This window comes from Physella acuta, unplaced genomic scaffold (assembly GCF_028476545.2).
Source record: "Physella acuta isolate Inbredline_101_S28 unplaced genomic scaffold, ASM2847654v3 ptg000336l, whole genome shotgun sequence".
NCBI lineage: Eukaryota > Metazoa > Mollusca > Gastropoda > Physidae > Physella > Physella acuta.
In genome coordinates, this window is record NW_026731855.1 from 359,453 (window position 1) to 489,885 (window position 130,433).

The 130,433-nt window shown below is 37.9% G+C and overlaps 2 protein-coding genes across 9 annotated transcripts; one reads left to right on the forward strand and one right to left on the reverse strand.

Annotated features, from left to right (window-relative positions):
- Positions 1-42,334: 42,334 nt before the first annotated feature.
- Positions 42,335-103,725, forward strand: LOC131940967 (calmodulin-regulated spectrin-associated protein 1). 8 transcript variants are annotated; one of them, XM_059299912.1, is made up of 28 exons: positions 42,335-42,544; positions 44,578-44,759; positions 61,651-61,746; positions 61,997-62,102; positions 63,015-63,118; positions 63,529-63,614; positions 63,832-63,955; positions 64,366-64,507; positions 64,956-65,198; positions 65,396-65,540; positions 65,901-66,092; positions 66,560-66,694; positions 68,988-69,188; positions 69,679-69,839; positions 71,175-71,258; positions 71,891-72,126; positions 72,801-72,980; positions 73,203-73,317; positions 73,771-73,959; positions 74,794-76,016; positions 77,838-77,965; positions 78,419-78,624; positions 78,755-78,844; positions 80,743-80,799; positions 81,527-81,697; positions 82,018-82,136; positions 101,637-101,800; positions 102,247-103,725. In XM_059299912.1, exons 2-28 carry the CDS (start codon positions 44,673-44,675, stop codon positions 102,368-102,370), a joined length of 4,908 nt encoding a protein of 1,635 aa, XP_059155895.1. In that variant the 5' UTR covers positions 42,335-42,544; positions 44,578-44,672; the 3' UTR covers positions 102,371-103,725. The 8 variants fall into 8 exon arrangements, with proteins under 8 accessions (XP_059155895.1, XP_059155896.1, XP_059155889.1 ...); XM_059299913.1 differs by lacking the exons at positions 42,335-42,544; positions 44,578-44,759 and adding an exon at positions 52,578-52,660; XM_059299906.1 differs by lacking the exons at positions 42,335-42,544; positions 44,578-44,759 and adding an exon at positions 60,092-60,826.
- A 544-nt stretch (positions 103,726-104,269) lies between these two features.
- Positions 104,270-121,292, reverse strand: LOC131940969 (sphingomyelin phosphodiesterase). Its single transcript, XM_059299914.1, has 13 exons — positions 121,234-121,292; positions 118,726-119,356; positions 114,232-114,396; positions 113,710-113,833; positions 113,102-113,202; positions 111,101-111,270; positions 108,625-108,735; positions 108,355-108,435; positions 107,813-107,983; positions 106,365-106,557; positions 105,500-105,589; positions 104,754-104,848; positions 104,270-104,500 (listed from the first exon to the last, which is right to left on the reverse strand). The coding sequence occupies exons 2-13, from the start codon at positions 119,260-119,262 to the stop codon at positions 104,329-104,331; spliced, it is 2,010 nt and encodes a 669-aa protein (XP_059155897.1). The 5' UTR covers positions 119,263-119,356; positions 121,234-121,292; the 3' UTR covers positions 104,270-104,328.
- Between the last annotated feature and the right edge of the window lie 9,141 nt (positions 121,293-130,433).

Sequence of the window (130,433 nt, forward strand, 5' to 3'; positions counted from 1 at the left end):
GGGGGGCGAAGCCCCCCCCCCCCCGAAATTTTTTTACCGCCCCCCCCCCCCCCCCCGAACGAAATGAAATTTATATAATTTATATAGAAAATATATACTTTTAACAGTGTCCGCCCCCCCCCCCCCGAAGAAAGTTTACCGCCCCCCCGAAGATTTCTAGTGCCCCCCCCGGAGAAAGAAGTCTGGAAGAAACACTGGCTGCTAATCAAGTTTTATAGCGATCTTCCTAGCACCCCTATTTATTATTTAAAAAATAACTATCTATATATATAATTCTCTTCTTCGAGCCGTTAGAAAACAAGCTGCAAACGCTCTCCCTACCTCCCCACCCCTACATGGTTTTAGTGAGCTGTGTTCACTCGAAATGTTTACAAGCAGAGCCAACGATTTTAAACGTAGGGGGGGGGGGGGGAGGGGGGGAAGGAAGGAAGGGGGGGGGGTTATGGTCCTTAACGAGCTACTTATAGTGTTTTAAAGAAATATTTTCAGTGTCAGCGTTGGTACTGTCGAATTCACAAATTATGAATTATTGAAAATTAGAAACAACTAAATAGCGGCGTATGTTATGCCGCGGGCCGGCTCGTTTAATATATTTCAAGTCCTCGGGTTAGTTGATAAGTCGTAATGCCGTGTGATAGTATTAGTAGACCTACTGTATTGGTAATTTATACAGTTGAAATAAGGCTTAGGGTAAGAGGTCGTAGTGAGGTTAATTGTTTACCTGGGCGGAATGAGATAGTTTCGTCTGCTAAAGTCTTTAACCCAAGAAGAAAGGCTGATGTGTAGGTGCCGCTTACCCCCCCCCCCCCTCCTCTATTCCACCCCCACCCCCTATCCAATGTCTCAACCATCAGGTACCTTGTCCAACCCGTCTATCTCACCAGCCCGACCTTACCCCCCCCCCTCCTCTACTCCACCCCCACCCCCTATCCGATGTCTCAACCATCAGGGATTGTAGGAAAAAAAGTCACAGGAAAAAAAAAACACAGGAAAAAAAAAACACAGAAAAAAAGTCACAGGAAAAAAAGTCACAGGAAAAAAAGTCACAGGAAAAAAAGTCACAAATATATATTTGCATGGGATTTGTTAATACTTTTATGTATTAAATATTCAGAGAGTGCAAATTATTAAATTAACTTAAGATTAATTAAATGTAATGTAATGTGTGTAGGTTGTATACGTATAGTAATTTTTATAATTCATCTAAAAATAATTAGTATGAATTATGTAGATTGTAATTATGGTAATTATAATATTTATAGCATTTAATAGAATGTCCACGGTTTTCATCGTGTTTTTTTTTAAATTAAATCACCGTGAAATGGTAAGGTCATATGAATTACTGCCCTCAACTCATCGCAACAATAGTTATGCTTAGTTCAACCACCTTTACTGCCCACATTTATCACGCTCATTACATAACAAAACTTAGGATCAAAACAGAGAGCCGACAAGGTTCAAAGGCTGTCATTGACACAAACGTCAACAACACAAAATATGTTCGGACAATGCCTACTGAGGGGAGGCCGACCATAGAATAGCCTACGGCAAAATCTATGCAAAACACAATGATGTGCCTAAATTTCTTTTATAGTTAACTTTTCTACCGCGTATGTAACTAAATACGTAACAAAAGTTAAGATTGTTGTGTAAATTATCTTAGAGTATTTTTACTTACAATTTTTATAAACCATAATACTTTTAACGTCTATAAATAATTTATGCTATCAAAAAATACAACCCACAAAAATAACATACAAAATTTTACAATTCTTAACAAATAAATCAAAAGATTTCTAAAAAGATTTGTGTGACTTTTTTTCTATGACTTTATTTCTGTGACTTTTTTTCCGATAAAATTTTTCCATTGTGACTTTTTTTCCGTGACTTTTTTCCTAGCAAAAACTGTGACTTTTTTTCTGTGTTTTTTTTTCCTGTGACTTTTTTTCTTGTACCCCATCAGGTACCTTGTCCAACCCGTCTATCTCACCAACCCGACCTTACCCCCCCCCTCCTCTACTCCACCCCCACCCCCTATCCAATGTCTCAACCATCAGGTACCTTGTCCAACCCGTCTATCTCACCAACCCGACCTTACCCCCCCCCTCCTCTACTCCACCCCCTATCCAATGTCTCAACCATCAGGTACCTTGTCCAACCCGTCTGTCTCACCAACCCGACCTTACCCCCCCCTCCTCTACTCCACCCCACCCCCTATCCAATGTCTCAACCATCAGGTACCTTGTCCAACCCGTCTATCTCACGAACCCGACCTTGACCCCCCACCCAACAGTTTTAAAGTAAAACGAGAATTCCTTTTCTGAGTGGATACACCAAATTCTGCTGTTTACATCACGTGACCTGTCCGTCACGTGGTCGTCCTTGCCAGGTTTTTAAGGTCCGGTTTCTCCAACCAATCATAGTAGCTTCCTCTGTGGGCAAACTGGCTATAAGGAGCGACTGCAGACAGTGAGCTGAGAAGCTTTTACAATGGAGAATTCACACTAATTCATTGGCCGTATCCATTAAGTCTGCAGACTAAATAAATGAGCTATGCTGGTTCCAAAGTTGGGAATCATATTCTTCAGTAAAACAAAATCAGATTATTTATAAATATTAATACGATAAACAGAATAAGGCGAAATACAATAATCAAGCATCGTTAAGCTTCGAAATATTTCATAAAAAGAGAAACCCTGTTGTGATTTGATTTAAAACACTTTGGGTATGAGACTTTAGCTCCTGTCTTCCCACCACCTTGCTTACACCCCACAACCCACGTGACCAGCGCTACAGATGGACAATAACCAGAGCACTCCCAGCAGACGTCATAGGGCGTGACGCTTGAGTGCTCCCCCCCCCCCCCGGCTCACAAAGGTGGCTGCACGAGCAGACCTTTCACGCGCACGTCCAACGGTAGCCGGGGTACACGGGTTTTATCCTCATTATCTTGTCACGTGACGTGGGCTAATTACAAGGGAGACTCATTAACTCAATGCACAAGTTTTTAGAAGCTTTTAGTTCACTTGACTTCTGGTTATACAAGAGAGACTCATGAACTCAATGCACATGTTGTTAAAAGCTTTTATTTCATTTGACTTCTAGTTATATAAGAGAGACAATTAACTCAATGCACATGTTTTTAAAAGCTTTTATTTCATTTGACTTCTGATTGTGTTTACAAGAGAGACTCATGAACTCAATGCACATGTTTTTGAAAGATTTTATTTCACGTGACTTCTGATTATGTTTTTCTTCTCACACCCAGATCTGTGTGGTCGTTACTTTACTTATCTATATATATAATTCTCTTCTGGGAGACGCTAGAAAACAAGCTGTAAACGCGCTCCCTACCATCCCCACCCCTCCATGGTCTTAGTGAGCTGTGGTTCACGCTATGTTTACCTTCGTGGAGTCGGGTTTAGTGACGGCTATTAGGGGCAGATAATTTAGTTTGAAACTATTTTAAACGTTGGGGGGGGGGGGGGGAGGGAGGGGGAGGGGGGTTATGGTCCTTAACGAGCTACTTATAGTGTTGTAAAGAAATATTTTCAGTGTCAGCGTTGGTACTGTCGAATTCACATATTATGAATTACTGAAAAGTAGAAAAAACAACAACTAAAAAGAGGCGTATGTTATGCCGCGGGCCGGCTCGTCTTACAATAATTTGTTTTTTTCCCCACTCTTACTGGTTTAAAAAAAAAAATTAAAATACAAGACAACTTTAGAAGACAACGTATTTTATAGGAATTTTTGAGGAACTACATGTGCAATGATTTTTTTTAAACCTAACTTAATGAATATTTATTCAGAAATTTGAATAAGGAAACGAATTACCAGTTTTGATACATGTTGGGCCGGCGCTACCTATAAGGCGAACTAGGGGGCGCAAAATGTTTAATCGCTATTATCAAAAAGTACCTAATAATTAATAACTTTTATGAAGGAGTAGCGATCTATTTCGGCACCCATAACTAACTATCAATTTTGCGCCCCCCACCCCAAAATTAGGTCCACATAGGCCTATATTTATTCGCGATGGTGGAAATGCAACCCCACCTCCCTAATTTGGAAAGGTCGGGGCGCTTTTTACCAGTCACTTTGCCTTTTTAATTTGACGTCACATAATTCATGTAGAAAACGATTAAATAAGTTCGTAATTTAAATTTCGAACATTTCAAAAGGTTATCTAATTTTAATAGGGCTTGTAAGTCTCAAAGTATTGTACTTGTTTGATAAGTTTTGATGAATCGTTTAGATTTGGGAGTAACGGCGGAAGGCTGTTGCTGATATGGTTCCATAGGTATAAAGTATCGAAGTGTTAAAGTGTCATAATTGTAATTCAGCTGTTTTGTAGTTGAAGGTCTAATAAAATTTGAATGGTAATAGAAAAATGAGAATGCAGGTGATGAAGTATCCTAGTTCGGGAGTATTGACTCTTGTAAAATTAAGGTATCGCATTATATTGACTGTTAAAGTGTTAAATTAGGTCCAGTGAAATCTTTGTTGACTGGGAGTATCGTTTGTAGAGCTTGGTGAAGTTAAGCGAGGTGGTGTCGTAGTTCTGGTATCGAAATTTTATATGTGTAGTGAATGTTGTAGAGTATATCGTGTAGTCGAGTTTATTGTAAGTTAGATGATTTAAATTCAGTACAGAACACACTACAAAGAAAGGTAGTTGTTCTCTAGCTGAAAAATCTTTAGTTTTTAGGAATCTGTATTGCCACTCTTGAAGTATTAATATATAATATTAAATAGGATGGAATTTGTAACTAACCGCAAATTTTGTCTTGTCAATTTTTTTTTTTAAAAATTTTTCAATAATTCTAGTAATGTCTAAAACAGTTACACGTGTTCGATTTTCTAAATGACGTCCCTTTATTCAAGGGATCCAAAATTTTACGTGTTGATCACTTTGTGAGGTTGCAATTATAAGTATGTCATCAAAATCTAATAGAAGTATGTTATAACAAAGCTACCGTTTTTAGACTTTCAAACAAAACCTACACTTAAGTATTCAATTGGTAAAATATATTATTTTCACAGGTTACGTTGCTAATTTAAAACATATAATCATATCGTAATAATATTTAGAGCGTTTTATGGTGTTTTTCAAACATGTCTTAGTTACACTTGGTTAATTTAGCTATCCTTGTGAGTTATTTCCCTTGAATAAAATTTTGTTTCTTGGATTTTCAAATGGGAGATAATTCGTTGCTTAGCTTTACATTCCTTTCAAATTCCTGCATCTTAGGTTGACCGCTTACATACAAATACAACTTTAAGTTATTATTTGCTATTGTAAAAATTATATAGAGCTTAAGTTCTAAACAAAATAGTTTGGTAGATATTTTTAGCATTATCAAGTTGAAAAACAAATACATCAGTAGCCGTTGCAATACTTAATGTTAGTAAACATACAGTCTTAGTCGTTAAATAAACATCTAATTAATTGTCTTTTCATATTTTCACCCTCTCCTAAAAGATTCATATATAACAATTTTAGGCTAGAATCTATAATATTTATAATCTTTTATTTTTCAAAATCAAAATCGTTACATAATCACCCAATATAGACATTTTACAATTATAACTAAAGACAGTCAAGCTTAAAACAGGTAAGTTCCGTTTTGGAACTCACCTTGGGAGGACTGCAGAGAGCCCAACACTACAAGAACTTTTTTTTTCAGTGTTTCTTTCCCAGACTTTTTTCTCCCGGGAGGGGTGGGGGATGCATTTACAATTTTCTCAATTTCCATAAAATGTAATTACGCTTGCAAACTGGAATTGAAGGAATAGTACAAACCTTTGATACGAAGGTGGCAAGTAAAATTTGATTTTGATGTCTACTTATAACGTGTATGCAATTGATAATAAATTAATATGTCACTGTTAATTAATTGTTTTCTTATACATATGAATTTGTGTGAAAGGGGGCGTTTAAATAAGTTTTGCCTAGGACGCTAAATAACCTGGCGCCGGCACTGGATCCATGCAAGTAATACATACACATGTAATTTGAACTATTTGGTTAGTTTACGTGGAGTAAGCAGGTAATAGCTTATGAAAAAAATAATTTGGTTTCTTTTTTGGTCAGCGAATGCCAAAAAAAAAATGTAAACTAAAAGCATAAAAAACCCACAACTACACAACTATAACAATGTAGACTAGTTTATTGAGTTTATGAAAATACATTAGAAGATTGGGTTTTCTTTTTGCTTGTTATATTAAGTGAACTAGACTTACAAGAAGTGTAGGTCTGTTCGTAGTGCAGATACAGTAGAGCTTATCTCTGGTCTATTGGTTCTCGTACAAACAAATAGTCTACTTTAAAAATAAAAAGCAACGTAAAGCAGAAATAAACCTTCTACAACCTTTGGACGTTAAAAAAAACAAAAAAAAAAACATGAAGAGGTTTTTTTATGAAATTGTTTTAGTTATTAGTTTTCAACGTTTGGGAGGTAATTAATTCGAGTGTTTGAAAAATAAAATTAATGCACAAATAAAATACCAACTCTATCGCCGTGGTCTCGCAAAGTCTCGCGTGGTCTCGCGTGTCATCACGTACTCACCAGACGAGGAGCGAACGTGTCATAACTCCGGCACCCACTCGATGCAGCTTTACTGCCTTTGTGCAGGTGCCACGGTCTGACCGTCTTACGTAACTCACGTGTCTTAGTAGGGGAGGGGAGGGGTCGTGTGAGGGGGTGGGGGTCATTCAGGAAACATCCGGTAGGAAGTTTTGGACGACTAGGGTAGTGTTTCAGTCAACTTGTGTTAAATAACGGCTTGTCTGGATAGTCAATGCTGGACTAACGCGGTAATTAAGATAATTAATATCGCCAATTAAGAGCATTAACCTCGTGTTAAGTGTATCAAGACAAGTTTATGCAGTTAAAATGGGAGGAAAAAAATTCACGGGACAAAAATCTAAAGTTTCTTGTGCTTCTTTATTTCTCTCTCTCTCTCTCTTTCACATACACACACACATACACACACAACACACATACACACACAGAGACGCACACACGCGCGCACACACACGCACACACACACATATATAAGTTACACTTACCATAGCTCTAAAAAAACTGACTTATTACCCAACAACAGTTTTAGCTTCAGTATTAGTGTTAATCTGAACCCTAATCCTAGCCCTAATCCTAGCCTTAAATCCTAGCCCTAATCCTAGCCCTAATCCTAGCCCTAATCCTAACCCTAATCCTAGCCCTAATCCTAACCCTAATCCTAGCCCTAATCCTAGCCCTAATCCTAACCCTAATCCTAGCCCTAATCCTAACCCTAATCCTAGCCCTAATCCTAGCCCTAATCCTAGCCCTGATCCAAGCATTAAGAGCAATACATAGATATGACATTAGAACACCATGTCCACATAAAAAAAAACATTGATGCATGTGTTAGCGCTCCATGCCTAAACAATAACTTTTCCCAATATTTCTACACCGCCCCACCTATGGTAAATTAGATCTACAATATATTATATGACATTTATAAAATACACCATTGGTATTTTGACCAGACCCAAGGAACGTAATAAACATATTTATGTTGGGAGTGCTTGCCCTTTACGCGGTGCCATTCGCCGTAGAGTCATACGAGTTTAATTAATTAGCTGTGTGCAGTAATTAACTCCCTCTTCGGATTAACGGCAGAGTGAAAAGAACCCATCTACTGCTTCACACAACCCCTCAGCATTCCGGGTTTATTGAACCAGATGAACTCTACTTTACCTGCATTTGTGGAAAGGTCACAGCAGTTAATTTACTGTTAATTTCTACGACTTGTGACTTGAAATTTTACTTGAAAATTTCATATATTAGGAGCTCGATTTACATGTAGGTGTCTGTACTATACCTGCATTTAGACGTCAAATGTGATGCGGGTTCAAATCCACACCAGATCGAAACAAGAAACAATACACAAAAATCACTACTCTCTTGTATGCCCCTCCCCCCCCTACACGGGGAGCCTTTAATTTTAGTCAGTGAAGAGCCTGGTTATAAGTACATTTGACTCTGATCAAAGTTTGTTTTTTTTTTTTTTTTGTAGACTCACTGCTGGCATGTTTTAGTTCTGATTGTGTCCGTTGTAGATGGTAAGTAAAGTTCCCTTTCGAACTTGTCCGCCCACGGGGCAGGTGAAGCAGAGTTCACCTTTTTTCTGTGACCCCGGTTCATGAATGGAAAGTGCGGTCAGTACTATGTCCAGACTTCAATGGATTCAGGGACACGCTACGACTCTAGCCAGGGATTCGAACTCGAGACTTTCGTGGTAGCAGACGAACGCTCTAGGATTCGACCACGCCGCTGTAGATGGTACCTTTAAAAATGTTCAACGTGCCCAACTTTTGTTTTAGTAACATCAATGTCTTATGCCCTTTTAGTAACATCAATGTCTTATGCCCTTTTAGTAACATCAATGTCTTCTGCCCTTTTAGTAACATCAATGTCTTCTGCCCTTTTAGTAACATCCATGTCTTATGCCCTTTTAGTAACATCGATGTCTTATGCTCTTTTAGTAACATCAATGTCTTATGCCCTTTTAGTAACATCAATGTCTTATGCCCTATGACAAGAGCCGAGTAGGTGACTCAATGAGCCGTATAAGGTTCAAGCTCCTTCACTCCCCCCATCCCGCCCCCGCCTTAACCACTTGACCATATGTTGCAAAGGTCAACCTCGTACGTTGAACATAATAGAATTAAATATGACTGTATGTTGGACACCCCCCCCCCTCCCCCTCCCTTTCTCCCTTCCCCGATGCCCAGATTAAGAGTACATTTTAAGATCCGATGAAAAGATCATACAATCGTTTTTCTTAATGTTTCAGTTTTAAATTAATTAAATGAGCTATGCGCGCGCACAAGGGAGGAGGCGATTCGTTTTTGGGGGTGAGTAGAGATGTCCTGAAGTTGGCAGTAACAAACGGACGGTCAAGCGCGGACAGCGGTCATCAAGTATTCTTGATTAAGTAACTGGCCCGTGGGAATCAAAATGATATTGGCGCTGGAACTGTGAATTCTGGCTCCCAAAAATGGTAATGGGGGTGGGGGTGGGGGTTGGGGTGAGGGAGAGGTTAATCACGATCATGGAGGATTTTTGGGAGGAGTTGAAAATAGATGAAAGTGGATGGAGTAGAAATGTATTTAATGTGATGGTAGACATGGGGTGTAATGGTGCGACAGTGGTCTAGGTAATGTAATGGTGCGACAGTGGTCTAGGTAATGTGATGGTGCGACAGTGGTCTAAGTAATGTGATGGTGCGACAGTGGTCTAAGTAATGTGATGGTGCGACAGTGGTCTAGGTAATGTGATGGTGCGACAGTGGTCTAGGTAATGTGATGGTGCGACAGTGGTCTAGGTAATGTGATGGTGAGACAATGGTCTAGGTAATGTGATGGTGAGACAATGGTCTAGGTAATGTGATGGTGAGACAGTGGTCTAGGTAATGTGATGGTGAGACAGTGGTCTAGGTAATGTAATGGTGCGACAGTGGTCTAGGTAATGTGATGGTGAGACAGTGGTCTAGGTAATGTGATGGTGAGACAATGGTCTAGGTAATGTGATGGTGAGACAGTGGTCTAGGTAATGTGATGGTGCGACAGTGGTCTAGGTAATGTGATGGTGCGACGGTGGTCTAGGTAATGTGATGGTGCGACAGTGGTCTAGGTAATGTGATGGTGCTACAATATTGTGATGGAGTGTGGTGGTGAGACAATGATTTGATGTGAAGTGGTGGTGAAACAATGTTTTGATGTGAAGTGGTGGTGAGACAATGTTTTGATGTGAAGTGGTGGTGAGACAATGTTTTGATGTGATGTGGTGGTGAGACAAGATTGTGATGTAGTGTGGTAGTGAGACAATGTTTTGATGTAGTGTGGTGGTGAGACAATGTTTTGATGTAGTGTGGTGGTGAGACAATGTTTTGATGTAGTGTGGTGGTGAGACAATGTTTTGATGTAGTGTGGTGGTGAGACAATGTTTTGATGTGATGTGGTGGTGAGACAATGTTTTGATGTGATGTGGTGGTGAGACAATGTTTTGATGTGATGTGGTGGTGAGACAATGTTTTGATGTGATGTGGTGGTGAGACCAAATTGTGATGTGTGGTAGTAAGATGACTTTTTGATGAAGTGTGACAGTGACAACAAACATTAAATGAGATAGTGATGGCCATGTATTTCTGCATGATTTCGAGTAGTAAAGGAACTGCTATTGACTAAAATTAGTAACTTCTTGTACAATAGGGAAAGGTATCTATGATCCTTAGAACATACAGTTCTTGAAAAAAATGTCGCAAGATATACATTTTCAAAAAAATCCTATAATAAATTAATTTATTAAGTATTAGAAATACAAAAAAAATGTATAAACAATTATATACATTATATAACTCAAGCTATCTTTCAGAACATTTTCAGTATGAAAACAAAAAAAAATGCACAGATAGCTAATACAATGCAAGATGTAACCCTATTTAAAATGTGTATGTAAGTTGTATTATTATGTTAATATTTAGAAAACAAACAACAAGATTTTCCGTCTCAAAGGTGTATTTTTAAATTTTGTTTTTATTTAATTTTTAAACTAATTTTTCCATCCGACTCAATTTGATGTCATTGTATCTTGAAAAAAATCTTTGAAAACGTGTAATATGGTAAAAAGACGTTTACAATAATTTTATTTTTCTCCAGGTCATTATAACAACATTCCTCACCTCATTATTAACAACCCACCTGCACTACACACATTGCGTGGGATCAAAGCAAAAAGCCGACGCAGTACAAAGGCCGACACAGACGTCATCAATACACAATGTGGATGAACCAAGCCGACTGAGAAATAGCCTCCGGGAACAACAAAAAATACTATTATCGGAAAGGAATATATTTGGTTATGTTTTGACTTAGTTTATACCAGGGGCGGAACTACAGTGCCGCCAGACCCCGCAATGCGGGGGGGGGGGGGGGGGGCCCACGACGTTTAGGGGCCCAATTCCGACCAAAAAAACAATGAATTTTCTTTTCATAAATAATATTTTTCGCGCACCTTGATAGTGGTTTTGTAAAAAACAAACAGGTCTACTATAGCAGTGATTGTTCTACAGTAACTAACACACACTGTTGCGTAGAAAAATATAAAATCTACTAGAGCTGTAGTTTGAAAGATAGGCAAACGTTCACACTACTTCCATGACTTACTGCCCTTCTTTAAAATAAGGGTGCCCATAAAGCTCATTTAAATAGTTTTGTACTATGTAAGTTAAAAAGCACTTTATTCTCTTAATTATTATTTAAATAAGGCATAATAAAGAACCCTAAAGCTATAAAAATGAATGTATTCAAAACTAATAATATAAATAAAAAAAAAATCATAAAAATAAACATAACGCGAGAAACCATTGCACAAATCAAGCTTACGTGTTTATATAAATTTGACCAGCTTGAAAAAAATTATCAAATTGCGGTAAGCATAAAAATGTAATAAAACCACTTGTATTTTTTTTAATAAAAAAAAACGGGAAAAAATAAAAATACTTGTAAAACGGGGATTATTGCGGGCCCGAAGTCTATTCGGACTTATTGTTGTCTTGTTCGTTATCTCAGAGTGGTTATTCATTGCAATGAAATAGATTACAATACTCAGATAATAGACTATTTAAAATTTAGAGAAGCACACTACTTTTATATATATATATATATATATATATATATATATATATATATATATATATATATATATATATATATATATATATATATATATATATATATATATGGGGGGGGGGCCCAAAATTTTTGTTTGCGGGGGAGCCTTTTTTTTCTAGATCCGCCACTGGTTTATACGCGTGTGTTTTTATTCAAATAAATATTTTTATAATTTGAGCTAGTTTTTATTTATCTTGTAGCAAATGGGGCACTGGGGTGAAAAAAAAGTCTCATTATTACAGTAGGGATTGCCGATATAAAGTGAATAATATAATATTAAAAAAAAAAACCACTCACGATAAATAAAAACACGAGGTTTTACAATTCTCATCAAGTAAATAGAGATATGTATGACTTTTTTTCAGGTAAAGTGTCTCCCCCCCCCCCCCCCACTCCCAAAAAAAAAACTATTTTTTAAATCAGATAATTGAAACTATCAACCGGTCAAGATGATTAGCTACAATTAAACCCTTTACAATTAAAAATGCCTTTTTAACACTATGCCCAGGCGCCTTTACTTTCCCCATAACACTATGCCCAATGGGAGTTAGGAACCCATTAAAACTGGGTGGACTCGAGGACGTACTACAGAGATTAACCTGGATTCGAATTCGAAATTTTCGGGTTAGCTCTCGTACGCTCTACCATTCGACCACGTCGTTCCCTACACCAAGCCCTTACACAACTTAAACCCTAACCCTAGCCTTTTATTTTTGTGTATAACAGGCATGTACTAGGACCAGATGCCGGCAAATATTGGTGAACGATGACGGTGACGTACGTCACATTGATAGACCACTACCTCTCCCCCACCCCCATGCCTCCCGGCGACTCAGCAAAAATGACTTTCCATTATACTCTCTCCCCCACCTTAGCGGTCATTCAACCACCACCCCCTGGGGAAAAAACGCCCTACACGGTCAAGCTTAATGTATTTTTTTTTCTTCCTTACACTAGAAAACTCAACCTTGCCGGCAGCTAAAATACACAATCACGCATGACGTAACACCCCCCCCCCCCCCCCCCACGTTTTTATCTCCCGCTGAAGTGGTGTGTACCTTTTACTGACCTGTCTGATTGGTTTTTATGGCTGACCTTCAGGTATCATTACCCGCGCTTGTCCTTCTCTAGTCAGTTGATTACCTCCCCTTTTTCCATTTATTGTCATCTACATTGAATTCACGTCTTTTGAAGCATCTCAATTGTTTGACCTCGTCGTTTTATTTTTATGTTCAAAAACCTTTAATTGTGAGAATTGTTATCATACCAACAGCCGATACCTTTTCTTCACTGTATCCTTGCACAGGTGAATTAAATTCCTTTCGTTGACCTTTGAACTTTAGATAAACTTTGTGCTTAAAAGATAAAACAAAATGTTTATCAGTCGGGCTAAAAATGGTTGAAGTAGTTATTGGCCCTCGCAGTGTGGGGCGAGGTGAAGTTTCGACCTTCAGTTGAAGCAAAATGGTGCTGCCTGCTCTAGTGGTGTTATGTACGTGTGCACTTGGTCTAGTGGTCTCATGTATGTGGTGTGCCTTAGTCTAGTGGTCTGATGTCTATTTCTTGGTCTAGTGGTGTTATGTCCTTAGAACACCTTGGTCTAGTGGTGTTATGTCTTTAGTACACCTTGGTCTTGTGGTGTCATTTGCTGTATGCACGATGCTGTTCATTGGTCTTGAGGTTTCATGTGCAGGGTGCATGTTGGTGCACCTTGATATAGTGACGTCACATTGATGAGCATAAGTTGTATCGTGGGAGAAGCAGTGTTTATTCCAGACTTTTTTTCTCCGGGGGGGGGGGGGCACTTGAAATTTTCGGGGGGGGGGGGGGGGGGCGGTAGACTTTCTTAACCGGACACGGTTAAAAGTATATATTTTCTATATAAATTATATAAATTTCGTTTCGTTCGGGGGGGGGGGGGGGTAGAATTTTTTCGGGGGGGGGGGGGGGGGGGTGGGGCCCGAAAAGATGCCTGGAAGAAACTCTGGGGAGAAGTATTTCATTGACTTTAATAAAGGTAGTCTGTATGACGATGGAGTAGAGTTTCTTTGTTTTTTTCTTGCGTTGTGTTTGATCAATGTGACAGAACAATGTCAATATGTAGACCTATTTATTTACCTCGACTCAAATTAAGCACCCACCTGGGCTCAGTGGCGGAACTAGAAAAAAAGGGCCACCCCGCAAAAAAAAAATTTTTAGGCCCCCCTATATATATATATATATATATATATATATATATATATATATATATATATATATATATATATATATATATATATATATATATATATATATATATACAAACACTAAATATGAACAAGGGATACTCATTGCTGGCCTGTTCGGGTTTTTTTTAAAAAAAAAAAAAAAATTTCAATTAAAACAAATTACAACACCATGTCGTGGTTGTAAGTGCGTTACTCTGATTAAAAAATCATATTTATTTTATTTTGGATAAAAGATCTGATACTAATAACCTTCGACAGAATATAAAACATTAAAGCTTTGTATAAGTAATGGTGCCTCGTGTTATGTTTATTTTTATGTTTTTTTGTTTTTATATTATTCATTTTAAATACGTTTCCTTTTTATACAACGTCATTCTTTAGTAAGTAGTTTATTAAAAAAATAACAATTAAGAGAAGTAATTGCTTTTTAATTTGTTTAGTACAAATCTATTAAATGGAGCTTATGAGCACCCTTATTTGACTATTTAAAAAAGGGAAATAAGTCATGGAAGTGCTTTGAACGTTTGCTTATCTTTGATAAGTTTGATTGTAGGAGAAATAGGACTCGGCTTTCACATTGGTTTAAAAACAAAGGAAAAAAGAATATACAAGAGCGCGGGGTGGTGTCTATAGAATAAAGATAATCCAACTGCAGCTACAGTAATCTTTTTACAAAGCAACCATCAAATCAAAAATGCAAGAAAATTATTTTATTTTTTTAACTATAAAAAAATTATTATGGTCGGCCGTGGGCCCCTAAATGGCGTGGGCCCCGCGCATTGCGGGGTCTGGCGGCACTGTAGTTCCGCCCCTGTCTGGGCTAGTGGAGATTAAATATTGTAGGTTGAGATAAACTATTTGTGGCTAAGCGCTATAGTAATCCACAAATAGAGGGGTGACATCACCGGGTGACATCATTTAGGGGGATGACACCAAGGCAAAAAATAGCAAAATAAATAGAGAAAAACTTGAGGGGGGGGGGTGCAAATCGAAAGTTTGAGGGGGGGGGGGAGGGTGAAAATCGAAAACTTGAGGGGGGGGGTGCAAATCGAAAGTTTGAGGGAGGGGTGCAAATCGAAAATTTGAAAGTTTGTCCACGGGAAGGGTCGCTATGCCTCTGGGGGGGGTGACACCATTAAGTGCCGCACGGGTGACACCCGACCTCGCTACGCCACTGATATCAACCAACATTCAAGTCACATTTAATTAGGGTATTATTTTCTTTTCTATTCAAGACACCATACGGACAACACGAAAGCTGAATGGAGAACAACCCAATCGTTTGCCAATCGATAACAAATGCTAGGGTTTTGTGTTGTTATTTATGTTTACGATTAGAGATTAATCACTATGCAATTAATCAATTTAATGACTAATATTTAAATTACCAGTAACACATTGGGTTTTTACATTCCGTGGCTTCTCATTATGGGCCTTAGTGTATAGCGTATGTCTCACCTAGGGTACCTATCGCAATGGTTTGACTCTTATCCCCTTCATTTTATCTGGCAACTACTGGCCAGGTCACGCCGAAAAACAGTGACCAAAGAAAGCCGGACAACGTAGATAGCCGGGGTTGCCAAAATACACATTCCCGCTTCACGCGACATTTTCCTTCTTAGTTCGCTCCCTTTAATAAACCTCCGTGCAAAACTCATCTAACTTGTAAAGCGTGTATAGTACTGTATAGCTGTTAGAACCCTCTGCAGTTTTCGCGTTGGAATTTTAATCCAATAAAGGTGATTGTCTTTAGGGGTCAAACGAAGAGCAGGGTGTCCATATTGGGCTTGATGTGTATTCGTCATTCCGTGGCTAAAAATTTTATTTGATGTTGGGTGGAAGGCTGGTCAATCCTAAAAATTAACTGAAGAAATAATAATAGAAGCTAATAATAATCATTAAAAAAGTTTAAAAAAAACCCACGTTTTCTGATTGAACTAAAAAGTAGAAAATAAATGTTATACATCACAATAATGCAAGCGATCACTCTACTATAAGCGATGAAAAACGTGGGGCGCCGAAGTAAAAGTTATATTACTATTGATTAGATAATACTATTGACTTTTATTAGGGAGCTTGTAGAGAGTCAACAGTATTAGAAACTGTAAGAAAATCACGGCGCCCCACGTTTTTGATCGCTTATAGTAGAGTGATCGCTTGCATTATTGTGATGTATAACATTTATTTTCTACTTTTTAGTTCAATCAGAAAACGTGGGTTTTTAAAAACTTTTTTAATGATTATTATTTTCTACTTTTTAGTCTTTGTCTGTTTGTTTGCATTGAAATCTTGCTATCGATTTTATCTTTTCACTTTTTTTTGGGTAAACGAAGACAACTCGTAAAAAGACAACTCGTAAAAAACGAGAGACCCTTTCTTCTTCGGTCTCAATCGCAAGTGAATGATTGTCAGAGGTTAGTTGATAGCGGTTAGGACGAGGGCTGGTTACTGACTAGAACACATAGATTTGAACCCGTGTCGAGTGGGATAGCAATCGTGTGCCCAACCACTCGACCATATCGTCTCCCCCAAACTGGCCACCAGTGGTAATAGTTACCTCCTGTAAGTTTAAAGTCGGTTCAAACTAAATTATCTGCCCCTAAGCCTGTCGCGACGTGGGATCGTTCGCTTCACTGCGCGCGGCAAGAGAGAGGCGAGCTAAGCGTCGCTGGTTTTTTTTCTAATGTCTCGCAGAGGAGAATTATATATATAGATTATATAGCGGTCTAAAATGCTCAATAAAATGTTTCCATTGATCAATTTAGTAATAATAAAAATTGAATATTCTATGGTCATCCAAAAGAAAGCTTCCCTGAAAATTTCAGCGCGCTAGCTAACTGGGAAGTGCCAGAAATTTCGATCGCAAGATTTGATTGGAAAAACAAACAAACAAACAAACAGAGAAAGCAAGTTAAAGAAAACGTGGGAAAAATATAGTTTGGTCATGAAAAAAACAAACATGTTTGAGCATACAGCAGAACCATTGAGGTTTCATAAGACTTTTTTTGTGTTTAAAACAAATCAAATTCACATATTAAAAGTAACCCAATTTTTTAAAAATTTATCATCGAAGTTAATAAATATGTTTTCTTTACAGAAAATAAATTTGTATAATTTTTTTTTGTTTAAATATTCCTTTTTCATTAGCTACTGTTAAACAAAACTGAATAAGCCTTACTTTTTATTACAAGCTTTTATCAAACTTATTTATTACGATATTTTATACATACGTACTAATTTTTATCTGAAATGTAGTTTTATATAAGCATTTACAAGTCACACAACCGAAAACCAAACAATGAAGCACCGGCCTTAAAATTATGCGCGGTCTATTTATAACTTAGGCGGCGATTGCGTAGCGTTACGAATACGCGGGCAACCTATCGGGTAATGATAATGAACTGGCCCCACACAAAACGTGTTTGAACTATTTTCTAGTGGATGTTTTCTGGTTGGAGTGGTGGCAAGGCCGAGTCAGAGGTCAGCGCGGGTGAAAATAATTGAGCGAGACAAGTTTTGACCTGTTACGGCTTCAAAATTTGAAAGTCAATTTTTTTTTAACCTTTGGGGCCTGGTTTTTTGGAGGGCGTCGCAGACTGCAGGTTGAAATGAAACTGCGGAGTTTTAAATGAGGAAAGTTTAAAAATAACAAAAAAATTTAGGCTACTGTATTTACTAAAACATACATTTTATTTAAATAATTTTAAGCAGCTAACTTTATAGGCATGGGACGAGTGGTCGAATAGTAGAGCATACGACTGCTAACCCAAAAGCCTTGAGTTCGAGTCCAGATTCAAGTTCGTAAACGTACCTGAGTCCACTCAGCTGTGATGGGTACCTGACTCACGTTAGAGAGAATAAAGGTCATAGTGCTGACCACACTATGCCGAGGTCACAGAAACATGTGAACTCTACTTCACTTACCACATAACCTGTCCAGTTTGAAGGGGAACCTTCTCTTGGTACTTGCGTAGTAGGCCTATTGAATAGTAATGTATAAAAACAAACATTTGAAGGAAGTTTAGACCACTTGTCCTCATCGGTAAAATACTACACATTTTAAAAAACCCAAAATGTTCCTTGGATGGAGTAATTTAATTGAAATATCTGTTTTAGTTCCAATAAAATACATAATTGTTAAACGTTTTTAAGTGGATTTATTTTTAAATTGTTATTTTTTTGTATTAGCTGCATAACTCATTATGTAATTAAAATACCAGTAGAGGACATGTTGTTTTGATGACTCATCAAAGTTGTATACCTCAGACTCGCTTCACGAGAAAAAAAAAAATGTAATAACAGCAATTTTTCTTAAAAAAATTAAATCAATGAAACAAACTTTTCTTCTCTTTGTTCATTACTTACTATCTTAATTTAATCGCCTTAATTCCAGCCTACACCCCCTCTCCCCTCCCCCCCCCCCAACCTGCAGCTATCAGCGCATGCGCAGGAAGGTTTTTCCATGTTACGTCGTACTGGTCAGCGCAGTGTAACGTTGCTGACGCGGAGACTGACCAACACCGAGCTTGACCATGAGCTGGGGGTGGGGGCGGTCTAAATGCGGGAGGGGGGTTGGGGGAAGAAAGAGGGTGGTGGGGGGGGGGGGGGGGAAAGGGAGAGAAAAATTTAGTTGCACCGTAAAGGGAAGGGGAGGGGTCAGCCGGACGCGTGGGTCAGTCAAGGAGTTGTGTGGTCAGTTGTTTATACTAGCGTCCTGCAGGGTCCGTGTATTGCATTCACTGGTCAGCTGCTTGCTGGAGTAACTACTCTTTTTTTTTTGGACTAGCGCAGGGTGTAAATATAAGACTTGAGTTTTATCAACACAAACATGAATGGACTTTAAAAAGTTGTAAACAAATCGGGCTCGAGATTATTATGAATAATTTTTAGAACAACATAATCGGTAAGTAAAAGTAAAATTAATTAGGTAATTAGGTAGGCTACTACGTTCATTGCTTGTTTTTTTTTTTCTTTCTTTCTTTCTTTTTTTTTCCTTTTTTTTTCCTTTTTTTTTTTTAGAAAAAATGTTAGTTTCTCATGATGTATCATCATCTGAAGTTTATTAGGCCTCTACAAAATCATAGATATACTAGATAATGTTTTAAGTGTACTAAGTGTTCATCCATTTCTACATCTCGACTTTAAACGTCAACACGCGCAACTATTTAACTAACTAAAAATAACGAAAAAGTGTGAAAAATCCGATTGCCGTTTATAATATGTAATGGCTAAAGGGACAAGTCTAGGTCTAGATCTAGATCTGTTTCATTATTACTACAAAACGACTGGACCTACAAACGAGCAGTCAAAAGACTTAATGTGTTACCGTTCGTATGTTTACGTTCAGAGTAAGACCCGTCGTACATATGTTTACGTAGTGTTTTTAATATATTTTTGTTATTGTCAACTTTTACAAGTTTACTCCGGCTAATCAGCCAAAGTTTATAGCATTTTAGTTGCGCTACTAAATACATTAGTAGGCGCGGTCCCTAGTAACATACAATTATAGACATATGAAACTATTTCTTTGGGCATCCCTTTTTGGCGAAGCACGTCCACTGCTCATTCCCTTCATTAAATAAAATATATAATTTAGGCTGCGTGTAGGCCCTAAATACAGTTTATTCAGTGCCCCCCCCCCCCCCCATAAAAATTTCAAATGCAACCCCCCCCCCCCCCCCCCCCCCCAGGCAATTTTTGAATGACGCAGTGGTACGAAAGAACAGCACACAAACTAGAATTAGTTCTTTGACTCTTGACTGAAATATAGAAAGTCAACTATTTTAATTTTTTTAGACGGAGCGGTGTAAACTATCTTCTATAGCACAGATTACATCATTGGCGTGTAAACTCGATTGAATTGTGACTAATGTCTGCTTCTTTGTTCATAAAGAATATCTTTTTGATGCTTTTTAAAGGGACCTCGTTTGGTAAATTTACATGTATCCTTCACAGTCTTAATTTTTAAACTAATTTGTTTAGAACTTTTTACATAGCTAAACATTATTAAGGGACTCTAGAAGATAGTTTAAAAAAAAACCTTTTTCTGAGTTACTTTATTAGCATGCCGCTAATATCAGATATTTAATTTTTCGGGTACTTCAAGCTTTTCCATAATCATTCATTTTGTCTAAATATGTCGTTCAAGCTTTTCTATAATCATATACATGTATAAATATATCGATTCATACATAAGCTAACAAAAAAAGTGATTTTCTTTTTTATATTCGATGTTGACAAGGCTCCCAAATTAAAATGCGATTTATACGTTTAAAAGTCATATAATTTCATTCCCATCCCTGAGGAATGTCCATAAAAATTGCAATGTCTTTGTCACTGGCCACCCCCCGTATAAGCGGGTGGTCACTTATTTACTCTTAACATACCACCACCCCTGACTCATGACCGTGGGGCACTTCGCCGGCCGTTCCGCTTGAGCAAACATGCCCCCCCCCCTCTCAACATGACGTCAAACTTTGCGATTTTCATATCGGAAATAAAATGTGAAATATTTATCTAGACCTTGCGTCGGCATGGAAACTAGTGCTGAAATGTAATAAACATTCTTGGTCGGTGTCTCAAACGTATAAAGGCAAATAAATTGTCGGGACTACACACACGGAACAAACAAATTGTGACAATAGGGTGGGAACTATTCACACGACGGCTGTGATACCTCGGGGCTAATTCCGTCATTGTTTGGGACCAATTGTCGGAGGTCCAATATTGACAAGGGGTTCTGACGTAATATTTGAATTATTTTCCCAGTTCAGAAAGCGGGTAAGAGCACCGGGTGGCGTTTTGTTGTTGTGGTATTGGCCGCGGTTGAATTCGATGTGTGAAATTAGTCTTTGAAAAGAGACAAGTTGATCGATTACAGGTTACGTAACTGCGAACAAAGCTTCGTTTACCCTCTATTCTACTCTTTTTTATAACCCTACCATGTCCTTTTGTTTTCTTTTTGTAAACCTACTATGCCTCCTGGGAAAATTCTTGAAAATGGCGAATGTACATTTTATAATAAGATATTCAGTGTTTAATTGTGCTAATTAAAAAGCTCCAATCTCCGATTTATCTAAGAAAAGTCCACATTGTATCAAAAAAATATTTCGCGCTTTGATAAGCTCAAAATGTAAAGAACCAAAAAATAAAAAGATAACGAAACAATATATCTAAAAATAGTAACAGTCTACATTGTGTGTACATAAGATATTTATAGCCATGTGTAATATCTATATTCCCGCGGTCAATGAACTCTGATTCGTGTGACCGCGGTAGGGGTCAATGTACAAGAAGGACGTTGTTGACCATTTGACGAAAGTCATTTCCATTCTTATTAAAATATCTCGTAAAACAGTTTTTTACAAGTATACCAACCAGTCACAACCCTGCCAACATGCTGGTGGTATGAAATGTGTGCTCGGTGGTTGTTCATCAAAGACGCCAGGATTTTAAACATGCCCCCCCCCACCCCCTTCCCCTTTCGTCATAAAAAACAGGAGCGCCATCATTTACCAACCACACCACCCGTATGAAGGTTTCACATACACCCGTATTAAGGTTTAACATACACTCTAGGCATGTTTCATGTACTCCTTACATATTATTTACATGCTTATAAATATATTTTTGGCCATCCATTTGTAGGAGGGTAGGGGGGCATGGGACGGCATGGACTAAGCGGTAGAGCGCTAGGCTGCTAACCTGAAGGTCTCGAGTTCAAATACGGGTCCAAATCAGTAGAACGCCCACGTCCCTGAGTCCACTCAGTTCTGATGGGTACCAAATTCATGTTAAGGAAAGTAAAGGCGGTTGGGCAAAGTGCTGACCACATATTTATTTCAAATGCCGAAACATGAACTCTACTTCATCTACCCAGTGGAGCATTCACTGGTTTTAATATGCTGACATCTACAGTTATCTACACATACATCAAACAAAACATTTGTACTTTTATTCAACCGTACCACAGAAAACCGCCGTAATCATGGATGAGTTTCTGCCACTAGACCCAAGGTTAATGACGTCACAATTCCAGCTCACACGAAAACTCTAGAAAAGTGGACACTAAGGTTATGTTGACGCAGCGACGCGAACCCAGCGGAACGATACACCAGAAAATAGTCCCCATGTTGGTCTTGCCGTGTTAACTTGTCGCCTCTGCCTACATTTGCCGTCCGGTTATCTCCCATCTCCCCTCACACGGGCATGTTGCGATAATATTGACCAACTGCTCAGAAACAAATCATCGCTAGAGTTTTGTATTTTTTACGGCGAATGTTTTTTGTTGTTGTCGAGGCTGACACTTTTTGGACACTTCAGAGTTAAAAATCATTTTTTTAAAAACAATTTTGAATATTTTAAGTTTTCTTTGGACACTTTGGGGTTAAAAATCATATCTAAAAAACATTTTTGGTTAGTTTTCTTGTACACTTGAGGGTTAAAAATTAACGTTTCAATTATTTGTGGATATTTACCGTCTTTGGACACTACGGGGTTAAAAATCAATTTTTTAAAAACAATTTTGCATATTTTAAGTTTTCTTGCACACTTGAGGGTTAAAATTAACGTTTTAATCATTTTTGGATATTTACAGCCTTTGGACACTTTGGGGTTAAAAATCTACCATCGCAGAGTACGATACACATACAAACCCAGAAAATAAAGTGAACAAAGAATTAGATTAAAATAATTTTTACTTAGTATTATTTAATAGAGGTATTAAACTAACACTTTTATGAGTGATTTATAGCTTTTAAACCTTTAGTTAAAAAATAACTGAAAAAACGTGTGTTGTTAATGTCACAATAGAATGATTATATGTCTACAAAATCAATTTGCCGTCATGTTCAAATTAGTTGATACTTGTAGAGCTAAACCTTTTTTGTATACTAGAATTGTAGAGCAGGTGCTAGGTGTATTCGAACCGCAGCTGTTGCTGATTCAGGGATGTAAAAGGTGGAACGGTATGTAAATATACGTTGATGACGTCACCGAGTTCAAAGTCCAGAGTCCGCGAGTGAGCGCATGAGAACCTGGTCAGACCTGTTACACCGCTCACCTCGAGCTGTTTGTTGACCTAGACAGTCTTTCGTCACTCTGTCAGTAGGGGGGAGGGTGAGGTGTGCGTGATGACAGGGGTGGGGTGATGGGGATAGTTGTATCAAATAGCTTTACCAAGCAGAGGGGGGGGGGGGGAGTACATATGTCCCCGGACGCCGACCATAGGGCCGCCAAAATAAGCTCATTTTAGCTATTATTTTGAATTATAAATATAAAAAATATAGGGGGGTGGGTAGGGGGGCGCCAAATTGAAAGTTTGTCCCCGGGCGCCGGGAGGGATCGCTACGCCTCTGTTACCAAGACGGACAAATGGTAAATACCATAAATATGCTTTACCTACTATATTATATATAGTATATTTCATGTATAATATACATATATATATGATGGCATGGTATACTAGTTATGAATCATATGTAAGGCGGAATGAGGGTAAATAATCATTAGTAGAAAACGGGGCTTCACCAAAATATAAACAGGTATTTAAAAAAAATACATTTCTTCTACGTTCAGTAATTTACATTTTCATTTTAAAATATCAACTTTACTTCAATCAAAACTTATCCCTATTAAAAACAACCCCCGTGTATTTTTCTTCACCGGATAAAATACTTCAGCGAAAATCCTTAAATGCCTAGTCCATATAAATACAATGGTTAAAAATAATTAGATAGAAACACACAATTAACATTAATTTTCCCATTGCACAATGGATAAAATTAAATAAGGCGTTATTAATTAGTGTTCATGGGCCTTTGAAAACTGTTGATTTTAAAAACAGCTTTAATTTAGATCCGTATGATAAGGGGGATAACTACTGCTAAATTGAAATGTTGCGGTGTTGCCTCCCTGTATTTACAAAAAACAATTTTAGTCTTTGACTGGCTTTCTTAGCGTCAAGTCGACCGTGTATGTGTTTATTTTTCCACTCTTTAATGTGTATTGGTCGGTTGGTCACTCGAGTTTTCAACAAAAAAAAACTCCTGGGTGTCCATATGCTTTCTATCCCCCCTACCGACCCCCTGGTTAGCGGGTTATGCAAGAACTTGACCCGACCCACGCGGGACTGGCCAGGGAGAGAAATCCAAATGGGCAACAGATCGCTGACACTCTGTTTGACCTCCGTGACGTAACAGGCCCCCACTTGGTACACACCACCGGCACACATGTTTTATGCTAATGTCAGAGAAGTCCGCTTTAAGGCAAAGTTCGGCGCTTCGTGTAAACGCAATGAAATTCTATCGCACATAGTCATGCGTTGTTCACTTTGTTTTTTTTTACTGAAATCTCATAGAATGTAGTATACGTTTTTATTTTTTTTTGTACACAATAAATATGTTATTAACTGTTAAAAGCCTAAGGGATTTGATTAGTTATTAGATATTTTAAGATTTACCTTTTTTTTTTTTCATTTTTTTATTTAAGTAGTAAAATATTTCTAGTTTCTAAATTTAAATTTTTATTTATTACTTGTTTATGTAGTCTCGGCATTTATGCCCAACTCTACTTCATCTACCCCTTGGTCATCAGGCTTGAAAAGGAACTGTTTTTTTAAGAAGTACAGCGTGTATTTGGCAAGTTCTTATAAAAAGTTTTAAAAAAAAAAAACTACTTACAAAAACGTATTAGATGTACTAAATGATAAAATATATACTAAAACAGCGTGGGGGATAAGTAAAAAAGTCAAGCGGGTATTTGACAGGTTCTTATAAAAAGTTAAAAACAATGCTAAAAATAGCAACGTATAAAGATGTACTTAATATAAAAAAAAACAACTTAAAAACAATGTGCATTCGTTATTAAGAAATCCAGGGTGTATTCGGCAAGTTCTTATAAAACGTTTAAAAAATATACACACACTTATAACATGTGCTAAATATTAGAATATATACATAAATAGCAACGTGGAATAGTAAGTAAATAAGTCCATCGTGTATTTGACAGGTTCTAATAAAACGTTTAAAAATATACACACACTTATAAGATGTACTAAATATTAGAATATATACATAAAAAAACAGCGTGTATATGTAGTAAGTAAACAAGCCTATCGTGTATTTGACAGGTTCTTATAAAACGAATGTCCGGCTACGCTTGCTGTTTAACCGGGTCAGGTGAACCGGTTACGTCATGACCTGCCTGCCGAGACCGGTCACGAGTTAATTGATAACCGACGTGCGAGTCAATAAGTAGAAGGCCTCAAGGCCGAGCTTACATTCGAGAGCTCTCTTTGTGTGTGTGAGTGTGGGGGGGGGGGGATTTGGGCTTCACGTTCGGGGGGGGGGTATTTGTTGTATGTAACAATAAATAGGTTATGTCCATGGCCTTTAGTGACGATTTTCAACACGATTTCTTGAGGGGAGGGGGGTTTGTAGGTAAAATGTGTGTTGGGTGAGGGGGGGGGGTAGGTGAAATGTGTGGGCGGGGGAGGGGGTATGGAAATATGTGTTATCCTGGTGTTTGTTGGATACAACAATAAATACGTACATGTGTTTCGCCTATCATGGTTGGGGGGGGGGGGCGTAATTAAAACCTGTGTGATGTGGAAAGATGTGTTATCCCGGTTGTTGTATATAACACTAAATATTTACATGTGCTTCGCCTATCATTAACGATATTTTCAACATGATTGGTGTAGTTAAAACCTGTGTATGGGGATGTGGAAAGATATGTGTTATCCCGGTTTTTTAACATGGATTGGGGAAGGGGGGGGTGGTTTCAAATCCGGCGAGCATCACACTACTGTCTATATTTGTTGTTCATTAAATTTTATTGTCTAACATTGACCGTTGTCTATTCCTATGTCATACACATAGGCGTACTACTGTATTGCAACAAAAAAAAAGCAAAAACAAACCCACAACCAATAACTCGCTATTCTGAAGGTACCTTAATCATTGAAACATTGCCCATTCTAATTTTATAATGCCTTGCCTATAAGTTTCACTTGTTTAAAGGTCTCTGACCTATGACGATAGAAAAGTTTTCGAATTTTTCAGATGTTTTGTCATCAATTTTGTTTTTGTTATCAGAAGATGTGTCTATGTTCAGGGGAGATAAAAATCCGCTCGAGTGATCTTATCTCCACAAACTTCAGTGGTGAAGTGGCGAGTAGTCAACACAAATAACCGCTGTCGCCAGGCTTGATCCACTAGCTGGACAGGTCAAAGGTCACGGAGGGTAGACTCCTTGACCATGTCGTAACGTAACATCACGTGACCGTATTTGTTTACGTTTGCTTACGTGGTTCTTTTTCCAGAAATAAACAACCGTACTAGCAGTATATTAATACAAGTGTAATCTCTGAAAAAAAATATGAAAAATGTAAATAAGCGGTAGTATTGTATGTCGATGTATCGTTAGGATTTTTAAATAATTCCCTACCCTTATTCTAACACGGAGACCCAAAACTAAAACATGACCTCAACTCATAACAAGAATTTTCACTCAGATAGACACGTTTAGCGGGCAACACACTAGTTTTTAGATATGTTAGCGGGGAGTACAGTTTAGGTGGTAGAGTGCTTAAACTAGAGTTAGGGTTAAAAAAGTGTTTAGTTTAGGAAGTGTTTAGTTTAGGAAATTTAGATTAGAGGATTAGCAGAAACTATCCACACACGTAACTCGCAATGGGTAATTTGGTTTTCATATGTTTTTAGTATACATTTCATGTTTTTTTTTCTAGATTAATAGTCTTGTAATTGTTTTTAAAATACTATCTTCTTCTTCTTCTTCTTCGTTCTTAATTTTTGATTATGGTGGAGGAATTAGACAACAAGTCCAACTTCATGGACAAAACGGACTGTGGTTTCCAGTTTGTCAGGTGTCTAAAATACTATGATTAACATTTCTTTTCATTGTATTCTTTTTTTTTTGTAGATTAGTGTAGTTTACTCAGTTGTGTTTATATTTACAGACTGGGGTTAGTTTTTTATTCAAGTGTCAGCTACAACTAGTACCCAATATATTACGTGATTCCCGGCTACAAACGGGCCATAACAAAGCAGCATTACCCCGACTATCAAGGGGCCATAACAAAGCAGCATAACGATGCTATAATTAGGTAAGTCTTTATTCCTCTATCCTAACTTATAAAAATAATTCATTCAACTAACTTGCTTTACTAGCGCCTGTAAAATAAAACTCAGGCTAACCCAGCTAGAATGACCCGTAACACACCCTTCCCCCGTGTAGCTAAATATCTCACTCCCCCCTTCCCTTTATCATGACGTCACTCCAAGTGACCAAGGGGTCAATCACCTTTACACAGAGATAGCACATAGATCTACTTGTTTACTTGCTGTACTTCTAATGACTGAATCTTTTTTTCCACGGCTTAGTGTCTTGACGTTTATTCAGTGTCAAATATTCACTATGTGCCTACTTTACTCTTCTGTGGTATACTTGTATTTATATCTAAGTTTATTGTGGTTAAGTTTGTATCACTTTTATGGCTTGGTTAGAAATATTGTAAAACATAAAGCGGTTAAGATTCTGTAGAAACATGATTCGTGACACCAACCTGATTTACTCTACTAAGGGACCGTGTACTGGTTCATACAATAACATGTCTTCATTTGGGAGAGCTGTTGATCCTTTGTTAAACAGCCATCCGTACATACCTAAAAAAATAGTCAACAATCTAAGCCTAACCGCTTCCCGCCCCATTAATAAAAACGCAACCCTTTTTTTATTTGTTTTGCAAGATGTTATAAAAATAATAACATATTAGAGAAAAAAGTTAAACAAAACAAGACTAACTCTATTCATCTCTTTGCTTCAGAACTGTCCGGCCAGCGAGGTCACGTGAGCAGATCTGATACCATCATGGAGACCATCACTCTCCATCATTAACACAGCTTCATCACTCAACAGCAGCCCACTTATCAACAGCATTATCCTTCACGTCATCTCATGCTTCTACTGTTACCATGGAAACACTAGCAGAACCAGGCCTGCTGCCCCACGGTCACTACCCCATGGCGATGAACGGCTACTACAGCAAACAAGACACACCCTCCTACTACTACCACCACAGCTCCACCAACCGCCCACCCCACAACTACAACTACGCCGGGTACGCCCCTGCTCCTCAAGGTGAGACAAGACCGGGCGACCAGATGTACTCACCTACAGATAAATACCCCGCACACGATTCAGACAAGCCCGCACAATTCCATCACTACCCACAAGAACTCCAACCCCATCCTTTCCAGCATCAAATTCCAGATGCATCATCCGTCTACTTCCCACATAACACCACAAACATCGGATCTTCACATAAAGACAAAACTACACCAATCAGTGATCCTAATTCAAGCGACGTTGAAGGAAGTGACAGCTCCTTCACGGAAGAAAAACCTAACACCAAAAACAATGTTGAAAACCAAAACATACCAGAACGTAAGCTAACCCCTAGGGTTCCTCAAGACGTTTCAGTGAACTTGGACAAGTTGAACACACTCACTAGCCCTAGTGAACACAATGCTAACTCCGACTCTGAAGAGGTGTTGCCACCCCCTCCTAGAGATCAAAGGTCACTGTACTACAGACACCAGAACCAGATATACCAGGAAGAGATGCAACAGGCATACTACAACCAAGCCAGGTATATGCACGGAAGGGGAAACATCAAAGACAATTACATGATGTACGGTCAAAAAGAACCAACTGTCATCAAGTCTGAAATTGATCCTGATAACAGCTGGCATTCAAATAACAGACAAAATGAGAAAGCTAATCCTCAGTTTACTGAAAGACTAGCGTTACAGACTTCACCAACTGAAGTTATGAGAAGTATGAGTGTCCAAAGAAAAGACTATCATGGTGTTTCCATTAACCCTATCTACCATATGGAGGCGATGAATAATTTCTATAATTATAACCATAAAGGGGACACCATCGCTAATGTTGGGAGATGGGATAAAGGGGAGACAATTACAAGTGGAGGAAGATTAGACCACAAGACACCATTTCCAGGCTTACACCACGGTCAGAAAAACCCAGAGGCAGGAACACCAAACAAGCTGATCAACAATGTACGTCAACACCTTGAAAACACCACAAGCCCAACGTTACACAACAGAAGGATGATGTCCCCTGAGAAATATCCTCGAATGGCATACCACCAATCTTTAGACCCGCAGTCCAAACCACGACTGCTAGAAGGTATGCTGTCGCCGTCGAAGATAAGCTCAGAATTAAAGCAGCACTATCAGCATCATCCAAATCTCTACAGCCCGTCAGCAGGGAAACCCAGTATCCTACCACCATTGAACACCCAACACCAACCCCACAACACCACCCTACAACAACCGCCATGGAACTCGCAAGTTTTACCAGCATCTCTGCGGCCGAAGACACCGAAAGAAACTGAAATCCCAGTAAAAGAGATTAAAAACACTGAACTCTCTGAATCTAACTTAGACCAAGATGACAGAAAAGAAAGTCCCGAATCAGACAAAGCCTCTTCAAAAACTGAAGAACCCAATGATTCCCCTTCTGCAACATCCGGTTCTGGTGATAAAACGACTTCCGGCGACAAAGACGATACCGTTGTAGCGAAGAAGGAAGTCCTTTCAGATGACGGATGTGACGAAATCAGCCCGTACCCCGGTTCCAGAGCCAGGTCCCCCATGTCCCCACCCTCACCAGACGCACCCATGACGTACCCGCCACACTTCCCCCACCCCTTCTTCGCCTCCCCGCCCGTTGGTCAGCGTCTGCAGTTTGGGTCACCCAAAGGTCACCACGACCCGATAGCGAGCTCAGGATTTCCCTTTGGAAAAGATTTTGGCGGGAGATTCCCCATTCCTGGACTGACCCCAGATATGGGGTTGCATGGGTCCCCGGGGTTGCATGGGTCCCCCTTCATGCGACCCCTCCCAACGAATTTCGACTCACTCGGAAAATCGGGCGAAGATAAAGATATCTTCTTCTGCCATCTATGTAGCTACTCAGGTATGTATATTATAAAATAATTCCTAAAATCATATTGGGATTTGGGGGCAGAGTTTCTTCCAGGCATCTCTTCGGGGGGGGGGGGGGGCCAAAGCCCCTCCGAAAATTTTTTACCGCCCCCCCGAACGAAATGAAATGTATATAATTTATATAGAAAATATATGCTTTTAACAGTGTCCGCCCCCCCCCCCCCGAAGAAAGTCTACCGCCCCCCCCCCCGAAAATTTCAAGTGCCCCCCCCCCCCCCCGGAGAAAAAAGTCTGGAAGAAACACTGTTTGGGGGTCGTCCAAAAATGACGTCACACTCGAAAGGGGGGGGGGTCCGTAATTTTGTGACGGTGTGCGATGAGGGGGTATTCAGATGTTGTGACGTCACACTTTTGCATTATAAAACAAAAGCAATGTTAGAAAACGAACCTTAGCGGTTATTTCGTGTTTTAGAGAACCGTTTTAATAAATAGGAATAGAAATTTATTAAAATACTCTATGTTGACAGAATTCAGACCAAACTTTTAAGAAAAATTCAACTGCAATTTTGAGTGGGGCTGTAGACTGATGTGTGACGTCATTTTATGGGGGGGGGGGGGTCTGACTTTTTGTGATGTGTGACTGAGGGGGGGGGGGGAAGGTAAAATTAAAAAACGTTCAAAAAGCGTGACGCCATTTATGGATGACCCTTGGGGTGGGGGATATTTACTAATAGTTATTGGGCGGGGGGGGGGATGTTTAAGATATCAAATATACCCCCGTTATATACATACATCTAGGCAGAGTTTCTTCCAGGCATCTTTTCGGGGGGGGGGGGGGGGAATATATATATTAAACTGTTAGCAACACTTGCAGGGCCTTCATCGCCAATATCTATATTTTTTACACGAGATGTCTCTTTTGGTTGTCCACTGATAGTATAGTAATATTAGAAATATCACCTAGTCTATATTTATTTCTACTAGGAGCCAGAAAAAGTAGCTAGGCCAATGCCGCTGCCGAGAAAATCGGACAAATTGGCTTTTCCCTACCCCCTGCATGTTTAACTCTGTTTTTTGCATGCTTTTATTGTGTTTATGTTAACATGTTATACATCATTCTGTTCGTAATTGAACAACCTTTTTAACTGTATAAGTTTGATTTCTTTATTATTTCAGACGTTGAAGAAATCGCCGATTTAATCGCATTTTTTACCCCCCGCGGCGACGTGCCGATTAGGGGGGAGGCTTTTTCACCTTTTTAAAAGAGGGGTGTTACTTAGAGTCTATAGACTCTTTGAGTTTTCGTACTACAACAGTGAAACTTGGTAGAAGAATAGATTAAATGTTCACGTATAACGCTCAAGGTTCTTGGGGAAAATATGTTAAATACTTTTGGAGATATCGAACGGCAAAGTTGAACTAAGTTATTTGGGCTATTAATGAACCGATTTTTAATTTGAACCTTGAGCTGTATTCCTGAAATCTCGACGTTTATTAATATGTATGATATGTCATATTAGGCCCTATAATAAGGACGTCTATAGACTTTGAAGTGGACCGAAAATCAAAACATGACGCGCCGACCGCTGTCCGACTGAACCGCTCGGCTGTGCTTCGAATCGCTGTGTTTTAAATATGACGCGCTACAATTTTTTTTATAGACGTATCGAGTTTACGTACTACAACAATCAAATTTGGCAGACGAACAGATTAAATGTAGACGTACAACGCTCAAGGTTCGTGGTCAAAATAAGTTAAATACTTCAGGAGATATCGGACCGCAAAGTTGAACTAAGTTTCCCGGTCTATTATTTGACCTATTTTACATTTGAACCTTGAGCTGTATTCCTAAAATCCCGCCGATTATTTTAATGTATGACATGTATTATAACACCTCATAATAAAGCCGTCCATACATTTTAAGACGGAACGAAAATAAAAATTAACGCGTCGGCCGCCGTCCAACTGAATCGTGATCTACACATCGTGTAGCACAGCCGAGTGTGTGGTCACGTGACGCTAGGCGGTTGATCCGATTGGATGAGACTATAAACAATTTCTAAAGATAGATACGTGTGTTCCCGTATTTGACTCGTCGGGTATTGCTATTTTATATTTAAGTAGACAGGCATGTTTCATAACTTTGTTTTAAACCATTGAAACGGCAAAAAAAAAGTCGTAATAGTATTTACTAATCGTCAAAATTAATCTTCTTTAGAAATTAATCCGGATAGCTGCGACCCGACCAAACAATGCTGACGTGATTCGCGTGCCGTAACGTTTCATTATTGTGTACATTACTTTTTCGTAAAAATGGCTTTAAAAAATAAATTAAATTTTACCCCGGGCTCTTTTTTTTTCGGTTGACTAAAAAATTTTAAAATCCGTAACAACGTGGAGGTTACTAGCTTGCCAAATCGACCAAAATGGGATGGGGTGGGTATGGGGAGTCACTGACCACCCTACACGGTATGTAACAATTGTAACACCGTATGTAACATCCATAGCCTCACCCCGCCCCCACTACTCCGTGACGCGACAAGCCGAGGGTCGGCGCCTTTGATGTTGTATAACACCCGTACGGTACCCCAGCGGCTCGCGGTGGTTTCATACCCCACCTCCCTCCCCCTTTCACTTTGTGGAGTTGATGTTACTAACCCTCGGGCATAGATCAGGAAATCTTGCAAGACTTTTGTCTCTAAAATTACATAACATTCGTCCAACACGTTCATCGGGTTGGCCGACTAGCCTATCTTGCCTCGTGTTTACGTAATACGGCAATAAAATTCGTTGGTCAGAAAACCTGGTTACCCACGTCTGATTGAACTAAATCTAGGCAAATGCTGATGGTGATAAACGCCTCCGTGTTTAGGCAGACACGGGAAACTTTAAAAAATGCCTAGCATCTACTACACACAGTCAAGCACTCAAACACGTGCTTTTTTTCCCAATGTAATAGGCCTATGGTAGGCCTACAAAATACACAAGCTTACTACTAGCATAAACATTGAGCATATATAAATCTGTTATAGACCTATAACTTACACTACCTTGTACAAGCTAAAAAAAAAACAATTTTCCTCCAATGTTTATGTTATTAAAATTGTAAAAATGAGCAATTTTTTTGTGTTTAAAAATATTACAAATTTGTCATAAAGCACCTTGATTCTGATAAGACACATTTGTAACTAGGCTAATTCTATAGAAGAAAGTTGTATCAATGGTATGACATTTAAAGTAACAAGAAATATAAATATAATAAGATATGCCTATATTTTTGGAATAGAGTAGGCCTGTACGATTGCACATAGATTACATAACATATTTTAAGAAGTTACATCATCACAAATATACTATTGTTAAAGCATCCTTCTCTTTGTATTAAAACTGTATTAGTTATCTTTTCTTTAAGTAGGCTATTCACTTAAGTTAACTGACAATGAGCAAAAGAGATTTTAAAATAAATACATGGTAAATTATGAGCAAAAGGTGCGAATTACATAACCTGACCTTTATAGTTTTGTAATAATGTTCGACCATTTTAAATATCACCATTAGCTTCAGCATATACAAATGTCATATTATGGTTTAAAACAGTGTTTAATTTAAAGAATGACTTCTTATCACACGGATTATCAGATGTTGTAAAAAAAATTGAAGGGGGGTATTACATAATCCATGAAATAAGTCTGTTATGTAATCAAAAGATACTTTTTAAAATAGCATCATTGGATTCGGCATAAAAAAATCTACAAAATATCATAAAATGACATCAATTGGTGAAGTCTGCTTGCTTTTATACCACTTTTAGTGAAAAACTCTTAAAAATTTGGTCCATACCCTCCCAGTATTTTTCCTCTTTCAGGGTCTACCCCGGTTGTCTGAAAAAACTGCTGTTTTTTAATGACAAAAAAATTCATAACTTTTTTGTTTATGGTCAGATTTTGAAAATTCAAACTGATCTGTAATCAGATTGACAGTCCCTATCCAAATATGTAACTATTATATTGTTTTACTGAAATTAAATTTTTGCATTGGCCTAGCTAGAAAAAGAATGGAATAAAAATACGGGTCAGACAGTCACAAGTCACAAGAGCGCAGCAAATATATTGATTTTTTTTGTTAGACCAGCACTGCTAAAAATGTAACAGCCTCGCTGATTGGTCTCTATGGCAGGAAAAAAAAACCCATTACATATGATATCGATTTTTTTAAACGTCACAAAAAAATATTAAAGATGCGCTAATTTGAAGAATTCAAATACACCCCAAATCATTTGTTCAAAAACGCAGATTCAGTTAAATCTTACAGTAAACTATGATATCTAGATTAGATTCTAGATCTATGTGACCACTGTGGATATCTAGAATTTAGATCGAAATTCAAAAATGCTTTTTTTTCTGTTTCTCTAAAAACTAGGTCATGTACGGATTTTGTTTCTCATTAAATATGCGAATAATTTATAACGACCAAACACCCGAGCTAATGCAACAAGTGTGCGAATGCACCGGCAGAGTTGGTCGTTTCTTCCCCCATTTAAAAACATGATAATTTTAAACTGAGATTTAAAAATTGGAAATGATAAAATACTAACAAATTAATTTCATTACTGACACGCCAAAATTAATTTGATAGATCAAGTTTTATTTTTTATTCTATTTTTAAAATGATACTCAGTTGTCACTACTGAAGGTCATGGGGAAAGGAAACAATGGATTTCATACACGGCAAGATTAATAATTAAATTTTAGACTAGCTAGATCTAGATCTAATCTAGATTCTAGATCTAGACTAGATCTAGATTCTCTTGATACTTGAAGTTGATACACTTAGAGAAAATAGATAGATCTATGCAGTGCTAACACTGATATAATCTAGATCTCTAGATTTAGATTTAACATCTAAAACAAATAACTTGATATTCCTATTTTTTTAGTATTTACCTAAATTTTTTATAGATCTAGATCTAAATGTGTCCCACCAATGGCCATTGACAATTAATAATTAAACTATTAATCAAGTCTAGTTCACTAGAGATTTTTAAATTGCCATATTTGTTTTCAAGTTATATACTATTACACTGCACAATGACTCATTAATTAATGATTAATTGTAGGTAGTAGTATTGATAACTTCCTTATTTACCTGGAATGCACCAGAGCTCAACAAGAAATGATAATATAACTGTAAAGAAATATTACGTAGCAAGAAAATATTTGTTAAAAAACTACTAGTAAATCTAGTTACAAACACTTTTCGTGTGTTGTTACTTTATTTTTAAAATCTCAAATCCAAAGCTTAATCAATTACAATTTTCCAACAGGTAAATCAAAATCTGAGTTTGATTCCCATATGAACATCCACTTTGAATTCAACTGCCCGCATTGTGACTACACATCACGCACAGAGGGCCGACTGAAGCGCCACATCAAAGACTTCCATTCTGATGATAGCTCTAGACGAAGTATGCCTGGCCGACCTAAAGTTTACAAATGCAAGCAATGCCAGTTCTCAACCACAGAAAAGGTTTGTAACCATAAATATTAAACTGATTACAATTATTGTGATGTGGGAAAGCATGTTGGACATAACTGCTGACTAGAACGTTGGGGTGGAGTAGGATGTCCACCCAAAGTCAGTCGATGTCCCCAGAGGAAGTCAGTAGGGTGTCCACCCACTCAGTAGGACATCCACCCGGAGTCCACCAGACACTGATGTCAGCTTGTAGTAAAGGGATGTTCTGTAACTTTAGTGTTGATAATATCAGAATTCTTTCAAAGCAATGCTTTTTAAAAATAACATTGTTGAACTTTTGTATTAAATTTCATTCAGTTGTTATTTAATGTTGATGAAGTATTCATAATGTTAAACTTTCTTCTAATTTAGGATAAGTTCTGGGAGCACGCACGCATGCACATAAAAGAGGACAAGTTGCTGCAGTGTCCAAACTGCCCGTTTGTGACCGAGTACAAACACCATTTGGAATACCACCTGCGGAACCACTTCAACTCCAAGCCATTCAAGTGCAACAAATGTAACTACTCCTGTGTCAACAAATCCATGCTGAACTCCCACATGAAGTCCCACACTAACGTGTACCAGTACCGCTGCTCCAACTGTACCTACGCCACCAAGTACTGCCACTCTCTGAAGCTTCACCTCAGGAAATACAACCATAAACCTGCGACAGTTCTTAACCAAGACGGCAGCTTGCCCCAAGGTCTAGACGCGGAATCCAGCGGACTTTCAATTGTGGCCAAACGCGGCCCACCGCGGGGTCCAAGATGTCAGAAAAAAGATAAAAACGACCCGTATTTAGGCCAGCTGTTTGGCATGCCTCCGATGGGTATAAACACAATGCTTCATGGTATGATGCCTTTCTGGCCGATGCTGTCCCATGTTGGGTTACCTGGCCACCCGTCACCGCAAGCAGGGCTGCTGCCAAACTTGGGCGACTTCACCAGACAGAACCAGCTGCCGATAGACGACGAGGACAGCAGCTGTCATGTCATTGGCAATGGGGACAACAGCAGTGACAGCAACGCAAGCCAGCTAAAAGACGAAGAAATCTTACCCGTACCTGTTGGTAATAAAGAAACCCCTCTAGACCTGACTAAGCCTAAATCTGTCTCGCCGACCACATTCAGTAACCCTAACTCACCCCAGAAGTTAGACAGCGACCATGAAGATAACCAGGAATTGGACAGATCTCCACGGAGATCTCCGGAACCTGACAGCCGAAAACGACCATTCGAAAACCAGATTCCTTCAGCTCCTACACAAGAAACGTCATCTAGAAAAAGATCCAGAAAAGGAAAGGCATACAAGCTTGATACGTTTTGCTTGAAGCTACAAGAAAAGCAGAACAGTTCAAACATTCTCGACAGTGATGAACAGGACTCCGATATGGAGATCAACTTTGAAAGGTTTCAACCACTTCAGTCGGCGTTGAAAGATAAAGTTGTTGAGGAAGAAGAAACTTGTTTCAAAAGGCTTGATTCTGTTGAAGAAATAACTACAGAGGAAAGAAGTGATTACAAGAAAGATGATGATGATGACTACACAGACAAGGAGAGAAGTGACGGAGAGGACACAGATGAGTATGAGGTAAAAAATGACGAGACTGAGATGATATCTCAGTTAAAAGAGAAACAAGATGAGATTAAACATGAAGAAAAGCTGAATGAAGAGAAAACTGAAAACGACAGCGATGAGGAATCTGACTTTGAAAAACTGCAAAGAGTATTGAACATCATCAACAACGAGCCAGAGGATTCAAAGATTAAAGCAGTGGAAGATGATAAAATCCAGAAAGAAGAACCAGCAGAGGTTCAAAGTTCAGAGGTCAAGCCCTGTGAGAAGAATAACCCAGAGAGCAACACAGATGACAGTAAGACAGAAGATAACAAAACAGAGACACAGCTTCCCTTGAGCATCAGTAAAGGTCAAGGTGAGGCAGTGGACCAAGTGGACATGATCAACACTGTACTACAGAACAGGAAGAAACCCTTGCCGCCTGCTATCAGAAGAGGTACAGAACTGGCCTGGAAGCTTCTACACGACCCCGTCAATCCAGTTACTTCCCTCCCCTTGCCGGTTGATTCGCCACCCATCCCGATACAGTCCGAGCCGGTTAAACCATCCACCAGCTTATCAATGCCATCGGTCATAACCAGCAATGTGCAGCCTAACCGTAATGTACTCAAACACGCCCAGCCCCTCCCATACCCGCAACGCCCTTACCCCACACCCCACCCCTCCCAAGTCATGATGAACCCACCTCTGCCTCTCCCAATCCCACCAACACCCATGGCGTTCATCCCCCCCACCAGCCACCTAATGCCAGAGGTCCCAATGTCCAGACCAAGCCCTAAGATGGCCAAGATGGCCAAGCCGGAGGAGTACTCCTGCACCTACTGCGGCCTGTACTTCCAGGACTGTGTCATGTACACTGTACACATGGGTTACCATAGTAACCAGAACCCATTCAAGTGCAACAGCTGTGGAATTGTCTGCAGGGACAAAGTGGAGTTTTTCTTGCACATTGCCAGATCACCTCACTCGTAAATCTTGCACATTGCCAGATCACCTCACTCGTAAATCTTGCACAGTGCTTGATCAACTCAAATGTACATCTTGCACATTGCCAGATCACCGCACTCGTAAATCTTGCACATTGCCAGATCACCTCACTCGTAAATCTTGCACATTGCCAGATCACCTCACTCGTAAATCTTGCACATTGCCAGATCACCTCACTCGTAAATCTTGCACATTGCCAGATCACCTCACTCGTAAATCTTGCACAGTGCTTGATCAACTGAAACATACATCTTGGACATTGCAAGTTTGCATCACATCTTGTGGCGTAGTGCTTGATAACTCTGAACAAATGTACTAACAATTTTCACATAAAATTTTGATTGAGCTGATGAACTTGCAAGGCTGAGAAATCTGGCCAAGGCATTTGTGACAATTTAACCCTGTTAGGTGGTCATGGTGTGCTAGCCTATTAACCCAGTACAGCCTGTGACTGTATAACCCTGGTAAACAAAAAAAGAACTAATAATTTGAGGGTGCTGAGCCATGGTCTAATAATTTATATTGCATTATTTTGACAGCGGTCTTAAATAAAAGCTTATTGTCCTAAGGAATCAGTTTGATGATGAACTAGGCTGTTATCACCAGGCTTGTTTACTAAACCTTATTTTAGGCTAGCTATCAGCTCTCATAGTTTACAGTTCAGATGTAAAGTTTTTTTTTATCTAGTCAGTATAACTTTTTTAAATCGCCATTTCATTGCAATTTTTTTTAATGATTTTAGCAATATTTTTATTTTCTTCTCTTTTTTTTTCTAGTCCCACTGTTTATTTTATTCTTCTGTAAAAAACAAAAAACCAAAGTATGTACATAGTGAGTGAGTTAAAAAAATTTTCACACTGTTACACTTCAGTTTTCAATAAGAAAATTTAAACGCAGAAACAACTAGGTGCTTGCATCAATCCAGTGTGTAACCCCGCTCTTCTTCCTCCTCAAGGTCTATTGAAATTGAAGTCCTTTTGATCACTCATCACACACTGCTACCGCAGATCATTTGTGGTGTAGCCTGTAGCTACTCATTCATGATCCACTGAATAGCAGAATATTGAGTACTTGTGAAACTTACCCTGTGAATTAACTGAATAGTTACCTCATAAAATTTACTTGAACTGAAGTGTTACCTCATAAAATTTACTTGATGCACATGATATACAAGATCTCAAACGCTGTGTTAAAGCAATCGGGTATACATGTTTAAAATATATTTAAAAACTATATTAAATAGTGTGTTATTTGTAAAGCATTTAACTTGATACGGTTACGTTGTTGTCTCCAGTATTGATATATGATGTACGGGTATGTGATTTTGAGCTGTTGAAATGTTCAAGAACAAGTTACTGTCTTCTAGTAATTTGTTTAGCATTGGTAAACTTATTTGTTGGTGTTGTTATTGACTGAACAGTTTTAAAGGCACACAGTTTTACATGCCTTTTAGCTGACTCACAGATTTTTCTTGCTTGGAGATGTTTTAGCGCAAATTTTACTTGTACATTTTAAAAATATTTTTCTCAGTGAAGTGGAATGAAGTCTGTTTAAGAAAGCCTAAAGTAGAAACCTTTTGAAGTAAAATTAAAAATAAATGTTTGACCTCATCATTTTCATATGATAGACAAATATGTGTGGCATTTCTATGCTAATTATGTCAAAGGTATTACCAATAGCATTAAAAAATAGTTCATAGTAATGAACATTAATGAGAATACTTGATCTCTATTAAGGAATAAATTTGTTATTTGGTTAAAATACTTTATAAAATTTGTTTAAATTTGTATTAAAATTTTTATTTTTGAACACTTTTCACAAATCATTTGAATGTATTTGAAGCTTATAGTAATATAAATAATGTTAAATAGAATTAAGTATTTAAAAATTTATGGAAATTGGATTTATTATCAGTGGAGTCACTTGGTCAGGTGACACCAAGGAGGGTAACCCAAGCGTCGACACCCCTCCAACCCCGCCTGCATCATTTCTGTAACCTATTTGACCTGTGAGTTTTCCAATATTACAATGTTAATAGTTTTATGATTTTTTTTGTACAGTGTACCTTAATTCTCAGGATCTATGATATTACTGTAACAAATTTTTAACATTTTTTTCATGTTTTTTTTTTCATATTAATTTTTTAAGTAACTTGATTTTGACATGCTTTGAAACCACAGCTCACAAGGAAGTTTCACACAAGAAATGAGAAACTTTACTTGTTTCAAAATGGATATTAATCTGGAAAAAACTCATTTAAGAAAACCAAATAATGATTTTAGTATTTTAGATTTTCATTAACAAAATAGTTAACTGATTTAATTTAGCTGCTAAATGGACTGTTGATCGAACAGAAAAAAATCAATAAAATTATTTTTGTGTGATTGAGATGACAACCGGTGAACTGTTTTACTCACATACAAGAATAATATATGGAATTAAATTAAAAAAATAGAAACAATTTACTTTAAATTGAATTTGCTTATAAAAATACCTAATTCATTTTTAAATTGTTTTATTGAATAGGAAACTTAAGTGAAAAAAAAAGTATAATTGGTTATCTCCCTTCTACTTTTTTTGTCTATAAAAAAACATTCAGGTAGTTAAAAAATATACTTCTCATTTTTAAAAAACATGCTGTTTGTCTATCCATTCCCAAGATGCCAAAAACAGTTGTGGATTATGTGTTGGGCCAGTGTGTATCATTATAAAACACTTTGAGCACATACTGGTGGCCAGGTAATTGTTGTGATGATTCAACCCCCTTTGCAATTCTTATTTATTTTATTTATTTCTGGCTCATCAACTTTTTATCCATTTTTCTCTTGTAATTAATTATAACAGACCAAATTCATGCTTTAATGTAGATTATTGTTAAGGGATCTTATATGTGTTATCACATATTTTCCTATTTTTTTTTTGTTTTCTTGTAAAGTTTTTTAAAAAATTTATATCTTTATTTTCAAAGATTTTTTTTTACTTGTAAAGAGACTGAATCAATTTTTAAAAATAGCATTTTTGTCCATACTATTTCAATCAAATTCTTGTTTTTTTTATCTCCACACAACTGAACTATCAACATCTTATCAAACTCCATCTCCAACTCAACATAATCCAACACCCACCCTTCACCAACTATTCTTCGCAACATAATGACAAATGCTATTTTCTGTTTTTTTTTCTTACTTGTCTACTGTTTTAGACAGACAACTTTAAATGCTTGTTGTAATGATTGTTTTTATCCAAAGGATTTGACTCAATAAATGTCATTTCAAAAGAACAAACATTTCTTCTGTTTTTATTTGCTACTGTATGTTAAAACTACATTTACATCTTGTTTTGTGGGGCTTATTTCAAAGTTATTTAAAAATTAAAAGAAATGTGTTATTATAGCATTTTGATTTGATGTGCCAAATTACTTAATGCAAAAAAGTAATAGGCTATCTTCAGTTACAGTTAGAAAGACAAATTAAATTTAAATAAAAATAAATATAATCAGATAATAATTCTAATTGAAACAAGTGTTAATGCCTGTTAATAGACTGTTAATCATTACAGCAAATACCATATGTTAAATAGCAAGTAATAGGACTAAGGAGTTAACATCAAATAATACAACTATAAATAAATATCATAATTCAATGCATCCAGTTGAAACTTGATCAAGTAAGTAGAAATTTAACCCTTACCTTGAGACTTATACCAACATAATTATATGAATGATCAAAATGGATTCACATAAAAAAAAACAAAAAACTACCTTTAACTTAATTAAAAGGGTTAAAATTGCCAGTTGGTGATTTTATTTTCAATTTTTTTTTTATACTAATATAAATGATAGTAATTACAATGCTATTATAAAGTACTCAGTAAAAAAAAAAAAAAAAGGCCTATATATTCTGAATTCTTAAGTATAAATAATATTGATAAAAACTTAAAAAACATTTCATATTCAAAAGAAAATACTAAGTTTATTAACTAAAATTAAGAGTCTGTCATAACCTTAAAAGGTGGTATACTAACCAAATCAAGTTATCTATGCCCAAACCTTGGTATGCTTAATAGAGACAAATGGAAGGTAAACTAACTTATTTAATTTCAAACCATTAAAAAAAATATCTATTTTAAGGGAGGTAATAAGCTGTTGGTTTTCAATGTTTTAGTTTATCGGCATTTATTTCCCTTGGGTTACAAATCCAGATTCCACTTCTACACGGTGCCGGTTTGTGTAAATTCCATTCATATTTTTACCTATCGATGATGATGCGCATGCGCATTTTAACGGAAGTGTTATAAAAGTCCGAAATTGAGACTTCACAATGGTCTGGAATTTATACAGAGATCGGATCATAATTTTTAAAAACTAAATCACACACAAAAATGATTTATCAGTGATCGCGATTTCGTTTAGAAATGGATTTGCACCGTTTATTATTCTGTCTTATTCTTTATAATAAACATAAGACTTTCTAGGTCTAGACTATATCTAAATCTAGAAGGTGGTTGACAACCAGGTACGGGTATTCAAACAGAAGAAAATATAAAATAAGAAACAAGATAAAATCTTTAGTTTTATATGCTTAGTTATCTAGATCTAGATATAGATCTAGATCTAGAGTACTAGATCTAGATCTAGACGAATCTAGTTAACCACTAGTTTGCTCTAGATCGAGCCTATCTAAATATCTCTATCTAGATCTAGTCTAGATTCTAGATTTACAGTTAATTATTAATTAAGGTTAGAGTTCAGGTCTAGCACTGGCACTAGAAATCTAGCAGTGAGTCTAGTACTAGTGGTCTAGATTCTAGATCTTATCTAATCTAGTCTAGATTCTAACACACGACCAGCTACACAGCAGGGGCGTAGCGAGGGGGGGGGGGGCGGTGACACCATTTAGGGGGATGACACCAAGGTAAAAAATAGTAAAATATATAGAGAAAAACTCGACGGGGGGGGGGGGGTGCAAATCGAAAACTTGAGGGGAGGGGGTGCAAATTGAAAGTTTGTCCCCGGGAAGGGTCTCTATGCCTCTGGGGGGGGGGGGGGGTGACGCCATTAAGTGCCGCACCGGGTGACACCCGACCTCGCTACGCCACTGCTACACAGTACTACTAGAATACTAGATTATCTAGATCTATTCTATATCTATACATCTAGATCTAGAATAGTGACTATAACTATAAATAAATAGATTAGAAACAGCCTCTTCCTTCTAAAATTTTTTTACTGTTGGGTTGTAATTGTAACAAACAAGTTTGTAGATATAGTAATATTGTGACTGTCATCTCAGATTTAGTTAGGTTAGGCCAATCCTATTAGAGTTTGTTAGAGCCATGGTAATATTTTAAATATTTAGTTAAAGATTAGGCACCTGGTTAGGGATAGGCCATAGGGTTAGCCAGTGACGTCTCTCTGTCTGGTGACATCCGGTTAGGTAACCCAGGGCAGGGTGTCACCACCCTCCACTAATGACAAGCTTATATCTATGACAGACTAAAATTAAAGGCAATTTGGTGTCACCCCATCCTGGACTGCGGTGTCACCCTTGCCTAAGACTAATGATGTAGGCCTAATGTTTATAAATAAATAATTTGACAAAGCAGACTTTCTTATTAAAATTAGTTTTATTTAATTTTTGTATTATCTTCTTGAGTGGTGTCACTCAGTGTAGTTCACGTCCTACCTTGTGAAGTGCTGGGGTTATTATTGACATTAGAGCACTATGCAAATTCTATAATTGTAGTTAGTTAACTAGTATGAGTAATCAAACATTCCTTTTTAACACAAAGTTTTGGTTACCTAGTAGCTTAATTAGATTCTATGTCTAGTCAACAGTGACAGTCTATGTCTTAACTAGTGTTAAATCTTAACGGACTTAAAAACTAAAAATTAAAATTAAAAAAAAATTATAATTAATAATATAAAACTGGATCTTAATTAGATTTAGAATCTAAATTACTTCTGAAATCAGATAAATGTTATGATTTTTACTTATCCATGGCAGTACATCAAACATAGGAACACTAAAATAACTGGATATATCATATTCTAGTAACTACTTGGCCTGCTCAACACTCGACTTATCCAGTATGACACATCTGAACATTTAAAAAATTATAAAGTCTATAATACACAGCAGTTAAAACAAGTGTAGCCTACACTTTAAAACGAAAAAAAATAATCTTACAGACTTATTGATAGTTGTATGTAAATTATTGTAAAAGACATGTGTCTAAAACAAATTGTAAGATGAAGTAGTGCTGCAATTTCAGTGACCTCAGCATACAGGGGGAATAGTGTGGTCAACGCCTTTTTTGTTTCTCTAACGAGAGTCCGGTACTCGTTAGAGCTGAATTGACTCAGATAAATCCTACAGTATAGACTTGAAACTGAACTCTAGACTTTGGGGTCAGCAGTTGTAAGCTCTACTTTCTGACCATGATATGAATAAAAAGTATCAATCTCAAAAAAGCTTTATTTTGGCCTAGATCTATTGCTTATGCCAGCTGATTTTACAATAAAACTGTTTTTTTATTTCTATTAAAGGCAAAGAATCACACCACGTTAGTATTGGATGCCTGCCATTTGAGCTCCAACACCCGCAGTCCAAAGGCTTGGTGAAGTCTCAGCTGTCTGGCACCATGTCTGTTGTTGCTAGTCCAAGCTGTGAGTTCATTGAGAACGATGTCATAGAACTTATCCCAGCTGAGGAATATGACTCCAACATGGTGAGCTCATTTGTTTTTTCTCTCAACTTGTCCACATTTATACACAGGCATTAACATATGACTCCAACATGGTGAGCTCATTTGTTTTTCTCTCAACTTGTCCACATTTATACACAGGCATTAACATATGACTCCAACATGGTGAGCTCATTTGTTTTTTCTCTCAACTTGTCCACATTTATACATACACATTAACAGCTGCAAGCAGTCATTGAAGTAGGAAATGGTGTAGATATGAAATGTAAATCTAGTTTTTTACTGCCAACTTTATTTTCAACTTTCTGTTTTTATTTGTAGTTATAGTTATGGAATTTAAACATCTTTAAGCTAACTTTCAAATAGGATAGCATTGTTGTAGTTGTGGTGTCTCCTGATGTATAACAGTTTGATAAAGATAACTGACTGAATGTTTAGTGTTAAATGTTTACTATTGCAATTTGGTTCATGGTTGGTGTAAGTTAGTAGTGAAAGGTTATGAATATTGGCTCATTAAGTATTGAAACTTTGTTTATAATTACTGTGAGGTTGAACGTTAGGCTTTTTGCTAAGTTAAGTGCTATCATGGTTTTATTATAAGGTTGTTTTTGCCTTAGGTTAAAGGTTAATTTTGTGTTAAATATTTATATAATTTTTTGTTTTTCCTCATTTAGTGTTGAATCATATTAGTTGTATTTGATATTTAGTCTTTGTTGTGTAGTTTAAATACATAGACCTAATGTTAAGTAGTTATATATGGCTTAGTTTAACAAAATAAGGCCTATTGTTATGTGGTTTTTATATAGTCTGATAGACCCAACAACCATAATAGAGAGTTGAAGCTGTGAAACCTGTTTTCTAGTTCAGTCCTTTGATCTGCAGAAGCAACAAAATAGTTGAAATACCTAACATTCTTCAAGTTTAGTTTTAGTGTTTGTACTGTGAAACTAACTACTCCTATTTAATATCATTTTTGAGCATGTATCAACCTCCTCTAGAAGTGGAATATTTGCAGCATTGCATCCACCTTGTTTGTTCTTGTTTAATGTATAAAAACATGTTTTACTTTTAAGAGAAAAATATAGAAATGAAATGTTGCTGAAACCAATATTTTTAATAATCTTTTTAGTCTTATGTTTTATATAACTGATTACAAAAAGTGTTTAAAAATCAACACATTTAACACTAACTTTTTAATAGACATGAGTTTACTGTTAATATTATATTAAATACTCTAAATTCCATGTTTCCAAAGTCATGTCATATGAAGATATTATATTAAAGAATTAATACCTTGCTGATCTTGACATCTTTGAGCTGACAGTAGTAGGACTATATATACATTACCTCAGCTTTTGATCTGGTGTTGAACTAACACTCCCAGAATACCCTCTGTCTAGTCACTATAACCCTTTGGTGGTGTTTTATGTCATTTGTGGCTTAATAATAATCAAAGACTGTCATTTTGTTGAAAGGCTGTAAATATATGTTGGTAAACATAAAAGTAAATTTAGCTTGTACTGCACTAGTGACAAAAATAGAAGTAAAACTAGATAGTACTGTACTAGCTAAAAACAGCTCTAGTTACTGTAAGACTTCTGATTGTTTTGTGCTGTTCGTGCTGGCTAACTCAGAACATTTTTTTTGCCATACTTTTTTCCCCATGTATGTTTTGTCCACTTTAATTTTTAGATCCACCGTGCTCAGTGATTTGTCCTGTGGTAAAAAAATAGTTTACCCTATTACTTGTGCAACTTGTAAGGATTGGCTGGTAGCTAGGATGGCGATTAGGGTTAGGCTTGTATTATGTCTTGTTGTTAGCTCAACAATTTCCTTGTATGAATTAGCGTTAATCTGGTATGTAGCAGCTTAGGTAGAGTTGTATTTATTTTTCTGTTGCAAACTACAATTTTTAAACCAGCTAGCTTAATCATCTAGTCTTGTGTAGTTGTATTCATTTTTCTGTAACAAACTACAACTAGTAATAAACCAGCTAGCTTGATGATCTAGACATATGTAGTTGTATTAATTTCTCTGTCACAAACAACAATTAGCAACAAAATAACCAGCTTGTTTAACTAGTAGAGAGGTAGGGCTGTCAAGCTTTGAATGACATTCCTATGATTGTTTACAAGTCAAAATCTGACATGAATCAAAGCTGGATACACGAAGCAATGTATAGCAGTAGATGTCGCGGCCCCCTTTACTAGCCGTCAATAGACCCTTATTGACACTGTGGTACATTTGAAAAGATGTTTTTTTGAACAGCCTACTTGTCTGCTGTACACAACTAGTTATTAAGGAATTAGAGGGGCTCTGTACAACAGGTTGTTGAGAGTTGTCAGGTATTTACAGTTGCTCAGTATGGTGGGGATAGAGAGAGTGTAGGAACACAGCTAGATTACAGGCTGTGTTATGCTCATCGTTCTTTCTTTAATTAAGTCTGACATAATAATACAAGAGCTATCTGCCTTGTTGATGGTGTTGTCTTGTTGATGATGTTGTCTAGTTGATGATGTTGTCTTGTTGATGATGTTGTCTAGTTGATGATGTTGTCTTGTTGATGATGTTGTCTTGTTGATGATGTTATCTTGTTGATGTTGTCTAGTTGATGATGTTGTCTAGTTGATGATGTTGTCTTGTTGATGATGTTGTCTAGTTGATGATGTTGTCTTGTTGATGATGTTGTCTTGTTGATGATGTTATCTTGTTGATGATGTTGTCTAGTTGATGATGTTGTCTTGTTGATGATGTTGTCTAGTTGATGATGTTGTCTTGTTGATGATGTTGTCTAGTTGATGATGTTGTCTTGTTGATGATGTTGTCTAGTTGATGATGTTGTCTTGTTGATGATGTTGTCTAGTTGATGATGTTGTCTTGTTGATGATGTTGTCTTGTTGATGATGTTATCTTGTTGATGATGTTGTCTAGTTGATGATGTTGTCTTGTTGATGATGTTGTCTAGTTGATGATGTTGTCTTGTTGATGATGTTGTCTTGTTGATGATGTTATCTTGTTGATGATGTCTTGTTGATGATGTTGTCTTGTTGATGATGCTGTCTTGTTGATGTTGTTGTCTTGTTGATGATATGGTTTCGTTGATGATGTTGTCTCGTTAAACTGTTGTTTTTAAAGGTTGTGACTGCTGTATTACTGGTAGCTGTACCTATAGGGTTAAGTTTAGGTCTCTTTTTCATATAGACACATAACATATATACCACACAACCCTACTCACATTTCCATAGACTACCATACATTATAATAATCACATTTTTTTTCTAGAAAATGTGTGTTAAAAACAAATAATGTGTAGGCCAGTAATCATTTCAACCTTTATATTAGACATTTAGCAAGAAAAACAAAAACAATAGTAATACATCGAAGGCAAAGTTATGTAACACAGATATGCACACTAAACAAAATATATAATCTAACACAATGTGAGTAAATGACACCCCCCATACCCCTATGGTGGTATGCAATATGTGCACATCCCCTATTGCCGTTTACATTTTGTAATAGTAAGCCAACAATATCTAGATCTAGATGCCACACAGATAAAGAACACATGACTTGAAATGTGCTGTAGTTTAAAAACCTCACTATACTTGTGGAGCATAACCAGCAAGCCACAGTACAACTGGTTAGAGGTTGACAGAATACCACCCTAGGTTGCCCCCCCCCCACCACCCCCGTGCTAGACAGCATCAGCCGATCCCCTGGTACGGTCGGCTACACATATGAACAACACATTAGTCTATTTCATAACCTCTGTAAGTTTGTTCTTTCTATCAAAGTCAAGTAGGACAATCTGTGCATCTTGGGCTGACTCGAGTTCTCTCCCCTTGCCCATTTATTGTTATTAATTATTGACATGTCACACAGCGATGTCCTTGTAAAGAGCAGTCTATGCAAGCCTGCCACACTTCCTCGCTGTCATACAGTCACATCACACGGATAGGTGGTGGTGCTGTTTTATATGTACTAAACGTTAGGTCTTCTGGGATATACGTTAGGTCTTGTGTGGTCATTATTGGACTCCCATGTGATAAACTTTAGGTCTTCTGTGCTAAACTTAAGATACTTTGTGCTTAACTTAAGATATTCTGTGCTTAACTTAAGATATTCTGTGGTAATTCTTGGATGTGTTAAATATGAGGTTCTCTGTGGTAAATATTGCCCCCCCCCCCCACCCCCGTGTAGTAAATATTGTAATCTTTGTGGTAAACTTTAGGTTCCCAATGTTAGGTCCTTATTTCTAAATTAATTGTTATACATTATGCCACCCATGCTAAACTGCGAACCCCCATAGGTAAACATATCTTTAAATTCAGTTTTCAACACTGGACACTTGACCTCATCGTACTGGATATAACTTCTGTGTTTTATGACCCTCTATTTCTGGCCCGTTTTATTTGTCATGTGTATTTCATGACACGTATGCTGCGTACCTGACGTGATTTAATACCTGTGATTTGTGTCACCACATTTCTGATGCGTCTTGTGTGTTCCCTCCAGTCAGCCTGTTAGTCTACGAGACTGTATGCATTAGGCCGATGTCACCACATTTCTAATGCGTCTTGTGTGTTCCCTCCAGTTAGCCTGTTAGTCTACGAGACTGTATGCATTAGGCCGATGTCACCACATTTCTGATGCGTCTTGTGTGTTCCCTCCAGTCAGCCTGTTAGTCTACGAGACTGTATGCATTAGGCCGATGTCACCACATTTCTAATGCGCCTTGTGTGTTCTCTCCAGTTAGCCTGTAAGTTTATGACTGTGTGCATCAAGCCGATGTCACCATATTTCTAGTGGGCCTAATGTTCCTTTACATCCATGACTGTATACATTAGGCCGATGTCACCATATTTTCCTATTATCTAGTGTTCACTTGGTCTACCTTTACATCTGTCTGTATACATTAGACTGATGTCACCATATTTTCCTATAGGCCGAGTGTTCACTTGGTCTAGCCTTTACAGCCATGACTGTATACATTAGGCCGATGTCACCATATTTTCCTATTATCTAGTGTTCACTTGGTCTAGCCTTTACATCCATGACTGTATACATTAGGCCGATGCCACCATATTTTCCTATGGTCTAGTGTTCACTTGGTCTAGCCTTTACATCTATGACTGTATACATTAGGCCGATGTCACCATATTTTCCTATGGTCTAGTGTTCACTTGGTCTAGCCTTTACATCTATGACTGTATACATTAGGCCGATGTCACCATATTTTCCTATGGTCTAGTGTTCACTTGGTCTAGCCTTTACATCTATGACTGTATACATTAGGCCGATGTCACCATATTTTCCTATGGTCTAGTGTTCACTTGGTTTAGCCTGTACAGTGTACATCTATGACTATACGTTAGGCCGATGTCACCGTATTTTCCTATGGTCTAGTGTTCACTTGGTCTAGCCTGTACAGTGTACATCTATGACTGTATACATTAGACCGCCTCCATTGACATACCCCTCGTTACTCAACTCCCGTGATTACTTAAGCCAAAGCTAACTGAGCAGGGTGTAGGAAGGTGGCAAGATGAATGAATGACGTTGGTTAAGTAACTCTTTGCGTCAAAAGTTTAAAAAAAAAGTACAAAACTTTCCCCTTGCACGTGTCTCCCACATTTCCCCGTTCCTTTGTTTAATTCGTACGCGAATGGTTACAAAACATTACGTACCGGTATATCTTGTTTCTGTTCGCACACACTTTGTTTCCGGTTTGTTTGGTGTCATTTTTGACCCAGCTCGTTCCAATGTTTGGATAGGTCTTGGTATATCGCCTACTCGCATGCCAACGAACACAATAATATTGTGCTCAACAGTCCCGGGTCTCGCCTTGATATTTTTTTCCCATGCCATATGTGTGTGTATAATAATTTCTTTGAAAAAAATGTATGGCCTATGAAGTATCAGAATGCTGTTTCGGTATGTCTCAAGATTTAAGGTGACCTGTGAAGTGCCCCCCTCCCCCTACCTCTGTATGCCTCATTCTACAAGCTATGCATCAGTAGGACTTGCAAGTTGTTAACCTACAGCCTGTAGTGCTATGCCTGTCTTTGGTACACAGTGATGTGCCGGGGTATGAGATGTTATTGCAGATGTGTACGGGTGGCTAACAACAAGCTGTGAACAGAGCGGTAGTGCTGATTCACGGTCTGTATGAGTGCAGGGCTGGGTTGGAGGGTCTGGTGACGATTTCTTGCAGCATATTTGACTAGCCATCACAACTGTTATTTAATAGAGTAGAAAAAAAATATAGATCTACCTTTGATATTGACCCAGTCCTGATTGCCAACCATAAGCTTACAGTTTTTCTGGCCCTAGTCAACAACGAGCATATTTTGGTTATCCTTCTGTTAATAAAATGACAACCATATCTTAAGACGCATCTAATGTTTAACCCTTTCATTTTATTAAAATGTTTCTTTGAACAGTTATCTGAATGGGTTTTTTGTTTCATTTTTAGTTTTCTTGTCCGATTTATGCATTTCAACAAATTTATAAAAATGCGAAACGATATTTTAATTAGAGACTCAATTTCCTCATAATCTTACACGTTTCACCATCAGTAATGTAACTAATTTCTACATTTCTATCGCAAGTCAAGCTGACCAATCTGAGTGTTAAATCTCATGGAGCGTTACCGATAGTGTCTAGACGAATTTCTACCACAAGAAAAATGTATCATTCAACTCTTTTTCTTAGCCACATTCGAGAAGGCCCAAGCGTATGGTGGTTTTTTTCTTTTATATTTTTTTTTTCAAGAAAATAAATGAGCCATAAATAGAGACAGTATAAATCCATTTCTGTTTCTCCATGAATATCAATAATTTTGTTTGTACGGTCAGCAGACTAATAAATAGATCTACTCTCCAACCCAACATCTTTTTTTTTTCCTTTGCTACTAAATTTGGGTCACTGGTAGAAATGTGGGGAAGGGGGAAATCTGTTGGGGATATACGCGGCATATGAACATAGTTGTGTTACTAATCCAGTCAATAGAATGTTGAAAAGGGGTAATACACTAAGCCGCCAGTCATGCCTAACTTGTACAGTAAAGGTTTCTATTTTATCGAGGGTGGGGGGGGGGGGGGGGGAAAGGGGGATTTGGGTTGAAGATAGCTGAAGATGGGCCATGTCGCAAAAAAATAAAAAGCAGAAAAACTTAAGACACACACTCGCACAGTCGATAGTTTAAAAATATTACCGCTAATGTTTGAGACACCGCAACTCAGAGATACTGTTATATAAATACTGATACTAAACTCGCACAGTCGATAGTTTAAAAATATTACCGCTAATGTTTTAGACACTGCAACTCAGATACTGTTATATAAATACTGGTACTAAACAGGTAGAGGCTATGATTCATAATTAGGTCAGTGCTATTTTTATCCCACAAGGTAAACACGGCGACCTACTTAACGCGGGGACTCCCGAGCGTGCCGTGTTTGGTTAGCGGGAGTTTTTCCAATGGGTCGAATTTTATTTTTGGCGATGTGTAGATCTCGTAGCTGTACTGAAGTTCAATTGACGCCTGTAATTTTACTGAAACCTTTGAGCAAGGGTCCTTGTTTGCTAAAATAAAAATGCATTATATGGTCTGTTGACCCAAGCTGTTGTCTCCCCCCACACGCTAACCATTGCTTGCATGCGCGATCTGTCTTTCACCTGTATGACTCACCGTCATGGAAAATCCTAAGCTGTCATTTAAATCTATAAATAGACGCGGTGAGATAAAGGAAGTTACTCACCCCCATATGTGCTCACATTAGAAATTGTAATTTTTGAGTGAGCCAGTTGCCCTAGTCTTTATATACCCAGGTGTTGCCTAGTGTTGAGCTATTTACTGCTGGAACATGGTCGTGGGAGTTCCTCTCTGTGGGGACACGCTGGTTCCACATGAGCATGATGTAAGTCTAGAGACTTTCTTTTTTTGTCATTCTAGGCTGTGTGTGTTTGTTAAAATCTGTCAGGCTATCCATCTCTAGCATCATTCTAGTCTTTGTGTGTTTGTTAAAATCTATGTCAGGCTATCCATACCTAGCACCATTCTAGTCTGTGTGTGTTGTAAGAACTATGTCAGGCTATCCATATCTAGCACCATATTGGAAGATAGTCTAGCTCTATTTGGACTCAGCTGTTTTAATGCTTTATATTTTGTTCACTGTGAACTTAGTCACAGTGCACTAATTACATTACTAATAAAATTATATGAAAATACCTATTGCACATATATGATGGATCTCACATTCCCCCAACAGTATTGGAATATTGGACTTGAGTATTAGTAATTTTTATTAACTTTACATTTCTATTTTAAAACATCAATGGTGAAAAAACAAGTGATTTAAATATTATTTTATCACTGGCTCATGATGTTTGGAGTGGAAAGGGGATGAAGAGATGTCCATTGGTATGCTGATTGGGAAAGAGGTTGTGTTCTGTCTTGCTATCAGTGACTAAGTTTGGTCTGGTTGTACAACTTGTAGTTGGCATACTTTGATGCTGTGTCAGTCTCTGGCCAGGTAATCTGTCTGTATTGACATACACTGAGATTTGTGTAGTTAAGGCCTGGATTGATCTCCCTCTCTCATCCCAGCTGCAAGGGAGTAGAATCTATTTAGGATTGTCTCAGTTGGATTGATTATCTCCCTTTCTCATACAAACACCAGAAGAGTGGAATATATTTAGGATTGTCTCAGTTGGTTTGGTTATCTCCCTTTCTCATACAAACACCAGAAGAGTGGAATCTATTTAGGATTGTCTCAGTTGGTTTGGTTATCTCCCTTTCTCATACAAACACCAGAAGAGTGGAATATATCTAGGATTGTCTCAGTTGGATTGATTATCTCCCTTTCTCATACAAACACCAGAAGAGTGGAATATATTTAGGATTGTTTCCCTTGCCCTGAACGGCCTCTATTGAGTTTAACACCACCGAATGGCATAGGTGTGTTAGGCCCTGTGTTTCTGTATACTGGCTACCTTTTGTTTACATAGTTGGTGACTTAATGCTGTTTGTTTAGCTTTCCCCATGTCAAATAGTGTAAGCCTTCTATTTTCTGTGGCCCTTCTGCTTTTCTCTTAACACTTGTACTGTAGTTGATTCACAAAATCAAGACTATGTAAAGGGTAGGCCTATTAATTAATTGCAAGGCCAAGTAATGAGAGCATGTACCATTTAACTGTTTGAGTACTTGAGTGTGCTATGCTGCAGTGTGTCCAAGTGGTAGAAAAATAAAAACACAATGCATTGTTTGGATCAATAGCTATGAAATAGGAAAGGAATGGTGTCTGAATGGGTCAATATGCAACATGTCTACATTCTTTAATAAGATGGTTCTCAAAATTTTATAGCTAGAAACTGTGAAATATGTTGCTTTCCTATTGTTAGGTTTGAAAAAGTTTTTTAAAATGCTTTGCAATATCAGTTTTTTGTTGTTTAAAAAGATTTATGTTTGTTGGCAGTTTTATTGAGCCCGCTTAGTGTGGTGTCTCTTATAAGAAAAGTTCCCCTACTGATATTTTTAAGGCCTCCTTTTAAAAGGTTTAAATCTTGCGGTTATTGACGAAAATTGATCCTCGAATATAATCACATAATCTCTGCATTGAAAGCAGCAGGCCACATAAGTTCTACCAGTCACATAGCTGGTCTATAGTCCAACCACCAGCGTACACCAACCACGTAGCTGCTGTATAGCCTAACCACCAGCGTACACCATGTAGCTGGTCTATAGCCCATCCACCACCGTACACCATTTGAAGCCAACTACAACATTTGGATAAATGCCTGCATATTTTCTATTCAATCCAGTGGTATTAAGTTTCTGTTGATATGTGTAGTGATCAATGAAGCGGAACAAGCCTACACAGTTTTTATGACACTGTGGATATTTGATTGGCTCATCTGTCCACATATCTCGGTCATATGTGTTCTAATTACCTCTCTTGGAAACATATGTTACACACTGTGTTATTGTGGTGTATTGGAGATTTGAATAGAAGTGTTTCTTGAAATGGATAAGTTTAGAGAGAATAGTTTTGATAGTAGCAGTAGTGATGAGGTATTTCTGTCATTCGATGATGATGAGGATGATGATGTAAGGGTTATAATTAGCCAGAGTGTTCTGCCCTTGTCGGCCAGCGCTCACAGTGACGCAGGTGAGGGGGATCAAGTGGAAACAGGTGTGACAACCCTACCATCGATTGATTCAGTAGGCGGTGTGTTGTGTCAGGCCGACGGTGTGTTGTCTCAGGCCAGCGGTGTGTTGTGTCAGCCTGCTGGTCCAGGAGGATGTGTGGACTCTGTTCGTCTCCTGCTCCAGACGCAGTCGGAGCCCAGCGTGCCTCACCTGACAGACATTCACATCACCTGTCTGGCGCCGGACACTTTTCACCAGGTTATGCTGGAGCAGACCACGTCTGGCAACAAGGTGTCCATTCAGTGTCTACAGGCTAGTGCGCTGGCCAGTCAAGGTCATGGTGCACTGGCACCCCAAGGTCAGGGTGAGCTCACAGGTCAAGGTTTGTGTGCTCTGACCAGTCAGGTCCAGTGTGTTGAGACCCCAGCAGTTGATGTGTCAGTGTGTAGAGAAGTCACTAGGTACTGTGTCAGCTGTCACTCCCAGATAGAGACACAGTCAGTCAATATTGATGTTGTGTCATCTTCACCCAACCTTGCCATAGCAACCCCAGGCTACGGAGTCGATGATGGTAGCACATGTATTCCTATCTCAAGATTAGATGGAGGATTCTTAGAAAATGGTGGCACATGTATTCCTATCTCAGGACCAGATGGAGGAATGTCAGACAATGATAGTAACGCATGTATTCCTATCTCAAGGTTGGATGGAGGAATCTCAGAAAATGGCGGCACATGTACTTCTATCTCAAGATGCAATGGAGGAATGTCAGACAATAATGTAGAGCAAACAGAACACATTGAGACCCATTTGGTGGAGCAGCCCTTGACTGGGTGTAGGATTGACAGGGTAGACAGTGCTGAACAGTTGGTACAAGAGAGAGACCTGTGTACACATAGCCTAGTGAGTTGTATAATAGGTTCACATAGTCTTGAAGGTATTGATGGAACATTGGGTTGTACGGAACAAAGTGTAAACACTACAGGAGAAAATCTGGATGTTACTAAGGGAACATTAGATGGTAGGGAACCAATTCAACAACACACCACAGAAGAGAATCTAGATGATACTAGGGGAACATTAGATGGTAGGGAACCAATTCAACAACACACAACAGAAGAGAATCTAGATGATACTAGGGGAACATTAGATGGTAGGGAACCAATTCAACAACACACAACAGAAGAAAATGTAGAAGATACTAGGGGAACATTAGATAGTAGGGAACCAATTAAACAAAATGTAGAAACTTCAAAGGAAAGTTCCAATAGTAAAATAATTCAGCATAACAATGACAATATTGTAGAGAAAACTGAAGTTGAACATTGTGACACAATGATAGAGACAAAGACCATAAACAATAATGGAGAGATGGACATAGAAGAAACTTACCCACAATTTTCTGGAAGAAATATAGAAGGACATGTGGTGCCAGATATCTTGCAGGAACTCAGGCTATACAATCATAACAGCAGGGGATTGAAAGGATCGTTAGGTGATATAGGGTTAATTCTACATGATGAAGACAAAGGATCTTTAGGTGATATGGCAATAACACTATATGATGAAGACAATGGTAACAAAATCGCAAACAACGAGAGTGGACTAGTTAACATACTAGTAGGTCCAATAGAAAAGTATTTACAAGAAATGATGACTTCAGGATTTGTTGAAGTTGATGTAGAACAAGGAAATAAAGAATTAGTTGAAGTTGATGTAGAACAAGGAAATAAAAAATTAGTAGAATTTGATGTAGAACAAGAAAATAAAGAATTAGTTAAAGTTGATGTAGAACAAGAAAATAAAGAATTAGTTGAAGTTGATGTAGAAGAAGATAATAAACAATTAGTTGAAGTTGATGTAGAACAATTAGTTGAAGTTGATGTAGAACAAGGAAATAAAGAATTACTAGAAGTCGATGAGGAAAAAGATAATAAAGAATTAGTAGAAGTTGATGTAGAACAATTAGTAGAAGTTGATGTAGAACAAGAAAATAAAGAATTAGTAGAAGTTGATGTAGAACAATTAGTGGAAGCTGATGTAGAACAAGAATTAGAAGCCTTTGTAGAAGTTGATGTAGAACAAGAATTAAAACCTGAAGAACAAATAGGAGCCCAAATAGATAAGTCTGATGAAAAGACAGAACAACACAGTAAGGCTGTCCAAAGTCTAGAAGAAAATACATGTCCTGGTATGGCGCAGGGTGTTGTAGAGCAGGAGAGGAGGGGTAGAGATGGTGGTAGGACAGACACACTAGGTTGGGAGGTGGTGGACAGTCAGGGTGGTGACGGGATGGCTACTGGTGCTGGCTTTAGGGAGGATGCTGATGTGTCCAACACAGTGACAGATGAACTGTCCAACACAGTGACAGATGAAATGTCAAACACAGTGACAGATGAACTGTCAAACACAGTGACAGATGAACTGTCCAACACAGTGACAGATGAACTGTCAAACACAGTGACAGATGAACTGTCCAGCACAGTGACAGATGAACTGTCCAACACATTGACAGATGAACTGTCCAACACAGTGACAGATGAACTGTCCAGCACAGTGACAGATGAACTGTCAAACACAGTGACAGATGAACTGTCCAACACATTGACAGATGAACTGTCCAACACAGTGACAGATGAACTGTCAAACACAGTGACAGATGACTTATCAAGCAGAACGTCAGATAAAATGTCTAACACTTTTTCATCTTCTCAAGGTGCTAGAGACAACATTGGATGCTCACAGCTTGAACAGGGATTAGCCCCAGGGGATAAGCCAGTCGCAGCTCAGTGCCAACAGACAGTTCCTGCCAATAGGGATCAGCTGGTTTCTTCTATACAGGGATTAGCTTTAGAAGATGAACTGGCTTCTGTGAATCAAGATAAGCTTGGTTTAGTTGAACAAAGATTAGCTGAACACGGATTAGCTGAAAGTGACCTTTTAGTTTCTGCTTCACAAGGATTATCTGAAAGTGACCAGTCCCTTTCTGCTACACGAGGATTATCTGAAAGTGACCAGCCAGTTTCTGCTACACAAGGATTAGCTGAAAGTGACCAGTCCCTTTCTGCTATACAAGGATTATCTGAAATTGACCAACCAGTTTCTGCTACACAAGGATTATCTGAAATTGACCAACCAGTTTCTGCTATACAAGGATTATCTGAAATTGACCAACCAGTTTCTGCTACACAAGGATTATCTGAAATTGACCAACCAGTTTCTGCTACACAAGGATTATCTGAAATTGACCAACCAGTTTCTGCTACACAAGGATTATCTGAAATTGACCAACCAGTTTCTGCTATACAAGGATTATCTGAAATTGACCAACCAGTTTCTGCTACACAAGGATTATCTGAAATTGACCAACCAGTTTCTGCTACACAAGGATTATCTGAAAGTGACCTTTTAGTTTCTGCCACACAAGGATTATCTGAAAGTGACCAGCCAGTTTCTGCTACACAAGGATTAGCTGAAAGTGACCAGCCCCTTTCTGCTACACAAGGATTATCTGAAAGTGACCAGCCAGTTTCTGTTTTGAAGGGATTATCTATAGCAGATCAGCTGGTTTCTAGTGTACATGGATTAGCTAATCCACCAGTGCTTACAGAAATGGTCTTCCTTGGCTTATTCGAACATTCATTATGTGACACTACAGACCATGTAGATGTACACCAAGATGGAGTTGATAAAATTAAACATAATGATTGTGCCAAGGATGATTCTCAGCCTGTACATATGGATTGTAAAAAGGATGATTCTCTCACTATCTCTAGTGATAGTTTCGCATATGATTCTATGATGGTCATTGGTGAGGATCTTCAGTGTTCTGATAATATTTTTATCCATGAAGACTCCTATCTAGCAGATAGTCTTTGTATAAAAGATGATACCCAGTTTTCTAACAGTCTCTATGCCAATGATAGTTTTCACAGTTCTAATAGTTTTTCCTTGATAGACCAATCCCAGAATTCTTTGCTTGGTTATTTAAATAATAGCCTTGACATTGGTAACAGTTCTTCTCTTGAGTTGTTACTCAACCAAAGGAATCACTACACTGACAGTCTGGGTGTAGAGGGTGGTACTAACATTGAGCCTAAAGCTAACATGGTCTGTGAAGATAATGACGAGAACACCCAAAGTTGGGTGAACTATGAAGACATGCATCAGATCAACAGCCTAACTTTTTCGTCAGATGACCAGTGGCAAACACTGACCAGGACTGACCGGTCCATGGTTGATGGTCGCAAGTTAGGTGCGCAGTATCTGCTGCATGTGCATCAGGTGTGTCAGCTGGACTCTGGGGAGTTTACCTGTGGGAACCCCAGTCTTCATAATAGTGGCGTGACCCCTGTTGATTGTCTGGTTCCCCAGATTTTAAATGGTGACATGACCCCTGTTGATAGTCTGGTTCCTCAAGGATTAGATGGTGACATGACCCCTGTTGATAGTTTCGTTCCTCAAGGGTTAGACGGTGACATGACTCCTGTTGATAGTCTGGTTCCTCAAGGATTAGATGGTGACATGTCCCCTGTTGATAGTTTCGTTCTTCAAGGATTACATGGTGACATGACCCCCGTTGATAGTCTGGTTCCTCAAGGATTAGATGGTGACATGACCCCCGTTGATAGTTTCGTTCCTCAAGGATTACATGGTAACATGACCCCCGTTGATAGTCTGGTTCCTCAAGGATTAGATGGTGACATGACCCCCGTTGATAGTTTCGTTCCTCAAGGATTAGATGGTGACATGACCCCTGTTGATAGTCTGGTTCCTCAAGGATTAGATGGTGACATGACCCCTGTTGATAGTTTCGTTCCTCAAGGGTTAGACGGTGACATGACTCCTGTTGATAGTCTGGTTCCTCAAGGATTACATGGTGACCTGACCCCTGTTGATAGTTTTGTTCCTCAAGGATTAAATGGTGATAGTCTAGTTCCCCAGATTTCAAAAGGTGACACGACCCTTGTTCCTCAGACAAGCGGAGATTATAAACTGAATCCATCTGTAGTTGTTTCTCAAATTTCTCAAAGTTTTTATGTCCCCCCTACAGAAACTCTGGTTCCTAACAACTTTAATTGTTCATTTCCCCAAAACTTTAATTGTCATGACGTGACCCCAACAAATAGCCTGGATCCCCAAAACTTAAATTGTTATGACGTGACCCCAACAAATAGCTCGGATCCCCAAAACTTAAATTGTTATGACGTGACCCCAACAAATAGCTCGGATCCCCAAAAGTTTAATTGTTGTGATTTGACCCTAACAAATGATTCTGTTACCCCAGAATTGACTTTCCCCTATAACACATTACGACAAAGTAATAACCATGTTGAAACTAGCTCAGAATTTGTAAATAGCTTTAATGTTCCGCCATTGGATATGGATAGCTGGATGAAATCACCAATGGATAGTTTAATGACTAATTCAGTGGATAACAGTATTTCATTACCAATGGATAGTTTGATGTCATATCCAATGGATAGTTTGGTGACACAGCCAATGGCAATGGATAGTTTGGCGATCCAACCAATGGATAGTTTGATGACACAACCAATGGATAGTTTGGTGACACAGCCAATGGATAGTTTAATGACACAGCCAATGGATAGTTTAATGACACAGCCAATGGATAGTTTAATGACACAGCCAATGGATAGTTTAATGACACAGCCAATGGATAGTTTGTTGGAATATCCAAAAAGTAACACAGAACCAGTTTCTCTAAGTGCACCCCAAAGCACTGATCTAAGGAAACAACATTTGAACCTGATAGAAACCTACTGTGTAGAAAAGATGAAGAGTAGAGTGATGCTGGACTGTATAGAAGCTGATAGCTTAGATGAAGATGAAAGCCAAGTGTGCAGCAGCTCTGATGATGGTATAGATAGTTTAGATGAAGAAACAGTTGACCATACAGAGGTATTTGAAATGGTTAGTTTATCCTTCACCTTAATCATTCTACTTCTGTTTTGTATTGCTTTTGTCTTGTCTGGGTTTTTATTTATTGAAGACACATACATACACATTCACAATTTTAAATTTGGTGTAAGTTTTTGGTATGTTGGATACATCTTTGTCATTGTTGTTGCAGTAAAAAAAATAAAAAAAATGAAAGAATTTAAATTTTTGTTAAAAAGCAAGTTTTAAAACTTTACATTAAAATGTAATTAGTTGACAGTTTAATAGCTGCATTTGTTTAGCTAAGCTCATTGTATTTTTACAGCTAAAAGATCACATTTTTTGTTAAAAGCTTTTTTTTTCATGGTACTTTGAAAACTAACAATGAAGCTGAATGCTGTTTATTGATAGATTTTGAAAGAATCAAGGTTTTTTTTGGGTATTAAATACTGTAGAATATCTCTTTGATCAGTAGATACTAAAACATGCTTAATCTTATCTACCTAGAACTCTGTTTACATAAAATTTTTATCATATGCAAAATAGGCCCAAAAAATCCTCTTTGGTGACCCTTTTTTTGTTGTTGTTTCCATGCAGTTGACAGTCTCCTTGGAAAAGCATCTATGATTTGTTGACCAGTTTTTGTTTCCAGGCAAAGTTGACAGCACCCTTGACAGATTATCTATCTTTTTGTTGACCAGTTTATTATTGTTGTTTTCAGGCAAATATGCTCCTACTTAACAGATTATCTATCTTTTTGCTGACCCGTTTATTATTGTTGTTTTCAGGCAAAGTTGACAGCCTCCTTGACAGATTATATACCTTTTTGCTGACCCGTTTATTATTGTTTTTTACAGGCAAAGTTGCGAGCCTCTTTGGCATGGCTTCTATCTAAAGTGCATGGAAGTGAAGTCCCCAAGGAGTTACAAGATCCATTCTATCAAAACTCAGAAGTATGTTTTTCACTATTGAAAGCTCATTGTTAGATATAGTGTTTAAGTCAAGGTTGTGGCATGTGTTAAAGAACAACAAAATTACCATGGAGTTTTTTCAATTGCTTAATGGAACATAATGTAACTGTATGTTTAACATATGAGTTTAATGTGTTAACTTTGATTAAGCTTAATATATCAGATTAAAATGTTACAATGTCATACAGTCACTAATCAAACCCTGTAATTCACTTGTTTCCACTGTGTCCAGGGTCAAGTAGTTCTGCGGCCAGTGATGGTCAACTACATGTCTTCTAGTGAGCTGTATTGCCAGGCTTGTAGCAGAATGTTTCCTGAGATGCACACCCAGTGGCGGGGTAAGTTATGGGTTACTACCCAGATACCTTATCATCTTTTCCTGTTAGTGCCCTACACACATGGGGCGGGGTAAGTTATGGGTCACTAACCAGATACATCAACATCATCATCTGTTTCCATGTGCCCAAGACACATGAGGCAGATGAAGTCGAGTTCATCTGTTTCAATGACCTTGGCATACAAGGGGATAGTAGGTTACCTAACTTAGGTCAGGTACCCATCAGAACTAGGTGGACTCAGGGATGTCATGCTGACTAGAGCTCAGGATTCAAACCTGTTAATGTCAACTTGGCAATTGTAAGCTCTTCCATCCAACCCCATCATCCCATACATAACTCATTGTCCAAAGCAGTTGTATGACCAGCAGCTAATTGCCCCAGTTCAATAACTGATGCCTAATTGCTGTAATTCAATCACTTGTACTTAATAGTCCTAAATTGATTTGTTAATCAATATTATCAAAATTGAATCAATCACACTATACTGCCTAATCCAAATCTATTAGTTTACTTAAATATATGGAGCAAGAAATAAATGGCTTACATTATGCAAACACTTGGTAAATAAAGTAATTGACTACACTGACCAAAACCAATCGGCTTGTTTTACTAGTGCAGATTACAAACAGCTGGCAAAGTTATACTACATACATTGTATAAACCAATGTGTGATTATAATTGTATATTGATTGCAAATGTGTAGAGTCATGCCATAACATATACTATTATATACTTTTATCATATACTATTTATACATATACTACATATACTATTTATGCATATACTATTATCTTAGCTATTTTTTTATGTAATGCATAAAGCAATTTTGTTACCATGTCAGCTATAATTATCTCCCTTTGAGCTGTTAAATTCTCTCCCTTGAAGTTGTAATTCTCTTCCCTATATATACAGGACACTGGAGCATAATTCAAGTACTGTCAAGGAAAGGGATTTATATTTCTGATGAGACTTCAGTCACAGAAACTGTTCTAGTTCAGACAGCCCCATTTAAGTTGGTGGGTGACCATTTTTGTGTGTCTTGTTGAGACATTTTGGTGTATTTGGTTAATTGAATTCTATGCTAAAATTGATCACATTTGTTTTTACCACTGTTGGGGTGGGTGGCCATCTTTGTGTGTTTTCTTGAGATTGTGTAACATTTTGGTGTGTTTAGTTAATTGAATTCTATGCTGAAATTGATCACATTTGTTTTTACCACTGTTAGGGTGGGTGGCATCTTTGTGTGTCTTTTGTTGAGATTGTGTAACATTTGGTGTGTTTGGTTAATTGAATTCTATGCTGAAATGATCAAATTTGTTTTACTACTGTTAGGTGGGTGGCATCTTTACTAATGCCCTGTTGAATACTTGCATGATTATTGTATGTATGTCTGTACTGATTCACATATTTGTTCTTGTCAACATAGAAAGCTCACATAGCCTTGATTGATGCCTTGATGCGAGCCTACATCACTGAAGTTGCTAGTGTTGAGAAGGTGGTCAAAGCTGTCAGGTGAGGGTTAGAGTGTAGTTAATGTGGAGTGGTTGGTTTAAGTAGTGCAGCTTAACATTGTCTTGATGGTACATTAACATAACTTACACAACCTCAGTCAGGTCTCGTACAACCTCAAACTATTTCTTTACAGAAACCTAACAATAAAAAAATTAACATACCTTACACAACCTCAGTGACTTGCCTCGTATAACCTCAAACTATTTCTTCCCTACAGAAACCTTACAACATTTGCAGCCTCTAGTGAATTGCCTAGTTCCCCAGAAGAAGCTTTAAAGTTTTGGATCAATAAAGTCTGTACTGTATTGGGGACACCCACTGAGTCTTCAGGTGATTCTAAGGTAGGTGCTCAGGTTTGTTTTCTACCACCCCCTCGAACCTAATAGAATTTATATAGAAAATAAATACTTCTTCCCCCCCCCCCCCCCTCACAAAAAGATAGGCTTGAAAGAAACACTGCATGCTGACCACTTTAAAAAATAAGACAAAAATTTTAGGTCTTTATTATCAAGTGTTGATGATGTCATCATTATTGAGTATTGTTTGTGCAACTTTTAAATTTCCTTATGTTTTTTATAGAGCATTTTTTACAGACAGAATATTAAAACTATTATATAGATATTACTATGAATTGTGAATATTACTATGAATTCAAGAACTAAGAATGCAGTGTTTATTATTCATCTGAAATGTGACTAGTAAACAAGCCAACAGGATGAAGCTTGATTATAACAATGATCTTTGTTGGCAGTTTGTAAACAAGAACAAGAGTGGCCGACCAGCTGAGCCAGTCCAGGTCCCTCTGCTGGAAGATCTGATGAGGGATATTGGTGATGGCACCAGTGTTGCTGCTGTCATAGCCTACTACAGACCAGAGCTGCTCAACATTCAAGGTACTGATGCTCACTTAGATATTTTTGGTGGTTTTATATCAGAGTTGTGGTGATGTCTTGTGTGGCTGTGTTTGTTTCATTTAGTTTTGTTCTAAGTATTTCATGTTTTGTATATTTAAGTTTTTGGGATTGTGTATGTTGTGAGCTTTGCCACTTGTTCACTGAATCAGTGTAGCAGAAGATCAAATACTGTTTCTTTATTATTTAAATATTATTTATTTTCATGTATAATAATAATTGTTATTTTCTTTATTTAAATATATTATCTATTTAATGTGTAATAATAATTATTGTTAGGTAAAATATTAATTTTAAAAAATAATCAAAAGGGATTATTTTTAGGTAAAATAATATTTTTTTTCTCTAACTCAAAAGTATAGCATTGCTAATTATTCCTTTACTTTTTAAAAACTTAGTTCAAATTATTTTATTTTTTGTGACTTTTTAGATTTGTGTCTGAAAGACAGCATTGGGATAGCAGATTCCTTGTACAACTTGCGTCAGATTGGGGAGTTCTGCAGGAATCACCTGCCCTGGAAATGTTTCCACCTGACCTACGAGGACCTGCTGTACACCCACGAGACCATGAAAATCAACATCCTCACCTTCCTGGCCGACCTGTTCTATGTGTTTGAAGGACCTGGTTCTCAGACAGCTGATGGCAGCACTGCAGGGCCTGTGGCTAAAGATGGTCAGTTGATTGTTTAGTCGGTTTTCATAGCAACTAGCAGCTAGGAGTATAGTTTTATAAAGTGGTTTCCATAACCACTAGTCCATAACCTGCATGAGAAATCATTTTTGATAACTTTTTAGGAAAAAATGTAAGTGATAGTGAAAGAGATCATGTGCTCACTAATATTTGCTTATGTAAATTTTATTTGATCACAGTGCCACCTGCAGGCAAGAGAAGCAACTTTGGGTCTGTGCCTAATGTAGCGATAAGTAGCGCAACCAAGAAAAGCTTCCAGAGACTGACATTTGAAGACACAGCAAACAATCTGGGCATGAACCGCACATCAGTCGTCAGCCCCAGGTAAGTTTTATCTATCCAGTTTCAAGTTTTTATTGTTATAAGGATTGAAAGGAAAAAGTTTTGTATGTATAAACAAAAAAAAACAACTAGAAAATATTTTTTTTTCTGCCTATTTTGCCTATTTCTACCTTAATTTTATAATGCTTATGAGCAAACAACCAAGTACTTTTTCAAAATTCTTTTTAACTTAAATTTGTATTCCTTATTAAAAAAAATTCTTAACAGTATTTTTCTACCTTTTTTGGACTTACATTTTTAACTCTTATGACAAAAGGAACCTTAAAATGCCTTTTAAACATCTTTCCTCCTTGTTTTTAACACTTGCATAAATAATCTAAAACTAACAATTTCCCTACACAGTTCCCACCAGCCCCTCCTCCCTAGAAGAACAGGGGGAAGACGCAGCTTCACCCATGAAGAGGGGGGTCAAAACCCATCCCCACCCACCAGCAGGAGGGGGCGTCGCACAGTGTCTCTGAGTTCACCCCAGGACAGGGATTTGATCCACAAGTCCGTCATAGCCTGGCAGGATGACCAGAGGATAGCCAACAGGTCTGTGCAATGTCTGGCCTTTTACACAATTCTTTCTTTACTTGTGTCTGTCTAGATGGTTATTAATGTTTAACTAGAAAAGCTTTTTTCTATTTTATGTATGTTTGCATGTTTTTATTGAACATTCTGTGTAAAATGTAAAAATCCTTTTCTCATTATTTGTGTGTGTGTTTTTATGAACATTCTGTGTAATTAGAAAATCCTTTCCTCTTTATTTCTATTTTACATGTAAGCCTTATTTTATAATAATTCTTTGTAATTTTTCAATGGTTCAGTTCTGTTTATTTATGTGGATATGCATGTATTTTTTAATAAAAACTGTGTTATTAGAATGTTATTTCTATATGTTTTTATGTCAGTTCGGATGTTTTAATGAAAACTGTAATTTGAATATATTTGTCTTGTATGTCTGTTTGCATGTTTTAATGAACATTGTATGTGATAAGAACAACCTTTCAATGCTTCAGGACTGAGGATATGGGTACACCAAACGGCTGTCCAGGAAATCTGTTAGCAAATGTCAGCATAGACTCAGCACTTAATCAGAGTTTGAATGCAGAAACTAGTCTTAGCATAGATCTTAGTGAATTAGACACTCCCAGGTTGGTTGCTCCATAAATTACACTAACCCCGCCTAGGTAGTCTCCCTTTTACTCTAACCAGTTCTCTCCCTTGGGTGGTTTCACCAGCTTAATCTCCCTTGAGTAGTTTCATTAATCGCCATTTTGTAGTTTCACTTGTTTTAAAGCTCCTTGGCTAGCTTTACAATATATCTCCCGTGAGTAGCCTCTCCAGCTATGTCTTTGGGTAGCTCTGTCAGTTATCTCCCCTTGAATAGCCCCACTGGTTATTTCCCTTGAGTGCTTTCAAATTTTTCCATTGAATAACTTGTTATCCTGTACTAAGTCAGATATTTATTTTAATTGTTTTATTGAGTTGTAAATAGCTAATTGTTTTTGGATTGTATTTTTTTTTGCATCCTCTTTATGCAACACTGTATCTGATTTGACCCTCTCCTATCTGTTGTAAAAAACAGCAGTAAAATGGTTTACATGATGTATCTTCTACCACATTAGTATTGAAACAAAGTGATGTTATTCACAATAAATGAACTACCCAGAAATATTTCTCAACACTAATACCATTTTACTTTGAATAAAATTATATTCTTTCTTGCTACTACTTACAAGTTGTGAAATTAAATTAAATTGTTCTCATTCTTTTTTAACAATGTAAGTCTGATTTACTTTGCTCAAAGATATTGGGCCTATTACTAAATGGTTTGGAACACTCATTTTTTAATAGAAAAATTCTTCTAAGTCCTGCACTACAGTGTATTCGTCTTTTATCTTCTAATGAAGTTTCATCACTTCTGCCCAACACTTTGTTGTTATTCATCTTTTATCTTCTAATGAAGTTTCAACACTTCTGCCCAACACTTTGTTGTTATTCATCTTTTATCTTCTAATGAAGTTTCAACACTTCTGCCCAACACTTTGTTATTATTCATCTTTTATCTTCTAATGAAGTTTCAACACTTCTGCCCAACACTTTGTTATTATTCATCTTTATCTTCTAATGAAGTTTCATCACTTCTACCCAGCACTTTGTTGTTATTCATCTTTATCTTCTAATGAAGTTTCAACACTTCTGCCCAACACTTTGTTATTATTCATCTTTTATCTTCTAATGAAGTTTCAACACTTCTGCCCAACAATTTGTTATTATTCATCTTTTATCTTCTAATGAAGTTTCAACACTTCTGCCCAACACTTTGTTATTATTCATCTTTTATCTTCTAATGAAGTTTCAACACTTCTGCCCAACACTTTGTTATTATTCATCTTTTATCTTCTCATGAAGTTTCAACACTTCTGCCCAACACTTTGTTATTATTCATCTTTTATCTTCTAATGAAGTTTCAACACTTCTGCCCAACAATTTGTTATTATTCATCTTTTATCTTCTAATGAAGTTTCAACACTTCTGCCCAACACTTTGTTATTATTCATCTTTTATCTTCTAATGAAGTTTCAACACTTCTGCCCAACACTTTGTTATTATTCATCTTTTATCTTCTCATGAAGTTTCAACACTTCTGCCCAACACTTTATTATTATTCATCTTTTATCTTCTAATGAAGTTTCAATACTTCTGCCCAGCACTTTGTTATTATTCATCTTTTATCTTCTAATGAAGTTTCAACACTTCTGCCCAACAATTTGTTATTATTCATCTTTTATCTTCTAATGAAGTTTCAACACTTCTGCCCAACACTTTGTTATTATTCATCTTTTATCTTCTAATGAAGTTTCAACACTTCTGCCCAACACTTTGTTATTATTCATCTTTTATCTTCTAATGAAGTTTCAACACTTCTGCCCAACACTTTGTTATTATTCATCTTTTATCTTCTAATGAAGTTTCAACACTTCTGCCCAACAATTTGTTATTATTCATCTTTTATCTTCTAATGAAGTTTCAACACTTCTGCCCAACACTTTGTTATTATTCATCTTTTATCTTCTAATGAAGTTTCAACACTTCTGCCCAACACTTTGTTATTATTCATCTTTTATCTTCTCATGAAGTTTCAACACTTCTGCCCAACACTTTATTATTATTCATCTTTTATCTTCTAATGAAGTTTCAACACTTCTGCCCAGCACTTTGTTGTTATTCATCTTTATCTTCTAATGAAGTTTCAACACTTCTGCTCAACACTTTGTTATTATTCATCTTTTATCTTCTAATGAAGTTTCAACACTTCTGCCCAACACTTTGTTATTATTCATCTTTTATCTTCTGTCCAACACTTTGTTATTATTCATCTTTTATCTTCTGTCCAACACTTTATTATTATTCATCTTTTATCTTCTCATGATGTTTGTACAGGCCTGTAAAAACTGGCGCCTTAGATCCCAGCCACCCAGACTACATGGAACTAGAGAGCCTTTCATCAGGCCGTCCACAGCAGGTCTCTGACCGCTTGACCAACAGACCACATTCACGGCAGGAGCCTCTGATTCCAGCAGTGTTAAGACCCACTAAGGAAAAGGATGTCAATTTGTCTAAAGCAGAGGAGAGAGGGGACAGGTAATGGAACTGTTAAACTCTCAAACTATTTGATTTGATTGGCACTGAGATAAAATACTGGGAGTAGCAAGAGTATTTTGTGGAACTATTTTGTGTAGCGAGTGTGGTGGCATGGTAAAGTACTTGACTACCAACCTGAACTTCTTGAGTTTGGTTCCCAGACTTGAGACCACAGGTACCTGGCTTGATAATTGTAGGCATTACAGAAACGGTGATAAGTCTGAAAAGAAAAATAGTAGTAATGGGGAATCATAGGGTTGTTAGAACTGCTAACTCAAAAGTCTTGAGTTATATTCCATTCTCGAATGTGTATGACACCCCCTAGGAAAGTAAAGGCAACTGGGCATAGCGCTGACCACACTATCCATTCATATACTGAGATCACAGAAACAGGTGAACTTACAGCTTTGAAAGGGTAACTTTACTTTATAAAAAGTTTATTTTGGTTTTTTTACTGTGTAGACCGATTAAAAAATGTTTTGTTATCTAGAATGCACAGAAGGAAAAAAGTGTCTTCACCATTAGAGCCATCATCACCCAGAGCCTTGCAGTCACCACAGCAGCAGAAACCTACAGCAGCACTGTCAAACCCTGATCTCAGCATCTGCTCATCTTCCTCGGAGGAGACCACTATCTCATCCCTACCCCCAGGTCAGATATGGAAACAGTAGACTAGTCTATCCTTTTGTCTTGTCCCTGTACCCAGGATAGATATGGAAGTTAACAGTAGACTAGTCTCTCCTTTTGTCCCTGTAATTAACAGTAGACTAGTCTATCCTTTTGTCTTGTCCTATATGAAAGCTAACAGTAGACTAGTCTATCCTTTTGTCTTGTCCCTGTACCCAGGATAGATATGGAAGTTAACAGTAGACTAGTCTCTCCTTTTGTCCCTGTAATTAACAGTAGACTAGTCTATCCTTTTGTCTTGTCCTATATGAAAGCTAACAGTAGACTAGTCTATCCTTTTGTCCCTGTACCCAGGATAGATATGGAAGTTAACAGTAGACTAGTCTCTCCTTTTGTCCCTGTAATTAACAGTAGACTAGTCTATCCTTTTGTCTTGTCCTATATGAAAGCTAACAGTAGACTAGTCTATCCTTTTGTCCCTGTACCCAGGATAGATATGGAAGCTAACAGTAGACTAGTCTCTCCTTTTGTCCCTGTAATTAACAGTAGACTAGTCTCTCCTTTTGTCCCTGTAATTAACAGTAGACTAGTCTATCCTTTTGTCTTGTCCTATATGAAAGCTAACAGTAGACTAGTCTATCCTTTTGTCCCTGTACCCAGGATAGATATGGAAGTTAACAGTAGACTAGTCTCTCCTTTTGTCCCTGTAATTAACAGTAGACTAGTCTATCCTTTTGTCTTGTCCTATATGAAAGCTAACAGTAGACTAGTCTATCCTTTTGTCCCTGTACCCAGGATAGATATGGAAGTTAACAGTAGACTAGTCTCTCCTTTTGTCCCTGTAGCTAACAGTAGACTAGTCTCTCCTTTTGTCCCTGTAGCTAACAGTAGACTAGTCTATCCTTTTGTCCCTGTAGCTAACAGTAGACTAGTCTATCCTTTTGTCCCTACCCCCATATCAGATATGAAAGTTTACAGTAGACTAGTCTATCCTTTTGTCTTGTCCCTACCCCCATGTCAGATATGGAAGTTTACAGTAAACTATTCTATCCTTTTGTCCCTACCCCCATATCAGATATGAAAGTTTACAGTAGACTAGTCTATCCTTTTGTCTTGTCCCTGTACCCAGGTCAAATGTTTTTATAATGATTAGTTTTTATAATCCGTAACCTGGTCCATGTTTTTGTATTGTCAGGCCCCCTAGTCAGACACTTCATCTGTTTTTTATAATCACTAGCCATGTTCTAATCTTTTAACATGACTTTATTTGATGTAAACACACATGGTAGAGGCTTTTACATGTTGGCCTACTATTTATAAGTCTGAGTTGTAAGGGAGACAACTGTTGACTATTTTCAGGTGAACATCAATCCCCTGGTTACAGTGCCATGAAAAGACAACTCCTGAATGCAACAGAATCACCACCTAATTCTGTCAGAAGTGGTAAGTCAGTGCAGTAGTTATTGTTTAGATGCGTTCCGTTTGTTCCATACAAACTGTCAATATAAGTTGATGCAAGTAACTATGTGCATTAACATTAATACCTACATTTACAACTGATGTCCTAACGGAAGTAGATTTAAACACTTTTCTGTAATTTGTAACTAACTGTTAAACATGTCAGGTTAACGACTAACCCAAATAGCAGATAAGTTAAACAATTAGATTAACCCATTCAGAAGGTTATTGACTAACCCATAGACAGAGTTGGTTAATGACTAAATCACTTAAACAGGTTAATGACTAACCTATTGAGGTAACTAACAAACTCATACAGCATAACTAACCCATGAAGCAGGCTAATAACTAACCCCACAGCTGCTAGCATAACCCATGAAGCAGGTTAACAACTAACCCATACAGCTGCTAGCATAACCCATAAAGGTTAACGACTAACCCGTTGAAGAGGTTAACAACTAACCCACACAGCAGCTAACTGCAGCTGCTAAAATAACCCATGAAGGTTAATGACTAACCAATTAGAGGTTAACGACTAACCCATTGAAGAGGTTAACAACTAACCCCTACAGCAGCTAACTGAATTGAAGCTGACTCGTGTACATCCCATCACACAGTGACCAGCACAGCTGAAAGCTATACTGTAGAGAATAGCGTGAGTCTAGCTGCAGCTAGGGCAGCTGGCATCCCTGTTGTAGCTGACAGCACAGAACTCACTACTCTTGTTGGTACCTCAGCAGGGGAAAGGTCAGCAGGGGAAAGGTCAACAGGGGAAAGGTCAAGGGAGGGAAGTGTGGCCAGCTCAGGGGAGTACTCGGACCATGAATCACAGAAGATCCATCAAGATCACAAGGTAAGCCAAGCAACAAGAACAATTGATAGAGTTAAGATTAGTCAAGATGGATTTAATTTATTGTGCTGTTAAATAATTTGTTCATTTTAAATCCTAATTTAAATAAAAAATATGTTGTTGGTTGATTTGTCGTACCTCAATGATGGTACACCTGGATGTTAGTATTTTATATTTAGATAGTTAACACAGCACATTGAATATGGAATTAGCTGTACATATGATCAGCTATTAAGGGTCGAGTCGGTAAAGCTCATGGTTGCTAAACTGAAAAATCTTTGAGTTCGAACACTAGGGCAGATTTGGCTCGACAGCTGGGGACAGCCACTCTTCTAGGAGAGACAACTCCAAAATCGAACAACTGCTGTCTTGTTTGTTCTTGGTTGGACAAAGGCTATGGAAACAAATCCAAAAAGAAAAGCAGGCTGAAGTCAGAGTCAATGGCCTAAATGGCACGTAACAAGTTAACACATATTCTTAATTGTGTTGGAGGGAATCTCTTCCAACACTAAAATTAAGAATTCAGAAGAAAAAGAAGATCAGCTATTTAAATATGAATGAGAAGTTTCTTGGTTAATATTAATAATCTTTTAACATTTGAGTTCAGGTATGGCCATTATCATGTAAACAAGAAACATGTAGTACAACATTGTTAACAAAATTTCATTGCTCTACAGATCCGAGAATCAACTTTAACTAATGGCAATATCAACAACAATAGCAAGCGTGTCAATGATGTAGGCATTACTATGGGAAAGACAGGTGATGACCTCAAAGCTTTCATCAAAGTCCCACAGACAACAAATTTTGCTGAGCTGAAACGTCTCAAGGACAAGCTGAGTTTCAATCTTGATAAGGTGAATTTTGTGGTCTCTCTGGGTTCATGTTGCTGTTACTTGGTTTTTGGGTGTGTTGTCGCCTTACCTAGTTTGTTGGTGTGGTTGTGTGTTGTGACCTAGTTTGTTGGTGTTAATGTGTTCATGTGAGTTGTGACCTAGTTTGTTGGTATGTTTGTGTTACTGTAAGTTGTGACCTAGCCTGCCTGTGTGAATGTCTTCACATAGTTTCTATATTTGAAGGTGGATAACTCTGCTCTGATATACATGCAGAGTGGTAGCCAAGGTGGGCCTTATGATAAAATGGCTGCTGGTGACCACAAGTCCAGCTTTGTCAACCAGGGACAGCCCAACTCAGGTACTTACACAACTTTACATTCACTCAGAAAGTTTATAGTTAAACCAAGTCTCAAAAAGTTTCAACTTTTTACATCAAAGTTTGAAATAAAACCAAGTCTCATAAGGTTTCAACTGTCAGTCTTTGTCAGATAGGTAAAAGAAAAAGACAGCATTATGTCATTCTGTAGACAAATTTAGGTTTTCCTGTAAAACACATTTGACCACCATAAATATTTAAAAATATATTTTCTCTAACTGTATCACCAAACTTGAATATGATACGATTAGAAATGATATTCCTCATTTTTTATGGTCTTAGTATACAATAAATATGAATGGTATTTCAATTTTTTTTATACAAAAGAGGTTTATTATGTGTGTTTAACTCTTGATTTTAATAGGTCACTTTAAAACATCTTCTCATGTTGAATGTTACTCATCAACTCATTCTTTGATGGTGTTTGAATTTTAGATACCCCAGGCCAACTAGTTGCTGGTACCCCACCAAGTCCAGGCACTGCAATGCCAGAGGTCAATGGCGCTGACCCTGGGTCATCAGAACTTCAGCAGCTGAGGCTGAAGCTGGAGCAGAAGAGAAAAGAGATAGAGAGGAAGAAACATCGTCAGGAGGCACAGCAGACCAAGATGAGGCAACGACTAGGTAGTTTTTAATTAGCTGTGTCAATGTGTCAAGCAGAATTTATAGCAGTTTCATTTTAGTTTTTTTAAACGATCTTTTCAAAATAAGTTAAGGCATTTTGAAAATTTTTATGAAACATGAGACAAAGATTAGGTAGTTTTTAATTAGCTGTTGTCAGTGTGTTAAGCTTTTAGATAAATTGTAGCAAAAGTTCAATTAGGTAGTTTTTAATTAGCTGTTGTCAATGTGTGATGCTTTTAGATAAATTGTAGCAAAAGTTCAATTAGGTAGTTTTTAATTAGCTGTTGTCAATGTGTCAAGCAGAATTTATAGCAGTTTCATTTTAGTTTGTTTAATCTGGATCTTTTCATTATAAGTTAAGGCATTTTGAAATTTTTATCAAACATGTGACAAAGATTAGGTAGTTTTTAATTAGCTGTTGTCAATGTGTCAAGCTTTGAGATAACTTGTAGCGGAATTTTAATTTGGTTATTTTTAAACTGGCTCTTGTCAATATAATATGAGGCGATTTGAAAGTTTTAATCAGACGAAGATGAGAATGATTAGGTAATTTAAATCTGGGTTTTTTCAATATAATGTAAAGTTTAAAAAAAAAAAATTATTTATCAGAATTTTTTTATTTATGTGCAATAACAATACCGTTATGAATCAAGGTATTCTCTGGATGGCTATGGTTAGGGCCAGAACTAGATTTTCATTGGTGTTAATGTTGGAATGTTAAGTTTGTGGAAATAGAAAAAAGTTTGCTTGCTATTTTGATCACTGAATTTTGTATATTTTTTGTTTTGTTCATTAAATTAAATTAAAAAAAAATGTTGTTGTACCAATCCTCAGGTAAAGCTGCATTCATGCGTGTGGTATCCAAACACCTGGACGGAGGGGAGGATCAGGAGGAGGAGGAGGACACGAGCAGGTCTGAGATGTCCACACAAGCCCAGCTCCAGGCTCGTCTGGGCCACCCCACACAGAGGCTCCCCCTGACCAGGCCACCCATCCAGGGAGGGATCGTCATCCCCCCTGACATGTCTGCCCAGAGATTCACGGACTGGAGGACTCAGACCAACCTCTCCAAGCTTGGCTCCTCCTCCCAGCGGCCGGAGAACCTTGACCAGCCGCCATTTATGTTGTCTGGTGACGCGGACTCTGGACTTAAACCTGGGAGTAAAGCCTTCTCCAGGGAGGGCATTCAGCAGACTATAGACAATGTCAAGAATAAGTGGTTTAAAAACAGTACGGATATTGTGGCAGGGGACAGTGAGGAGGAAGTGGACTCGTACAGACTTCATTCGGATTTACTCGCGCCCCGGGATCAAAGCCAGTCTCCTCACCTGAATGCCAACACATCTCCCTTGAGCAACTCCACCTCATCACCTCGACCCACCAGCAACTCAACATCCCTCTCTGGGTCCTCTGCCTCGCCCCTGACTGTCGGAGCCTCGTTGCCCCCTCCGGCTGGTCAAACCTCATCCCCCCGGCCCATTCCAGAGCCAGAGTACCAAGAGTACGACTCCTCCCTCGACAAGCTCAACAACAGCTTGACGGAGCTTCAGGGGGAGATAATGAGGCTGTCTCTACAGCATGAACAGCTGAAAGCTGCGCAGTCACCCGTCTCTGGGTTTGACCCTCGGATCAGCGATGCTCTAGCTGCCATCGGCTCGACCTCCGCAGGCACCGCCCCACCACACCCTAGACCCATCCACGGGATACCACAGCAAGCGCCGTACATGCATGGGTCTATGACAAAACCTACGCCATCATTCCAGAACAATCCACAGACCAGCAAGTCTGATACCTCTTTAAATAAATCTGAGACTAATCAGTCAGGGCTCGAAGCCTCAGGGGAGGGGGATGGTTTTTTCGTCTCGTTTGGGGACAGCACACCGAAATCTCAGATGAAAGCGCCAGAGGATAGTGCAAAGGTCACACCAGTCCAGCCCCAGGCGGCAGTGGACACCCCACCAGCAGTGACGCCACAGAAAACACTGGAGTACGGGGAGGATGGGTCTCCTAGTGTTGGCTTCATCATCAAAGATCCCGCAGCTGGTGTCAAAGATCAGGTAAAGATTGGTTTATTTCTTCACCCTTTTACCTTGACCTCTTGACCCCCAGCATTACCTGCAACTGGTGTCAAAGATCAGGTAAAGATTGGTTTATTTCTTCACCCCTTTCACTTGACCCATTGACCCCCAGCATTACCTGTAGCTGGAGTTAAAGATCAGGTAAAGATTGGTTTATTTCTTCACCCCTTTCACTTGACCCATTGACCCCCAGCATTACCTGTAGCTGGAGTTAAAGATCAGGTATAGATTGGTTTATTTCTTCACCCCTTTCACTTGACCCATTGACCCCCAGCATTACCTGTAGCTGGAGTTAAAGATCAGGTAAAGATTGGTTTATTTCTTCACCCCTTTCACTTGACCCATTGACCCCCAGCATTACCTGTAGCTGGAGTTAAAGATCAGGTAAAGATTGGTTTATTTCTTCACCCCTTTCACTTGACCCATTGACCCCCAGCATTACCTGTAGCTGGAGTTAAAGATCAGGTATAGATTGGTTTATTTCTTCACCCCTTTCACTTGACCCATTGACCCCCAGCATTACCTGTAGCTGGAGTTAAAGATCAGGTAAAGATTGGTTTATTTCTTCACCCCTTTTACTTGACCCATTGACCCCCAGCATTACCTGTAGCTGGAGTTAAAGATCAGGTAAAGATTGGTTTATTTCTTCACCCCTTTCACTTGACCCATTGACCCCCAGCATTACCTGTAGCTGGAGTTAAAGATCAGGTAAAGATTGGTTTATTTCTTCACCCCTTTCACTTGACCCATTGACCCCCAGCATTACCTGTAGCTGGAGTTAAAGATCAGGTAAAGATTGGTTTATTTCTTCACCCCTTTCACTTGACCCATTGACCCCCAGCATTACCTGTAGCTGGAGTTAAAGATCAGGTAAAGATTGGTTTATTTCTTCACCCGTTTCACTTGACGTCACCATTTTCATACCTGCTACTACTAATTCATGTCTGTGTGCATTCAGTGTTTTTATTGTAGGCAGCTTAAAGTATTGTTATGGAACGGAGTGGCCTAGTGTTAGAGGGCTAGACTGCTAACCTGAGAGTCTCGTGTTAGAATCTGGATTCATATCAGTGAAACGTCCCTGAGTCCACCCAGCTCTGATGGGTACCTAACTCACTTTAAGGAAAGTAAAGGCGGCTGGGCTTAGTGCTGACCACACTATCCCTTCATATGCCCGAGGTCTCTGAAGCAGATGAACTCTACTTCATCTGCCCCATGTGTCTTGGGCACAAACAAGAAATGATGATGATGATGAAAGTATTTTTAGTATTAGGAAGAAAGTAAGATTATTGCACAAGTACATTAAACAATCGACAGACTGATAAGCTCCAACTTTTTAGTCTGCAGCTAAAATTTAATTAAGCTCAATTTCCACATGTTCACAGCTAATTTAATTATACTAAATTGTCTGTTTGCTTGGTTTTAATGAAGCTAACCATATTTTTATAGAACTTTCCCTGTTGGCCCTAAGTTATATGACGGACCCTATTATTTGAAGTTATGGACTGACCCTATGTTATATGTTGACCCTAAAAAATAAAATAAAATCAACTGATGCTTTTGAATTGGTTGACATTTTTTTTTTACTGTACCTAAAGCTATAATCTAACCAAGTTGACTATGTACTACTGTGTCTTTTTTCTACTAATATCATTCTGGATTAGCTTCAGGATTTGGGTACAAAAGAAACTTCAGTACAGCCCAGTTGATGACTTATGGGTTTCAAGTGTATTGGATTAAATTGTGTATGCGAAGTGCTGTGTCTTACGTTTTTGGTTTCAAATGTATGTTTGTCATCTACAGGAATATGAGGATGAGATGCAGAAAAAGAAAGTGAAATTGATGGAGATGCAGAGGAAGAGGAAAGAAGAGCAAGAAAAAAGGAGGTTGGAAAAAGAGGCGGAGCTAGCCAGAAAACAGGAAGAGAAAATGTAAGGCATAGCAGCGTTAGTGTTTGAATAATACACTTAGTAGAGGCAAAACTTTTAACATCTTTAGCCATTATCACTGAATATAAATGTTTTTATTAACTGCCTGATTAAATAAATTAAAATGTACATGTAACTTATCTAGATCTAGTAGCCAGAATTAACTCATCACAACACATCTGATAGAAGATTATTCTGGTGCTCATCTGATCATTTTACTTGTAGATTAACTATTGAAGCTGACTCTTTCTAAACTTGACTCTTGCTAAACCTGACTTGCTACACCTGACTCTTGCTAAGCCTGACTCTTGTTAAACCTGACTCTTACTAAACCTGACTCTTGCAAAACCTGACTCTTACTAAACCTGACTCTTGCTAAAACTATCTCTTGCTAAACCTGACTCTTGTTAAACCTGACTCTTGCTAAACCTGACTCCTGCTAAACCAACTCCCCAGGATGAAGGAAGAAGAGCAGGAGAGAAAGAAAGCTGAAGAGAAGGCTAGAAGGGAGGTAATCTTCCAGCAATATCTGCAGAAAAAACAGGAGGAGGAGGAGGTCACGCCCCCTAAACCTCGGGTCAAGAAGAGGGACAGCAGTAGTGGAGGCAAACCCCGACCCAAATCCATGTTTGTCAAAACTAAGGCCATGACCCCTGAACCTGGTAAATAAGGGCAAAGGTCACATTAAGTTAACATTTAGTAGTTTCCTATCCCTGATATATTTATGTTTAACCAGCTGTGATTGTAGCAGTCTGTTGTTTAAGAAATAAAATTACATTGTGTGTCAACCAGGTGCCATGGGCGGCCTAGACTCAGGGAGTAGTTCACAGGAGGACCTAACTGTCAGGACAGGTGGCAGATCAACTCCTAGTGTCATGTCAGGTATGTCCTGCATCTTTGTCCTATGTCCTGCACACTTTGATTTTGTATGCCTGTATCATTTGGTACCTACACTTTGTTCTTTTGTCCTGCACTCTTTGATTTTGTATGCCTGTATCAGTTTTGTTTGGTACCTACAGTATTATTTGTTTAATTTGTCTTTCTTGTCTATCTAAAGTTTATGTTAACATTGGAATGTCTATACATTTTGTTTAATTTTCCTTCCGTGTCTTTTAAAGTTGATGTATGTTTACAATGGAATGTCTGTTGTACATTTTGCTTGAGACCCAAGAATCACATTTGCCTGTTGGTGATGGGCACAGTGCCAGTAACAAGTCAATCTCAGCCAGCTTATGTGTATGGCAGGGTGAGAATTGGCGCCCTGGCTATCCTGTGAGCGCTATGGTTACTACGTCTGTTTTAAAGATCATTCTACAATATTGACACTGTAACACAATATTCAATGATTGAACTAAGGCAGCGTGCGGTGCCCCTGCGGTTGTGAAACAGGAGACTCCCAAGAGCGCCCCGCTACGTCCCTGATCCTTGATACCTGGGTGGTCGCCAAAGTGTGTTCTACCTCACTATTACGGAGAGTGATTAACATACACTCCAGGCTTTCATATGGCACTCCCTGGGGTGTCTGAACGGTATTGAATAGAAAGAAATGTAGCGCAGGCATTGTTTACATTTAAATGACTGTTTTAGAAAACAAGATCATACACCTAAGAATCAGTAATGCATCGTTGAAACCCTCTTAAAATATTGCGTCAGACTTCTGAGACCGCTGCAACGCTCGGGGCGGGCATGCTAGTTGTAAAATAAATGGGGCTGGGTTAGTACCAGTTGTAGTATGCTGTTTCCCAGCTAGTGATTGTTGCAGCTTTCTTTGTCTTGTTGACTTTATATATGCTGCCTAGTTTTTCTTTGTCTTGTTGACTTTATATATGCTGCCTAGTTTTTCTTTGTCTTGTTGACTTGATATGTGCTGGCTTGTGTGTGACAAAAGGCTTGGGGCTGGATGAGCTTGCTCTTGTATTATTATTTTATTATATCTATATGCTGGCACAGCTGATAAGACATGCTTGGATCTTTATAATTAGCAACTTAACATTTAAATACCAACTAGTTTTGTTGTTGAGATGGAAATGTTGTGATCCAAGCTGTCTTGTTGGCTCTTGTGTCAATCTGATGTTTATTATTTGTTAGATTAGCTATGTTAGTGGCTGTAGCATGCTAGTGGGACATCTAGTGGGAGGTGGGGTGGTGTATCAAAGCAACAGTAACATTTCATTTACTCAATTACAATTCAAATTTTACTAATACAGCATTCACCTGTTTCAAAGTCCATGTTTATCTTAGCATTTCCTTGTAAATATCCATTTTAACTTTATTTAAAAAATCCATTTTAATTGGGTTAGTTATTGTGTTCAGTCTATTATAAGTAACCCCAGAAGTAATATCAGAATAAGGAACAAAATAGAAAATAATGTCAATGTCATGGCTGCATAATTGATCTGTTTGGCCAATGGAACTTTACCTTTTGTGATGACAGATTTGTCAAACTTTTTGTTGACTGTAGTCAGTCTTGTGCATGAAGTGATGTCATACATTGTGTTGTAAAGATAACCACCATGTTGAGTAAAAACATTAGACTATAAGTAAATGTAATTAATGATTAACATGTCTGCACTATCTACACGTAACACATGTTTAAATATGCACACAGCACTAGTATAAATGTAAATCTCCCTGTCATAACACATTGCACACTGGCATGCTACAGATGACTATAACATATGGCATCTTCCAGCCTTTTTTGTTTTGTTTCTAACTTTTTTTGTTTTCCTGCAATTTTTGCCACATTTGGTTTGCACCTTTGGATGGTCCCCCTGTTTCAGCTATGAGATCAGCGTATGCCTTTAGACTACCTCCACCTAGTCAGATCAGGAAAGCAGGTATTGTACCTGTGGTGTCAGGGGTGGGTTGTGGATAGCCAGACCCCCCAGACACATGTTGTTTCTGCATGAGTGGGGTTGATACATTTTTTAATTATTGTAAATTTTTAAACATTTTTTTCAAGTTTAAATGTAGATAACAATAGACTTAGAATGTTAAATGTGCTGTGCATTGTCATTGCTAAAAATACTAAAAATGGTCCAGCATGAGTTAATAAGATTTAAGGTTGTATTCATTAGATACGTGATTTGTCTAAGAACAACTACAAGCATCCAACTACTCCGCAGTTAATTAATGAATGCTTGTTGACAAATGTGACTGGTTAAATAATGGATGTTTGTTGATAAAATGTCAGTGGTTAAAATAATATATGTTTGTTAACAACTGACGGTGGTTAATTAATTTTTTTTGAAGTAGGAAAGAAAGACGTGTTAGACTTGAAAATTTATTACATACCCCCGTCCCCACATCCCCTTTACATCCCCAAACATTCACCTGAAGATAAGATAAAGAAGATTGTAATGGCTGTTGTAACTAATTTGCTACAGAGCCTGCACTCAGTGTTTAGATTTTAGCTTTGACAGAGCACAGCTTACATTGTCGCACCTGCTAGATATTGATTGAGATGTTTTAGTCAGCTAGTCATGTTGTCATCTGTATTGTAAGCTGTGTACTAGCCAGACCGTGACAGTAAACGTTGACCTTATGACCCCACTCTCTCCCCAGTGTCCTGCAACACACTTCAAGGGTCACCTAATGGAGGTCAAGGTCCTTCTACCTACAGGCGACCCCCTTCTCCTGACTTGTACAGAATCAAACAACAGAGACAGAGGGGCAACAGCCAGGACAGTGGGAGTGAGACTGGTTCAGGTTCAAACCCAGGCTCTGACTATGCCGGTGAGGGACTGGTTCAGAGCTGTGTCACATTTTATAAAAACCATTTTTAGACTAACAACGCAGTCTTTAGACATTTATTAACAGTGATTCGTGGAATCAATTATTGAATGTTGAGATGCTATATTTCTTAAAAGAAAAACTAATTTGACATTAAATGATTTTTCTAAAGTTAATGGGAGGGGAGATGTCTGGTGCATCAAATTAAAAATGCACCATTTAAAATTTAACATCTTTTTGATGCTATTCTTTTATGACAAACATGTAATATTTGTGTAGTTAAACTGTTTTATTTATTATTTGTTTACTACTACTTTAACCAGGCCCTAAACTGTTTGTCAAACCAAGTGCTAAATCAAACCGCCACATCATAGTCAACGCTATATCTCACTGCTGTTTGGCTGGCTCTGTCAACACTGACATGAAGAACAAAGTGCTTGAGGTGAGTCGCAGTTTGGTGTATGTCACAGTTTGGTGTATGTCACAGTTTGGTGTATGTCGCAGTTTGGTGTATGTCACAGTTTGGTTATGTCACAGTTTGGTGTATGTCACAGTTTGGTGTATGTCACAGTTTGGTGTATGTCACAATTTGGTATATGTCACAATTTGGTGTATGTCACAGTTTGTTGTATATCACAGTTTGGTGTATGTCACAGTTTGGTGTATGTCACAATTTGGTGTATGTCACAGTTTGGTGTATGTCACAATTTGGTGTATGTCACAATTTGGTGTATGTCACAGTTTGGTGTATGTCACAATTTGGTGTATGTCACAGTTTGGTGTATGTCACAATTTGGTGTATATCACAGTTTGGTGTATGTCACAGTTTGGTGTATGTCACAATTTGGTGTATGTCACAGTTTGGTGTATGTCACAATTTGGTGTATGTCACAGTTTGGTGTACGTCACAGTTTGGTGTATGTCACAGTTTGGTGTATGTCACAGTTTGGTGTATGTCACAGTTTGGTGTATGTCACAATTTGGTGTATGTCACAGTTTGGTGTATGTCACAGTTTGGTGTATGTCACAGTTTGGTGTATGTCACAGTTTGGTGTATGTCACAGTTTGGTGTATGTCACAGTTTGGTGTATGTCACAGTTTGGTGTATGTCACAGTTTGGTGTATGTCACAATTTGGTGTATGTCACAGTTTGGTGTATGTCACAGTTTGGTGTATGTCACAGTTTGGTGTATGTCACAGTTTGGTGTATGTCACAGTTTGGTGTATGTCACAGTTTGGTGTATGTCACAGTTTGGTGTATGTCACAGTTTGGTGTATGTCACAGTTTGGTGTATGTCACAGTTTGGTGTATGTCACAGTTTGGTGTATGTCACAGTTTGGTGTATGTCACAGTTTGGTGTAATACACAGTTTGTTGTATGTCACAGTTTGGTGTATGTCACAGTTTGGTGTATGTCACAATTTGGTGTATGTCACAGTTTGGTGTATGTCACAGTTTGGTGTATGTCACAGTTTGGTGTATGTCACAGTTTGGTGTATGTCACAGTTTGTTGTATGTCACAATTTGGTGTATGTCACAGTTTGGTGTATGTCACAGTTTGGTGTATGTCACAGTTTGTTGTATGTCACAGTTTGTTGTATGTCACAGTTTGGTGTATGTCACAGTTTGGTGTATGTCACAATTTGGTGTATGTCACAATTTGGTGTATGTCACAGTTTGGTGCATGTCACAGTTTGGTGCATGTCACAGTTTGGTGCATGTCACAATTTGGTGCATGTCACAGTTTGGTGTATGTCACAGTTTGGTGTATGTCACAGTTTGGTGTATGTCACAGTTTGGTGTATGTCACAGTTTGGTGTATGTCACAGTTTGGTGTATGTCACAGTTTGGTGTATGTCACAGTTTGGTGTATGTCACAGTTTGGTGTATGTCACAGTTTGGTGTATGTCACAGTTTGGTGTATGTCACAGTTTGGTGTATGTCACAGTTTGGTGTATGTCACAGTTTGGTGTATGTCACAGTTTGGTGTATGTCACAGTTTGGTGTATGTCACAGTTTGGTGTATGTCACAGTTTGGTGTATGTCACAGTTTGGTGTATGTCACAGTTTGGTGTATGTCACAGTTTGGTGTATGTCACAGTTTGGTGTATGTCACAGTTTGGTGTATGTCACAGTTTGGTGTATGTCACAGTTTGGTGTATGTCACAATTTGGTGTATGTCACAGTTTGGTGTAATACACAGTTTGGTGTATGTCACAGTTTGGTGTATGTCACAGTTTGTTGTATGTCACAGTTTGGTGTAATACACAGTTTGTTGTATGTCACAGTTTGGTGTATGTCACAGTTTGGTGTATGTCACAGTTTGGTGTATGTCACAGTTTGGTGTATGTCACAGTTTGGTGTATGTCACAGTTTGGTGTATGTCACAGTTTGGTGTATGTCACAGTTTGGTGTATGTCACAGTTTGGTGTATGTCACAGTTTGTTGTATGTCACAGTTTGGTGTATGTCACAGTTTGGTGTATGTCACAGTTTGGTGTATGTCACAGTTTGTTGTATGTCACAGTTTGTTGTATGTCACAGTTTGGTGTATGTCACAGTTTGGTGTATGTCACAATTTGGTGTATGTCACAATTTGGTGCATGTCACAGTTTGGTGCATGTCACAGTTTGGTGCATGTCACAGTTTGGTGCATGTCACAATTTGGTGCATGTCACAGTTTGGTGTATGTCACAGTTTGGTGTTTGTCACAGTTTGGTGTATGTCACAGTTTGGTGTATGTCACAGTTTGGTGTATGTCACAGTTTGGTGTATGTCACAGTTTGGTGTATGTCACAATTTGGTGTATGTCACAGTTTGGTGTATGTCACAGTTTGGTGTATGTCACAGTTTGGTGTATGTCACAGTTTGGTGTATGTCACAGTTTGGTGTATGTCACAGTTTGGTGTATGTCACAGTTTGGTGTATGTCACAGTTTGGTGTATGTCACAGTTTGGTGTATGTCACAGTTTGGTGTATGTCACAGTTTGGTGTATGTCACAGTTTGGTGTATGTCACAGTTTGGTGTATGTCACAGTTTGGTGTATGTCACAATTTGGTGTATGTCACAGTTTGGTGTAATACACAGTTTGGTGTAATACACAGTTTGGTGTATGTCACAGTTTGGTGTATGTCACAGTTTGGTGTATGTCACAGTTTGGTGTATGTCACAGTTTGGTGTATGTCACAGTTTGTTGTATGTCACAGTTTGGTGTAATACACAGTTTGTTGTATGTCACAGTTTGGTGTATGTCACAGTTTGGTGTATGTCACAGTTTGGTGTATGTCACAGTTTGGTGTATGTCACAGTTTGGTGTATGTCACAGTTTGGTGTATGTCACAGTTTGGTGTATGTCACAGTTTGGTGTATGTCACAGTTTGGTGTATGTCACAGTTTGGTGTATGTCACAGTTTGGTGTATGTCACAGTTTGGTGTATGTCACAGTTTGGTGTATGTCACAGTTTGGTGTATGTCACAGTTTGGTGTATGTCACAGTTTGGTGTATGTCACAGTTTGGTGTATGTCACAGTTTGGTGTATGTCACAGTTTGGTGTAATACACAGTTTGGTGTATGTCACAGTTTGGTGTATGTCACAGTTTGTTGTATGTCACAGTTTGGTGTAATACACAGTTTGTTGTATGTCACAGTTTGGTGTATGTCACAGTTTGGTGTATGTCACAGTTTGGTGTATGTCACAGTTTGGTGTATGTCACAGTTTGGTGTATGTCACAGTTTGGTGTATGTCACAGTTTGTTGTATGTCACAGTTTGGTGTATGTCACAGTTTGGTGTATGTCACAGTTTGGTGTATGTCACAGTTTGTTGTATGTCACAGTTTGGTGTATGTCACAGTTTGGTGTATGTCACAATTTGGTGTATGTCACAATTTGGTGCATGTCACAGTTTGGTGCATGTCACAGTTTGGTGCATGTCACAGTTTGGTGCATGTCACAATTTGGTGCATGTCACAGTTTGGTGCATGTCACAGTTTGGTGCATGTCACAGTTTGGTGCATGTCACAGTTTGGTGTATGTCACAGTTTGGTGTATGTCACAGTTTGGTGTATGTCACAGTTTGGTGTATGTCACAGTTTGGTGTATGTCACAGTTTGGTGTATGTCACAGTTTGGTGTATGTCACAGTTTGGTGTATGTCACAGTTTGGTGTATGTCACAGTTTGGTGTATGTCACAGTTTGGTGTATGTCACAGTTTGGTGTATGTCACAGTTTGGTGTATGTCACAGTTTGGTGTATGTCACAGTTTGGTGTATGTCACAGTTTGGTGTATGTCACAGTTTGGTGTATGTCACAGTTTGGTGTATGTCACAGTTTGGTGTATGTCACAGTTTGGTGTATGTCACAGTTTGGTGTATGTCACAGTTTGGTGTATGTCACAGTTTGGTGTAATACACAGTTTGGTGTATGTCACAGTTTGGTGTATGTCACAGTTTGGTGTATGTCACAGTTTGGTGTATGTCACAGTTTGGTGTATGTCACAGTTTGTTGTATGTCACAGTTTGGTGTAATACACAGTTTGTTGTATGTCACAGTTTGGTGTATGTCACAGTTTGGTGTATGTCACAGTTTGGTGTATGTCACAGTTTGGTGTATGTCACAGTTTGGTGTATGTCACAGTTTGGTGTATGTCACAGTTTGGTGTATGTCACAGTTTGGTGTATGTCACAGTTTGGTGTATGTCACAGTTTGGTGTATGTCACAGTTTGGTGTATGTCACAGTTTGGTGTATGTCACAGTTTGGTGTATGTCACAGTTTGGTGTATGTCACAGTTTGGTGTATGTCACAGTTTGGTGTATGTCACAATTTGGTGTATGTCACAGTTTGGTGTAATACACAGTTTGGTGTATGTCACAGTTTGGTGTATGTCACAGTTTGTTGTATGTCACAGTTTGGTGTAATACACAGTTTGTTGTATGTCACAGTTTGGTGTATGTCACAGTTTGGTGTATGTCACAGTTTGGTGTATGTCACAGTTTGGTGTATGTCACAGTTTGGTGTATGTCACAGTTTGGTGTATGTCACAGTTTGGTGTATGTCACAGTTTGGTGTATGTCACAGTTTGGTGTATGTCACAGTTTGGTGTATGTCACAGTTTGTTGTATGTCACAGTTTGGTGTATGTCACAGTTTGGTGTATGTCACAGTTTGGTGTATGTCACAGTTTGTTGTATGTCACAGTTTGTTGTATGTCACAGTTTGGTGTATGTCACAGTTTGGTGTATGTCACAATTTGGTGTATGTCACAATTTGGTGCATGTCACAGTTTGGTGCATGTCACAGTTTGGTGCATGTCACAGTTTGGTGCATGTCACAATTTGGTGCATGTCACAGTTTGGTGTATGTCACAGTTTGGTGTATGTCACAGTTTGGTGTATGTCACAGTTTGGTGTATGTCACAGTTTGGTGTATGTCACAGTTTGGTGTATGTCACAGTTTGGTGTATGTCACAATTTGGTGTATGTCACAGTTTGGTGTATGTCACAGTTTGGTGTATGTCACAGTTTGGTGTATGTCACAGTTTGGTGTATGTCACAGTTTGGTGTATGTCACAGTTTGGTGTATGTCACAGTTTGGTGTATGTCACAGTTTGGTGTATGTCACAGTTTGGTGTATGTCACAGTTTGGTGTATGTCACAGTTTGGTGTATGTCACAGTTTGGTGTATGTCACAGTTTGGTGTATGTCACAATTTGGTGTATGTCACAGTTTGGTGTAATACACAGTTTGGTGTATGTCACAGTTTGGTGTATGTCACAGTTTGGTGTATGTCACAGTTTGGTGTATGTCACAGTTTGGTGTATGTCACAGTTTGTTGTATGTCACAGTTTGGTGTAATACACAGTTTGTTGTATGTCACAGTTTGGTGTATGTCACAGTTTGGTGTATGTCACAGTTTGGTGTATGTCACAGTTTGGTGTATGTCACAGTTTGGTGTATGTCACAGTTTGGTGTATGTCACAGTTTGGTGTATGTCACAGTTTGGTGTATGTCACAGTTTGGTGTATGTCACAGTTTGGTGTATGTCACAGTTTGGTGTATGTCACAGTTTGGTGTATGTCACAGTTTGGTGTATGTCACAATTTGGTGTATGTCACAGTTTGGTGTAATACACAGTTTGGTGTATGTCACAGTTTGGTGTATGTCACAGTTTGGTGTATGTCACAGTTTGGTGTATGTCACAGTTTGGTGTATGTCACAGTTTGTTGTATGTCACAGTTTGGTGTAATACACAGTTTGTTGTATGTCACAGTTTGGTGTATGTCACAGTTTGGTGTATGTCACAGTTTGGTGTATGTCACAGTTTGGTGTATGTCACAGTTTGGTGTATGTCACAGTTTGGTGTATGTCACAGTTTGGTGTATGTCACAGTTTGGTGTATGTCACAGTTTGGTGTATGTCACAGTTTGGTGTATGTCACAGTTTGGTGTATGTCACAGTTTGGTGTATGTCACAGTTTGGTGTATGTCACAGTTTGGTGTATGTCACAGTTTGGTGTATGTCACAGTTTGGTGTATGTCACAGTTTGGTGTATGTCACAGTTTGGTGTATGTCACAGTTTGGTGTAATACACAGTTTGGTGTATGTCACAGTTTGGTGTATGTCACAGTTTGTTGTATGTCACAGTTTGGTGTAATACACAGTTTGTTGTATGTCACAGTTTGGTGTATGTCACAGTTTGGTGTATGTCACAGTTTGGTGTATGTCACAGTTTGGTGTATGTCACAGTTTGGTGTATGTCACAGTTTGGTGTATGTCACAGTTTGTTGTATGTCACAGTTTGGTGTATGTCACAGTTTGGTGTATGTCACAGTTTGGTGTATGTCACAGTTTGTTGTATGTCACAGTTTGGTGTATGTCACAGTTTGGTGTATGTCACAATTTGGTGTATGTCACAATTTGGTGCATGTCACAGTTTGGTGCATGTCACAGTTTGGTGCATGTCACAGTTTGGTGCATGTCACAATTTGGTACATGTCACAGTTTGGTGCATGTCACAGTTTGGTGCATGTCACAGTTTGGTGCATGTCACAGTTTGGTGTATGTCACAGTTTGGTGTATGTCACAGTTTGGTGTATGTCACAGTTTGGTGTATGTCACAGTTTGGTGTATGTCACAGTTTGGTGTATGTCACAGTTTGGTGTATGTCACAGTTTGGTGTATGTCACAGTTTGGTGTATGTCACAGTTTGGTGTATGTCACAGTTTGGTGTATGTCACAGTTTGGTGTATGTCACAGTTTGGTGTATGTCACAGTTTGGTGTATGTCACAGTTTGGTGTATGTCACAGTTTGGTGTATGTCACAGTTTGGTGTATGTCACAGTTTGGTGTATGTCACAGTTTGGTGTATGTCACAGTTTGGTGTATGTCACAGTTTGGTGTATGTCACAGTTTGGTGTATGTCACAGTTTGGTGTAATACACAGTTTGGTGTATGTCACAGTTTGGTGTATGTCACAGTTTGGTGTATGTCACAGTTTGGTGTATGTCACAGTTTGGTGTATGTCACAGTTTGTTGTATGTCACAGTTTGGTGTAATACACAGTTTGTTGTATGTCACAGTTTGGTGTATGTCACAGTTTGGTGTATGTCACAGTTTGGTGTATGTCACAGTTTGGTGTATGTCACAGTTTGGTGTATGTCACAGTTTGGTGTATGTCACAGTTTGGTGTATGTCACAGTTTGGTGTATGTCACAGTTTGGTGTATGTCACAGTTTGGTGTATGTCACAGTTTGGTGTATGTCACAGTTTGGTGTATGTCACAGTTTGGTGTATGTCACAGTTTGGTGTATGTCACAGTTTGGTGTATGTCACAGTTTGGTGTATGTCACAATTTGGTGTATGTCACAGTTTGGTGTAATACACAGTTTGGTGTATGTCACAGTTTGGTGTATGTCACAGTTTGTTGTATGTCACAGTTTGGTGTAATACACAGTTTGTTGTATGTCACAGTTTGGTGTATGTCACAGTTTGGTGTATGTCACAGTTTGGTGTATGTCACAGTTTGGTGTATGTCACAGTTTGGTGTATGTCACAGTTTGGTGTATGTCACAGTTTGGTGTATGTCACAGTTTGGTGTATGTCACAGTTTGGTGTATGTCACAGTTTGTTGTATGTCACAGTTTGGTGTATGTCACAGTTTGGTGTATGTCACAGTTTGGTGTATGTCACAGTTTGTTGTATGTCACAGTTTGTTGTATGTCACAGTTTGGTGTATGTCACAGTTTGGTGTATGTCACAATTTGGTGTATGTCACAATTTGGTGCATGTCACAGTTTGGTGCATGTCACAGTTTGGTGCATGTCACAGTTTGGTGCATGTCACAATTTGGTGCATGTCACAGTTTGGTGTATGTCACAGTTTGGTGTATGTCACAGTTTGGTGTATGTCACAGTTTGGTGTATGTCACAGTTTGGTGTATGTCACAGTTTGGTGTATGTCACAGTTTGGTGTATGTCACAATTTGGTGTATGTCACAGTTTGGTGTATGTCACAGTTTGGTGTATGTCACAGTTTGGTGTATGTCACAGTTTGGTGTATGTCACAGTTTGGTGTATGTCACAGTTTGGTGTATGTCACAGTTTGGTGTATGTCACAGTTTGGTGTATGTCACAGTTTGGTGTATGTCACAGTTTGGTGTATGTCACAGTTTGGTGTATGTCACAGTTTGGTGTATGTCACAGTTTGGTGTATGTCACAGTTTGGTGTATGTCACAATTTGGTGTATGTCACAGTTTGGTGTAATACACAGTTTGGTGTATGTCACAGTTTGGTGTATGTCACAGTTTGGTGTATGTCACAGTTTGGTGTATGTCACAGTTTGGTGTATGTCACAGTTTGTTGTATGTCACAGTTTGGTGTAATACACAGTTTGTTGTATGTCACAGTTTGGTGTATGTCACAGTTTGGTGTATGTCACAGTTTGGTGTATGTCACAGTTTGGTGTATGTCACAGTTTGGTGTATGTCACAGTTTGGTGTATGTCACAGTTTGGTGTATGTCACAGTTTGGTGTATGTCACAGTTTGGTGTATGTCACAGTTTGGTGTATGTCACAGTTTGGTGTATGTCACAGTTTGGTGTATGTCACAGTTTGGTGTATGTCACAGTTTGGTGTATGTCACAGTTTGGTGTATGTCACAGTTTGGTGTATGTCACAGTTTGGTGTATGTCACAGTTTGGTGTATGTCACAGTTTGGTGTAATACACAGTTTGGTGTATGTCACAGTTTGGTGTATGTCACAGTTTGTTGTATGTCACAGTTTGGTGTAATACACAGTTTGTTGTATGTCACAGTTTGGTGTATGTCACAGTTTGGTGTATGTCACAGTTTGGTGTATGTCACAGTTTGGTGTATGTCACAGTTTGGTGTATGTCACAGTTTGTTGTATGTCACAGTTTGGTGTATGTCACAGTTTGGTGTATGTCACAGTTTGGTGTATGTCACAGTTTGTTGTATGTCACAGTTTGGTGTATGTCACAGTTTGGTGTATGTCACAATTTGGTGTATGTCACAATTTGGTGCATGTCACAGTTTGGTGCATGTCACAGTTTGGTGCATGTCACAGTTTGGTGCATGTCACAATTTGGTGCATGTCACAGTTTGGTGCATGTCACAGTTTGGTGCATGTCACAGTTTGGTGCATGTCACAGTTTGGTGCATGTCACAGTTTGGTGTATGTCACAGTTTGGTGTATGTCACAGTTTGGTGTATGTCACAGTTTGGTGTATGTCACAGTTTGGTGTATGTCACAGTTTGGTGTATGTCACAGTTTGGTGTATGTCACAGTTTGGTGTATGTCACAGTTTGGTGTATGTCACAGTTTGGTGTATGTCACAGTTTGGTGTATGTCACAGTTTGGTGTATGTCACAGTTTGGTGTATGTCACAGTTTGGTGTATGTCACAGTTTGGTGTATGTCACAGTTTGGTGTATGTCACAGTTTGGTGTATGTCACAGTTTGGTGTATGTCACAGTTTGGTGTATGTCACAGTTTGGTGTATGTCACAGTTTGGTGTATGTCACAGTTTGGTGTATGTCACAGTTTGGTGTATGTCACAGTTTGGTGTATGTCACAGTTTGGTGTATGTCACAGTTTGGTGTATGTCACAGTTTGGTGTATGTCACAGTTTGGTGTATGTCACAGTTTGTTGTATGTCACAGTTTGGTGTAATACACAGTTTGTTGTATGTCACAGTTTGGTGTATGTCACAGTTTGGTGTATGTCACAGTTTGGTGTATGTCACAGTTTGGTGTATGTCACAGTTTGGTGTATGTCACAGTTTGGTGTATGTCACAGTTTGGTGTATGTCACAGTTTGGTGTATGTCACAGTTTGGTGTATGTCACAGTTTGGTGTATGTCACAGTTTGGTGTATGTCACAGTTTGGTGTATGTCACAGTTTGGTGTATGTCACAATTTGGTGTATGTCACAGTTTGGTGTATGTCACAGTTTGGTGTATGTCACAGTTTGGTGTATGTCACAGTTTGGTGTATGTCACAGTTTGGTGTATGTCACAGTTTGGTGTATGTCACAGTTTGGTGTATGTCACAGTTTGGTGTATGTCACAGTTTGGTGTATGTCACAATTTGGTGTATGTCACAGTTTGGTGTATGTCACAGTTTGGTGTATGTCACAGTTTGGTGTATGTCACAGTTTGGTGTATGTCACAGTTTGGTGTATGTCACAGTTTGGTGTATGTCACAGTTTGGTGTATGTCACAGTTTGGTGTATGTCACAGTTTGGTGTATGTCACAGTTTGGTGTATGTCACAGTTTGGTGTATGTCACAGTTTGGTGTATGTCACAGTTTGGTGTATGTCACAGTTTGGTGTATGTCACAGTTTGGTGTATGTCACAGTTTGGTGTAATACACAGTTTGGTGTATGTCACAGTTTGGTGTATGTCACAGTTTGGTGTATGTCACAGTTTGGTGTATGTCACAGTTTGGTGTATGTCACAGTTTGTTGTATGTCACAGTTTGGTGTAATACACAGTTTGTTGTATGTCACAGTTTGGTGTATGTCACAGTTTGGTGTATGTCACAGTTTGGTGTATGTCACAGTTTGGTGTATGTCACAGTTTGGTGTATGTCACAGTTTGGTGTATGTCACAGTTTGGTGTATGTCACAGTTTGGTGTATGTCACAGTTTGGTGTATGTCACAGTTTGGTGTATGTCACAGTTTGGTGTATGTCACAGTTTGGTGTATGTCACAGTTTGGTGTATGTCACAGTTTGGTGTATGTCACAGTTTGGTGTATGTCACAGTTTGGTGTATGTCACAGTTTGGTGTAATACACAGTTTGGTGTATGTCACAGTTTGGTGTATGTCACAGTTTGTTGTATGTCACAGTTTGGTGTAATACACAGTTTGGTGTATGTCACAGTTTGGTGTATGTCACAGTTTGGTGTATGTCACAGTTTGGTGTATGTCACAGTTTGGTGTATGTCACAGTTTGGTGTATGTCACAGTTTGGTGTATGTCACAGTTTGTTGTATGTCACAGTTTGGTGTATGTCACAGTTTGGTGTATGTCACAGTTTGGTGTATGTCACAGTTTGGTGTATGTCACAGTTTGGTGTATGTCACAGTTTGGTGTATGTCACAGTTTGGTGTATGTCACAATTTGGTGTATGTCACAATTTGGTGCATGTCACAGTTTGGTGCATGTCACAGTTTGGTGCATGTCACAGTTTGGTGCATGTCACAATTTGGTGCATGTCACAGTTTGGTGCATGTCACAGTTTGGTGCATGTCACAGTTTGGTGCATGTCACAGTTTGGTGTATGTCACAGTTTGGTGTATGTCACAGTTTGGTGTATGTCACAGTTTGGTGTATGTCACAGTTTGGTGTATGTCACAGTTTGGTGTATGTCACAGTTTGGTGTATGTCACAGTTTGGTGTATGTCACAGTTTGGTGTATGTCACAGTTTGGTGTATGTCACAGTTTGGTGTATGTCACAGTTTGGTGTATGTCACAGTTTGGTGTATGTCACAGTTTGGTGTATGTCACAGTTTGGTGTATGTCACAGTTTGGTGTATGTCACAGTTTGGTGTATGTCACAGTTTGGTGTATGTCACAGTTTGGTGTATGTCACAGTTTGGTGTATGTCACAGTTTGGTGTATGTCACAGTTTGGTGTATGTCACAGTTTGGTGTATGTCACAGTTTGGTGTAATACACAGTTTGGTGTATGTCACAGTTTGGTGTATGTCACAGTTTGGTGTATGTCACAGTTTGGTGTATGTCACAGTTTGGTGTATGTCACAGTTTGTTGTATGTCACAGTTTGGTGTAATACACAGTTTGGTGTATGTCACAGTTTGGTGTATGTCACAGTTTGGTGTATGTCACAGTTTGGTGTATGTCACAGTTTGGTGTATGTCACAGTTTGGTGTATGTCACAGTTTGGTGTATGTCACAGTTTGGTGTATGTCACAGTTTGGTGTATGTCACAGTTTGGTGTATGTCACAGTTTGGTGTATGTCACAGTTTGGTGTATGTCACAGTTTGGTGTATGTCACAATTTGGTGTATGTCACAGTTTGGTGTATGTCACAGTTTGGTGTATGTCACAGTTTGGTGTATGTCACAGTTTGGTGTATGTCACAGTTTGGTGTATGTCACAGTTTGGTGTATGTCACAGTTTGGTGTATGTCACAGTTTGGTGTATGTCACAGTTTGGTGTATGTCACAGTTTGGTGTATGTCACAGTTTGGTGTATGTCACAGTTTGGTGTATGTCACTATTTGGTGTATGTCACAGTTTGGTGCATGTCACAGTTTGGTGCATGTCACAATTTGGTGCATGTCAGTTTGGTGTATGTCACAGTTTGTTGTATGTCACAGTTTGGTGTAATACACAGTTTGGTGTATGTCACAGTTTGTTGTATGTCACAGTTTGTTGTATGTCACAGTTTGGTGTATGTCACAGTTTGGTGTATGTCACAGTTTGGTGTAATACACAGTTTGGTGTATGTCACAGTTTGGTGTATGTCACAGTTTGTTGTATGTCACAGTTTGTTGTATGTCACAGTTTGGTGTAATACACAGTTTGGTGTATGTCACAGTTTGGTGTATGTCACAGTTTGGTGTATGTCACAGTTTGGTGTAATACACAGTTTGTTGTATGTCACAGTTTGTTGTATGTCACAGTTTGTTGTATGTCACAGTTTGTTGTATGTCACAGTTTGGTGTATGTCACAGTTTGTTGTATGTCACAGTTTGGTGTATGTCACAGTTTGTTGTCAGGGATGTGACTTTTCCGAATTTTAGCGGAAATCCGATTTTTTCCGTTTCAGTTGCGATTTTCCTCCGCTGATTTAATTTTCGCCGAATTTTTCCGCCGACTTTCAATTTTTGTCGATTTTTTTACGAAGTTTTAAAAATTAGGAAAAAAAAAACAACGGAAATGTCTTCTACGGAAAGGGCCGACATGCTCATTCCACTTATTCGTATTTAAATTTTAATCGACAACTACTGTACTTAGGTCAAACGGAACCTCGAATATGCGCATTTCTTTTCGATTGGTCGATTGCGCTAGGTATGACGGTGCTAGATCAAGATTAAATGTAGATTAAGATTCGGAATTTTCGGCAGACTTACGAATTTTTTAAAGCACAATTTTTTAGTCCAAATTTTCCGCTGATATTTTTAGTTAACTATTTATCAAAAACACGGGATAGGGTAATCTAAAATAATGCAGTTATTCAAATGAAACTTACATCTCTTAAGCTTGGTAATCTAGCTATCGATATAGCCTAATTTATCTATCGGTATTTTAACCCGCCTAAATCTACAGTTTCTCTCTGATTCTATTTTATTTTGCAATCTCAAATTAATATGGAAATCCTTGCTAAAATCCTTACTAACCCGCCCCACCTCGTACTAACGGCGTCTCTTGTGACCTCACCTTGACCCCAAGTACGTGTTCGGTACTGCTTGTGGGGAAAAAAAATGACGTCACAGTCAATTTCAAATAGCTGTTCCTGCAATACGTATGCTTCGTAGGCCTACAGATTTTTAAAAAATCCTAAACTCAACGTAAAAACGACCGTGTCTTGTTTGTGGAAGAAAAAATACGTCCAGGCTGTTTTTAAATTTTTAATAAGGGGTCTTCCATAAATAACGTCACACTTGTAAGATAGTGTAACGTCATATTTTTGCATTAAAAAAAAGTAATGTTAGAAACAACTGCATTTTAGCCGCTATTACGAGTTTTAGAAAACTGTTGTAAAACATAGAAATTGAATAAGATACCCTATGTTGGTCGACCTCAGTCAATATTTTAGAAAAAAATCGATGTTTAAAAAAAAATTCAAATTCAATTCGAGGGGGGGGGGGGGGCTGAGGTGTGACGTCATTATAGGGGGGGGGGGTCTAGATTTTGTAGGATAGAGGGGAGGTAAATATCGTCAAAAAAACGTGGATGACCCCTAACAATTTACAGCTATTCCAAAAAAACATAAATATCGACGTGGCTTGGCTATCAAAATGATTAACTTTGGTTCACACATCAGACCATTTCTAATCTTAGCTAACCTGGTCCATTTCATTTTTCCATCACATGAACCTAAAACGTTCATATTATAACTAATCTTAATCTAGGCTCTTTACAGTTGAAGACAAATATTTTTACCAATCCAATCTTTAAAAGAATATAGGGTATTAGGCCCCTATTTAAAATTGAAAACAGGAGTATATCTAGAATCTACACCAGATTAGTAGGCCTACAGTTTAAATTAGCTTAATGGTAAAATAAAACTTAATAGCTACTTTTGTAACATTGTAATTTTTAAAAAGTTGTTCATTAGGTAAACATTAAATTGCAATTAGACAAGACTTTCAATGTTATTTTAGAGTAACATTAACTTCTTGTATTTAGAATATTAACTTCATAAAACAATTTATTAGTACAGTAACAGTATGAAGCTGCTTAACCGCGATAAAAAGTAGATAAAGCATATTGAGTTATTATCCGAAAAAAATTTCCTAATTTTTTTTCCTGGTCTGGTCACATCCCTGTGTTGTATGTCACAGTTTGTTGTATGTCACATTTTGGTGTATGTCACAGTTTGGTGTATGTCACAGTTTGGTGTATGTCACAGTTTGTTGTATGTCACAGTTTGGTGTAATACACAGTTTGTTGTATGTCACAGTTTGGTGTATGTCACAGTTTGGTGTATGTCACAGTTTGGTGTATGTCACAGTTTGTTGTATGTCACAGTTTGGTGTAATACACAGTTTGTTGTATGTCACAGTTTGGTGTATGTCACAGTTTGGTGTAATACACAGTTTGTTGTATGTCACAGTTTGGTGTATGTCACAGTTTGGTGTATGTCACAATTTGGTGTATGTCACAGTTTGGTGTATGTCACAGTTTGGTGTATGTCACAGTTTGGTGTATGTCACAGTTTGGTGTATGTCACAGTTTGTTGTATGTCACAATTTGGTGTATGTCACAGTTTGGTGTATGTCACAGTTTGGTGTATGTCACAGTTTGTTGTATGTCACAGTTTGTTGTATGTCACAGTTTGGTGTATGTCACAGTTTGGTGTATGTCACAATTTGGTGTATGTCACAATTTGGTGTATGTCACAGTTTGGTGCATGTCACAGTTTGGTGCATGTCACAGTTTGGTGCATGTCACAATTTGGTGTATGTCACAGTTTGGTGTATGTCACAGTTTGGTGTATGTCACAGTTTGGTGTATGTCACAGTTTGGTGTATGTCACAGTTTGGTGTATGTCACAGTTTGGTGTATGTCACAGTTTGGTGTATGTCACAGTTTGGTGTATGTCACAATTTGGTGTATGTCACAGTTTGGTGTATGTCACAGTTTGGTGTATGTCACAGTTTGGTGTATGTCACAGTTTGGTGTATGTCACAGTTTGGTGTATGTCACAGTTTGGTGTATGTCACAGTTTGGTGTATGTCACAGTTTGGTGTATGTCACAGTTTGGTGTATGTCACAGTTTGGTGTATGTCACAGTTTGGTGTATGTCACAGTTTGGTGTATGTCACAGTTTGGTGTATGTCACAGTTTGGTGTATGTCACAGTTTGGTGTATGTCACAGTTTGGTGTATGTCACAGTTTGGTGTATGTCACAGTTTGGTGTATGTCACAGTTTGGTGTATGTCACAGTTTGGTGTATGTCACAGTTTGGTGTATGTCACAATTTGGTGTATGTCACAGTTTGGTGTAATACACAGTTTGGTGTATGTCACAGTTTGGTGTATGTCACAGTTTGTTGTATGTCACAGTTTGGTGTAATACACAGTTTGTTGTATGTCACAGTTTGGTGTATGTCACAGTTTGGTGTATGTCACAGTTTGGTGTATGTCACAGTTTGGTGTATGTCACAGTTTGGTGTATGTCACAGTTTGGTGTATGTCACAGTTTGGTGTATGTCACAGTTTGTTGTATGTCACAGTTTGGTGTATGTCACAGTTTGGTGTATGTCACAGTTTGGTGTATGTCACAGTTTGGTGTATGTCACAGTTTGTTGTATGTCACAGTTTGTTGTATGTCACAGTTTGGTGTATGTCACAGTTTGGTGTATGTCACAATTTGGTGTATGTCACAATTTGGTGCATGTCACAGTTTGGTGCATGTCACAGTTTGGTGCATGTCACAGTTTGGTGCATGTCACAATTTGGTGCATGTCACAGTTTGGTGTATGTCACAGTTTGGTGTATGTCACAGTTTGGTGTATGTCACAGTTTGGTGTATGTCACAGTTTGGTGTATGTCACAATTTGGTGTATGTCACAATTTGGTGTATGTCACAGTTTGGTGTATGTCACAGTTTGGTGTATGTCACAGTTTGGTGTATGTCACAGTTTGGTGTATGTCACAGTTTGGTGTATGTCACAGTTTGGTGTATGTCACAGTTTGGTGTATGTCACAGTTTGGTGTATGTCACAGTTTGGTGTATGTCACAGTTTGGTGTATGTCACAGTTTGGTGTATGTCACAGTTTGGTGTATGTCACAGTTTGGTGTATGTCACAGTTTGGTGTATGTCACAGTTTGGTGTATGTCACAGTTTGGTGTATGTCACAATTTGGTGTATGTCACAGTTTGGTGTAATACACAGTTTGGTGTATGTCACAGTTTGGTGTATGTCACAGTTTGGTGTATGTCACAGTTTGGTGTATGTCACAGTTTGGTGTATGTCACAGTTTGTTGTATGTCACAGTTTGGTGTAATACACAGTTTGTTGTATGTCACAGTTTGGTGTATGTCACAGTTTGGTGTATGTCACAGTTTGGTGTATGTCACAGTTTGGTGTATGTCACAGTTTGGTGTATGTCACAGTTTGGTGTATGTCACAGTTTGGTGTATGTCACAGTTTGGTGTATGTCACAGTTTGGTGTATGTCACAGTTTGGTGTATGTCACAGTTTGGTGTATGTCACAGTTTGGTGTATGTCACAATTTGGTGTATGTCACAATTTGGTGTATGTCACAGTTTGGTGTATGTCACAGTTTGGTGTATGTCACAGTTTGGTGTATGTCACAGTTTGGTGTATGTCACAGTTTGGTGTATGTCACAGTTTGTTGTATGTCACAGTTTGGTGTATGTCACAGTTTGGTGTATGTCACAGTTTGGTGTATGTCACTATTTGGTGTATGTCACAGTTTGGTGTATGTCACAGTTTGGTGCATGTCACAGTTTGGTGCATGTCACAGTTTGGTGCATGTCACAATTTGGTGCATGTCAGTTTGGTGTATGTCACAGTTTGTTGTATGTCACAGTTTGGTGTAATACACAGTTTGGTGTATGTCACAGTTTGTTGTATGTCACAGTTTGGTGTATGTCACAGTTTGGTGTATGTCACAGTTTGGTGTAATACACAGTTTGGTGTATGTCACAGTTTGGTGTATGTCACAGTTTGGTGTATGTCACAGTTTGGTGTATGTCACAGTTTGTTGTATGTCACAGTTTGGTGTAATACACAGTTTGGTGTATGTCACAGTTTGTTGTATGTCACAGTTTGGTGTATGTCACAGTTTGGTGTAATACACAGTTTGTTGTATGTCACAGTTTGTTGTATGTCACAGTTTGTTGTATGTCACAGTTTGTTGTATGTCACAGTTTGGTGTATGTCACAGTTTGTTGTATGTCACAGTTTGGTGTATGTCACAGTTTGTTGTATGTCACAGTTTGTTGTATGTCACATTTTGGTGTATGTCACAGTTTGGTGTATGTCACAGTTTGGTGTATGTCACAGTTTGTTGTATGTCACAGTTTGGTGTAATACACAGTTTGTTGTATGTCACAGTTTGGTGTATGTCACAGTTTGGTGTATGTCACAGTTTGGTGTATGTCACAGTTTGTTGTATGTCACAGTTTGGTGTAATACACAGTTTGTTGTATGTCACAGTTTGGTGTATGTCACAGTTTGGTGTATGTCACAGTTTGGTGTATGTCACAGTTTGGTGTATGTCACAGTTTGGTGTATGTCACAGTTTGTTGTATGTCACAGTTTGTTGTATGTCACAGTTTGGTGTATGTCACAATTTGGTGTATGTCACAATTTGGTGTATGTCACAGTTTGGTGTATGTCACAGTTTGGTGTATGTCACAGTTTGGTGTATGTCACAATTTGGTGTATGTCACAGTTTGGTGTATGTCACAGTTTGGTGTATGTCACAGTTTGTTGTATGTCACAGTTTGGTGTATGTCACAGTTTGGTGTATGTCACAATTTGGTGTATGTCACAATTTGGTGTATGTCACAGTTTGGTGCATGTCACAGTTTGGTGCATGTCACAGTTTGGTGCATGTCACAATTTGGTGCATGTCACAGTTTGGTGTATGTCACAGTTTGTTGTATGTCACAGTTTGGTGTAATACACAGTTTGGTGTATGTCACAGTTTGTTGTATGTCACAATTTGGTGTATGTCACAGTTTGGTGTATGTCACAGTTTGGTGTAATACACAGTTTGGTGTATGTCACAGTTTGGTGTATGTCACAGTTTGGTGTATGTCACAGTTTGTTGTATGTCACAGTTTGTTGTATGTCACAGTTTGGTGTAATACACAGTTTGGTGTATGTCACAGTTTGTTGTATGTCACAGTTTGGTGTATGTCACAGTTTGGTGTAATACACAGTTTGTTGTATGTCACAGTTTGTTGTATGTCACAGTTTGTTGTATGTCACAGTTTGTTGTATGTCACAGTTTGGTGTATGTCACAGTTTGTTGTATGTCACAGTTTGGTGTATGTCACAGTTTGTTGTATGTCACAGTTTGGTGTAATACACAGTTTGTTGTATGTCACATTTTGGTGTATGTCACAGTTTGGTGTATGTCACAGTTTGGTGTATGTCACAGTTTGTTGTATGTCACAGTTTGGTGTAATACACAGTTTGTTGTATGTCACAGTTTGGTGTATGTCACAGTTTGGTGTATGTCACAGTTTGGTGTATGTCACAGTTTGGTGTATGTCACAGTTTGGTGTATGTCACAGTTTGTTGTATGTCACAGTTTGTTGTATGTCACAGTTTGGTGTATGTCACAGTTTGGTGTATGTCACAGTTTGGTGTATGTCACAATTTGGTGTATGTCACAGTTTGGTGTATGTCACAGTTTGGTGTATGTCACAGTTTGGTGTGTGTCACAATTTGGTGTATGTCACAGTTTGGTGTATGTCACAGTTTGGTGTATGTCACAGTTTGGTGTCACATTTTTATGTCAGTTTTTTTTTTGTCAAAGTTTGTGTCACAGTTAATGTCATGTTTATCTTGTCTATTAGTCATAGTTACCATGTTGTAGACCATAACTCATATTCACCATGTTGTAGGTTGTAAGTCAATGTAAGTGAATGTAAACATGGACAGCTGTCTATTTAACTTGTAATGACTCGCACCAATGTTTCCACTCTAATATTTTATTTGTAATGACTTGCACCAATGTTTCCACTCCAGGAACTGTCCAAATGTGAGGCCAATCACTTCCTCATCTTGTTCCGAGATGCTGGCTGCCAGTACAGAGGCTTGTTTATATTTTACCCTGAGACAGAGGAAGCTTTTAAAGTCCACGGTGTTGGTCCCAAACACATCACCAATAAAATGTGTGAGAAGTTCTACAAGTAAGTTCATGTCAATCTTGCTGACTGAATAGTTGACCAGAGGAGACTGATTGTACTGTACTATAGTTGACTAGTGTACTAGAAGATACTAGTGTACTAACTTAACCCTACTACAGTTGACTAGAGGATACTGACTCAACAGTACTACAGTTGACTAGTGTACTAGAAGATACTAGTGTACTACAGTTGACTAGAGGATACTGACTCAACAGTACTACAGTTGACTAGTGTATTAACAGTACTACTCTTGACCAATTGATACTGATTGAACTAAACCTCTACTAAACCCCTATGATCATGGCTTAAGACAAAGTTACATAGTTGCCTTAGACTGATCATCAGCAAAGCTTTAAAGTAAGTATATTGATAGGTTCCCTTTGACACTGACCAACACAACAGTTGACCACATACTCAGCCACTAAGTCTGTGTTCTTCCCCCTCCCCAGGTACAACTCTGGCGGCAAAAATTTTGCCGAGATCACATCCACCAAACATTTATCTGTATCCGTTGACGCCGTCGTCCTGCAAGGGACAGTGTGGAAGACGGGGAAGGCGGTGGTCAAGCGATAGAACCCACCCATCCTGCTTTAGATAGCCACTGTGTATAAATTATTTAGCAAGGACTGCTTGATGTGCTGCATCAGATGAGAGACTGTGCTGGTATACATATCTTTAGCGTGCTCTCTGCGGAGTATATTCACTGTAACTTGCTTCACGGCCAGGGGCACAGGTGTACTATTTGGATGCCTTTTACCTGCCTTTGTCCGCGGATGATCATAGTCTTTCATCATTTTTAAAAAAAATTCTCTGTATCACTCTACACAAGCTCGCTAATTGTCATTTTACTGTTTTTTAAATGTTCCCTCTGCTGGACTTTAAAAGTTAGCCGAGGTTAAAAGCAAAGACTGAATTACTCTTGTAAGCTTATCTGTTCAATCAAGCAGCCATTGAATTAGCTAATGCCAGTTCCATTTGTAATGTTGCTTTCTTTACTTAAATTGCACTGCAAGGCAAAGATTTAGTGATGGAGAAAGTGAATCCCAGAGCGTATAGTTTATCTCCCTTTAACTAAGATTTACTTGATCATCTCCCTTACACTATTTGTAAAATCTAAGAATAGTTTGATGTACTGCTCAAAACCTGCTCCATCCAAATCTGAATTGACACATTAATGTTAGCCAAACGTGACAGCTTTAATGTTATAACAAACTTTCTTTTAAACTTCTGGTATTGTCTATAGATGTCTTCACTTTTTCCATTCCACCAACTTATTCTGTCAAAGCTTGTTGATCAACTGCAAACTCTCAAAGAGCTCATCAAGTTAAACTTTGGAGTAGATTTTTTTTTGTTGAATTCTCAACTCATTCAGGATTTCTGATTCTGTGAAGCAGAAATTGTACCCAACTTGAAGTTCAGCTTTCATCTTTTAGAGAACATCAACTTCTCGCAAATTAAGCCTTGCTGAATATGCAATTAACATTTTTTTTTTCTTGAACTGCTGATCAGAAAGGTCACCATTAATCAAGTTTTAGAAATGAAGATCACTGATTCTAACCACCTGTAATATGATGGTGCAAGTTGTTTTTATTTCTCTCCATGAGACCAAGAATAGTTGTGAGATTTTATTTATTTACTGGCTTGGTGTGTCTGTTGGTAGACAAGTACACAATAACCAAAGCAAACCAATCTTTCAGTTCTTTATTTTTTTTTTAATTTTTAGTTGGGAAGGCTGGTGTGTAAAACATGATTGCAACATAACATTATCAAACAAATATCATATTAATCCATAATATCAATATGTAAAACATACAGATACAGCTTACATAATTACTGTAATTATTTATTAGTGGTTAGTGGCATTCTATGTATATTTGCATACATGTTAATCTCTGTGTGTCATTCTTTAAATATATTATTATTGCTGGTCTCTTGTGTTAGTTTCTTGGGAGAAAAGGTTTGGATAATCTGTTTGAACATATAGGGTAGTCCACACACACACACAGATGTTTTAATCACAATATAATAGGTGTAAACACATGATACAAAAGAAAAATTATTGTTAGTAAAATGCCAGTTAAAATAATAACCAAAATAACCCACACACTGTAAGTGTAAGATTTGTTTAACATGTTAGTTCTTAAAAAGGTCAGCTCAAAATAGGGTAATAATTCACAAAAATAGAGACATTTTGAACTTTAATTATCAGAGGAGTACTAATATTCAGAAAGCTCTGGAATGTAAGAAATTTAAAAAAAATGATTACAGTAATTAAAATTTATTTTGTTTAAAATAGGAGGGTTACCCAATAAGATACAATAAAAATGGATTTCAGTGAAAACACTCCAGTAAACTGTGGATAAAGAACTAAAGTAGATCTCAAGACTTCCAGTAAAAGGAAAAATATAACTTTCCCAATTATATAAATTTTAAAAGGATTATTTATAGATTTTTTCTTTTTAAAAAGCTAGACTTGTAAATATATTAACCCAATCAAAACATTTGGCTAGTGTCAGTAGAAGAGTCTAGTGTCAGCAGTGTTTGGGCTTTTGTTGAGTGAGTGAGATCCAATCCTCCATGTTATGTACACCTAGACTCTTACACAGGCCTGGGTCATGTGACCTGCCACTCAGGGCTTCACATAATCTCTGTTTCCTGCATTCTTTGTCACACGCGCCTGAGTACCTCGACTTGAAATAGTACCTGCTCAGGTGAAATTTTTTTGTTAAATTTACAACTAAGTTATATATATAAATATATTTATATATACACATATGCATATATACATAAATAAATATATACATTTGTAAATATATATATATGTGCCTACACATGTACAAATTACCCATACAATATATATACACAAACATCATTAACTCAACCCTCCTACCCCCCCCCCCCCCCCCCCCCCCCAAAAAAAACCCCCACCAGTATGTGCAATGAAATGTGAACCTACTTGTTGTACAAGTTTAACAACTTGCTGTCTGTCTGCATGTCTTGGATCAACTTGTCCCAGTCAGCTGGGTAGAGACTTGTCATGTTGTAGGCCAGCTGAGGAATACAAACAAAACAATTCATTCAAAATCTGAATTGAAAACAAGGAAACAATATCTACAAAAAAATTCATTCAAAATTCTAATATTGGAAACAATATCTACAAAACAGTACATTCAAAATTCTAATTGAAAAAAGGAAACAATATCTACAAAACAATACATTCAAAACTCTACTTGGAAACAATATCTACAAAACAATGCATTCAAAATTCTAATCGTAAACAAGGAAACAATATCTACAAAACAGTTAATGACATTGGAAAAATGTAAAATAGTTCAACAAGTTTTGAATTTGCTCAGTGATTGTTGATGTGAGTTGGCCAGATTTAATGAACAACATTCAGAAAATAGCATACAGAATTGCAGTTTCTATTTTTCTCAATACCAATGCTGATTTATTTAATTAACCTAAATTTACAACACATTTTAATATTTGCTTCAAGTTCAAGTGTCTTATAATCTACAGTGGCTAACAAAAAAATTTGCAAACTCCCAGATTAACCAGCCATGACACAAACTGTTCTTAATACTACATAATCTCATATATATGGTTACAGCTATAGTTGCTACCAAATTTTAAAAAGATGAACACAAATATCTTTTTAAGAAATGTAAAAAAACAAGTGTTTTCAGTTGTGGAACTGACCTTGGCAGAATATTCCAGCTCCCATGTAATTTGACCTTCGACCTGTGCTCTGGTCAGGTTGAGATAGTGGGTCTGGTGGTCCAAGACTTGCTGAAGAACAACATGGTAGAGGTTAGATGTCTTGTAAACATATGGTCATTTAATGGTAGCCAAAGTCTCACACTCATAACTATATATTAAATAACACTCGTACTCATATACAACACTCAGTTCATTTTATGTCAGTCGTCATACCATATGCATAGAATATAAGGGTCTAGGACATTACCCCACAGTCAATCCCCCCTCCCCAACCCAGTCAAGAACCCTAATCCTATAGCTAACAATAACCCCAACTAAACCTATATCTAACCTAAAGCCAAACCTTGACCTTACCCTAACCTAATGTAATGGTAATGTTCTACTGGGGCGGGGGGTAATTCACAGGGGTAATTCATAATGGTGTAATAATATTTACCTCGGGGGATGGGGGTAATAACACTCATTATTAATTACCTTGTCCTACATTTAATGTTAGTCATAATTTCATACTCCTATATTACACTCAATTCAACAAATTAAATGTTCTAGTTTTCATAAAACAGCCTTTCATTTTCTCAAATCATTAAAACAACAAACAGTAAGAAAATTTGAAATAACAATGCTATGGAGGAGAAAAAAACCACTGATACACCTAAAACCACCTAAATTCACAGGGGAATCTTCAGTTCTCTACTAAATCCAAACTTTTAGCCACATTTATTTATATATATATATATATATATATATATATATATATATATATATATATAAATAAATGTGGCTAAAAGTTTGGATTTTTTTGATATATATATATATATATGTGTGTGTAAAACCAGCCCCTTACAAAAGAACTGTTCTGATAGTCCCCATCTATGGTGTAGATCCTGTAGCCCATGTTGAGATCAGAGTACGGCGTCACGCTGGGCGCCACGTACGCCACACCAACCGGAACTTTCAACGTCTCAACGTCGTAATATACAGTAAAGCTGTCAAAATGTGTGTGTCCAAAAAATTGGCCAGCTATTGTGTTTCTGTACCTGGAGAAGAGATTCAGGTAGAAATATCTCAGTCACACTGCATTAGAGTTAAGAGTGGTTCATTGTTTACATTACATTGAAATAATAGCTTTTAAGTAGTAGTGACACTATTTAAATTAAAGCCTGTTTGTGGCTATAGTTACATAATTCAAATGACTTGGTATTTTTATAATTATCATTCATAATCTGTAAAAATAAGCCCACAACCAGCAGTTTTATGAGGGTATAATTTATCAAACTTTGGGAAACCTAATGAGAAAAATTATTTCACAAATAATTGTTGAAAAGAATTAATGTATATATCATTAAGTAAGGGTTAAGAATATAATTTATAGTGGGTAAAATTTTCAAAAATGACAATCCATCACAATACTTGCTACAATCCTTTAAAACCTACCTGGGACAATCCATCACAACGTACCTGCTACAAACCTACCTGTGACAATCCATCACAACCTACCTGCTACAATCCACCAAAACCTACCTGCTATAATCCACCAAAACCTACCTGCTACAATCCACCAAAACCTACCTGCTACAATCCACCAAAACCTACCTGCTACAATCCACCAAAACCTACCTGCTACAATCCACCAAAACCTACCTGCTACAATCCACCAAAACCTACCTGCTACAATCCACCAAAACCTACCTGCTACAATCCACCAAAACCTACCTGCTACAATCCACCAAAACCTACCTGCTACAAACCTACCAGCTACAAACCTACCAGCTACCAACCTACCAGCTACAAACCTACCAGCTACAAACCTACCAGCTACAAACCTACCAGCTACAAACCTACCAGCTACCAACCTACCAGCAACCAACCTACCAGCTACCAACCTACCAGCTACCAACCTACCAGCTACCAACCTACCAGCTACCAACCTACCAGCTACCAACCTACCAGCTACCAACCTACCAGCTACCAACCTACCAGCTACCAACCTACCAGCTACCAACCTACCAGCTACAAACCTACCAGCTACCAACCTACCAGCAACCAACCTACCAGCTACCAACCTACCAGCTACCAACCTACCAGCAACCAACCTACCAGCTACCAACCTACCAGCTACCAACCTACCAGCAACCAACCTACCAGCAACCAACCTACCAGCTACCAACCTACCAGCAACCAACCTACCAGCTACCAACCTACCAGCAACCAACCTACCAGCTACCAACCTACCAGCTACAAACCTACCAGCTACCAACCTACCAGCTACAAACCTACCAGCTACCAACCTACCTGCTGACAATCCTATAATAGTTCCAGCTCCAGGGTTTCAGACAGTCATCATTGCCAGGTGGGATGTGACCCAGGATGTGAACTTTGACCCCCTCATCCTCGGCTGTCTGCAGGGTGTCAACTAGCCACTGCAGTTCACCTGCAGGGTCAGTGGCATTCAGCAGCATCCACCTGTACAACATATGGTATGATACAACATATAGCACAACATAAGCTACCTCCTGTACAGCACACAGTATGATACAGCTTATGAGTAATAAGAAAATGTAGAGTAAGACTTCAAAGAAGACACCAAGAAGATTGGATACACCTGGGGACATTTGGAGAGACTAGCCAAAGACAGCCCGGAGAGCTCTTGTCAGCGGCCTATGTCCCAGGATGGGCCACAGGCTAACCTAGCCTAATGATACAACTATTTGATGTTATATTCTTAACCAGATTTTATTGCCCAATGTGGATGCAAGTAACATTTATGTTTTTTGTGTATGAATGTCCAGTAATAACATTGGAATAAATTGTTACAATATGAATTCTCAACTAACCAGTTTTGATTGTTGCAATAGTTCATATTAAGAGAGATAACTTTAAGGCCAGGATAAGGTGTAACAGTGTAGTAGGCTCCCCTGGATAATAAAAACAAAAAAAAACAATAATATTAACAAAATTGTACTATACTACTTACATTTTACTTACAATACTAAGTCATATTTGGAATGGGTAAATAAACATTTATAAAATGGATGTTTCCCATTTGGACTTAAAAAAATAATTAACATCTATATTAAAGCAAGAAAACTGGATGAGAGACCAACCTTCTAACAGATTCTAAGGCACTTTCTGGTAGCCATTGTTTCCAAGAGTCAGCCAGAGCTTCATACAGCCAGCTGATAGAGTTGTCCCCTTGTATGTAGGGTGGTGGGAAACTGACAGAATACAAGGTACACTCATTTTAATTGTAAGACACTTAATTCTGGGCCAGCAATAAAACTTTTATTAACCAGCATTTAAATTACAACAATTTTGATTAAATGAGTAATTAAAAAAAAATGTAATCACACACCCCCCCCCCCCCCCACCCCTGAGGTGGACCGACCCTTCCCGGCGCCCGGGGACAAACTTTCAATTCCCCCCCCCCCCCCCCCCTCAGGAGCAGATTTTCAATTTGCACCCCCCCCCCCCGCCCACTCAAACTATTTATAATGCAAAAATGACATTTTAATTTGTTTTTACAACCCATTTTGGCGCCCCCTAAGGTCGGCACCCGGGGACATATGTACCACCCTGCCCCCCCATCGCTACGCCTCTGCCCCCCCCCCTCCCTTCCCTCCCTTGCCTACGAACTATTATGCAGGTCAACCTTACATAAGAAATAAGAAAAAAACAAAACCTATTGACATAAGAGCTCAGGTCAACCTTACATAAGAAATAAGAAAAAAACAAAACCTATTGACAGGAGACCTAGGTCAACCTTACATAAGAAATAAGAAAAAAACTAAACCTATTGACAGGAGAGTTCAGGTCAACCTTACATAAGAAATAAGAAAAAAACAAAACCTATTGACAGGAGACCTAGGTCAACCTTACATAAGAAATAAGAAAAAAACAAAACCTATTGACATAAGAGCTCAGGTCAACCTTACATAAGAAATAAGAAAAAAACTAAACCTATTGACAGGAGAGTTCAGGTCAACCTTACATAAGAAATAAGAAAAAAAACAAAACCTATTGACAGGAGACCTAGGTCAACCTTACATAAGAAATAAGAAAAAAACAAAACCTATTGACATAAGAGCTCAGGTCAACCTTACATAAGAAATAAGAAAAAAACTAAACCTATTGACAGGAGAGTTCAGGTCAACCTTACATAAGAAATAAGAAAAAAACAAAACCTATTGACAGGAGACCTAGGTCAACCTTACATAAGAAATAAGAAAAAAACAAAACCTATTGACATAAGAGCTCAGGTCAACCTTACATAAGAAATAAGAAAAAAACTAAACCTATTGACAGGAGAGTTCAGGTCAACCTTACATAAGAAATAAGAAAAAAACTAAACCTATTGACAGGAGACCTAGGTCAACCTTACATAAGAAATAAGAAAAAAACTAAACCTATTGACAGGAGAGTTCAGGTCAACCTTACATAAGAAATAAGAAAAAAACAAAACCTATTGACAGGAGAACTCAGGTCAACCTTACATAAGAAATAAGAAAAAAACAAAACCTATTGACAGGAGAGCTCAGGTCAACCTTACATAAGAAATAAGAAAAAAACAAAACCTATTGACAGGAGAGCACAGGTCAACCTTACATAAGAAATAAGAAAAAAAACTAAACCTATTGACAGGAGAGCACAGGTCAACCTTACATAAGAAATAAGAAAAAAACTAAACCTATTGACAGGAGAGCTCAGGTCAACCTTACATAAGAAATAAGAAAAAAACAAAACCTATTGACAGGAGAGCTCAGGTCAACCTTACATAAGAAATAAGAAAAAAACAAAACCTATTGACAGGAGAGCACAGGTCAACCTTACATAAGAAATAAGAAAAAAACAAAACCTATTGACAGGAGAGCACAGGTCAACCTTACATAAGAAATAAGAAAAAAACTAAACCTATTGACAGGAGAGCACAGGTCAACCTTACATAAGAAATAAGAAAAAAACAAAACCTATTGACAGGAGAGCTCAGGTCAACCTTACATAAGAAATAAGAAAAAAACAAAACCTATTGACAGGAGAGCTCAGGTCAACCTTACATAAGAAATAAGAAAAAAACAAAACCTATTGACAGGAGAGCACAGGTCAACCTTACATAAGAAATAAGAAAAAAACTAAACCTATTGACAGGAGAGCTCAGGTCAACCTTACATAAGAAATAAGAAAAAAACTAAACCTATTGACAGGAGAGCTCAGGTCAACCTTACATAAGAAATAAGAAAAAAACAAAACCTATTGACAGGAGAGCACAGGTCAACCTTACATAAGAAATAAGAAAAAAACTAAACCTATTGACAGGAGAGCTCAGGTCAACCTTACATAAGAAATAAGAAAAAAACAAAACCTATTGACAGGAGAGCACAGGTCAACCTTACATAAGAAATAAGAAAAAAACTAAACCTATTGACAGGAGAGCTCAGGTCAACCTTACATAAGAAATAAGAAAAAAACTAAACCTATTGACAGGAGAGCTCAGGTCAACCTTACATAAGAAATAAGAAAAAAACAAAACCTATTGACAGGAGAGCTCAGGTCAACCTTACATAAGAAATAAGAAAAAAACAAAACCTATTGACAGGAGAACTCTCATGGTTGCCCAGACTTGCCAGCACAAGTGTGCCAGGAAAATATTGCTGGATCAGTTTGACCAGGGCCTTCAGCAGCTCCACCTGGTCGGAGCGGGACTGGTTCCAGACATTGTGGGCAGGGAGGTCACCTGTCCAGATGATGTAATCAAACTGAAAGGTGGCAAAATGTTAAAGTTGGCAAAATGGTAAAGTTGGAAAATGTTAAAGTTGACAAAATGTTAAATTAAAGTTGGCAAAATGTTAAATTAAAGTTGGCAAAATGTTAAAGTTGACAAAATGTTGAAGTTGACGAAATGTTGAAGTTGACAATATGTAAATTTAAACCTATTTTAAATCTGCAAGCAAACATTTTGTATATGGTTAATCATTAATTTATGTATAGCTTTTAAAGGCATTTTAACGACTTTTTTCATAATAAACAAAGCTAAAGTGTGACTTGTTGGATAAAGATGTCTTAGGTGGATTAGGAACATAACTATGGATAAAGATGTTTTAATGTGATGAGAATGATCTGATGTTAGCTTAACCAAGAAGTACAAATAAAAACCAAGATCCTAATTTTCTATACTAGAAAAGTATTTTCTACACAACTCATCTTTACTAATTCCCTTTTTAAAATAAAAAAAAACAACAGGAAAACTTAGGAAAATAAAATAACCTACTCAAGTGATTAATGTTTATTTGATTGGATAAGACCACAAGATGTTTTATCCCTATCAACTCTGTATCCTACCATCTCCCACCCTGGTGTCTAAAAATGACCTATTGTATTTTTATGGCTTTACATTTTATTACCACAAATTTCAAAGAAAAAAATCACAATGATATTATTGTTGTAGATAAAAAAATGTGATTGATGTATTCAGATGTGATTTAATGATGTAAGCTCAAGTGAGTTGGACATTAACACAGGAAGATGGACAGCTGGGGACCAAAGGACAAAATCATCAAATCTTATTAAGTGCTGGGGTGTGGGTGAGATAGCTGAGATGGGGGGTGGGGGGGGGGGGAGGACTGTTTCATACAGCTTCACTCAAAAACACAGCCCACACACAGCCCACACACTGCCCACACACAACCCACAAGTAGATGATTATTACTATCCTGGCGTAAAGTAGAAAACAAACACATGGCTCCCTCTGATTCCCGCCCACACAATATATATAACTGGAGTAAGAAATCAACCGAAGAGCACCCCACCCCTCCATGACATACCCAACACTCACACAGGAGATACTTGAGCTGGTATGGAAAATAACAACACAGATCTACCCCCCCCCCACATACACAAACACCCACACACATACAAGAAGAGATACCTTCTCTTGAGATAATGTAGAAAACAGCCACTACACCCCCCCCCCACAACATGAGAGCCTACCTTATCCTGAGATAGGGTAGAAAACAGTCCCCACACACCCTCCCCACACCACCATCCACACACCCTCCCCCCACCACCACCCACACACCCTCCCCCCCACCACCACCCACACACCCTCCCCCACCACCACCCACACACCCTCCCCCCACCACCACCCACACACCCTCCCCCCACCACCACCCACACACCCTCCCCACACCACCATCCACACACCCTCCCCCCACCACCACCCACACACCCTCCCCCCACCACCACCCACACACCCTCCCCCCACCACCACCCACACACCCTCCCCCCACCACCACCCACACACCCTCCCCACACCACCATCCACACACCCTCCCCCCACCACCACCCACACACCCTCCCCCCACCACCACCCACACACCCTCCCCACACCACCATCCACACACCCTCCCCCCACCACCACCCACACACCCTCCCCCCACCACCACCCATACACCCTCCCCCACCACCACCCAAACACCCTCCCCACACCACCACCCACACACCCTCCCCCCACCACCACCCATACACCCTCCCCCCACCACCACCCAAACACCCTCCCCACACCACCACCCACACAACAAGATAGCCTACCTTATCCTGAGCTAGGGTAGAAAACATATCTTCCAATGTCCAGAGGGGAGTATCACATTTTCTATAGTCACCAAACTTCCAGGCTCCCGCTCCTGGCTTCCCTGAAATCATTGATGCTATATCTGAGCTTACCATCCAATTTCATTGCACACTGTTCACACCAGTGAAGGCCTAAAAACTATACACAATTAAAGACTAACATTTTGGAGTTATAGCTCCCCTTGGAGTTTACCTCCCTTTATTGTTTACCTCCCCTGAATAATTTTAACTCCCCTTACTGTTGATCTCCCCTGAATACTTACATCCCCTGAATGTTGCCCTACCTTTTCTGCTGATCTCCCCTGAATACTTACCTCCCTTTATTGTTTACCTCCCTTTATTGCTTACCTCCCTTTATTGTTTACCTCCCTTTATTGTTTACCTCCCCTGAATAATTTTAACACCCTTACTGTTGATCTCTCCTGAATACTTACCTCCCTTTAATGTTTACCTCTCCCTGAATGTTTACCTCCCCTGAATGTTTACCTCCCCTGAATGTTTACCTCCCCTGAATGTTTGCCTCCCCTGAATGTTTACCTCCCCTGTCTAACCAGACTAGCTGAACCCACCTGAAGGTCCTGATGACCTCCTACAACACAAAGGTTCCCCGCAGTCAGCATTGCTGCCCACCTGGTACTCACTGTCATAGTGGATGTCAGTCAGGTGCAGGACACGCAGGGTGGGGGCGCCTGCCTGTGGGGGGGGGGGGAGGGAAGGACAAGCAGGTCACATACAGGTCACACATATGAAAGCAGCGTGTAAGAATCAACTAGCCACATACAACAAAATAAATCATATTCTAAATCTGGAGGGGTTGGAGGTGTTATTTGTTTCTTTAGTTTTTGTTTATAAAACAAAAATGATTAATTTTTTATTTATGGTTAATAAAATTAAACTAGTAACCAAGTAAATTAGTTTAAAACAGTAAATTTGATCATTTTTACTCTGCCCAATCATAAGCATTGAAACCAGATCTAGTAAGATTTTACAATGAGTCCTGTGAATAGTTTATGTACGGGGGAAAAAGAATCCCAATTTAAAACAAATCTAACTACAATGAATGTTGATTTTACAAAGTTACATTTTCTGACCTTGGGTGGAGTCGGTGGAGCATACGGAGGCTGTGGTTTGTTGGGAAACGTCACATTCCAATCAGAGTGGGGGTTGTAGGGGGAGCCACAGTGTGGATGAAAGACAAGGGCACACAACTCATCAGGACTCAGAGCCAGGCCGTTAAAGACTGTAAGGACCTCAGCCTGAAATTAGCACTGTGAACTTTAACCCCTGTCAAAACATCCATATCTAAATTTAAAACATCAATTTTTACTTCAGCCTAAAAGTATATTAATTAACTATGGTGATTAAAATTCAAACCGAACAGAATGGAAAAATCAAGTGGAACCACATTTATCAGATGCATTTAGTTTCATTTAATTAATGGCATATCATGTATATATTATAGATTAGGTATTTTTTTTTTTTTAATATCTTTAATATCTTTATTTTCAAATATTTGAAAATTAGGTCTTTTTAATATAAATTCAACATAGTTTTCAACAATTTTCAAGCAGATTATATGGTCTTTATATTAGTTAAAAAATATAAATTATTTTTTTAAATAAGTGGTTTTCAAATACAAGAATAACTAATACTTTCTAAAATTTAAAATATGATATAACATATTTATAACAGTAATAATATCCAACAGAATCCTTAGTCCTTTATCAATGACAAAAAATATTGTAGGAAATGTTACACCAGGAGCTGAATCACTTTAAAATCCCCAACTACAAGAGAATGATTCCCCAGTGGGTCATCTCCCCTGTACTGGGTGGCGTCCCCTGTGGAAATCTCTTCTAGAGATGTAGTTATATTCTAATGAAATCTGAGCTGACCATCCAATGGAGATAGCTGCAGTTTTACACAAAGATGGGGTTTTGTGTACAACAACCTTTCAAAATACTTCACACAAGCATGGTGTTTTGAGTTTCACAGACTTCTAAAATATTGAACACAATCAATGTATCTTTGGCACAACAGTTTTTGTAATCTATTTCAAACAAACATGTTTTCAGGACCAAGCAATTAAAAAACAAAATTCACACATTAAAAAAAAAACACATTATATTATGTGTATCACTGAATTACAATCATAAAAAATACTTCAGTAAACATTTTTTTTGTCTAGGTGTGGGCTGATAAAAAAAAAATTGCATTTTTCCAAATAAATTTTTGAAATAAAAGAAAAATCATCTCAATTATTCAGTTGATTGAGAACTTGATCATACTGTTGCTGGTCATCTCCCTTTTTCTATCAAATGAGCCGACCCGCGGCGTATCATACGCCGCTATTTAGTTGTTTTATTTTCTATTTTTCAGTAATTCATAATTTGTGAATTCGACAGTACCAATGATGCCACTGAAAATATTTGCTTTAAAACACTAAACCCCCCCCCCCCTTTCCCCCAACCCCTACCCCTAAAACCTCGCTCGCAATCAGCACTGGATACTTGAAAAGTACAGCATATGTCAATTAACTTTGCCAATGAGCTAATTTGTTCATCATTTAAAGCAACTCCTGCGTTTTCAGTTAGTGCATTTACTGAACCTGATTTGAGTTTTTCACTGATCTGAAATTTGAAGTCATTTATTGCGTGATAATTGACTCTTCATTTGTTGTTTGTAACACATCATTGTACTTTACGCACAGTTCTTTGATATCTTTGACGCCAAACTCAAAAGCGCAATTTCTAAAACCAGTAGGATCAAAAGCTGAAGAAAACTGCAGTTCATCTCCTGGAAACCTTACATTTAAATGATCGCAGACCGATCGTATAAACTGTGTGATTTGTCTTGTGTCGATTCCTACGTTTTCATTCAAAATTTTCTTGGCTTTATCATTCCAATAAACATCTTCACTCAGGTATTGTGCTTCTAATTTGCGTATTTTAGAAATGTAAAATTGATGTGCTTCAATAGATGATAAATTATTTCGCTGCAACAACATTGATAGATTAGCTAATTCAGTTAATACATCATTAACGGTATAAAGCGCAATTTGATACAGAGGATCTTTTAATGATTTCAAAACATAACAACAAACATGATCATTGTAGTCTTGGACTTGTTCTTCACAGTATGCAGCTAAAGCATCAATATTTCTAACAAAAGCACTGACAGCAAAGTGACGTGACAACCAACGAACTTCATAAACTGGTCGAAAAGAAATTACATCCATATCATGCACCTTGGCCAATTCTTCAAGTGCGCCCTTTTTAACTGAAGATCGAACTCAGTGCTGTTCAACAAGATGGGGGACCTTAGCCTTCAGTAAAGCAGCTAATCCCTTCCTACGGCCTAACATAACCGATGCCCCGTCTGATGTTATCATTACCATGCAGTTTCATTTCAAGTTGATGTTCAGTGTAGTACTGTTATGGCTGCCTCCAGAGCTGAGGTATCACATGCGGTAAGCTGAATTATTCCACCAAATACGGCTTTGTAGAATAAAGAATTGACTGAACGAAATTTAAAATAAAGGATTAGCATTTTATGTACAGTTATGTTAGTACTTTCATCAACTATAAGCGTGTGGAACGATGCTACTCGAAGTTCTGTTAGTCTGTTCTTTACAACCACCTCGTTGATTGGTTCAACAAACTCAAAGGCGTGTATTCTTACTTCGCCAACTGTCTGATATAGAAACATACTTCCCCATGTGGTTATGAATCAGTTGTACCGACGGCATCGAGGCGTGTATCCTAATGGCGATAAGAACCTTATCCATTAGGATTCGAACTTGATCCTTGTTTGACCGCTGGCACTCATTTTGTTCAACTCGTTCTTCTCGCTCAGTGTTAGTTTCAAGTACTAGCAGCACAGAACTTACACTTCAGATGCTTCCTATTTCAACTGAAACATTCTTAGAATCTGGCGTATCTGTTGTCACTTTAACTTTGAGCCATTCCAGTTTAAACGAATCTCTCACTTTTTTTTTTTGCTGCATTGTTTTACCGCTTGTTACACACATTTTTCTTTTCAATATGTTCAAATAGCGCAGAGTAGTAAACTTTTATTCCTTATTTACCAAACCAGTCTGTGAACACTGAAACAGTTCGATCCAGGTGCACGTAATAATCCCAAGAATTGGATATATAGTATATGAATCCTTAAACCAAACAGCAAAAACACATCCACCTTTAGTAAAGTAGATTTTGCATCTGACTTGGGTAAACCGTCATAGTATCAAGGTGATGGGTGGGGGTTGGGAGATGGGGAGGGGCAGTGGCTATAGAAAATAAAACCTTGCATGGTCAGCTAGTAGCCACAATCCCTTTCAGGTGTTAGGTCAATTTTGGGGTAAACCATTAAATCAAGCAGAGGGAGTGTCACGCAGACATCACATCGGTACCCGCCCCGCTCAGTTGAGAGTTGCCATTAACTAGATCTGTGGTATGACAACCGAGGTCACCCCCTCCACCCAGTCAATGTTTATACCCCAAAACACAAAGACTGTTCGTTTAACAAAACAGGTACTAAAAATGTCGCTTAATTCAAGCCTCTGGCCACAATTTTTTTCTAGTGAATTTGGCTTGCCCGACGTTCTGATAATCTGTGCGCGGCATCAGAAAATGACTGCGCGGCATATTTGTAAGTGCTGCGCGGCCGCGCAGCCGCGCAGCTTAGAGGGAACACTGCCCACATAGAGACCTCTAACCTCCAATCATTAGAGATGTCCCCTCCCATTAGAGTGGCACTGGGATCAATACCACCCTGGTAAATCATGTGGAATTACACGTCTTAAGACCCCCTAAGCCCACCCTGTAATGGTTATCATTTCTTTTAATAACCAGGGGCCAGAACTATTTTATTGATGGTCAGACTTAACCCATGCCAAGCAGACATAACCCAAATGTATACAAAAAAGGGTAGGATAAAAAAATATAAATAAACAGAACAATATTTTCATAACAGACCAGAGTTGAATGTTTAAATTACACACTAGATTGCATTGCAGTCAAGAGAGGGGGTATAGGCCTACTTGATTCTTGCAGGGGAGGTCAACAGGGTCATGTGATCACCACTTGACCTATAGTGTGGGGGCAGGTGATTTCAATTACAGTCCAACCACACAAGCATAGGGAGTTCGCTATATTATGTTATCATCATCTTTTCCCATTTGTGCCCGAGACATATGGTATAGATGAAGTAGAGTACATCTGTTTCAATGACTTCTGCATACTAGGGGATAATGTGGTCAGCACTATGCCCATCTGCCTTTTTTTTTCCTAACATGAGTCAGGGATGTCTTAAAATCACAGGTCCAAACCAAGATCCAAACTCAAAGCCTTTGGGCTAGTAGCCAAAAGCTCTACTACTCAACCACAATGTCCCCACAAATTATTTATACCTATATCATTTATTACAAAACTGGTGATGTAAAATAATTAGATTTATATTATTTTTAACTAATAAATATTATTTCAATAGCTTAAACCCTACATTTAATGCAACCATTTGCAATGAAAACTCCACATTTTTGCCACAAAATCCACATTTACATAACAAATATTGAGTCAACTTACGGCAAATTCCTCGACCAATCCATGACACACCCTCGGGGTTTCAAATCCCCATTTTGAACAAACTGTGTACACAGTAGACTTTATGAACTCTGTGGTCACATTTGTACTGGCCAAGTACTGGACAACGGCCACAACTATTTTACATTCATCACAGCTACGCTTTCTGAGATCAAATGTCGGCAGTAAATTATTTACGACTTCCTTGCTCAACCACTGGGTAAATCTTTTTGTGAGGGAGTAAAAATTCAAATCTTGATCCAGAGGTGTTGTAAAACTGGTCAATAAACTGCACAGTTCTTGGATATTTTTATTCAGATTATGCGGATGATTTGAATAATTTGGAGAACATAATGTTAGGAGTTGCTTTAAATGTGAATGAGTGCTGGACTCTGTATGTGCTTGAGTTGGCCTGTCCTTAACTTCAGACACAAAATGAAGACTTGCAGGTCTATCTGCTAAATCTTGCGCTGGTGCAGACACGGATAAATGGATGAATCCATGAAACCAAATGGTTACTACAGCCAAATGTATCAACATTTTTAGCAATACTGAACACTAACTGCCAGCATAATTTGTTTGCAATAAAATAAATCCATCCATTACATTTTACAAAGGTAAATCTTTCTTTAGTCTGAAATTAAGGAAGAAAAATAGAAATTTAATCAAAGTTTTGAAAATATGATCCAATTACATAGACAACACCACTTACAACATAGTTATCAAATCATATTAAAACAAAGACTAAAATAGCAGATAAACTTTTTAAAATACATCTATTATAATAACACACTTGTCAGTAAATTTGTAGTCTACTGAAATAAAAAGAAGCCTGAATTCCAGTTGAACTATGTAACAGTAACCATTAACTAAAGAATGTCATCAACTAGTGGTTCAACTAGCAATCTCGTTATCTCTTGTTTACTTTTTGATTCAACGACATTCCACAATTACATCAAACAGGATGTAAAGAACAGTTATCTAATAATATTTAAATTAAGAAAACTTAATCTATTTACTTTAGAATTTTGACATTAATTCTGATTTTATAATCTTGCTCTAGACTCTGGTCTAATTAACACCATATTTTTTAAATAAAAAATTTCAGAAAAAATAGTGAATTGTAATTTTCAATGGAAATATATAATTATAAGACACTGCAAGCGAGCCAAATTGTTATTTAAAATAGGGGCTATTTATTATTTTATTAACAGGCACTGGTGAGAGTGTAGTGGAGATATTATTATTAATATTATATAGGCCTATTAGGCTAATATTAATTTATTAATTAATAGGCGTCAGCCTAATTTACACAAATTTAACATAGAATTGAGTCACATTGACATACACATAGATTACAATTGATTAGATCTAGACTAGATCTAGAGACTACTCGTTAATACTTGAGAGAGAGAGTGAGATTATAAAATTTAGATGTTCAGAATCTAGGCTATAAATAAAATATCGGTACTCTATCATTTTAGGTGCGTAAAATCTGCCTAGGCTAGTAATGGGGTTGTCCATAAATGACGTCACACTCGTAGGGGGGAGGGGTCCGTAATTTTGTGAAGATGTGTGATGAGGGGGAGGGGGGGGGGGGGGGTTTCAGATGGTGCGACGTCACACTTTTGCATTATAAAAAACCAATGTTAGAAAATGAATTTTAGATGTTATTTCGCGTTTTAGAAAACTGTTTTAATAAATTGTAATAGGAATTGATTAAAATTCTCGATTTTGACAGAGTTTAGACAAGATTTTAGAAAAATATCGATGTTTAAAAAAAATTCAACTGCTGAGGTGTGACATCATTTAAGGAGGGGGGGGGGGGGTCTGGCTTTTTGTGACGACGTGTGACGGAGGGGAGGGGGGGGGAGGAAAAAATCGTTAAAAAAAGCGTGCTGTTATTTATGGATGACCGATTTTTACATACAAAACGATAGATTTAATTACCATATGGCCATATGATATTATTAGGTAATCTATCGTTTTAGGTACGTAAAATCGCCCGCAACTAATAATGTGAAAAACAGGTGACTCCTACTCCTTGAATTTTAATAAATTAATAATTATTTCACATTTTGAGTAGGATTTGATTTGAAAAATACAAAAATGTTTCCTTGTTTCATTTTATGTACCTCTTTTTAAACAACTGAATTAAAACTTGACACTCATACATCACAATATAATATATATATAGATAGATCTACTCCTATTAAAGCCTTGACAATGACGTAACTTTTTCGTACATTACTAGCCGCGGGCGATTTTACGTACCTAAAACTACGATAGCCTAGCTATTATTATTACTATTAGAGTATTAGTATTCAGTATTCAGTGTCACTCACATATTGATTATTAGATCTAAATTATTCTAAATGTAATAATTGTTAATTGAATCAACTGATAACAAAGGAAGAGAATAATACTAGTTTTATAACTTAGATTACTTAGAATCTATGTATGTAGATCAAGATTCTAGACTAGATAAAAAATTAGCTAATATTTGCGTACTTTATTTATTTACAGCAGCAACCAAAAATATCAACATTTTACTTCCTGTTTTATTCCGGTACCTTTTTTAAGCAAAAAAAAAATAAAACAATGTCCATTTTCAGATAACGGAATAATATAAAAATAGATATAGAGTCCTTTCATATGACGTCACGTCCGTTCGTGATACCTACGCCCGCCGCCACAGTGGTGTACATCAGACGTAAACACAATCAGCTGTTCGCCAGCGCTGGACGTGTTCACCAGCGCTGTACGTGTTCACTGTATGTAAAGAACCGCACCCGCGGAAAAGGAAAAATACGTTAAAAAACTTGAACTCTTAGGAATTGAAGATCCTTATACTGTTATTGACAGTTTCGTATAAATAAATATGTGGACAAAATTTCTAAATAAAAATACTGTTAGTAATACTGTTTGCGTTTAGAGTTAAAGTAGCTGAATCTGATCAAATGCAGTTCTCGATACTTTGTTTCAGGTAAGGACAGTAAAATAATAAACTTCATTTTAATTATAAAAGATAACTATTAATAAAACAAATATGCTCGACCTTCACAAATACTAATAGTAAAAGACAAAGTCAAAGGTAATAATAAGAATAATAAGATCTAATAGTAGGCCTAATACCTGGCTCCGCTGGGTAGACATAGAATCTAGAATCTACTTCTTTACTTAAATTTAATTACTTTAGATCTACATTCGATTCAAAATACACCCATAATAAATCAAAAGTAGTCATAATAGGCCTAATAAAGCATTTAATTGTCTCTAAGATCTAAAATCGCGCTCTATTATCTAATCATTTTTTTAGCAAACGAAATTTTCTGAAATTGAAATGGATTGTATGACTAGACTTAGATCTAGAATCTGCTACTTAAATTAAATTGTAAAAACTTTATACAAGCATGTAGTTGATATTATTGTAGTAGAAGGCTTTAATAAATTACTAAGGCCTACCTACTTTGTTGTCTTTTTACAGCAATATGTAATCTGATACTGGACTGAGTTTAATTAAATTCAAATTCATATCTAGTAATTGGTCTACTAAGTTTTTGTAGCCTAGTAGTACAATCTAGATCATACCAGCCAACAACAAATAACCACATTATTATTGTTTGGTTAATGATTAGGCTAATTTTTTTTTAAAAATCCACTGTTTATAAAAGAAACAAATCAAGCTAGAAACATTATAAGTGAGATGGTTTAGAATAATAACAATGGACCCAGTCTACAATTGATACAATTGCAGGTCTACATAGGGCCTACAGTCTAGTAGTTTACAGTAGGCACCTAGTGTGTAGCTAGTATACTAGTGTGTAGCTGTCCAGAGTTAAGATTCTTAATGCCTTAATGCTTTCCCCTGATAAGCCATGTGTGCTATAAATGACATAACATGACACCGAGGTGAGAAGTGTTGAGGGGAGAGCATTGGGACTTTCCCCTTTGTTCTCCCTGCTGGGCCCTGAGGGTCAAAATTATATAAGAAATACTATCTCTGTGGGGCTGGGTATCACGAAGGTGAGACATTTTCAGGGGAGGGCAGGGCAGACTCTTCTTATGTTTTATTGTGGGCTAGATACAGGTGGGGGCAGCCATCATGAGGGTTGAACGTCAGTATTAATGTGTCTGATTACTTCCCTGCTGGATTATAAGGGTCTTAAATTGTATAACATGCTACCCAGATTGGTTATTACCCATGGATTATATTAGCCGTTGTAGTGTGGGTTTTGTAGGAGTTAAGTGGTCTCACGTTTGCTACAGTAGATAAACTATAATATATTACTGCATTTGATCAGCTTCGTCTACTTAAACTCTAAACGCAAACGGTATTACTAACAGTATTTTTATTTAGAAATTTCGGTCACATATTTATATTATCCACGAAACTGTCAATAACTGTATAAGGATCTTCAATTCCTAAGAGTTCAAGTTTTTTAACATATTTTTCCTTTTCCGCGGGCGCGATTCTTTACATACGGTGAACACGTACAGCGCTGGTGAACACGTCCAGCGCTGGCGAACAGCTGATTGTGTTTACGTCTGATGTACACCACTGTGGCGGCGGGCGTAGGTATCACGTGATTTAGGTCACGTGTTTGCAAGGACTCTATAGAATATAGATCTAGATTATAGATAGACTCAAGGTCTTTCAATCACCATACTCCACACTCGAAGGGGGGGGGGGGGGGGGGGTCCGTAATTTTGTGACTTTGTGTGATGGGGAGGGGGGGGGTGCTCAGATGATGTGACGACACACTTTTGCACTATAAAAATCAATGTCAGAAAACGAGTTTTAGACGCTATTTCTCGTCTTAGAAAACTATTTTAATTAATTGTAATAGGAATTGATAAAAATACTCTACGTTGACAAGATTTTGGAAAAATATAGATGTTTTAAGAAAAATTCAACTGCAGTTTTTTTTTGGGGGGGGGGGGGGGGTTGTAGGCTGAGGTGTGACGTCATTTTAGGGGGGGGGGGGTTAGAGGTTTGGCTTTTTGTGACGAAATGTCAACACACCTCCTTCAAATGTCACCACCCCTCCTACAAATGTCACCACCCCTCCTTCAAATGTCACCACTCCTCCTAGAAATGTCATCACCCTCCTACAAATGTCAACACCCCTCCTACAAATGTCACCATCCCTCCTACGAATATCACCACCCTCTCCTTACTCACCTCGTCTGAACTCTCAACACCAACCCTCTTTCAAATGTCACCACCCTCTTTCAAATGTCACCACCCCTCTTACAAATGTCACTAACCCTCTTTCAAATGTCACCACCCCTCTTTCAAATGTCACCACCCATCTTTCAAATGTCACCACCCCTTCTTCAAATGTCACCACCCCTCCTTCAAATATCATTACTACTCCTACAAATGTCAACACCCTTCCTACAAATGTCAACACCCCTCTTTCAAATGTCACCACTCCTTCTAGAAATGTCATCACCCTCCTAGAAATGTCACCACCCCTCCTTCAAATGTCACCACCCTCCTACAAATGTCAACATCCCTCCTACAAATGTCACCACCCTCCTACAAATGTCAACACCCTTCCTACAAATGTCAACACCCCTCTTTCAAATGTCACCACTCCTTCTAGAAATGTCAACACCCCTCCTTCAAATGTCACCACCCCTCCTACAAATGTCACAATTCTTTCTACAAATGTCACCACCCCTCCTACAAATGTCACCACCACTTCTACAAATGTCACCACCACTCCTACAAATGTCAACACCCCTACTACAAATATCACCATCCCTCCTACAAATGTCACCACCTCTCCTTGAAATGTCAACACCCCTCCTACAAATGTCACCACCACTTCTACAAATGTCACCACCACTCCTACAAATGTCAACACCCCTACTACAAATATCACCATCCCTCCTACAAATGTCACCACCTCTCCTTGAAATGTCAACACCCCTCCTACAAATGTCGCCACCCCTCCTACAAATGTCAACACACCTCCTAGAAATGACACCACTCATGCTATGAATGACACCACTCCTGCTATGAATGTCACCACTTCTCTTACACATGTCACCTCCCCTCCTACAAATGCCAACACCCTCCTACAAATGTGAACACCCTTCCTACAAATGTCAACACCCCTCCTATAAATGTCACCACCTCTCCTACAAATGTCAACACCCCTCCTACAAATGTCACCATCCCTCCTACGAATGTCACCACCCTCTCATTACTCACCTCGTCTGAACTCTCAACACCACCCCTCATTCAAATGTCACCACCCCTCTTTCAAATGTCACCACCCCTCCTTAAAATGTCAATACCCCTCCTACAAATGTCACCACCCCTCCTTAAAATGTCAATACCCCTCCTACAAATGTCACCACCCCCTCCTACAAATGTCACCACCCCTCCTACAAATGTCACCACCCCTCCTTACTCACCTCCTCTGAACTCTCAACACCAACCCTCTCTACGACCTCTCCTCACCTCTTCGCTCCCATCAGTGGCGGAACTAGAAAAAATGGGCCACCCCGCAAATATTTTTTTTGGGCCCCCCATATATGTATATACCGATATATATATATATATATATATATATATATATATATATATATATATATATATATATATATATACATATATATATATACATATATATATATATATTATATATATATATATATATTATATATATATGTATATATATATATATATATATATATATATATATATATATATATATATATATATATATATATATATATATATATATATATATATATATATATATATATATATATACAATACGAACATAGGATACTACTTTCTGGCCAGATCGGGTTTTGAAAAGAAAAATTCAATTAAATCTAATCACAACAACATGTCATGTGTATGAGTGCATTGGTCTGTTTTGAAAATCTCTGTTTTCATTTATGTTTAATACTCCTAATCATTAAGTCGGTCGAAAGTATATCAATCACGAAGCTTTATATAAGTAATGGTGTCTCGTGTTATGTTTATTTTTATGTTTTTTTGTATTTATATTATTTATTTTAACTACGTTTCATTTTTATACTATACCATTCTTTAGTACCTATTTTTTAAAATAATAATTAAGACCAGTAATTGCTGTTTAATTTGATTATTACAAATCTATTAAAAAGAGCTTTTGAGCAACTCTATTTGACTATTTGAAAAAGGGAAATAATTTATGGAAGTGGTTTGAGCGTTTGCCTATCTTTCACACAACAGCTAATGTGTATATATTTTTAAAATTATTTTTTTTTACGCAACAGCATGTCTTAGCTACTATATAACATCACTACTGTATAAAAATTAGATCTGTTATCTGTTTGTTATTTACAAAACCACTATCAAGGTGCCAGTGACGAAACTAATATATATATATATATATATATATATATATATATATATAGGCCCTATATACATATATATATACATATATATATATATATATATATATATATATATATATATATATATATATATATATATATATATATATATACAACAAGCTATCATTCGTGTATTTATTTGAGACGTTTGCCTTGTCTTCTATCTAGAACATTGGTTATTAAACGTAAACAATGTCGGCACTTTATTTCTTGGATATTAGTTGTTGGAGCGTTAGTTTGTCTACACTACCACCGATACGAGCCAGCTTAGTTGTTGAGGCGCTATCTATTCGCTTCTTGTATGGCTAAGAGCGGGAGGGGAGGTCTGAGAAAGGAACTTAAAAGGGACAACAAAGCACCGATGTGCTTTTATCCATCAGTACCAAATTTGGGATGGTCTCAAAAAGCCGTCTTAATATCTAGCGGCCTCTCGCGCAATTGATGTTTTTTCAAAAGAATTTTGCCGACAACAGCGTGTGTTTGATTGTAGGAAAAAGAATATACAAGAGCGTGGGATTGTGTCTATAGAATAAAGATACTCCAACCGAAGCTACAGTATTCTTTTTTCAAAACAACCATCAGGTCAAAAATGCAAGAAATTTAATTCTAACTATAAAAAAAAATGATTATGGGCGGCTGTGGGCCCCCTAAACGGCGTGGGCCCCCCCGCATTGCGGGGTCTGGCGGCACTGTAGTTCCGCCCCTGGCTCCCATCCGTCTTAGCCAGATTTTTATAATCCCCGTCGTATTTTCAAAGACGAAGTTTCCTTTGTTGATAGTTGCCATTGTGATACTTTCTGTTAGCTTTCTTTAATTGTAAACATTCTTCCCTGTCAATATTAGCTGGGATCATTGTCTTCTAATTTAATAAAGGCAACATTTTGAAATTAAGCATAGCATTAATATAATGAATTATTTATTCGCCTTTAATTAAAGTTTAATTAATTAGAAATTTTTGGATAAAGAATGTATTTTGTTTAAAAAAAAATAAAACCAACAGGAAAAAGGGTTATGTGAGGTAACAAGTATGGCGACATGTAACTTTAACCAGGGGAAGTCACTTAATTAAATAACTTTATGACTCATATTAAAATAACTTGGTGTGTTTACAATTTGTGCCCGAAAAAGTAGAAAAGGTAGGCATAGACTATAGACATAGTTTTTTTTAAAAATCTTAATAACTGGGGGATAGTATTGTAAAAATGAGTTTGAAAAAAAATCTGCTATTCAAAATGTTTGAATGAGAAAGTAAGATTTCACTAGTGTAGGATAGACAGTAGGGACTGTGTGGTCGAATGGTAGAGCGTTTGGTTGCTAACCCGAAAGTTTTGAGTTTGGATCTCGGGTTCAAGTCTGTAGGACGTCCCTGAGTACACCCAGCTCTGAAGGGGTACCTGACTCACGTTTGGAAACGAAGGCGGCTGGACATAGTGCTGACCAAACTGTCCCTTGTATACCGAGGTCATTGAAACAGATAAACTCTCGTTTATTAACCCCATGTTTCTTTGGCACGAACAGGAAAAGTTGATGATGATGACGATGCTGATGACGAAATAAACCGGGAGTGATCTCCCCTAAACTTTCTCGAATATTCTTCTATAAAATAACAGGGGATGGGAACTCGGGCTATAGACATGATTTTTAATCCATGTTAAATACTTAAAGTTTTAAAAATAGAATAAAATCTCGTAGACAAATTAATTGCACACCAAGTGAACGCCAAATATAAAAGTGCATAATAGTGCGCAATATTATTAGTACTTTAAAAATTTACATTAGTTTTTTGAGAAATCGGAAGTAGCGTAAATTACTACTTCCGGTCAACGGAAATTACTCAAAATTTAACAGAAGGTAGAGAATTAGATCTTTTACTTACATGTGAAATTTCATTTATCTATCTGAAATAGTACTCAAGTTATAGGCTTTTGAAAAATTCAAAGTAGGAAAAGTACAACTTCCGTTAATCGGAAATCGCTCAAAAGTTGATACGGATCTACGATTTTGATAAAATACTTATCTATGAAATTTCATCAACCTAGCTGTAACGGTACTCAAGTTATCGTGTTTACACACGGACACACACACACACAGACAGACACAGACATACGGACAAGATTGCAAAATTATGTTTTTCCGTATCAGTGAGGTGTAAAACGTCGAGATTTGTAAAAATCGCGATTTTTTTTTGCACGATTGCAAGACTTTCTCTATACTTCGTATATACGAGAAAGTAAAAAACGATTTGTTTTTCTAAGAGTACTATCAAAACCAACGTATTGAAAAGAAATGTTATTCCCGTAATTTAGTATGCCAATGATAACGTTTTGGAAGAAACTGAATATGTCGTAGCTTTGAGTGGGGGGGGGGGGTCTAGAAATGTTATGTAAAATGTTATGGTTTATGTTATAGAACGCTCCCAGTCCTAAAGTTAAAGTGAGTCAATTAGCATGTGTGTATGTATGTGTGTGCGTGCATGCAGCCGCGCAGTGCCGGCGCCAGGTTATTTGGCGCCCTAGGCAAAACTTATTAAAACGCCCCTTTTCACACAAATGTATTACTAAAAACATATGTATAAGAAAACAATTAACTAAAAGTGACATATCAATTTATTATCAGTGGCATACACGTTATAATATAAGTACACATCAAAATCAAATTTTACTTGCCTCCTTCATCTCAAAAGTTTGTATTAATTCCTTCAATTCCAGTTTGCAAGCGTAATCACATTTTTATTGAAATTGTTGCTAAGTGCACAAGTCTACTTTGTACTTTACGATATAACCGCCCCCCCCCCCCCCTTAGAAAATTTTAAGTGCTCCCTACCCCCCTCCCGGTAGAAAAAAGTCTGGAAAATAACCACTGAATCAAAAAAAGTTCTTGTAGTGTTGGGCTCTCTGCAGTCCTCCCAAGGTGAGTTCCATAACGGAACTTACCTGTTTTAAGCTTGACTGTCTTTAGTTTTAATTGTAAAATGTCTATATTGTGTGATTATGTAACGATTTTTTGGTTTTTGAAAAATAAAAAGGTTATAAATAATATAGATTCCAGCCTAAAATTGCTATATATGAATCCTTTAGGAGAGGGTGGAAAATATGAAAAGACAATTAATTAGATGTTTAATTTACGACTAAGAATGTACATTACATTAAGTATTGCAATCTATAACGGCTACTGATGTATTTGTTTTTTCAACTTTATAATGCTAAAAAAACCTACCAAACAATTTTGTTTAGAACTTAATCTCTATATAATTGTTACAATAGCAAATAATAGCTTGTATTTATAAGTAAGCGGTTAACCTAAGGTGCAGTAATTTGAAATGAATGTAGAGTTAAGCAACGAATTATCTCCCATTTGAAAATCCAAATACCAAAGTTTTATTCAAGGGAAATAACTTTCACAAGAATAGCTCAATTGACAAACTGTATCTAAGACATGATTGAAAACACAAATAAAACGCTCTAAATTTCAATACGTAAAAATTATAACAAATTTTTTTATATTAACTATGTAACCTTATAAAACAATATATTTTACCTATGAATACTTAACTGTAGGTTTTGTTTGAAAGTCTAAAACCGGTAGCTTTATTATAACATATTTCTATTCAATTTCGATGACATTTAATTTTACAGCAGACTAGCTCCATCTTGTTATATTAAATTTTGGATCCCCTAAAAAAGGGACGACTTTCAAATAAGCAAACAAGGGTAACTGTTTTAGACATTGCTAGAATTATTGATTAAATATATTAAATATTAGTATTTCGAAAAAACAAAGTTTACGGTTAGTTATAAATTCCATCCTATTTTATATTATATATTAATACTTTAAGAGTGGCAATAAAGAATCCTAAAAACTAAAGATTTTTCAACTAGAGAACAAATACCTTTCTTTGTAGTGTTTTCATCTAACTTAAGATAAAGTCGACTACTCGGTATACTCTACTAAATTCACAACACATATCAAACTTCGATATCTAAACATAACTAGACTCGATGCTCCAGAACTACGACACCAACTCGTTCAACTTCACCAAGCTACAAACGATACTCCAAATCAACAATGATTTCACTGGACCTATTACTACAATTTAACAGTCAATATAATTCGATACCTTAATACCACAAGAATCAAAGCTCCCGAACTCCAGAACAACGATACTTTATCACCTGCATTCTCATTTCTCTATTACCAATCAGATTCAAAGGCGTAGCGACCCTTCCCGGCGCCCGGGGATAAACTTTCGATTTGCACCCCCCCCCCAAACTTTTGATTAGCACCCCCCCTCAAACTTTCGATTA

What these genes read in the sequence shown, in the direction of transcription:
- LOC131940967 (XM_059299906.1), top strand. Translation starts at nt 60,275, where the DNA reads ATGGATAGCTGGATGAAATCACCAATGGATAGTTTAATGACTAATTCA. An exon ending in TGAGTTTCAATCTTGATAAG is followed by an intron (nt 72,981 to 73,202) that starts GTGAATTTTGTG and finishes CTATATTTGAAG; the next exon opens with GTGGATAACTCTGCTCTGAT. An exon ending in TGAAGAACAAAGTGCTTGAG is followed by an intron (nt 82,137 to 101,636) that starts GTGAGTCGCAGT and finishes TTTCCACTCCAG; the next exon opens with GAACTGTCCAAATGTGAGGC.
- LOC131940969 (XM_059299914.1), bottom strand. Translation starts at nt 119,262, where the DNA reads ATGTTGATACATTTGGCTGTAGTAACCATTTGGTTTCATGGATTCATC. An exon ending in GCCTTAGAATCTGTTAGAAG is followed by an intron (nt 108,436 to 108,624) that starts GTTGGTCTCTCA and finishes TTTATTATCCAG; the next exon opens with GGGAGCCTACTACACTGTTA. An exon ending in AGCTGGAATATTCTGCCAAG is followed by an intron (nt 104,849 to 105,499) that starts GTCAGTTCCACA and finishes TGTATTCCTCAG; the next exon opens with CTGGCCTACAACATGACAAG.